Source organism: Protopterus annectens, chromosome 11.part0, assembly GCF_019279795.1.
Source record: "Protopterus annectens isolate FY-2018-M chromosome 11.part0, PAN1.0, whole genome shotgun sequence".
In the NCBI taxonomy this organism is placed as follows: Eukaryota; Metazoa; Chordata; order Ceratodontiformes; family Protopteridae; genus Protopterus; species Protopterus annectens.
The window spans coordinates 197,381,956-197,526,134 of record NC_056745.1 but is presented as its reverse complement, the minus strand read 5'-3'; positions in this window follow the sequence as shown (position 1 = coordinate 197,526,134).

The window sequence follows — 144,179 nt, the reverse complement described above, 5'->3', positions numbered from 1 at the left end:
GCCTTTTTAGACAGAGTTTGTCTAGTGAGCATCCCTACTTAACAAGCAAATCAAATCATAAACCTGAAAACAACAAGGCAGCCCTTCTCACTGTCAAGAGTCCAAACAATAAACTACCTGATCTGGAGGCACTTTAGCACTTTGAAAGCGTCCATGTTTGTTTAGTCACAGAGACGTGGTTCAAGTGTTACAAAAGCACTGCCTCTGTGCCAGGGTTCTGTGTCTATCATGCCTTTAAGCCTGCCAGTAACAGTGAAGGAGTCTCAGTGTTCATCAGAGATATACTAGCCCTTCCAAATGATACCCAGAGACTCCATAGTTAGAAAACCCTTTTACATCTCACAACTAATCACCAGGGACTTGTCTTCTAAGCTTATAGAACTCCAGTTCTCACTAGGTAAGACAGACTTTCAGCTTATAGCTTATCTATCCCTTTCTATTGCACCACTGGATCATGAAAGTTTCTTGAAATTCCTTTATGGAGCTTTAATCTTCTGTGACTTCAACTACCCTTCCATAGATTGGAGTACTTTCACTTCAAATGTTGGATCTACACAAGCATTCTTAGACTGGATAAATGAAAATTGCATCGATTTGTCCATAATCTACCCAAGGTGGTAATACTTTAGACCTAATTCTCAGTCTCAGCTATGGCATATTCTCTACCCCCAGTCTGTCCTTCTTTAGTCAAGCCAGACCACAAATTAGTCATCTTTACCCTCAGAAGATTTGCTCCCCTGTATGCCAAAATCTCAAACTTCACGCATTTACATGTAAACCCCACAGTGGACCTGGAAAATACAGTCATCTATGTCAAGGATCTATATATTCATTTATACATATGCATTAACAGAACAGCTCCTACCAGCTCCAAATACAGAGGTAAATTAAATAAGAAACCACCTTGGTGGTGAGTAGATAAAATAAACTTTATAACAAAAGTAAGAAAATGCTTAGATTATCTTGTAAAGCCAGAATCCCTCAACATAAAGAGATTATAAAAAAACCTCAGCAAGAATCTGAAGACAACTATTAAAACCAATAAAGCTTCCCATGAACTTAGACAAAGTTCTGAGGTGAAAAATAATTATAAGTCCTTCCTTAGCTGTTTTTTAAAATTAAAGAATAATTCATATCACTGCTCAGAACTTATCTAATAATGATGCTCCTACTCAAATCCAAACGACATTGCTAATATACTAACAAACACGTTTGCTGGAAATTTCTCACCTAAAACTATCAACCCCACTCCAAACATTTTTGAGTCAATTTCCCCTTAAAACTCTCTCCTCATTTAGGGAAAAGATGGCTGTTGGTATTGCCAGGGTTCTGTGTTGGGCCTCCTTCTTTTTGGCATTTATTTCAATTGCCTTAATACTCACAACAAAGATCTCTGGTTGACTAAGTTCAGCAATGATTGCAAGCTGGGTATAGTTGTTAAGGCTGGGTACAGTTGTTAAGGCTGGGCATAGTTGTTAGGTTTGTTTGGCCGTAGAAATTTACATAGTTGTTAGGTCAACCAATGATACTTACACATCATTAAAAATGAATTAACAAGAGTCAACTCTTGGTGTACCAGAAAAAAAGTCTCAGTTTAAATGCTAAGAAATGCATTATTGTCTCCTTCAGAAAACAACAAGTTGATGCAACCTACTGTCTCAATAACACCCCAATATATAGTGAGTCTGTAACCAGGATCTTGGATGCATGGGTTGATGGCTCCCTTTCCTTTGACTACCATGTAGTAACCATAGTTAGAAAACCCTTTTATATCTCACAACTAATCACCAGGGACTTGTCTTCTAAAAACCATGGAAGGTATTGTTCTCCTGTACTCTGCCCTGGTCTGACCTATTATAGAATATAAGACACTCTTGGTATCTATCCCACTAGACATATCAAAAAGCTCAGAAGAACACAGAGGCTCATATCTTAGTCATCAAAAGAGGCTAGAATCACTGTCCCTGCACCCTGTCTCTAATAGAACACTAATGGGATACCTGTGCCTTGCTTGCTGTGACCTCAGGGATCCTATTATCCATGACCCTCATTTACTTAACAAGTCAAATAGTGCAGCCAACACTAAAACAAGAGATATCAATCTTCACCAGGTAATAAATTAAATGGGGGGTGAGGTTCTTTACCCACTACCTTCCCTTGCTCTGCAACAGTCTCCCCTTGCTTATCAAGCAGAATGATTCTTTGTCGGCCTTCAGAATGAGCCTAAAATACTTCAGGGCTTAATGGCCTTGGTCTCCTTGAATAGGTTGATGAAGCCTGAGGGTGGATTTTGGCAGGGCAGGCATGGCCTCTAGTCAAACAGCCTGTATTCCTTGGATTCTTACTTTCCTAATAGGATTGTTTGTAAGCTTGACTATATTTGCTCATAGTGCAATTTTTCAGTATTGCCCAACAATCTTAAATTGATAGATGCAAAAAACGAATAAAAACAAATGAACTAAGAAATGAGAAACCACGGAGGTCACAAATAACGCCAGTCAGAGTAATATAAATGATCTTTTTACTTGTTTGTTAGTGTTTTCATGCACTAAAAATATGTGCACTTCTTCAGACAAGTTACTGTGTCAAACAAACACTTTTATATAAACCTGTAGGAACAGCTTATCATTAACCACTCCCATCATTGCTAAATTAGGCTAAATTAAACAATTACTCTGAATAGAAAATTAAATTTACTATAACGTTTAAAATACTAGTAATCCATACATTTATGCAACCCTAACCAAACAGCCTACTAAATAATGTAAAATGCTAATGTTGAGACATGAAAAAACGTATATAACCAGTTCATATTGCAAGAGCCACTTATAACGTTGCATGCAAAATACATTTTAAAAATCTAAAAATCCATTAATATTATCAAATATTTATTAGCAAATAAATCTTATTTGTAATTAAAAAATCATAAATAGTCACAAATTGAGACGAAAACGCGAATATAACCACATTATTTACAAAAAACATTGTTCATCTATCTAAAGCTTTCATGTTAAGTAAACATTTTATAGAACACATGTCATTGATCCCTGGAAATGTATAAGCATTTGTTTTTAATTGCCAGAGAAGTTCGTGTTCCTGTAATTTTAAGTACCATGCACCCCCTCTAGGATTTTTGCGAACTTTTTCAACAACATTAAACAAGAAACTATGTGAGTTATTGCCAATTATGTGCTTAGCCAAGGCATTTGATACATTTTGTTTTGAAATAGCATATACATGTTCATAAATACGCATCTTTAATTGACGTTCTGTTTTCCCAAAATAATATGCAGCACACACTTTGCACTTAGCAAGGTAAACTTCGCCTTGGCTCTCGCAATTATATTTATAATTAATGTAATACTTAATTCCTCTAACAACAAATGTGGAACCTGTTTGAATAAATTTGCAATAATTGCAATGCCCACATTTAAACATTCCTCTGTTAGTCTTAAAGGTTTTTAAAGGAAACTCTAATAAATTTTTAAGGGAAAATGCTTTCTTATACACAATAAGTGGTTTAGGACCCAATATAGAATGGAATTGTTTATCTTGTGAAATGAATTCCCAATTATTCTGCAAGACACCACGAATTTGTTTTGCGTAAGGATTAAATTGAGTAAGGAAACTGATGTTATAATTAGTCGTATCACGACCATTAATCTCAACAGCTTCCTCAACAATAGTTGTATTTTGTCTTGTTTGATCAACATTGCTATATCTTCCCTTAAAAATCGGACCTAATAGTCCATGTTTCCTTTTGTTTTTAACTTCCCAAAAAACTGCACTGACTAATCGATTAGGATACCCTCTATTAAAAAACATTGCACATAGGTGCCAACATTCTTCCTCGAATGCTTCATCTGTTGAGCACATTCGGGACGCTCGAAGAAATTTTCCTTTGACTACCCCTTTCTTTTGGAAATAGGGGTGGCAACTATGTAAAAAGGAATTACTATATGAGGGTTTTCTGTAAATTTTTGTATTAAATGTTTTATTTCGTAAATCCTTTTCAATAGTAATATCCAAAAAATTAATGGAAATTGAGCTTAGCTCGTGGGTAAACTCCAAAAAAGAAGAAAAGGTGTTCATCTCATTGATTAGTTGTATAGCTTCTTCCTGTGTACCATTTATAATCATAAGGATATCATCTTGGTAACGTGTATACCATACTATGATTTTGCGAAATAAATCGTGTGAGAAAAGCCAAGTGCGCTCCCAAAAAGCCATCACTGAGTTGGCAAAGCTCCCCCCACATGGGGAGCCCATAGCCACTCCGGATTGCTGCAAAAAAAATCCCTTTTTGAAACATAAAGAAATTATTGTCCAACACTATTTCCAAAAGATTGATTATCAGATCAACTTCATTACCTGGACAATTTTTAATTAATAAAAAATCTCGAACTCAATTCAAACCTATATTTTGGGGAATAACAGTATATAAATCCCTAATATCAGCTGTTAAAAATATATAGTTAGCATCAAAAGGGATATCGTTTAAACTGTTCAAAACATGCCAAGAATCCTTGCATATCTGACTTTCAGATTTAAGAAATATTTTCAGTTTGTCATCTACCCACTTAGCGCTAGGATAGGTTATTGAATTACATCCATATATGACAGGTCTTAACGGGGGAGCATGGACGTTCTTGTGTAACTTCAGAACACTGAACAAGACTGGAGTAAGGGGTGCTGGCATTGTCAAATAAATGATATAGATCAACTGAAATGCTTCCTTCTATAAATAAATCACTTAAATGATTTCTAATTTTTTGATAAGCCTGATTAAGCTCATTAAGAGACACTTTTTTGTAGTCCTTAGAAGATAACAAAGCATGCATCTTGTCTACATAATCTTTCTCATACATCATAACAGCTCCACCTCCTTTATCAGGCTTCATGACTCGTATTTCATGTACTTTCACAGAAGTTATTAAGTCAACTTCACTTAAAGACATTAGTTTATTCGCTTAACATTCCTTGTATAAACCACGTAAATGAATTTCCATTATTTTTTCAAAAATCATTAAACTGTTATCCAAAGGAGGGTTAAAAACGCTAGCTACACGTTCTTTTGTAGATAAACTAGCCTCCTGCCCTCCAAAAAGCATTTTCAGATTTAATTTACGTATAAACAGTTTTAAGTCACATAAAACACGGGCAATATTGAATTTAGGAGGTAAAACAAATGTGAAACCTTTTGCCAATAGCTCAACAAAGTCATGACATATTTCAAAAGATGTAAAATTATATACTTTAAAGTCGTTGCTCTTACTAAGAAGAACTTTGGGAAATTCCACATTTTGTGGTTGTGTTACCTCTTGCGTTTGTTGAATGTGGGCCTATTGTGGCCCTTCCTGTTCCAATTCGTTTTCCTCTGATAATTGGATTGGCCATGCTGAAAACTCTGTTGGTTGTTTTGTTTGTTGTTTTCTTGGTTTCCTTGCTGATTCTGCTTCATTTTGTTATTGTTGTTATTAATACGTTCACTGCGCCTGGGTTCTTGAAAGATTTGTTCATTAGGAGACATCGGGCTACTGTCCATTGTTAAAAATGTATCTAGTTCATCTTCCACTACCCGATGTGTGTCCCTTTCAGAGACTATGTTGGTTTGGTGAGGCAAAGAATCACTAACATGCACGTTTTTATTTGTGGGCAGATCTGGATAAGCGGTGACTTTTTCATAGGCCATTCTATCCCTATGGATCTTCCTTTTCTTTGTTTCACTAATCTTATTGACCAATGCGCTTATGCTAGAAAAAATTCTAGTGTAATCATACTCGTATCTAGGAAACTCAGGATCAGCTTTAATATCTTTATCGATCATTGATAGTTTCTCTTTCAGTATTGCCATATGCTGAGTATACTCTTCTATTAACAGTTCTAGAAATTTGAAACCTTGTTGTTTAAAAAATTGTAATAAACGGGTATGAAATTCTGATTGCTTTATTGTGCCTGATGGGTACTTCCACTGGCGGAGACCCTTTGGCACAATATTTAAAGTCAGACATTCGCGAAAATAAAGAATCTCAATTTGTAGCTTTTTATATTTTAACAAGTAAGTGTCAAATTGTTTTAAATTAGTGACTATGTCACAAGGAATGTTATTACCTTATGGGTCCAATTGACTCATTAAACCAGTATTGCTTGAAGCATGAAAGTTGACATTTGGTGTGTTAAAAAAATCTTCAAGCACAGGCAAATCTTTAACAAGTACTGTATTAGTCACTGTGTTACCGGATTCAGTCACACGTTTATCGTTCTGAACACTTTGTTTCCCACCTTGCCCAGGTGGTACGCCACTAGGCGAGGTATTGTTTGAATTCACTGCGCCTGTGGAGCTGGTTAATGGATTGTTCTTCGGTTGAAATACAGAACCTGGTAAACTTTGGAAAATTGTCCCAGCCTTTGGACGAACAGCGGGAGTATTGTTAAATCCTTGGGTATTAACTTTACTTGCCAAGTCTTCCACATGCTGCGTAAGCTGCTGGATAAGGGCTGTTAAATAACCAATAGCATCACCATTCTCGTTGGACCTGCTGGAAGCAGGACTAGGATCAAATAGTAACTGCGACTGCGATTGTGAACCACCACTACCTTCAGCCATAGATGCAAAAAACGAATAAAAACAAACGAACTAAGAAATGAGAAACCACAGAGGTCACAAATAACGCCAGTCAGAGTAATATAAATGATCGTTTTACTTGTTTGTTAGCACTTTCATGCACTAAAAATATGTGCACTTCTTCAGACAAGTTACTGTGTCAAACAAACACTTTTATATAAACCTGTAGGAACAGCTTATCATTAATATTAATGGATTTTTAGATTTTTAAAATGTATTTTGTATGCAACGTTATAAGTGGCTCTTGCAATATGAACTGGTTATATACGTTTTTTCATGTCTCAACATTAGCATTTTACATTATTTAGTAGACTGTTTGGTTAGGGTTGCATAAATGTATGGATTATTAGTATTTTAAACGTTATAGTAAATTTAATTTTCTATTTAGAGTAATTGTTTAATTTAGCCTAATTTAGCAATGATGGGAGTGGTTAATGATAAGCTGTTCCTACAGGTTTATATAAAAGTGTTTGTTTGACACAGTAACTTGTCTGAAGAAGTGCACATATTTTTAGTGCATGAAAGCGCTAACAAACAAGTAAAAAGATCATTTATATTACTCTGACTGGCGTTATTTGTAATCTTAAATTGATGTCAACTACTTGCTGTGTTACTGCCATTACTGCTTATTGCCACATCTCCCATAAATCTAGTAAAAGGTACAATGGTACATATTTCAGGGTATAAAAATATATTTGCTGATAAATTTTCTGCTTGAGATCAACCTTCTTCCTGTTTCCTGAAAGCTCAAGTACGTGCAGGAGTCACAGCAACGGATGAAGTCTGTAACTATATTCAGATGAATACTTTAGCTGGTTAATGCCCAAGCAAGAACCAATTGGAATTTTGCATGACACTCTCTGAGATGTCACTGATTAAGAATGTCACCTGATGATGACACTGTGTGGAGTGCCAAGTACAATATCCTTAGCTGCTGCCTTCAGCATCACTGCTGGGAGCTACCTTCCCCTGGTTTAGATGATAAATGCTGGTGTCCCTCTCTTGCACTCTAATTTTCCCATGTTACCCTGATTTCGATGAAAAATTCTGGTGTCCCTCACTTGCTGTATAATTTTTCCATGCCACTGGGATCAATGCAGTAATATCTATCTACTGAAGAAAGACCACCAAAGCTCCCTTTCTCTCCTCTCATCAAGGGTATTCCTTTACCATTTGCTAAGAAGGTTTATTTTTTTCGTGCGTATGAAGGACTTTTATTTGCTCTGCTCCAGAGGGTCATTTTAAACTCCCTGAAGCTTCACACTTTCTGCATGATTCACCTTTAGCAACAGCCCTCTTAGGTGCTCTCAGTCAAGAATCAATCTGTTCTCTCATAGGTTAACAAATCAGATTGCCAACAGGCTTATATAACACATATTTCCCTCTATTCCGTACTACCAAAATAAGGGCATTGAATTAACCATATCTGCTGAATCTAGTCCTATTGTTTAATACAGAGATACCAAATGAGAGAAGTGCAATTAATTAGGCTGTTCTTTTCCTTGGTGTTTAATTCTCATATGAAACATGAAGCATTGTGCTCAGAAGATGGGAAATGCTATCTTCTGTATGTACTGTTCTTGAAAGGTCTTTTAGACCCACAGTTATACTTAGTACAGCACTTGGCTCTTCCCTTGAAAAATTTTTGAATCCTCAATCAAAGCAATACTCTTAAAGGAATTTCACCTTAAAGAACTCCTATGCATGGCAGATCTGGAGCCCATGGTGTATTCCCTCATTTTATTAAAGCATGTAAAACTTTTAACTTGACCCCTCTTTCATATGTTTCTAAATTTTCCTTTAATATTGGTATATTACACTGAAAGGTGCCAATGTTATCCCTCTCCCAAACTAAGGCCCTCCTGTCTCTCTAAAAAGTACATACCCAGCTCACTTTTTACCCCTTTCACAACTGCTGGTACTTGCCCTGGCAAACAAACTCAGAACCATTTGACTAGTTTTTTTTCTGTTTTGGGATAAGCAACATGATTTCTATCCTGGAGAAAATACCCTAAATGTCACATTACGTTTCACAAATGCCATGCACAGAAACATTGACTAAGGCAACCTCACTGGTAAGGCTTATTCTGTGCCCCAGGAACTCTTCACACAAGATCTTCCAAATTCAGTCTCTACAACACCTTAGTAAACTCCATTAACAATATTCAGAAAAGAACTTTCAGAGTCTTTCTTACCTTTATTGTTTCCACAAACTGCTTTCTAAATATACAAGTTCTAAAAAGTTACAATTTAGGTTCCTTTCTGTTTCTTTTCTTTATTACTTCACTTACACTTGATAATCTTCAGCTATAGGGTTGTGGGATATACTGTACAGCTCTATACCTCTTAACAGGGTTGTACAATATACTGTATAGCTCCATACCTCTCAACAGGGTAGTAGGATATACTGTATAGCTCCATACCTCTCAACAGGGTTGTAGGACATACTGTACAGCTCTATACCTATCAACAGAGTTGTACAATATACTGTACAGCTCCATACCTCTTAACAAGGTTATACAATATATGTCTAGCTCCACGCCTTTCAACAGGGTTGTATGATATACTGTACAGCTCCATACCTCAAACAGAGTTGGAGGATATACTGTACAGCTCCATACCTCTCAACAGGGTTGTACAATATACTGTACAGCTCCGTACCTCTCAACAGATTTGTAGGATATACTGCACAGCTCTGTACCTCTCAACAGGGTTGTAGGATATTCTGTACAGCTCTGTACCTCTCAACAGGGTTGTATGATATACTGTACAGCTCTGTACCTCTCAACAGGGTTGTAAGATATTCTGTACAGCTTCGTACCTCTCAACAGGGTTGTACAATATACTGTACAGCTCCATACCTCTCAACAGGGTTGTACGGTATACTATACAGTTCTGTACCTCTCACCAGGGTTGTAGGATATACTGTACAGCTCCATTCCTCTCAACAGAGTTGTACAATATACTGTACAGTTCCATACCTCTCAACAGGGTTGTACGATATACTGTACAGCTCCATTCCTCTCAACAGGGTTGCAGGATATACTGTACAGCTCCATACCTCTCAACAGGGTTGTATGATATACTGTACAGCTCCGTACCTCTCAACAGGGTTGTACGATATACTGTACAGCTCTGTACCTCTCAAAAGGGTTGTACAATATACAATACAGCTTCGTACCTCTCAACAGGGTTGTATGATATACTGTAGAGCTCTGTACCTCTCAACAGGGTTGTTGGATATACTGTACAGCTCAGTACCTCTCAACAGGGTTGTACGATATACAGTACAGCTCTGTACCTCTCAACAGGGTTGTATGATATACTGTACAGCTCCACATCTCTCAACAGGGTTGTATGATATACTGTACAGTTCTTTGCCTCTCAAGAGGGTTGCACGATATACTGTACAGCTCCGTACCTCTCAACATGGTTGTATGATATACTGTACAGCTCTATACCTCTCAACAGGGTTGTATGATATACTGTATAGCTCCGTACCTCTCAGCAGGGTTATAGGATATACTGTACAGCTCTGTACCGCTGAACAGGATTGTACAATATACTGTACAACTCCGTACCTCTCACCAGGGTTGTATGACATACTGTACAGCTCTATACCTCTCAACAGGGTTGTACGATATACTGTACAGCTCCATGTCCTCTCAACAGGGTTGTACGATATACTGTACAGTTCCATACCTCTCAGCAGGGTTGTACAATATACTGTACAGCTCCATACCTCTCAACGGGTTTGTACGATATACTGTACAGCTCTGTACCTCTCAACAGGGCTGTACGATATACTATACATCTCCATACCTCTCAACAGAGTTGTACGATATACTGTACAGCTCCATACCTCTCAACAGGGTTGTACGATATACTGTACAGCTCTGTACCTCTCATCATGGTTGTACAATATACTGCACAGCTCTGTAGCTCTCAGCAGGGTTGTACAATATACTGTACAGCTCCATACCTCTCAACAGGGTTGTACAATATACTGTACAGCTCTGTAACTCTCAACCCCCAAACTTTAAAAATCATAGCACTGGCAGACAGTCAGAAATAGGAGCATTTTGCCATTTTCACACCAGATCTTTTATATACTAGACCATATATAGTTAGTGGTAGAAAATCTCTGGACAATCTCAGTTTATGCATTTAATATAGCATGTACCTGTAAACAGCTCTGAAATTGTGAAGAACATCATAATTCTTGGAAGAGCAATGCTAAATCTGATGGCCAAAATCATAGAGCCTAAATTATAGCATTTGAGAGGTATGTATGCAGGTGATACCTTGCTTTTCTTTCCAGGAGTAACCACTCAGCTTCAACATTTGACTCTACCCTTATTAAAGATGTGGTTACTGCCTTCAGTGGTTCCAGGATAAGTACATGTTTTTCAACTACAAACTGAGGCTTTTCCCTAAGTCATGGAGTGCACCCTTCTTATCTGTCTCTAACCGCAATGAAAAGTCTCTTTTACTCTGTTTACAGCTAGCACTCTAATTTGGAGAACAAGTTAACAACAGCAAACTAAAACTAATTCAACTATACGCTAAGCCTAGGTAGCATGTCTACAACTACTGTGCATGAGAGGCTAAGCTAGAAATTGATAATATGATACTAATGTCATTTCTAAGCCTACCCACTTCCAAATTTAACTAGAGCCTCTATCACCAGCACCTATTATCTCCATCACCAGCACCTACTGTCTGTATCACCAGTATCTACTGTCTCTATCAACAGAACCAACTGTCTCCATCACCAGCACCAACTGTCTCCATCACCAGCACCTACTGTCTTAATTACCTACACCTACTGTCTCCATCACCAGCACCAACTGTCTCCATCACCAGCACCTACTGTCTTAATTACCTACACCTACTGTCTCCATCACCAGCACCAACTGTCTCCATCACCAGCACCTACTGTCTTAATTACCTACACCTACTGTCTCCATCACCAGCACCAACTGTCTCCATCACCAGCACCTACTGTCTTAATTACCTACACCTACTGTCCTCATCACCAGTACCGACTGCCTTAATTACCAGTACCTACTGCTTCCAGTCAGTTATGAGAGCAATGACCAGTTTGACAAAAAGCTTATACATTAGTTTATAAATTTCCTTCAAGCTTGTGTCATCCTAGAGGTAAAAAAGTTTTTGTATGGGGATTATGTGGGTCTTGCTTTCATTCTACTCAGATCTGTAAGAATTGTTTTCTAATCCAGGGTTGGGTGTATGTAGGCTAAATGTCTACTTAGCTGTATTATATTTAGCTATATTATATTTATAGTGCCTCTGTAGGAATATTATGATGTCAGACAGGTACTGTCACATTATTGTGACATACGAATATAGCAAAAACACAAGTTCTAATAAGTAGTAATAAAACGACACTCAATCTTAACTTATCTACAACCTACATATAAGTTGTATCTCAGCATACCTCTCAGCAGTTTAAATTTGTGCCTCATATTTTTGGTATGTTCGTCATAAAATTTGACTTTTTCCTGGCAGATCATTGAAGACTGATGTCACTAAATAATTACAGACATTTGATTTCTGACTTTATATCCTTCAGAAAATGTATATTAATACATAACCTGTTACTCTATCAGCTTTCTAAGATTATAAGAGCAGAACTTGAAAACTTTCCCTGATTTTGGGCCTTTGTCCCCCCCACCCATTATTTTTGACTTCATCCAGAACTGTTGTGTTTCGAAAGGTGTGCATCTTATGTGAGCTTTCATTTTCCATCTGAGTCTATTGGGTGTAGCAGATGAATTAAAGAAATAAAATAAGCATTATCCTTGATTAGTTAAATGGGCTCCAATCATCCAGAGCAGTTTGTTATCATTCATGCTTTTTAAGAAGCAGTACTGCTTTGCCCAGTCAGTAACAGCACACTCTTCTAGTAGCTACAATTTATAGCTGTACAGACAGTGCAGCATTGTTTCCCCATGCTGGCATGCCACCAGTTAAACATGTCCTTGGCACTTCAGATGTCCTGTTTCTCTCCAGTCTCATGTAACAAATGTTTATGCAAATTCAAAATGTAATAAATCGCTTTGGTAGTCCAGTAGTACCTAGACGCTAACATTTACTTTCTCATCGCCCTCAGACAGTCCATTCCCCATTTCTTCTAGACACAACATTATCTTTTGTTGATCTTTTCTATCAAGTGTCACAGAACAGCTATATAATCTATATCACAGATAATATCTTCAGTGATGTTGAAAAAAAAAAACACATACACTCAACTAAGCACCCGAAAAAGCTACAATAAACAAAAAATGTGTACTTTCGCCCTTTACTTTGAAGAAGTTTGTTAAAATAATGTATGCTTAGTTGTGCATTTTTTCACTGTTATGCGGCCATTGGTGTGACCAGCTCTTGTAAAGAAAAAAAAAAAAAAATTGATGCTGACTCACACAAACAGATTTTACTAATTTAGCTTTTGTCCTTCCATCACAGAGAATCAAAAAGTAAGGATAATTACACAATTAGCAATTAATGATGAAAGGAACTGGCAATACCACTAGTATTAAGGTATTCTAAACTAAGACAAGAATGACAGTCTTGATTCTGTTCATCAGAGAATCTCTGATGTTCTCCTGTTTCGCTCTCCCAAAATGTGAATGATATTATAATCCATATATAATTATAACTAAGTAAACATGTATATAATTAGATGCAAATCTTTCTAGACATTTGCTCCTCAGAGACATTTATACTCATGAATTAAATATGACTTTTCGATATTTTCCATGTACTTATTCAAGAAATAAAAACAAAGTTGAAGACTTTTTAAAGTTAAACTAATATTTGAGATCATAATCATTCTGACACTGACAGAAAGATGCAAAATAAATAAAAATATATAAAAAAAAACATAATGTTCTTAGCAAACCACATTATTATTTTAGGTTTTGTAGCTTGCTTGTTCATGGCTATATTGCTTTTCAAAATTTATACTCTATTACTGGTTTATATTTGCTTTTATTTCTCAGGTGTCCTATACTGTAGCTTGTGTTCCATTAACAGTTTGCATGAACACTGCTGTACTATTTTATTAGTATCAGTGAGAATAAATGCACTTAATCAACTAATACAAATCCATGGTTGAAAAAAAATTAAAATGAACTGGAGAATGCAAAGTCTATATTACCAGATTCAGTTTATTATATCTTAGAAAGCCTTGGCAATGTAGTTCATCATAATATGCTGCACATTTTTATTCAGTTAGTTTTATTACTTTCATGAATAAATTTTATGCAGTTGCAATGAATACTTAATTTTGTTACCTGAACTATGATAGACTTTGGAATTATTCTGTACAGTAAGTTCTTTTTTATTGTACTCTTTGCTGTCTTTGTCTGAAAATTGTCAGTTCCCTTCCAGCCAATCAGCCCAACCATTACCTATCAGTCTGGCAGTTGGCACAGAAGATTGTCTATCAGCTGTTAAAAAGCCATATCCTGTGGTCCAGTGGTTCGATTCCCTCAGCCTATATTTGCCTACCATGTGAGTGACCTTGAGCAAGTCACTTAACCCAAACAGTGCTTTGGGGCAATTGGGAAAATGGGCTAAGCTCTTAATGGTTTCTAAGACTGGATGTGTAGGATGACCACGAGTCATACAACAAGGATGAGGGCTGACCAGGAGGGGCCATCATTCAGAGAGCTGTGCATTGAGCTGGCCATCCCAGTAAACTCTCACTTCTCCAAGGGACAATGTCAGCAAATAACTCTGTCTCTATCCCTGAAGTGATAAGTGATTTCCCATCTCCACCAAGGAACATGGCATAAGTAATCATGGTCCATCTTGCCAGTCAAAGTCACATAATGGTCACTAATGTTGCTAATATTGTAGTGTGGTGCAGTGCTAGTCTGTAGCAAGGGATCCATGCGATATTACTCAGCATCTGCTCTAGTTATACCCAAGGTGTCGAACCACAGTCATGCAATAGTGTGCCCAGCAATTGTAATTCTTTAAAAGTAGTAGACCACCACACAGGCTGAACAACAAAGGAAACAACCAGGAATTAGCGAAAACCACAGTTTAATATCGCTTTCGTCTTCAAGAGACTTCATCAGAATAAAATAAAACACACATCAGCAGCTACTTATATATCAGTCATCAATTAAATCTAATTAAAACACGCATTGTTTAACGGTACATACACCAAAGCATATTATAAGCAAACAAAACAAAAACAAATCATTTTAAAACCTTCAGTCTCCTATTTTTTAAAAAAAACATTTAATATTAACTGAATCATTTATACCTGGCTGTTTGTCAGCACCTTGTCTTAACTGCCATATTCTCTTTGTTCAAGAAAATCCTTGAAACACCCATCCCTAATGTTCATAACTACATGTTCCAAAACAGTGAACAAAATTTTTTTTATACCCCCTATATTTTAGGGAATGCCTAAATAGGGCATTATTAATATTCTTGGTCCTAATACAATAATAATGTTCTTTACTTCTTTTACTTAAGGACCTAGTGGTCATTCCTACATAAAATTCACTACAAGAGGAGCAAATAACAAGATAAACTATAACACAGGTATTACAATTACATATTTCATCAGTAGGAATAGTCTAATTTAAATGGGGTAGTTCCACATATGGCCCTTCCAAAATAAATTGACAGGAGGTACAGAAACCACATTTATACATTCCCTTACATCTCCCTGTGTCAGAAACAATACTAGCAAGAGAATCACATTGTAAGTTTTCTTGTATGTAAAACTAGGCTTATCACCAACAACCTGTACTAAATCAAAATTTCCTTGTAAAATATTCAAATTTCTGCTTATAATAGACCTTATACTGACTCCATCAACAGACATGTCCAAAACACACCAAGTACCAAAATTCCTTTTATTGTTTAGGTTACTACTTGTGCCACCTGAAACTACTTGTTTTTTACTAATACTAAACCCATAGGTGGAAAATCATTACCCCTTCTTTCCATAATCTCACTGGCTAGTTTATCTAAAAAGTTAGAAAGATACCCCCTATGTAAAAACATGTGATGTATAAATCTAATCTCATTTTCAAAAACAAAATCATCAGAAATAATCTGTGATGCACGTATAAACTGACCTTTTGGTATATTATTTTTCATAAAGACTGGATGGTTACTCAAATGATGCAAATAACTATTAACAAAACTATCTTTCCTATGTATACTACTGCTAAATTATTATAGGTGTCTCAAGTTAAAATGATATCCAAAAAGTGAAAAGTTAAACCAACACACCCCACCACAAATTTCAAAAAATCATAAGACCTGTTTATACCGTCACAAAAAGAAACTACTTGATCTGTGTCACCTTTTAAAATAAAAAACAAATCGCCCGCATATCTACCATAAAAAAAGACTTTGTAATGATTCATTATAGATCTCAAAACACTTTGTTCCCACCATCCGAGAACAAGATTGGCATATGCTGGGGCCACAGCGGACCCCGTAGCTACATACAGCTACCTGTATATTTAAGACAAATCTATTCTGCTATACTTCAGATACCTTCCTCTTCTGCAGCAATTCTGGGATTGTAAAGTCACTGCACAATAACTGTGCATTGTTTGTTATGCTATCTAAGCTGTAGCTGCCAATATTATGTTGTTTCTTGAGGGGAAATATACACAGAAGCGCAGAGCTGTCTTGTAGTTAAGGTGATTTATGCAGCCAATCAAGTTTTTCAGTTAGATGTCTTTAGTCTGGGACGCATCATCTCTTACCGATATCAGTAGTTTTAATCATCTCTTACTGATATCAGTAGTTTTAATCATCTCTTACTGATATCAGTAGTTTTAATCATCTCTTACCGATATCAGTAGTTTTAATCATCTCTTACCGATATCAGTAGTTTTAATCATCTCTTACTGATATCAGTAGCTTTAATCATCGCTTACTGATATCAGTAGTTTTAATCATCTCTTACTGATATCAGTAGTTTTAATCATCTCTTACCGATATCAGTAGTTTTAATACCAATTAACACGACATTTCCACCCGTTTATTTTGTTCCCTTTTTAATTTAGCCAGACTAGACAAGTGAACATTTTTCAGCTACAACCTTGTAGCATAATGAGAAAAAGGAAATAACTGCAACAATATTTTTATTTATTTATTTATTCGTTTATTTCTATTTGTTAACCAAGGTACTGCACTGAATCCCATGGATAATTTAAAGGCTCATTCCAGGCACAAATACATATAAGAGGCGTAAAATGCCACGAGACATTTGAATATCAATATGAGAAAACAAAAAATTTTTTTATATATATATATATATATATATATATATATATATATATATATACACATACATCCAATAATTCCAAAAAAGTGCCAAAAACGAAGTGTGGAGAACACCTCAGTTTGTAAATTTATTAAATCCACAATAAAATGGATACGCTCCAAGTTAAAAGCACACACAAAACACCATGAACGCCTTAAACATCCAACATTGCGTTTTCGTCTTTTTTACATAGACTTCATCAGTTATACACATACATACAAGCAGCAGATAAAAAAGCTATTATAGATAAACAGAAAAAAATAATAAAGATAAAGCACGTTTTAAAATAATAATAATTTACACATGAACATAGGAGCTGGGGGGTGGATTAGGTGATGTATCTTGATGGTAAGTGCTTATAACTGCCTTGCTTGAGAAAATGTGTTTTCAGTTGGGTCCAGAAATTGCTATAAGATGTTAGGCCTTTTAGATGTGCTGAAAGAACCAGGTCCCAAAGTTTAGGTTCCATTACTGAGAAGCTGTGATTAGTATATTTATGTTTTGCTTTGGGGGTGTAGAATTGAACCTCTGAGAGCATGGCCTTTGAGTTTATTGGGTGATTTCTGTGGTAAATTTACCAGATGGGGAAGAATGTAACTAAATGCAAAAGTTAAAATAATTGAACCCCTAGTGAAAAGTCATCTGTTTATTGAATGGGGAGCCATTTTGCTTTGCCGATTGCTTGGAAGTAGTGCTGTAGTCCAGAAGATTGGATGATTACATCTCAAATTTTATTTTAAATGCTTTGCAGAACTTTATCGTTTTATTAGAAATAACTGAAATTAACGGAATGTCATGTTCAAGTTGGGCAAAAAAATAACTTCTATTCCTATGATGTGTCTTCTAGACCAGGAAGAAAATAGGGCTCTTTTGTGCCTAAAAGGGGAGAGAGTTAATTTTATTTCAGTGCTTTTCTCTGTGGAGATGAAAAGTAATTATTTGGTCAAATCAGATAGCTCTGTACTTGAATGTGGCAATTCCTTTAATAAGTACTTTATTCAGATCTTAGATTTCTAGGATATTAGGGATCTTACAATCCAACAGAAAGCACATGGAGCTGGAAATCAAGAATACTGTCAAACTGATTAATTTAAATACAGGTTAGCACTTTCGTCTGGTGAGCATCACCAGACTTCTTCAGACAAATTTAAGCATTACAATGGACCCCTTTTATGCATACTTAAACAAGATAATCAACTAGCAGCCAATTAAAACTAATTAATTTATTAATTAAATTGTTGAAATTAATAAAAGCAGCCCAGAAAAAAGTCTAAAAACAGCAGATAAAAAAAAAGAGAAAAAAATATCCAAGTTTATATTAATATTGCGTAAAAGCATATAAGAATGTAATATATATATATATATATATATATATATATATATATATATATATATATATATATATATGTATAAAAACTTTGCATATTTATCATATAATTTTTTGCTCATCTGTTGAATACTTTCAATTTAAGTTTGCTAGAGATGGATATTACATCATTGAGTCCTGGTGGAAGGTGTGCATTTAAAAAGACTTGCCACCAGGTTTCCTTCTCTTCAAGGTATAATTTCCAAGGCCCCCCCCCAGCCTTACACTTGACTTGTTGAATTACCAACAATTTAAATGTGTGATTGGGAAATGCTTTTAAATGTCTATATAAAGCATTTTTTTTGTCCTGTTGATGGATCTCATAAAAATGTTCATAAATATGCTGGGCTAGTTTATGCTGCTTTTTCCAGATATAAAAAGCTTGACATTGGGAACAAATAGCAGAGTAAACCACTGAGTGAGTGTGACAATTAAATCTCCCCTTAATCACAATTTTTTTATCACGAATATTGATGACTAATGTTCTCAATATGTGCCTACATTGGTGGCACATCCCACAAGATGCCATGTTACCCTGATGGCCACCAGACGAAAGTGCTAACCTGTATTTATATAAATCAGTTTGACAGTATTCTTGGTTTCCAGCTTCGTGTGCTTTCTATTGGATTGTTTGGTTTATTTCTTATATTAGTGATCTTGATGAGTTTCTGGGATGTTATAAATGCTATGAGTGTGGATATGGGAGCGAAATCCAAAAATATGGCTCCGCTTAATTTACATAATTTTTTACCTTTACCCACAAGAACTCGGGTAAGGTCACCGACAAGAAGACCCAGCTGGGGATGACAGAAGAGAAAGTTCTCTGGAGACGACAACAGTGTGGATCAATGGACCAGAAAGTAAATGGACTTGTTTTTAACTTGTCTAACTATACACTTACTACAGCAGAATGTACCCTGCTGAACAAGAGTCTCTCTTATATTCCCTCAGCAGGTACGAACCTAACAGATCTACTTTTAGATCTTAGACTTTTTGGTAGGAATATAGCTCTAAAATTAATGCATTCGAATGAAGGTTTTCTCAATACTGAGAATGGTTCTAGGTTAAAAAGGAAGAGTGTTTTTTGTCCTATTATTCCAACACATGTTGACTGTTTTCTTAGATTATGTGAATATGATTTTTATGAATTGTTTTCCAGTGGGAATTGTCATAAAAATACTTATTTTAATATGTCCAATGATGAACATAGAGCGCTTCTTTCCTTGCGAGATAATGGTGCTCTAACCATTAGACCCACTTCCCACTAGAATCTGCCACATAACACAAGCACTCAGGTCACTCCAAAGCAAGTACAAATATGAATCAGTCATTGTCCATGCCGGCGTGAATGACCTGAGACGTACCTCCCTGGACTACATGAAATGAGACATAGAGGAGCTCTCTGATTATGTAGCCCAGGCCGGTATGACCCTGACCCTGAGCAGCATCTTACCCTCACCAAGAATGATGCCACAGTACAAAGACAAAATGATCAGCTTAAATAATTGGCTCAATTACTGGTGTCATTCTAGGGGGATCCAATGTCTGTCTGCTTGGGATGACATGCTTGACAAGCCACGCTGCTTCGCAAGGGACAGCTAGCACCTGTCACCCCTAGGCTTCCAGATATTGGCAAATGCTCTTGCCACCCCCATAGTGCCTTTTTTAGGCAAGGCTCAAAAGACAAACCCACCTCCCTAGAAAACACAAGTGAAAAAAAACTAAGGGTAATGCTGCTCAATGCCAGAAGTCTAAACCTCAAGATGCAGGCTCTCGTAGCCCTCCTCAGTATGCAGAGCATCGATGTCTGTGCAGTGACTGAAACCTGGTTCAAGGCTCCTGAAAGCACCCCAGCACTACCAGGTTATACCTCATATCATGCTTTTCGGCCCCATAACTTGGACTGAACCACAAAGGGAGGGGGAGTGTCCATATTCATCAAAGACACCCACACCTCCAGGTTAGTGGCAATGCACGACACATCGGAGACCATCCATGTGCAACTAACCATAGGCAAAACTGCCCTACAGTTTGTAGCATGCTACAGTCCACCCTCTCAAACTCAGGAACCCCACTCAGCCTTCCTGAAGACACTGGAGAGTATGAATGTCTCTCCAAATACCATCATATTTGGAGACTTCAACTACCCAAACATAGACTGGGAGCATTACTCAAGCCCCAACACCCTAGCCCAAAGGTTCCTAGAATTCATAAACTCAAATGCAATGGAACAACTAGTCATCACTCATCACAAACATGGGGACACAATGCTCCACACCGGAAGTATACCCCTCAGTGGTGAGATCAGACCATAAACTAATCTCACTGGAAATCCACATCCCGCCCCCACCCCCAGCACAAAAGACCACAGTGAGGAACTTCTCAAAAGCTGACTTCACACTTCTTAAGACCAAAGTGGTATCATTCAAGGCCCCTGGGCCAGTGGAAACTACAGCCCACACCGCTGAATCCTTTATAAATGCTTTCTATGGACATCTTCAAGAATACATGGATCATGCAATCCCAAATAAAACCAAGACCCTTTCCCCCAAAGGCAAGCGTCCTGTCTGGTGGACCCCAGCCATAAACAAACTTTACAACAGGAGGAGGAAGCTACTACAGGACAGAGCAAAATCCCAAAAAGGGAAGGCATCTCTGATCAGTACTAGCAAAAAACTACGATCACTCATAAAATCATCCAAGGCCAACTTTGAGAGAAAAATCGCAAAAGACACTAAAGATAATCACAAGGCCTTCTTTAGTTATGTTAGAAACCTGGGTGGAAACTCCCAGATATGCTCAGAGTTAGTTCAAAATGACAAAAAATACACTGAACCCACAGATATTGCCAACATACTGGCAGACAGGTTCAGTGCAAATCCCCCCCCCCCAAAGGGAGAAATATCTATCCCAGCTGAATGTAGCCTCCCTGACATCACAGATGTCCAGGTGAGAGCCGCCCTCTTCAAAGCTAAAAACACAGCATCAATGGGACCAGACAGTGTTCTGGGTTGCGTGCTACATAAACTCCAAGAGGAACTAAACCCGCACATAAGGCTGCTGTTTAATCTTAGCCTTACTACAGGATACGTACCCAAAGAATGGCATACAGCAACAGTGGTTCCACTCCACAAAGGAGGTGCTTCTACGGACCCTGGAAATTACCACCCCATAAGCTTGACGAGCCTGGTCTGCAAAGCTATGGAGAGGATCATTATGGAACTCATAAACAAAGACATTGGGGACCTACAGACACTTGATCCTACCCAATTCTGCTTTGTTAAGGGCAGATCCTGCCTTTTGAACCTGGTCGACTTTTTTGAAACAGTCACTAAGGCCATTGATGAGGGTAAGGCAGTTCACACAGCCTACCTTGACCTTGCAAAAGCCTTCGACACAATACCCCACTCGGGCATCATAGACAAGCTCACCAGCTTAAATGTAAACTCATATGTCATAAGATGGGTTGCAAACTGGCTAAAGGACAGAACCCTCAAGGTCAGAATTGCTGGAGCCATGTCAGACTCTAAGCCAGTCACACGTGGTGTCCCATAGGGCTCGGTCCTGGGACCCCTCTTGTTCGGCATTTATTTTTCAGAAGTACAAGCAAACATAGGAGGATTGTGGCTGACAAAGTTCGCAGATGACTGCAAGCTGGGTGCCATAATTGATACTCCAGTGGACACTAGCATCCTTCAGAAAGGCCTCACAGAAATGGATAACTGGTGCCAGGAGCCATGGCCTTAAACTGAATGCCAAAAAATGTGTAGTCATACCCTTTGGGAAAAACAAAGTACCCACAAATTACCACATAGGTGGTAATCCATTAATTATGGAAGAGGTAATCAGGGACCTAGGGACCCAAGTTGACAGTGACCTCTCATTTGACACCCACATTGCCAAGGTGGTTAGGAAGACCTTCTAAATTGCCTACCTTATCATGAAAGGATTCACATCTAGATCAAGAGAGGTCATTGTGCCCCTATACTCTTCCCTTATCAGGCCCATGATTGAGTACAATGCCCCATTTGGTATGTACCTTACCCGGCACCTGCAGCAGTTAGAAAGACCCCAGAAGTACCTCACCAAGAGGATCAATTGTCTCAAACATATGTCATATGCTGCCAGACTGAAGAAACTCCAGCTCTGTTCAGTCGCATACTGCCTACTCAGAGGAGATCTATGCCTGACGTACAAGGCCATGTCCAATCCAGAATTAAATGACATGCTCCACCTGAAAAAATCCAAATCCACCAGAGCCACGAGAGCGAGAGACTTGAACCTCAACACAGAAATAAATAGGACATGCTGGAGAGACAGATTCATAATCCAGAGGCTCCCTACACTCTGGAACAGAATCCCAGTCCATGTTAGGCAGAGCCCCTCTCTGACTCTCTTCAAGAGAAATCTTGACGAATGGATGGGAGATCGTAGGTTTACCCCGGGGATCATCTCTGTGTCACTACTAGACAGAGGCACAGTAAACTAAACCCTAAATGGGCACAGTATTATCATTCCAAGGGGTGGCGGAAGCCACACACACTCTGGCTAGGCTTATAAATGCCCTAGGGCAGATAGCCTAGTATGAACCTATGAACCTATGATAAGGGCAGGGGTATTGTCCTTTTAGACTCTTCTAGTTATATAAAGGCTATGTTAACTATGTTACAAGACTCTCATACCTACCGAATGATTGATACCTCGTTTTTGGATAAGATCATTAGAGGAATTTGGGATAATCTATATGATCTTTTGATGTGTAGGCAGATTGATTTTGAACTCTACACCTATTTATGTGTTGAACATCCACTAGTTCCCTTAATTAAAGGCCTGCCTAAGATACATAAGTCTTTGATACCCCCCCCCCCAATGAGACCTATTGCATCCGGCGGTGGTTGGGTGACAGAGACCATGTCGGTCTATGTTGAACACAAGTTGGGTCCACTAGTTAAAATGATTCTTACTATATTGAAAGATACCCTTCAACTTGTGGATGATATTGAGACCTATAACTGTGATCCTATATGTTCGAAATGCATTTTGGTTACATTAGATGTTAAGAACTTATTTACCTCTATCCCTAATGATTTTGGTCTTGAAGCCGTTAGAGAGGTTCTTACTGGCTGTAACAGTATGTCTAATGAGGAGACCATGCTTATCACTGCAATTCTTGACATGGTGTTGACTAATAACATCTTTATTTTTAATGAGAAACTATATTTACAGAGTTGGAGTATTGCAATGGGCACCCCCTGTGCGAACCCTTACGCTAACCTTGCTATGTACCATTGGGAGAAGGCTTTTTTGTTCGACCATTTGGGGATTTTGAAAATTTCCTTTATCGTAGTTTTGTCGATGATATTTTATTTTTATGGAAAGGTGATGAAGTAGGCTTGAATGATTTTGTTGCATATTTAAACTCTACAACTTATTTTCTAGAGTTTAGTATGACCTCTTTGCGTGCTTCTGTAGATTTTCTTGACATTACCTTCATCAAGATTCCGCTGGACTATTGAGTACCAGATTATATCGGAAACCCTGCTGGACAAATGCTTTATTGCACTTTAATAGCATGCATCCTAGGATGACTTTTTCCAACATAGTCAAGAGCCAATACCATAGACTGAAGAGAATCTGTAGGGATCCAGATGATCTGATACTACAGTTGAATGAGCTATTCTTGGAGAGGGGCTATAGGAAGTCTATTTTGGTAAATGTAAGAGAGGAGGTGGTGGGCATGAGTGTCTCCTCAACAAGAAACATGACTGGTTATGGTAGTAGCAATAGGCTTCACTTTGTTACCACCTATATAGGGGATATTGGTCGTGTAGTAGAAGTGGTGAAGCGTAACTGGCATGCTCTTTTGTTGGATCCTGTCACTATCAGGATGGTAGGGAGGTCTCCATGTTTCATTTATAGAAACAGCAACAATTTGAAATGCATTTTATGCAAAGATGTCGTGGGGTGTCTAATAGTAATTTGAATCTAAACAGGAGTTTGAGCTTTGGGACCTTTCCATGTAAGCATTGCAGGATGTGTAGTGTTATAACTATCAAACAGAATTTTGACCATCCTGTTTTAAATTATAGGTTTGTTCCCAGATTTACTGCTACCTGTAACAGTGTCAGTTTAGTATATCTTGCATCCTGTAATTGTTGCACTTGTTTTTATGTGGGCAAGACTACACGAAGGCTGAGAGACAGGATCTATAATCATTTGTATGACATCAGAAATCTAAATCAACAAAATGCATTAGCTAAACATGTAGCTAATTTTAGCACCCATGCATTTAGCTTTAGAGTTCTACAAATAGTGCCGGTTAATATGAGAGGGGGCAATTTGAATACTCAATTAGAGTTGGTAGAAGTTAAGTGGATTTGTAGATTGCGTGTCCATATTTTTCCAGGGCTTAATAATCATGTTAGCCAGTCCTGGAAGCACGCCCATTAAAATGAAACAAAATAAAATAAAATAGAGTAGAATAGGATGGAATGAGCTGAAGTAAGGTAGAATTAAAGTAAAATAATACTATTGTTTAGATTATGACTAGATCATAATATATAGTATATATTATAATTGGTATAACATTTTTTTTTTGCAACTTCTTGCAGGTTGCTCTAATTTTATTTTATCCTTCTTTACTTATATATGTTTATTTATTTAATGCATATTTGTTATGTTTCGCCTTTATATGAATTTACAGATATATATATATATATATATATATATATATATATATATATATATATATATATATATATATATATAAAGGGTTTATGTGTGTCTGAATGTGTTTTTATATACATAGCTCTTTTACTGTCCATTTAACATGGAATGCATCTTGTTTTTAGTCAGCATTTGCTCTATTGCTGAATGGGTTAATTAACTAATTAATTGATTCTTCTGCTGAAACTGGATTGGCTAATACTATTTTAAATTTATTTAAATTAAGCTGATTGACTGTTTTTTGAGATCTGATGAAGCATGTTTTTACACGTGAAAGTGCTTATCCACTGAATATACAATAAATTTAACTGAAATTTTTTAGAGCCTGGTGGTCCTGCCTTGTGATTTTATTTTGGATTCTTTACAATTTCTTGGCTTGGACCTTTGGGTAGCAGGATACTTTTTTGATTTTTTGTTGTTATAAAAAGCATAGATTTTGTTTTGGCTGAATTCAATACTAGATTATTGTCGATAATCCAATTGATAAGTGTGTGAAAGTTACAATTAATAAAAGGTCATATTCAAGTTGGGAAGAATAATTCCTTTTCCTATGGTAGATCTAGCAGAAAGGGAAAGAAAATGTGAGATGTTTTATGTTTATGTCTAAAAGAGAAGATAGTTAATTTTATGTCAGTGCTTCTCTTTGTGGAGATTAACGTTAAGTATTTGGTAAAGCCAGATACCTTTCTATTTCAATGTGGTAGTTTCTTCAGTTGGAACTTTAGTCAGGTCATGGATTTCTAGGATATTTGGGATCTTGGAGAGTTTCTCGGTTGTTTCAAAAGGCATATAGTTTGTTTTGGCTGAGTTCAGCAGTATGTTTTGTCATTAATCCAACTGGTACATTTTAACAGGTCATTGTGAAGTTTACTTTGTAGTGCAGAGTGTGATGGGTGTGACCAGAATATTACCATGTCGTCAGCATATAGAAGAAGTGGAAGATGAAGCAGCTCATTAAATTGAAAACAATAAAGGGGCAAATACAGCCCTGCGGGGTACTTTTGAGTTGAGGGGCATCAGAGGAAATGGAGACATCATTTTTTAACTTTGAAATGGCGGTTAAAGAAGCAGTCTTGGAGGCATTCGGGCTGATATGTATTTCTTTCATATGATTTCTAAGAATGGTAAAGTCTACAAGATCAAGCACTCTTCTTATATCTATAAACAGAGCTCATGTTATGTTCCCTTTGTTCATATTAAATAGTATCTTATCAGTTAGGGTCCAAAGAGTAGTTATTGTACTACAACCTGAACACATGATAAGTATCTTTCAAGTATATCACCCAAAGATGATAAGATTGAAATAAGGTTGAAATGAGATGCATTGGTCAGAGTTAGGTTGTTTAGGCTGGAGTTTAATGAAAGCTGCTTTTCAGATGTTAGACAAAATATTTTGGGTAACATAAAGGTTGTAGACATGTAGAGGCAAGACAATAATGAATTATATGCAGTGTTAAACAAACCATGGCACGTGGTTATCAGAACCTGGGGAGTCTAAAGACATTTGTCCAAAGAGCATTCTACTATCTTTATATTTCATTTGCCTGAGGTAGCAAAGTGGAGTGTAAGGGGAAAGGAAGAGGAGAGGATGGAGGATGTGAAGGGTCATTTGTGGGTTGTGGAAAATTACTGAATTACTGCAGGAAGTTGGAGGATGAATGTTGGTCTTGGGAGCATGGGAGGGTCATAAGATCAGTGTTGGCAATATTTTTACAGCCCATTAAAATAGTAACTTTTTACAAAATTGTTTTAGTTTGCCTGAAAAGGAATGCTCTATGGATTTGAGAAAACTAGCTTTATGTCTTAATATTAATTGTATGGGAAAGTTGCAGAATTGAATGTAACGATTCTGTGTATCTGCGGATAGGATTTATTTTTTAAATTAGCCAGGGTCCATCTTTGACAGAAAAATGACCTTTAACTCTCTTTGGAGAGTTTGTCTTGAAGATAAATGCGGTACTGGTTAGGCACTCATCAACCAGTGAGGTTTTGTGAAGTAAGAATGGATGACCAATCAAGAATGGAGAAGTAGAAATTAAAGTTGTTAATGTTCTTTATGGATTTGAGTCTAAATGATATTATCTGAATTTGGAGATTTTAGTGAGATGCCATTTAAATTGGAAATAATGCATCATTTTTTACTAAGAAGAGAGGGTGAACTGTTATATTGGAGATGTTAGAGGGGTTATTGGTAATTAATAGCTCTGGGAGAGGGTGGCATCTAAATTTCAGGTTGGGATGTATGAGCCTCATGAATAAACAAAACAAGATCAAGATTGGCAAATCATTCAGGCATGATCAGAAAGGGGAGTGCAATAGGCTTAGATTGAAGTTACCTAGCTGTTGACATAATTTTATAGATTACTGCTTATTTTTTTTCTGAGAAGTTGGTGGGGGTAAGTAAGCAACTACAATATGACTTAGGATGTTAGTTGTTGGGATTGTAATAATTATCCACTTTTGATGTTCATTAGAGGTTGAGTTAGCTTAGAAGACCGTTGTATAATTAGGTGTGATTTATGTACGATTTGGATTCTTCCACCTGTTTTGCTCCCATGAGTAGCCCCAAAGGTGCAGTTATAGTCTTGGAAGATGTGCTGTACATTGCAATTGTCGTTTTCATCTAGAATTCTGTGATAGCAATTAGTTGTGATGAAGATGATGGATGAAGAGTTCATGCAGGAGATGAGCAATGTATTCAAGAAATTGCAAAATTCAGTGATACATGTCATCAGATTAATATAATCTCAGATAAAATGACAATGGCTGGTATGCATTTTGATCAAGAAACTGAGAACAAATGATTCTCTGCTATAAACAGCTACATACAGTGTTTGTCTAGTGATGTGCAATGAGATTGTATTTAAAGTTAGAAAAGTTGAATAAGCTCTGAATAGGGCAGACAATTCCATAGTATGGGGCATCAGTTTGGTAAAGGCTTTTTAGTGCTGATATTCATGTGACTCTTTCTGATGTAGATAACTATCAAAAGACTTGCTGTAAACTAGCAGCAGGCTATGCTGTTGTATATCCCCACAATTAATTCTTCAGGGATGGATACATTCTTTATTCCTTATACCTTTGTGAGATCTTCAGAAAAGGAAAGCTCCTACCTTATCATATTCCTTGATAGTGAAAGCAGGTTCCCCAAGCTTTACTGGTCAAGTTGCCATGCTGTTGAGTCAGACAGTTAATTGTATTGTGTTTTTGACAGGATGGATTTACGTGTTTTGTGCTAATTGTGGAATGAATTATTTTCTTCAGTTTACTGTTGCATGTTTCTGAGGACATGTAACTATGGAAAATAAGGAGCATTTTTTCATAAAGTACCATTTTGTCCCCTATGGCCTGCAGTATCATCTAGGCACTACAGTTTAAGTTGTGGGGGAGAGGCATAATACTCCACAAGGAGATACAGGGGGACTTTGCTACTTTTTACATGTTTTGATCCATTAGCAACTCACTATCGTTGCCTTTGTGATGTATTGAGCTTTTGGTCAGTTTTGTGAAGTACCTGGTCTTTGGTCAGTTAGGTTTGATAGTCTGGGTTGAGAGTGATGTAAATTTTGTTTAGGTAGGGTAGATTATTCAGAACAGAAGAGCAGTTGCTTCTGTGGCCCAAGTTATTCTAAAGGTAGTATCGGGGCAAGTGAAGTGAAGACTTATGGGAACATGCTGATTAAGGAGGCTGAGGTTTGAAGTCACTCACAAGAAACAGCATTCAGTTTAATATTTGATCTTGCAGCCTCATACAGAGCAACTGCTACCATTTTGTATTATGTGCAGATATAACCACATGCACAAAAGTGGTGCTTGTCATCACTATAATCTGTTGAGCTGAGGTAACTTGTGTCATTTTACCTGCACAAATTCCACTCACTACAAAGAAATACCCTTCTAGTATCAGTAAAACACATAAATGAAGCATCTTAACCACAGTTAATGTATACATATTTCTTGAAATGCATTACTTGATAAGTGTAGAAATGCATCAATGGCTAGCAGCAGGTATAAAACAGAAACTGGCAATAATGGGTTACCTCTGTCTAGATTTAAAGCTATTCACTGAAGAGCAGGTCTTCAACATCTTCACACAGTTGTTTATCCTTGTCCAGTTAATCAAATTCAACATCAGAAATCAAATAACATCTGTTAGGATTTGTTTTCCAAAACAGAGCTTAGCATCACTTTTTGGGAACATAACAGAATCTTGTGTTGCAGTTGCAACCTTCAGTGATCACTTGCAGATCAGGATCTAAAAGCATTAAGATACTATTGTTTCTAGAAATACAAAAGATTTGACCTATTTTCTTTCTGTTTAGTTCTGTAAAAACTCATCATTACATTACTGTGTCATTTGGCTCTTGGCATCATAGAATACTTAAGCAATTCTTTCCGTAACTTAGTAAATAATATATCTCCACTGAATCACTCAGACAAGCAACTGAAAACTGTCCTGGATTACATCTGAAATTAAGAATGGTATGATGCAAATACATTCCTTCTGGAAACAGTACAATATTATAAGATACCTAGAATCTTTTGCCACAGTTAAGCCTTGACAACAACCCAGAAACCAATATATGATTAAGAGTTTGGGTGCTGAAGGAGTGAGACAGAGGGGATGGAAGGAATGGATTTTTTGCCAGCTCACCCAGCAGTTAATTTCAACACAGACCCTATGGATGGAGATGATTGATACTGTGTATGGTCAAGCATGAGATATCAGTAGCCTCTCCAAGTTAAGACATTAAAAAGCTCCTTGACATGCAGAACAGTATATGTGACACTGCTAGTTTCTCTGCTTTGAGCCATTTCCCATTCCCTTCCTGTCAGTGGAGCAGTCTCAGATCTCCCCTTCCCTACCTGTCAGTGGAACAGTCTCATCTCTCCCCTTCTCTACCTGTCATTGGAGCAGTCTCAACTCTCCCCTTCACTACCTGTCAGTGGAATAGTCTCAGCTCTGAGAGTTAGTACTGGGGCACTATTGAACAAATGGAGCTATAGCAGTAGCTCTTAAGGGTAACTTATGGTAAGAAGGAGAGCACTCAAAATGGACCAAAAATACTTTCCCTTTAACTTACTAGGTAATAAGATCTTATTACATTACTGAAATGCATTGGCAAAAAAATCTAATTTGGATTATATCTGAACCTGTAATATACCAACAAACGACAAACTGTAAAATAAAGATAAAAAGAAACCAAATGCTTCTCCCGCTCCCAAAAACAACAAACACTTTAATATAAGATAAGTGCTTTAATTCTACAGCTGTGAAACTTCATCAGATAATGAACATGAAGCTATCATAATTTAAAAAGGAGAAAATATCTCATCACGTGTTTCAAATAATTAAGACAAGCATCTGAATCTTAAAGAAATAATGCCCCTAACAAGTATACATACACTACATACTAAAACCAGTTGTAAAACCTCACAATAATAAACATATTTATTAATACCTGTTATAATAAACAATAAAAATAATTAAAAATAAAAATAAGTAAAAGGCAATTGTACCCTACCAAATTGTTTTCATCTCTGCCCATTTTAAAAGTAAAAGCCCTACAGAGATGAACAAAATATATACTGCGTGTACACAGTTTAAACACTAATTGTTTAAGTTAAATAATATATTTTTCCAGTGGTTTTTAATTGTTGTTCAGTTTGGGTACAATTGCCTTTTACTTATTTTTATTTTTAATTATTATTTTTTATTGTTGGTTTGGACATGTGCTGAGGAGGGATGCTGAGTATATTGGGAAAAAGATGCTAAGGATGAAGCTACCAGGTAACAGGAAAAGAGGAAGGCCTAAGATAAAGTTTATGGATGTGGTGAGAGAGGACATGCAGGTGGTTGGTATGACAGAGCAAGATGTAGAGGACAGGAAGAAATGGAAACAGATGATCCGGTGTGGTGACCCCTAACGGGAACAGCCGAAAGAAGATGATGATGATGATGATTTTTTATTGTTTATTATAGCAGGCCAGCACTTTTTGTGGTTTTTGTGGTGCATAATCTGCTTGTTGTGATACTAATTAATTTTATCTAGTTTGATTTGTCTTTTTTGCCTTGTTTATAAGCTCCTGGTAAGTATGTTTGGAAGCTTTATTCATTTTATTTTGGTATTGTGCCCAGGATTTGTCTCTTGCAATTAGTAGTACCCTGGTTTCTTTAGTAGCCATGGAGCATGGTTGGATTTAATTCTTGTAGTTCTGGATGGTACATAGATGTTCACGATATTAATGAAGGTAGAGTTAAAATATTTCATTGCTCCATCTAAGGGTAGGTATTTGAGTGGAGACCACTTGTAAAGTTTAAGGGAGGAGGTAAAGTTCTGGGGGTTGAAGTTTTTCCTGTTCCTTATTTGTTTATAGGTAGGGAGTTGTGTTGGGTTGATACACTCTCTGAGTAGAAAGGTTGTAAGATGGTCACTGAGGCTGTCTTGAGGCAGCCTAAGTGAAAGGAGAATGATGACCTATTAGTAAGTATTCAGTCAAGGATGGAATGTTTGTTAGATGACTTGTCAATTCTGGCTTGGTGTTTGAATAGTTTTGGAAAAAACATGCGGGTTAATATGATTAATTGGATTTTGAGAGTCACAACTTGCCCAGTCTATGTTAAAATCTCCATTGACAGGTGTTTCCTGGGGCAGTTTTTTTTTGAGGCCCAATGTAGTATATTTTCCATAGTGGGAAGGTTGTTTCCATGTGGAATCCAATTGTGTTTATATACTTATTAGAGCATTTCTGCATTGTCAAAGTTAAGGGGTTAAGATAGATGGGTTATACAGTAAGGTTGCTTCTAAATAGTATGGCTGTGCCACCTCTTTATTTATTTATTTCCAGTTTGATTACCGGGGAAGTCCACTGGACCAGAACGTGCCCATTTTCAGTAGAGGCCCGGGAAGAAAAGCTCCAAAAGCAATGCGAATACAATCTAAGTTCCATAGTGTTGAAGATAAAAAAAAATACATGCGTAATTACATTCATACAGTTAGTAAAAAAGCAAATGCACACAGTATACCTCAAAAACATCATTAAGAAAGGTAGATAAAATAGATTTTCAGTAGTTTCCCTTCAGAACAGCAAGTTTCAACTGTCTGTAATGAGGAGATCTGAGGTTACTTGATATTTACAATATTTACATACAAGGAGTAGAGAGAGAGAATTACTTAAACTGAGAAGTAGCTTAAGTTTGATTTAGTAGCAATGGAAAAATAATAGTTTTAGGGTAGTGTGAAGTGAAAGGATATAGAGGGTTCATAAGGGTAGTTATTTAAATTTAAGTGGGATGAAAGTAGGAACACTTATGTTTAGAGGACAGGTAAGAGAAAAGTTGGGTTTTGAAGGATTCAGAGTTAGATGTTGTTCTAAGCCCTTTCTATCTGCTCTCAGAATATTATATCCTGGTGCAAGAATTTCATAGTCCCTAGTTTCTGTTTTAAGCTAGGTCTCATTTATTACAACTATGTGTGATGTGCAGAGAGAAAGTGTGGTGTGGAGGTCTTGGATTTTATTTGCGTTGCTTCTGATGTTTATGTTTAACAGGAGCAGGTCACTTGTGTTTTGGAATGGTTTATTACATTAAATGAGTGTTTGGTTATTATTTGGTGGGGTATATTGGTAAGTGAATTTGCTGGTCCAGGGTTTGGGTGAATATCACCACTTAGAGTTATTTTCACTGCATTGTTGGTTATGTATTTTAATAGTTTAGTTAAGTTCTTATGATAGTTCATGGATAGTTTAGGAGTATGATGTTGAGGGAGCAGTGTGTAGGAGGTTTGATGTATGGAGGTTGTGATGAAGACAGAATGGAGAAACGCTGATGTTGTTCAGATTGACTTTTTGTGAGTGGGGGGTTGGTGCAGGTTGAGTGTGATTTTTGTCAGTTCAGTTAGTGTTATGTGGTAGGAGGTTAAATGAGCTAGAATAGATAGGCAAAGCAGAAGTACAGTTTTTAATGGTAGCATATTGTAGTTTTAAAGGACCAGAATTTAATGTAATGGCTAAGAAGTTTATTGGTTAGAAACTTTGTAAAGAACCTGTATAAGGAATTATTAGCATATCCCAGCAATGACCTTACATCATATTCAATTAGTAGGAGAATACCTATTTGTGAATAACTATGCTTGATTAGTTATTGTGCTAAAGTGGGTGTGACCATTGAAGTATAAGTCTAGCAGTCTGGAGAGTGGGTGGAAATGGAGGTAGGGTAGGGGAGTGGAGTGAGCTGGAGCACAGCAATGTGAAATGGAGCAGGTTGGACTGAGTAGATAGCTAAGGAAAATAAAGAAAACAATCAGGCAAGTTGCAGAGAAGGTTATAAGGGAGGAAAAAGGAAAGCAGGGAGTTACTTAATTTAAATTAGAAGCAACAGTAGTCTGTTCCAGTCTGGGGTAAATATAGTGACAGAGGAAGATAATATGGACGACTAGATAGAAAAAAGGGAAGGAAGGAGTTTATTTATTTGACTACTAGGAAGTAGGTAAAGGGGTGTAGAGTGTAGGGAGGGTGCTCAAGATTACAGACGATTTGATAGTAAAGCATTAAACCTGCTACCTAGGCAGTATAAGCCAGAGGCTGGAAAAGTCAGTAACAGAAAGGGTAAGTAGAGAAGGGGTTGAGCATGGAGTGGTGATTTACAAGCCACTGGTACAGTATACAGAGGGTGGGACCACTCAAGAAAAAAATGCAGGATGTACATACAATAATATGAAGGTGATTTCTTGATCTTTTTTGTGACTATTCAGGACTCCAGAGAGTGTGGTATTTCCTTGTTATGCAAAACAGGTTTTCCCTCACAGTTCAGTCAGTTCTGCAGGTAGAGATTGGGCTAGTGGTGAGTATGTAGCACCTAATAAAAAATGGTGGGAGAAAAGGCAATGTTATCCAACGGCAGGCTTAAATATGATAAAGGAGTTAAAAAAGAGGTGAGCAAGAGAGTTTAAGCATAGCAGATGGAGACTGGAGAGGATGTACAGGAGGTTAAAGAAGGTACATTAAAGGATAAAAATTGTAGGAAGGCAGGAAGTTATATGGAAGAATGCAATGTTTTTCTGTCTCTCTCTCTCTCCTCACTCTCTCTCTCTGCATAAAGTTCAGTCATCATATTCAAACAATAATAACTACCACTCAATTGCATGTCTCCTACTGCTATATAGTTTATAGAGAAATGTATCCGTAAGCCACACTTTCAGTGGCTGGATGACACTTGATGTGTACAAGCCTGTATTGCAATGATACAATTCCTTGGGGTATTGACAAATCAGCAATATTTTGGTATATTTGGGGTAAGTTTGGCTAAGCTTAAATGGCTCCTGGACCGATAACCTAGTAACCACCTAGGAACAACAAGCTTATTTTTGACTGTTGGCATAGCTTTCAACCTGGACATGGGTTGAGAGTGTTGCAGTGGATGTCTCTGAATATCTGTGTGGACATCTAAATCTAGGACATGCTGTTGGCTCATTAATGTTTGATTTTCTAAAGGCATTTTATATTATCAGCCACCATTCACTTCCACAAATGCTAACAACCTGTTATCTGTTTTGCAGTGTCATCTAATGATTCCCCAGCTATGTGAATGGAGGACTTAAACTGTTACGTAAGGAAAGGCATTCTTCCTTCCACTCCTCTTGAGCAGCATGCATAGGTATGTAAACAGGGCTTACCTTGGTGTTTAGCCTATTCTGCGATGATGCTAGAGTTAGCACAGTGTAGAGGTGATTCAACAATCCTATAATCTATACCACCACCATATGATTTTACCTAGATGACTCAACAAAACTTCATCTTTGTCCAATTACAGCTAAAGTCCTGTTGGTTATCTCTCATTACTGAAAACACTATGTCCATGTTTTTTTAACCAAAGAACCAATACAAACATGACAATTACAGCCTGTGTACCACTGCTTCACACAATTTTCACACCAAGGTTATTGTCTCCACAAATCTACTTGGCTTTGCCAACAGCTGTATCACTTACTGATAAAAAAATGTATATGTTATTCAGTGTCAAAATGTTTATTTTAAACTACTTACCTTTTGGTGGCCAGAATGTTTCTTCTTTGTTTCTTTATGTATTAAGTATCCTCATAAGGGTGTCAGTCATTTGTTTAAATGACAATTTTCTTGACTGGGAACTCGTGCTGAAATTATTGAAAGTCTATTCAGTTGAATGACCATTAGTTTTAATATCCAATGAATGTGGAATAAGATCTTGTTCTCTAAAACAGAAGTAAAATATGTAGAAATACATGAATAAGCTTTATCTGTTGACTGGGGTTACCTGTACATAACTGCTGCTGGTGTCATTTCTATTTATGCATTGGCAGTGATTTGCTGTATAAGGTATTTTTAATTTTCTGCACAGCTATGTGACCTTGGAGTTAATGTATTTAAGTAGGGGAGTGCTGGGGTTAAACCTTATTTAAGTATAACCTTGACCAATGGATAGAAAATTAGAAATTCACCTAGGTTTGTCCTCCGGCAGTAACTATGCCCAAAGTAACATATCTCCCCATATAACATTTAGAAACTTCATAACTAACATATCCCCTACTAATAATTTATTTATTTTACATTTGTTACTGGGTAGTTGTCCAAATGGGCTGAAAGCCCATTTTCAGCGCAGACTCGGGGAGAAAAACTCCATACATATTCAATAATAAATGTTTTACAAAGTAATAAAAATAAACAAATAAAAGTGTTACAAAGTAATAAAAAGAAACAAATATTTACAAAAAGTAATTCAAGAACAAAAGTATAAAAAATAAGACAGAGAAAACAAATGGCAGGTCATAACAGTACAACAAAATGCATCCGCAAGGCAATGGCTACAGAATCAATACAGATTGCTGTGAGCAACATTGGGGTATGAAACACTATACCTGGAGTGTGATATAAGATCAATAGACTGTAAAAAGTTGGAAAGCATGTAATATTATTATCAAACGTCAAAAGCAGGAACAAAGTAGGATTCCTAGTCAGGGATAGAGCAGGGACAGAGCCAATGGTTGGTAAGGTATTCTCTTAGGCTTTGCTTGAATTTGGTGGTGTCATTAAGTTTAAGGATGCACTGGGGTAATAGGTTCCAAGACCTGGAAACTTTGTTAGAGAGATTGGTTACTTTTAGCAAGAGTTTATCAGAGGATCAAAAGTCTCTGAGGTTAGTATTAGTTTGAACTAATGCCCTTGATAAATAGGGATTCAATTGGGTTGGGTTCTACATCTAGGTTTTTAAAGGACCTAACAGTCATTAGCTGTGAACCTGTGAACCTATGAACCTGTGGATTGAGCAGTGGGGGTTGGCCCCTAGCCTTCCCAAAACATTTTTGAAACATTGCTAGTTGGGCGATTTTCGCTGAATGATGTTTCCAACATCTGAATTCAGTCATTTGGGTTTCAAGAAACTGTTATTCAGCCAAATGTCATATAATCCCTCATAGATATGCTTTCCTCCCAGAGTCTCAATATGGGATAGTAGGATAGCCAGTTTTGACCTTCAGTCATTTCTCCCAACTCATCAGTGTGTCCTCCTCAAAGACCTTACTTGGTAAGAATACAACTAAAATGGCCAAAATTAATTTCACTTATAAACTGATCTGCTCCTCTGAATGCCCTGCTTTCTCTACTGTCCTTGTGTAGTGTCACATCATATGCAGGTTAGGTATTTGCTTAACAAAACAAACATTTTAGCAATGAAAACAGATTTAGCATGGTAAAACAATTCCATTTAAATCTATATTTATTGAAGTACATCTGGCATGCCATTAAAGTGCTAGAGGCGTACTGGAATACATAGTCAAATAGCATATACTGAAGCACTAATTGGTAGCTCTCTGAAGGGTGCAGGAGTTAGAATATAATATGAAACACATTTGCTCACAACCTGGAACTGTCCACTAGACACAAGTGTCCCTTTTCAGGGAAGACCAGGAGCACCGTCTGGTGAAGTGACTTGGTTGGAGTCATACAGCAGACAAATCAAGGCTAAGGGAATCAAGTCCTGCACTACTGGAGGCAGCTCATTAACAGCTCATAGCCTTACTTATCTGTACTAACTGGCAGATAAACACTGTTGTAGCCCAGCACAGTGCATTTCACACCTATGTGCCTACACAAAACAAGATAAATTAAAAATGTAACTGGAGTTAACATATTAAAATAAACCCATAGACTTCACATTGTTTAGTTTATTTACATCCAAATAATGAACACACTGTCAGCAGTAAATAAAACATGGAAATAAAGAATCATACCCAAAGAACATGGCTCATATGATTTGCTCTTGTTTACAGCCATTGATTCCTTCCTTCCTTTACACCATAGCTACTCTGGGATGCTGGAACCAATTACTTGTACACAGAAACATACATGAAAACACACACGCACACACACACACACACACACACACACACACACACACACACACACACACACACACACACACACACACACACACACGCGTGTGCACATATGCAGCTATAAGCATTTGCAGCCACTTGTATGACTGTATACCATAGATGAAATCAAGAGAATGAATGAATGAATGAATGAATGAATGAATGAATGAATGAATAAAATAATGGTCCAGAAATGTGTCTCAGCTAGCTGCTGTCAGAGGCATACAGTGCAACCCACTGCTAATTCTCTCTCCTCTCTCAACTCATTAGCTCAAGCATCACAAATAAAGACCCAAAATTAGGAACAACATTTAGTTATTTGTCACATTTACTTAGAATGTTGCTAGAATAACAAGCTTTGCATTAGGAAGCATTTTCTGAAAGACATGAAGTCTAAAACTGACATGTCTATCATTTAATGATTGCAATCCACAACAATTTATCAGTAAGCAACAGATTTTACAAGAGCAGGGTAAAACATCTCACAACATTTTTGCTCAAGAAAATACTACGGGGACAAAGGCCTACAAAAGGGACAACATTTAAATATTATTTTATCTGTTTATTAACCAGGTAAACCCACTAGAAAATGTGTCCCTTTTCAGAAGTGAATTAGGTTCCTAGGTAAGTTTTAAGTCTCGCAGATTTGCCTTTTGAAGGTGATAATTAAGCTCTGTACCTTGTGCCTGTGATATAAACACCTTAACCATTATGATAACCCCCGAGGAGTTCTGACTGGATAAGCAACTTGTTCAATGGCACACAATAGGTAAATGGAGGTGGAAGAAACCAAACCCCATCCTTCTGACTACATGAAGCAGTTGTTAACAGCTCAGTGCTTTAATCCTTTATGTTATGTAGCAGACACCTGTAATTAACTTAAAAGTTAAAGAACAGGTATTATATTGAAATGCATTTTATGAGAAAAATGAACTATGAAACCTTAATTATTGTCATTATTGGTTAACTGTAATCCTCATTAATTTACCAGAAAATCAAACATTTTATGAAGGATGACAAAAATATGAAACAGTCTGAAACATGCTATGAAATTGTGAAACGATGAAAGGCAGAAAATCAAATTTACTTGAAAAGTAAGCATAACAACAAGTATTGCTTCAGAAATCATTTTCTAAATTATAAAAAGCATGAACTTGTAATGATTAACATTAATAGCTGAGTGTAATTCTCACTAATTTACCAGAAATCAAATGTTTTCGGAAGGACAGCAAAAATATGTTTACTGTCTGTTTAACCAACTGTATGATGCCATACCACTGCAAAACAGCCATTGTCAAGTCCATTCTAAAATCATCCAGACCATCTCAGTCAAATCATTTCCTCATAATCTCTTTTTTCCACATCCTTCTTTAGATATAAGAATAGTCGCTCTATATCCAGTTCAGAGAGTACCTAGCAAACAGAAGCATTTCCCCCTCTACAATATGGATTCTAGTCTGGTGGAATACTATACAGCTCTGTATACTTTTACAGATGACATACTTACTAATATGAGCAAAGGTAAACTAAATGCAGGCCCCCTTTGTAGCCCTAACTAAAGTATTTGACACAGTGGACCACTAGCTACAAATAAAATCACTAGTCTCTGTTGAAATTAGCCCTGCAGCAGTGAAATTGTTTGAATAATTCTTTTCCAACATACTATTTAAAGTGTAGCTCAAGGCCTACTCCTCCCCCCTACCACCACTTCTTATAGGACTACCACTTTTCACTCTTTATCAATAAACTTCCCAGAGGAATTCCACGTATATCAAGGTTACTCTCTGTAGGTGATATAGCTATGTATAAATTCAACCATGTCACTTGATCAAAAAACTGAAAACAGACCTACAAAACCTATCTGACTGGCTACTTAACCATGGAGTAATTCTAAAAAAAAAAAAAAAAACAAGTTATGCTCCTTGGAACCAAACAAAGGCTGCCAAGGTACCCAGCAACTAGGTAATTTCCCACTGCAATGAAGAGGCAATAGAAACTGTTCAGCATAATATATACTTTGGTGTCTGGCTAGACCCAAATCTCACCTGCAAAAACATCTACAAAACACTAAGTTCAAAGCTCACATCTTCTCCCCTGAATAAAGAGCTGTAATTTGTAAAGGGGCCCCAGTCTTCCATCTGGGATATGGTCTTCCCATCATGGCTTCTGCATCAACAAATAATCTCAAAGCTCTACAAACCACCTGCAATAACATCTGCAGATTTATCACCTTAGCCTCCAGAAGAGAACATTGCTACATCATCCTTGATAAAGCCAAACAGTAAGCCATGCGTACTCAGAACCACCTACCTGCAGCAGGCCTAGTCAGTGTTCGGACAGTAATCTGCATTAAGTCCCTTTCTCGGAGAGCAGATTACAGGACAAGACCAACCTTACAACCTAAACCATCCCAGTTAGTACAAGCCTCCACTCTTCTGACCCTTTTTCAAAACTACACTCAACCAAGAACATGCCATTTCCATTCTTGTCCCTAAAATCCCTCCACATATAAAATCTATTACACTGTATCCAATATTGTACACAGAAAAAAGTCCTAAAATCCCTCCACATATAAAATCTATTACACTGTATCCAATATTGTACACAGAAAAAAGTCCTAAAATCCCTCCACATATAAAATCTATTACACTGTATCCAATATTGTGCACAGAAAAAAGTCCTTACTTAAACAAGAAAAACGCAGGTGCTTCCTCAACTGCAAAACTTCTATATGTATTATACTGTAGTCGTTATTGCTTAAACTTTGTATATACTGTTTGACAATGTCAGATAAACTCTGATTACTTTGTGTGCAACTGTAATTGTTTAACATGTATGTTGTGTCAAACAATTATGGTATTACTTTATCAGTTATTTTTCCAATTCTCTCACTCCCCTGCCTCTACTGGACCTGCTCAATGGCTGCCCTAACTTCACCCAGTCACCCCATTTGTTCCATTGGGAGTGATGGATAAGCATATCTAGGCTAGCTGAGACCATTTGTTCCAATGTGGTGGGGGACAGGCATCCCCAGGCAAGGTGGAGAGACTAATGTCTCATTTGTTCCTGTTCACGGGATCTAATCAGCCCATTCATTACCCTTATGGCAATAGCTGGATGGTAGGGGTTAGACCAGCTTCAGGTCCCACAGAATGGACTAACCTCTCTTACCTGATGGAGGTGTAGCCCCTGTAGTAGCCTTCAGAGCCTTATTACCACTGTAGAGTCTGCAGCAGCACTTGTGCCCCCCACACCTAATTTCCCAGCATGCAGCTATGCTGCTACAGTGTGCACTAACCAGACTCGTACTCTGTGTGTGTAACAACAAGTTATCCCTCAAGGTGCTACCCAAGCGATGAGATGGAACTGCCTTCCTCCATCCAGGATGGGTCAACCAACAATTGCCATTCACTTCCATCCTCCCAACCTGACCCCTCCAGTGCCCATTCCTTTGATTGAGCATGGGTCATCTGGGTCACAATCATCTCTGTGCATCATGGCACTGGGTCATCATGACAATAATTCTGTACAACAGTTAGAACTGTAACTTCACAATCAGCTTTCCTTATTTACTATTTTATTTTTATTTCATATGTACCTTTACTATGCTAGTTATTACAATAAAGATTAGTTTTCATGTTGTGCCTTTAATGCAGTGAGCAAGCCTAGATGATTAAATGCCTCAGAACATTTAGCTAATCCACTGTATAGTGTAGGTCTCATACTGAAATAGTTCATTAATTTAATGCTTGGAATATGTGTCTTTGCATTTACAATATTTTGCTGTTTTCTTTTGGATATGCAATGTTTTGTATCTTTCCTTATATTATGCATTTGTCATTTATGTAAACAAAATAGTTGTTTGTAGCAGAGCTCATCTCCCAGGATTCCTCTGTAAATAGGACTTTCAAGGTAGATGTTTCTGGTTAACAAATGCAGCAATGAAACAAACAAATAAATAATGGCTTTTCTATAGTCAGCGAGGCACTATAACTCAAGATGTATTTCTTGCTGTATTGTATATAACTTCACTGGTACATTTCTCCTCAGGGCTCCACAAAAGATTAACTCTGCCCAACTGGACTTTCCAGGTCACCAAATGTGAATGAATAAATAAATTAATTAATTGGTAGCATTCTGAAAGACTAGTGCAGAGCTGAGACTGGTGCCTTTATTCCTTGAAGGTAACATCCCTTTCAAAACTGGATGGCATCTATTATATGGTTTTATTGTAAACTGGGTCAGCTTACCTTAAATTTACTCTAGTTAGTACGTTTATCTCTTTATATGTGCATACTTCGCCACTGTAAACTCACTAAGTTCTATGCATGCCACTAGGTATACAAATATAGTTCCCAAGCCAAAAGTCTCTGTTTTATATGCTAAAAATATTATTTATTTTGTATTTTGAGTAACTGTAAGTGTGTTTTGTTAGGGAAAAGCATAAATCTTTTCTGCGAAAACCATGTGCAGATTTACTACAATAAACAAATGTAAATAATGTTAAAGAAGAAGGGTATAATTATATATTCAATCATTTACAAATAGAAGGAAACAATTTTAGCATTTGCAATGTAGACATGAATCTTTATGATCAGTTTTCATGAATTTACTTAGCAAAATGCATAGCTATTATTTGCTCAAACAGATTGCTGCAGCAGATTGTGGTCTGTGAGGTCAAGCTTTAGAAAAGACACTGGAGAAACATTAGGATTCTGTGTGTTAAATTTTATGTGCCAAGCATGGGAAATTACAGTAACTGCAGTCAAGCTGTGAAGTCTAGTTGATAAATAATAATTGCTCATATATGGCTAAAGACATTTTGAATGAGATGAGCAACATATTTTAAGTGCTACCATCCTGCAACTAAAACGTGAATGTGTATTTTCCAAAAAATAGAGTTGTGTAAAATCTTACGATAACGGTAGATGTCCTTACCTTCACTGCTGCAGTATTCTTAACATACGGGATTCCCTGCTATGGAAGCCTGATGTCCAGCCAGTCTACTAAAGACTCCTGTTGCTTTAAAGGTATGCTGAAAATCACCCAAATGCTCCTTGCATAGTGTAGGGCATAAAGGTGATTGATGTTCAGGCCTACCATAGTCCGAACTGATTGTCCCAGTAGGAACATCAGTCTAAGGAACCTAAGAGGTAAGCTATACATCCAGGAAGGAAAAGGACGAGGGGAAAGGAGGAACGGAGCAAATACTGCAGCGTTGAAGGGAAAATTCATCTACAGTTATGATAAGATTTTACATAGCTGTACTATGTCCTTACATTCACTGCTGTAGTATTCTGAATATATGGGAGAGTGCCAAAGCTCAAGAGAAAACTAGGGAGGAGACGGAGCAGAAGATTCCTTTAAAAAGCCATGAAAAATGGCACTAGCAAACCAGGCCTAGCTCTAGAGATACCGTCCAACTTGTAGTGCTTGCTAAAGGTAGGCACAGAAGGGCTTTGTTTTACTCAACTGGCCCCCTGGCCTTTTTGCCTAGAAATGGGCATGGCCAGACTGATTGACATGCCCAATGGCTGTGATGTAGAATGTAAATGTGGCATGACTGACATGCCATGCAGATTTCCCTGTGACAGCATGCATACATTGCTTTCCATTATTCATAAATATTCAGTACAGTGTGGGATTTGTGCCCCCATAGTACCCAAAGTAAAACTTTGCAGTCTCTAACAGAACAATAAAAATGTTAATGTGAACCCTTGGAGGAGGCTCCACAAGTGGTGTGCTTTAATGGTGTTGGGCCTAGCCACGTCTTACCAGTGATATCGTACAGTATGCTTGGGCCTAGCCACGTCTTACCATTGATATCGTACAGTATGCTTGGGCCTAGCCACGTCTTACCATTGATATCGTACAGTATGCTTGGGCCTAGCCACGTCTTACCATTGATATTGTACAGTATGCTTGGGCCTAGCCACATCTTACCATTGATATCGTACAGCATTCTTGGGCCTAGCCATGTCTTACCATTGATATCGTACAGTATGCTTGGGCCTAGCCATGTCTTACCATTGATATTGTACAGTATACTTGGGCCTAGCCACGTCTTACCATTGATATTGTACAGTATGCTTGGGCCTAGCCATGTCTTACCATTGATATCGTACAGTATGCTACGCTGCCAGAATCCACATTAAGGAAGTGAGCATAGTATCCAGAACTTCCATTTGCTTAACCTAACTGAAAACCACTTACAGTTATCATGTAGTTGTAGTTATTACGAAATTCAACAGTTTTAAGCAAGTTACTCAAAACCTATAGTGCGGTAGGAGATGCAGATAATTACTTTTGTATTTCATTGGGGGGATTGGGTTGGTATGTGGGACTAGGGATAGGGCCATGGGGCACAAAATATACAAGCCAACTTGGCCCCAATACTTCCTTGCTACAGCTCCAACCCAAACAAGTACCTAATTCAAATCCACTGTAAATTATTTCCCATATTTTGGAATCTACCAGTACTGACAGGCCACAGTAGGCATATTTACTGTTGTACCAACCAGAAGGATCAATTTACAAATATTTATTAGTTAATTGTAGACTAAGATACTGTCTTTAAACCAGGCTGTTTAAATAACTGCTTAGCAAAGATTATTTCTTGTCATTATTTTTTTCATGTAGATCAACTTTCTTGGTGAATCCATCCAGTGGGTTAACATAGTAAAACAAAACCTATATGAGGCTATTTCTATTGATGTTTCTCATGTCTGACCAGAATGTGGTAGCATTTAAGTTACTGAGTCAAGAAGTGGGGACCAGAGCTAAAAATAATAAGGGATAAAGTCATAACATCATGAACATATCCGATTGGAATTGCTGACTTGTAAATTGTTAATAGAATAAGGATATCTATGTTGAGGTGCTTTATGAAAAGAAGAATAAATCTATAAAGGCTGGTTTTATCTGATGACTAATTCTCACTGTTGCACCAAGCACACACACACAAAAATCACACATTTTATGAGGATTAGAGCACATATTTTGAGACGGAATCATGGATATTCTTGTAAAGCATGTGCATTTCAAAGGTATGCCTGAAGTTTCTGCACTGCACTGCGTATACTGAATGGTAACATACCATGAAATCAAATCAAAGGATTTTGCTTGCTTCTGAGTTCAAGTCAGTTGTTCATTGTGCAGTTTTTCTTTTCTGGCATTGCATTTCTATGTGTCAACCTGTCAAACACATTTAAGAAGCTTTGCACTTCACAGGGTGAAGGCAGATTTGTACCCTGACTTGTACTTGTGCGAGGTGCAAGCCCATAATGACCTAGACTGCTGTGCATATATTGCACTCAGTTTTTTTTGCATTTTCAGTTTTAAGTATGAGATTTTGTTTGTGTTATACATTTTGGTCCAGAAGGGTTGAGACCAAGGTGTGAGACAACTGGTAAATTAATAAGTGCTAATAAAGAACTTTTTTTCAGGCATATCTTAAATATTTTGTAACATTGTGCAATATTTCCAGTAGAATGATTCAGTATGTAGCACGTAATACAGCTTATACAATTTTTGTAGTTAAGTTGTAAAGTAATATTGATTTGATGGAACAAAGTATGTTGCACCAAAGTAGTGCAACATAATTCAGCTAAGTGTATGAAATCATACTAGCAACACAACATAAAATTTTCCAGGATTCATGTCAAGAAAAATTGCCACCTCACATGAAAATAAACCCAAAGCCAATGAAACCAGCAATTTCATGGATTGAACACCACACACAATTAAACCTGAAAGAAAGGAAGACCATGGATGCGACAAAACATGCACAGATGATTCAATATTATCGTTTGGACACCCCTTGTTACGTAGATCCACAGCTGCATGAGCTTCCCCTTTGAGTTTATTTTCACATTACTACTATATATAATTTATTTGTCCTGTCTCTGTTTAGTGAATTAGTGAATTAACAAGTCTGCAGTATCTGTTTACTTATCCAGCTGAATATTCATATCACCGAGAAACACATGAAAATGTTTATTCATGACCAAGTGTGATGTCAACCTGCTGCTGGGTGTTGGGTGGGGTTTGGCGGCACTTGCTACTGCACATCCGGGGGGTGAGTAGAGTAAAACAAAGCCCACAGAGGTCCAGGTAGCTGTTTCAAGATTAGAATTAGTATCTAAGCCCTTAAAAAAAGCACCAAAAGAAGCCACAGTTCTAGTAGAATCAGCCTTGACTGAAGAGGGAAGGCTCTTGCCATGAAAAGTGTAACACAGTGAAATAGCCTTAGAAATCCAAGAAGAAATAGTTTGCTTGGATACAGCAAGTCCCAAAGATCTAGGATGAAAATAAACAAATAACTGATTAGATTTTCTAATAGCATAAGTCTTATCCAAATAAACCCTCAGTTGCCTACGCACATCCAAAGTATGCAGTGCCCTCTCACTGTTAGTTTGTGGAAAGGGGAAAAATGTAGGTAGATTAACAGACTGATTAAGTGATAGCTCATTAACCGCCTTAGGCATTAAAAAAGTGTTAGTGCGCAAGGACCCTCTATCCTCATGAAAGATCAAAAAAGGAGGACAAGCCATAAGGGCCTGTAACTCAGACACCAATCTGGCAGAAGTAAGAGCTAACAAAAGAACAGTCTTCCAGGAAAAATGTTCGAAGGAAGCTGAAGCAGCAGGCTCAAAAGGAGCCTAAGTCAATTTCTCCAAAACAAAATTAAGATCCCAGGAAGGAGGAACAGGCTTCCTGGGAGGTCTAATATTAAGGACGCCTTTAAGAAATTGTTTCACCTCAAATCTAGAAGCTAAAGGAGGAGAAAAAGTCAGACAAGCAGAGATAGCTGATAAGTGGGCCTTAATAGAAGAATAGGCCAAACCAGCATTGAGCAACTCACACAAATAAGAGAGAACCAAAGGAACATCCCACAGTAAATGAGTCCAGGTTACGAGACAGACACAAAATAGAAAAACTCTTCCATTTGGATAAGTTGGATTTCCTAGTAGTAGGGTTTCTGCCCTCCTGCAGGACTTTAAGCATGCCCTCAGAAAAAAAAGGTGTCTATGAGGGGGTCTATATTGGATAATCGAACTTTCAAAAGTTTGACTATCATATGGTTGACACCATATGATCAAATTTTTGAAAGTTTGAATATTTTAATGGAGATCTCCATACAGCACAGAGTGGGAAGATTTCCCTTTTCTGCACTGTAGTGCATTTTTGGAGTTGGTATAGTTAAAGAGTGGGTGGTGTGGGGGTGCAGGGGGGATTGTCCCCCTGCTTAAAATGTTCAGGTAGGTTATTTGTGTAGTTTATTTTTTTTATTAGATTTTCAAACTTTTGTAAGTTCGATCATATGGTGTCGACCATATGACAGTTTAACTTTTGAAAGTTCGATTATCTAATATAGACCCATCTATGAGGAATCAAAATCCTATCACCCACAGTTGAAGCATGGACAGGTGGGGATAGATGCAAGATCCCTTGATTTGTGAGAGTAGATCCACCCTGTGAGGTAATTTGTGATGATTGCCCCTGACTAAATGCAGAGGAAGAGGGAACCAGTGCTGTCTCACCCAAAAGGGAGTCACCAACAAGACTTTGGGAACATCCTGTTGAATTTTGAACAGGACTTTGCGGTGGTGCTGCGGTACCATTGCCGCCTCATAGTAAGACGTTGTCCTGTTCGATTCTGAGCTAAAGCGTCTTCTGTGTGGAGACATGCGTGAATGGCCGTACCTTCGTTGAAGGTTGTGCGTCAGGGCTGGCAACTCGGCATGTAAAAATATACTGCCAATCATTAGCGGACCGGAGTTCCGCTGTGGCGACCCCTAACCGGGAAAAGCCGAAAGACACAACAACTTTCGGAATAAGAGGAAGGGGAGGGAATGCATAAAGAAACCTCTCCTTCCAAGAAAATGAGAGGACGCCCACCTTCCACACCAGAGAACCTGGGACTCTGGCACAAAACAGAGAAAGTTCTCTGTTCAGAGGTGAGACACTTGAGGAGTACCGTACTGGTGGATAATGTCCATAAACATATCCCTGTGAAGCATCTATTCATGGGACTGAGTTAAGGACCTGCTCAGAGTGTTTGCCACAGTGTTCTGACTGGAAGGAATATAAACTGCTTGAAGAGTTATTTGACAGCAAGATCCCATACCAGAAGTGCCAACCGGCAAAGAAGATAAGATTGTGTTTCTACCCATTTGTGTATTTACCACATCACTGTGGTATTGTCTGTGGGCGGCCACGGTGGTGCAGTGGTTAGCATTGCCGCCTCACAGCAAGAGGTTCTCCGGTTCGATCCTTGGCTGGGGTGCCTTCTGTGCGAAGTATGCATGTCCTCCCTGTGGTCGCGTGGGTTTCCTCCGGGTGCTCCGATTTCCTCCCAAATCCCAAAGACATGCTGTAGGTGGATTGGACACTCTAAATTGGCCCTAGGTGTGAGTGTGTGCATGTGTGTGCCTTCTGTGGAAGGTTGGGTGCCGGGCTGGCAACTCGACACCGTAAAACTCCACTGCCAATCATGAGCGGACAAGGTGGTCCACTGTGGCGACCCCTAACCGGGAAAAGCCGAAAGAAGAAGAAGACGACTGTGGTATTGTCTGTGAACACCTTGAGAGGCCCTGGAGAGAAAAGAGGATGAAAGGCCTGTAGAGCCAGCAGAAGAGCTCTCATCTCTTTGACATTTATGTGCTCCTTCTGCTGACAAGGTGACCACACCTCCTGAACTTTTAGGGAGCCAAATGTCATCCTCCTGTCTCATGCTGAAGTGTCTGAGAGGGAAGAGGGGGATGAAAAGGGATCCCTGGATTCAGAGACAACTGCTGAATCCACCAGTGAAGTTCCTGTCTGAGACAAGGAAGATGAGGAACTGCAAAGTCTAGAGGATGTGCATGTTGAAGCCACACTGACTTCAGAAACCAAAGAAACTTTCTAATGTGAAGTTTGGCCAGATGGAGCATCGGAATAGTGGATGCCATGAAACCCAGAGCTCTCAGAAACTCCTTGGTGGTAATGGGAGCCAGAGAAAGAAGAGTGTGAAAGAAAGAAATGAGAGTTAAGGTCTTTGGACAGGGCAGGGAACCAGCATTGGTACTGTCAGAATCCTGCAAACCAGCAAAACATGATCCTGAGAAGGAGTCAGAGAAGACTTTTTGAAATTTATAGTGAACCCCAGACTCTGAAAAGAGAAATGGCAAAATGAAGGATTGCAAAAGGGTCTCTGGAGAGGATGCCTGAATCAACAGGTCATTCAAGTAAGGAAATATTTGGATCCCTTGAAGCCTGCAAAAAGCAATCACAGGAGCAAGACATTTGGTGAACATCCTTGGGCAGTAGAAAGGCCAAAGGGCAAGCAGAGAACTGAATATGCCAGGAAACAACAGAGAAACACAAAAACTTCCTGAAAAGAAGATGGATCAGAATATGGAGATAAGCATCCTTGAGATTAAGAGACACCATATAGGCTTGAGGGAACAATAAGGGAAACAGAATCTGAAGGGACAGCCTCTAAATGGAAGGCCCTTTTAGAAAAGTGTTTAGATGAGAGAAGTCTAGAACAGGTCTCCAAGTGCCCTCTTTCCTGGGCACTAGAAACAGTCTGGAGTAAAACCCTTTCTCCCTTTGGGACATAGACACTTCTTGAATAGTACCCTGAGTCAAGAGATTTTGAAGAACCTCTGAGGAAAAGGGAAGTTGTTCCCAAGGAGGCTGAGGAATGCCCATAAAAGGAGAACAGGATTTCCACACCATGAAGTACCCCTGATGAATGATTGACAGAACCCAAGAATCCCGAGTGATCTGAAGGAAAACAGAAACAGAAAGAGGAATGTGACTGGGAAGGGACAGATAGTCAAACAGTACCTGGTTTGTCTGAAAAGGAAGGCTTTGGAGACCCTGAAACCTGAGGAGGCTTAGCAGGAGGAGCCTGGTTCCCACTCTTCTTACGTGTAGTAGAAGGGCATGATTGCCTATGAAGAAATCAGGCTTAGCAGGGCAGTTTCTCTGAAATTTAGACAGAGGGGAAACAAACACATGTTTAAGCTCCTGTAAGGCCTTACCCTTATCCTGAAGGGACTTAAAAAACTAGCATCAGCTTCCCCAAACAAAGCTTAGAATCCAGAGCAGCATCCATCAAGTTAGCCTTAATATTATCAGGTAGAGGTTGAAACCTAAGCCAAGAATATCTCCTCATCACTGAACCAAAATCAGCAGGCCTAGAGAAGGCATCTGCTGCAACATAACTGCATTTAATAGAATGACAAATGACTTGCGAGGAAGTCTCTAGCAAAAAAGAACAGAAGTTTTACCCTCAGAGTCTCGAAAATCCGAAATACGTTGACAGGCCTAAGAAAGAAGAGCCAACACATACAAAGGCATATAAGTCTGATAATTACCCAACCTTTTCATAGCTCTGCTGTCCTAGTCAGAAGGCAATAACTTGGGCGAAGGAAGCAACTGAGATGGCTTATCAGAGGCTACAGACACTACAGAGAGGTCAGCAGCAGGACATTTATATAAAAATAACAATCCTCAGGCACCCTATAAAACCTGTCAGGTTTCTTGGGAGCAGGGGGCAGAGAATCAGGCGCATGACGGACATTGGAAAAAGCATCCAGCAAAGCAGCCAAAACAGGAGGAACAGCCGCAGGCGTAGGAGATTCCAACTGCAACAACTCATAGTACCTCTTATGGAAATCAGAGGACCTGAGCACAAACCCACTTAAAAAAATCCAGCAACCTGGAGAGTGTGCCCCCAAAGGAAAATTCCTCAAAAGGAACATCAGGAATAATAGATTTCCCCTCCTCTGACCCATAGTGTAAAGGAGAAGGAATTTAAGTAGAATAAGTCAGGGATTCATCATCAGAATCTGACTCATCATCAGAAGAATCCTGTTCTTTAGTCCATTTAAGGGGAATAGAGGACCAAGGAGGAGCAGGAACTGAAACCCCTTGAGGAGGCTTTAAGGACATTAAAGCAGTAAATAGCCCCTAAGTAAAGGCCTGCCAGTCATTTTGTGGATCTCTAAGAGCAGAAGAAATATGTTTAAGTTTAGTTTCTTTTTTTAAGGGAATGTCCCCTCCAAAAAACTGAGAAGGCTCAGACCTAGCACGACAGTTGAGAACCACAGTAGGAACTTCTTCCTCAAATAAAAACAAAGGAACTCCCCTTGGCCCCTCAGTAAAAAATCTGCTGTGGTTCCCCCTGAACATCTGAGATGGATGCCTGGAAAGCCTCTTCGGATGTGCTGCCAGCTGGATCTTCACCGACTTCCAACACGGTCATGGCAGAGAAATCCGACAACACCGCCAGGTGAGCCTCAGGGTTTGTAATGACCTCAGGAGAAACACCTGGCAGAGGCTAGACAGTGGAATATTCCAGTTGTACCTTTTCCATCTTCTTCTTTCCTAAAGGCTTACCCTTGGGTTGGAGATTCTTTCCACTGTATCTTTAGCGAGAAGCTTAAGACACTGTTTCTCAAGATACAAGGAAATGAAAGTAAGTCTTCTGCAAAGGGTTTTTGGGACAAATGCCTGACAAATTGAACAAGATGTATGGTCATGAGAAGGTGAGAAGGTTGTAGACAAAAAAGACACTTATCATGGTGGTCTTTATGGGGAATCTGTCTCCCACACTGGCATTTATCCTTCCTTGATGACATTAATCTAAAGGAGCACAAAACAAGACAGAAAAAAAACAAAAAAAACAATGGGGCACTTATCTGCAACTGCAAAGAAGTCAGGAAACAGACGTATGTAGTCACTGGAGAATGAAAATGTGTTCAAATGTTACAAAATGGATGCAGGTAAAAAGACTGATGGTGAAAAGATATGTTCAGACAGGAGGCAAAGAAGTTCAGACTATGGTAGGCCTGAACGTCACCTTTATGCCCTATGCTACACAAGGAGCATTTGGGTGACATTCGGCATACCTTTAAAGCAACAAGAGTCTTTGGTAGACTGGCTGGATGTTGGGCTTCCATGGCAGGGAATCCCATATGTTAAGAATACTGCAGCAGTGAATGTATGACATCAAAAGAGCCACTGTCTCTTTGTCTAAATGCTCTAAATAATTTATTTATCTATTAATATGAATTCATTGTCTCATATCATGGAATGCCCCTACACTGGCAGGGGTGAGTGGTTAAGTGATTCTGTTTACAGTCATGAAGGATATAAATGGAAATTATAAATCAAAGCAGATCTGTAAGATATATCTTATTTATATCTCTATATTTTTAATCTTTAATTAGACTCCAGTATGTAAGATGTATGTTTGTACTTCAGAGCTTTCATCAGTGGAGTATAATTTTCACCCATGTGCAATGTGAATATTGCACTTAATTCATTTTTTTTCTTTTATGATATATTACAGAGCAAACATATTGAAAAAATCATCCTTGTGACAACTTCAGTATACTAAACTTGATAACAGCAAAAAATTTCTTATTGTTAACAACTTTGTTTATATTTACTGAAATATTATTCGACACAGCAAAGGTTTTCATGAGTTTATAGGTAAGGACTAAGCAGGCAGGCTGCAGATCATTACAAGCCTGGACAAAAAAATCATATCCAGAAGTTTTTTTCATCCTCAGGAAGAGGTTGAACTGCCCATCCAGCTATTTAGGTGTATATTGAAGGTGGCAAGGCTGCTACTCTGATTGACATGCAGTGGGAGTTTGTTCTCAGGTGAGGAATACATAGGGATATTAATCTATAACACCATTATACCTGTTTGTTCCACAGGTGAGAAATACATAGGAATATTAATCAATAACACCATTGTACATGTTTGTTCCATAGGTAAGGAATACATAGGGATATTAATCTATAGCACCATTGTACATGTTTGTTCCACAGGTGAGGAATACATAGGAATATTAATCTATAACACCATTGTACATGTTTGCTCCACAGGTTAGGAATATATAGGGATATTAATCTATAACACCACTGTACTTGTTTGTTCCACATGTTAAGAATACATAGGAATATTAATCTATAACACCATTGTACCAGTTTGTTCCACATGTTAGGAATACATAGGAATATTAATCTATAACACCATTGTACCTGTTTGTTCCACATGTTAGGAATACGTAGGGATATTAATCTATAACACCACTGTACCTGTTTGTTCCACATGTTAGGAATACATAGGGATATTAATCTATAACACCATTGTACCTGTTTGTTCTATGGGTGTGGAATACGTAGGGATATTAATCTATAACACCACTGTACCTGTTTGCTCCACAGGTGAGGAATACATAGAGATATTAATCTATAACACCACTGTACCTGTTTGTTCCACAGGTGAGAAATACATAGAGATATTAATCTGTAGCACCATTGTACCTGTTTGTTCCACATGTTAGGAATACATAGGGATATTAATCTATAACACCATTGTACCTGTTTGTTCAACAGGTGAGGAATACATAGGAATATTAATCTATAACACCACTGTACCTGTTTGTTCCAGAGGTTAGGAATACATAAGGATATTAATCTATAACACCATTGTACCTGTTTGTTCCACAGGTGAGGAATACATAAGAATATTAATCTATAACACCATTGTACCTGTTTGTTCTATGGGTGTGGAATACGTAGGGATATTAATCTATAGCACCATTGTACCTGTTTGTTCCACAGGTGAGGAATACATAGGAATATTAATCTATAACACCATTGTACCTGTTTGTTCCACAGGTGAGGAATACATAGGGATATTAATCTATAGCACCATTGTACCTGTTTGTTCCACAGGTGAGGAATACATAGGGATATTGATCTATAGCACCATTGTACATGTTTGCTCCACAGGTTAGGAATATATAGGGATATTAATCTATAACACCATTGTACCTGTTTGTTCCACAGGTGAGGAATACATAGGGATATTAATCTATAACACCACTGTACCTGTTTGTTCCACATGTGAGGAATACATAGGAATATCAATCTATAACACCGTTGTACCTGTTTGTTCCAGAGCTTTGGAATACATAAGGATATTAATCTATAGCACCATTGTACATGTTTGTTCCACAGGTGAGGAATACATAGGAATAATAATCTATAACACCATTGTACCTGTTTGTTCCAGAGCTTAGAAATAAATAAGGATATTAATCTATAGCACCATTGTACCTGTTTGTTCTATGGGTGTGGAATACGTAGGGATATTAATTTATAACACCATTGTACATGTTTGTTTCACAGGTGAGGAATACATAGGAATATTAATCTATAACACCATTGTACCTGTTTGTTCCAGAGCTTAGGAATACATAAGGATATTAATCTATAGCACCATTGTACATGTTTGTTCCACAGGTGAGGAATACATAGGAATATTAATCTATAACACCATTGTACCTGTTTGTTCCAGAGCTTAGAAATACATAAGGATATTAAGCTATAGCAATATTGTACCTGTTTGTTCCAGAGCTTAGGAATACATAAGGATATTAATCTATAACACCATTGTACCTGTTTGTTCCACAGGTGAGGAATACATAGGGATATTAATCTATAACACCATTGTAACTGTTTGTTCCAGAGCTTAGGAATACATAAGGATATTAATCTATAACACCATTGTACCTGTTTGTTCCACAGGTGAGGAATACACAGGGATATTAATCTATATCACCATTATACCTGTTTGTTCTATGGGTAAGGAATACATAGGGATATTAATCTATAGCACCATTGTACCTGTTTGTTCCACAGGTGAGGAATACATAAGAATATTAATCTGTAACACCATTGTACATGTTTGCTCCACAGGTTAGGAATATATAGGGATATTAATCTATAACACCATTATACCTGTTTGTTCTATGGGTGAGGAATACATAGGGATATTAATCTATAGCACCATTGTACCTGTTTGTTCCACAGGTGAGGAATACATAGGAATATTAATCTATAACACCATTGTACCTTTTTGTTCCACAGGTGAGGAATACATAGGAATATTAATCTATAGCACCACTGTACCTGTTTGTTCCACAGGTGAAAAATACATAGAGATATTAATCTATAACACCATTGTACCTGTTTGTTCCAGAGGTTAGGAATACATAAGGATATTAATCTATAACACCATTGTACCTGTTTGTTCCAAAGGTTAGGAATACATAAGGATATTAATCTATAACACCATTGTACCTGTTTGTTCTATGGGTGTGGAATATGTAGGGATATTAATCTATAACACCATTGTACCTGTTTGTTCCACAGTTGAGGAATACATAGGAATATTAATCTATAACACCATTGTACCTGTTTGTTCCAGAGGTTAGGAATACATAAGGATATTAATCTATAACACCATTGTACCTGTTTGTTCCAGAGGTTAGGAATACATAAGGATATTAATCTATAACACCATTGTACCTGTTTGTTCTATGGGTGTGGAATACGTAGGGATATTAATCTATAACACCATTGTACCTGTTTGTTCCACAGGTGAGGAATACATAGGAATATTAATCTATAACACCATTGTACCTGTTTGTTCCAGAGGTTAGGAATACATAAGGATATTAATCTATAACACCATTGTACCTGTTTGTTCCACAGGTAAGGAATACATAGGAATATTAATCTATAACACCATTGTACCTGTTTGTTCCACATGTTAGGAATACATAGGGATATTAATCTATAGCACCATTGTACCTGTTTTTTTCCACAGGTGAGCAATACATAGGAATATTAATCTATAACACCATTGTACCTATTTGTTCCACATGTTAGGAATACATAGGGATATTAATCTATAACACCATTGTACCTGTTTGTTCCACAGGTTAGGAATATATAGGGATATTAATCTATAACACCACTGTACCTGTTTGTTCCACATGTTAGGAATACATAGGGATATTAATCTATAACACCATTGTACCTGTTTGTTCCACAGGTGAGGAATGCATAGGAATATTAATCTATAACACCATTGTACCTGTTTGTTCCAGAGGTTAGGAATACATAAGGATATTAATCTATAACACCATTGTACCTGTTTGTTCCACAGGTGAGGAATACATAGGAATATTAATCTATAACACCATTGTACCTGCTTGTTCCAGAGGTTAGGAATACATAAGGATATTAATCTATAACACCGTTGTACTGGTTTGTTCCACAGGTGAGGAATACATAGGGATATTAATCTATAGCGCCATTGTACCTGTTTGTTCCACAGGTGAGGAATACATAGGAATATTAATCTATAACACCATTGTACCTGTTTGTTCCAGAGGTTAGGAATACATAAGGATATTAATCTATAACACCATTGTCCCTGTTTGTTCCACAGGTGAGGAATACATAGGGATATTAATCTATAACACCATTATACCTGTTTGTTCTATGGGTGAGGAATACATAGGGATATTAATCTATAGCACCATTGTACCTGTTTGCTCCACAGGTTAGGAATATATAGGGATATTAATCTATAGCACCATTGTACCTGTTTGTTCCACAGGTGAGGAATACATAGGGATATTAATCTATAGCACCATTGTACCTGTTTGTTCCACAGGTGAGGAATAAATAGGAATATTAATCTATAACACCATTGTACCTGTTTGTTCCACATGTTAGGAATACATAGGGATATTAATCTATAGCACCATTGTACCTGTTTGTTCCACAGGTGAGGAATACGTAGGGATATTAATCTATAACACCACTGTACCTGTTTGTTCTATGGGTGTGGAATACGTAGGGATATTAATATATAACACCATTGTACCTGTTTGTTGCATACATAGGGATATTAATCTATAACACCACTGTACCTGTTTGTTCCACATGTTAGGAATACATAGGGATATTAATCTATAACACCATTGTACCTGTTTGTTCCACAGGTGAGGAATACATAGGGATATTAATCTATAGCACCATTGTACCTGTTTGTTCCACAGGTGAGAAATACATAGGAATATTAATCTATAACACCATTGTACATGTTTGCTCCACAGGTTAGGAATATATAGGGATATTAATCTATAACACCACTGTACATGTTTGCTCCACAGGTTAGGAATATATAGGGATATTAATCTATAACACCACTGTACCTGTTTGTTCCACATGTTAGGAATACATAGGAATATTAATCTATAACACCATTGTACCTGTTTGTTGCACATGTTATAGGTTCATAGGTTCATAGGTAGATACTAGGCTATCTGCCCTAGGGCATTTATAAGCCTAGCCAGAGTGTATTTGGCTTCCGCCTCCCTATTAGATTAGCCTACTGTGCCTCTGTAAAGTAGGTCACAGAAGGTACCCTTTTAAGATTAGTTTACTGTGCCTCTGTCTAGCAGGGACACAGGAGAGATCCCAGGGATGAATTTGTGATTTCTCATCCACGTGTCCAAATTTCGCTTGAAGAGGGTCAGCGAGGGGCTATGTCTAACATGAATTGGGATTCTATTCCAGAGTGAGGGGAGCCTCTGGGAAATGAATCTGTCCCTCCAGCACGTCCTATTTATTTTTGTGCTGAGATTTAGGTCCTTGGAGCGTGTAGCTCTAAGGGACTTGGATTTTGTGAGGTGGAGCATGTCCATTAATTCTGGGTTTGACATGGCTTTGTACGTCAGGCATAGATCGCCTCTGAGTAGGCAGTAAGCAGCTGAGTAGAGCTGGAGTTTCTTTAGTTGAGCTGCATAGGACATCTGCTTGTAGCCCATGATCCTCTTGGTGAGGTACTTTTGGCGTCTCTCCAGTTGCTGCAGGTGTCGGGTAAGGTACATCCCAAAAGGGGCATTGTATTCAATTATGGGCCTGATAAGTGACGAGGAGAGGGGCACAATGACCTCTCTTGATCTATATGCGAACCCTTTCGTGATAAGGTGGGCTATATAGAAGGTCTTTCTAACCACTTTGGCAACGTGATTATCAAAGGAGAGATTACTATCTACGTTGGTCCCCAAATCTCTAATTACTTCTTCCGTACTTAATGGATTACCACCTATGTGGTAATTTGTGGGCACCTTGTTTTTCCCAAAGGGGATGACTATGCACTTTTTAGCATTTAGCTTGAGGCCGTGGCTCTGGCACCAAGCATCCATCTCTGTGAGACCCTTTTGGAGGATGCTTGTGTCAGCTGGAGATTTGATTATGGCCCCCAGTTGCAGTCATCTGCGAACTTTGTCAGCTATAATCCCCCCGTGTTAGCCTGAACCTCAGAGAAGTATATACCGAACAAGAGAGGTCCCAGAACTGAGCCCTGTGGGATGCCACTTGTAACTGGTTTGGATTCGGACACGGCACCTGTGATTCTGACCATGTGGGTTCTATCCCTGAGCCAGTTTGCAACCCATCTTGTGATATAGGGGTTGATATTTAAGCTGGTAAGCTTATTTATGATGCCAGAGTGGGGTATTGTGTCGAAGGCTTTTGCGAGGTCCAGGTAGGCTGTGTGGACTACCTTGCCCTCATCTATGGCTTTGGTAACTCTTTCAAAGAAATCAACTATATAACTCCGAACCAAACAAAACCAAAGACAGTCCCAGTCACAGAGATATGCACTGAACACGAAGATGTAACCACTTTCCTTTTATTTAAATGTTAAAATAACAGCAAAAACTGGTTGAGCGCTTTCATCTACTGTAGTAGATTTCATCAGAACCATTATCAACAGCCATAAACCTCTTTATATATGGTCCTAAACCTTTCAAAAAGTGGAATGCATGTGTATTTTACAGATTAATTAATTGAATAATTTACTTAAATTGATTAAGATTTAAAGTGCTCAGTGCATGATTCCACAATGTCTACCTATCACTTGTTTCTTTCCTTTTTTGCCTTAATTAAAACTTATATTTAACTTATTCATCAAATATAGTTGATATATGATATCCCAATCAACATATTTACTACTAATACATATGCAATTATACATACAAATTATTAAAAATGTTAAAAGTCTAAAATGTCCAATAATTATGATACTGTGATTGTGCAGTCCCCTATACTGAACTAACCTGTCTTTACTTCTGACTTGACTTCTCTAAATGTTCTTCATATTTACCCTCACCTGTACTTCTCTAGTACTGACCTAATAGATATAGTATCATTGAGCCCCGGAAATTCAGAAGCATTAAGCTTAATTTGCCATCTTGTTTCCTTCTCTCTCAATGATAATTTTATATTCCCACCCCTAGGATTGGATTTGATATATTCTAATATACCAAATTCAAAGGAGTTACAGCTACTGTTACCATTAAGATGTCTCCATAATGCATTATTTGTATCCTGTCTTTTTATCCTATAATAATGCTCATATATTCTATTCCTCAGACATCTAACGGTCATACCTACGTAATAACAGGGACATTTTGTGCACTTGGCCAAGTACACCACATGTGTTGTCCTACAATTACCTTTTCAAAACCTTATAGTTGTACATTGGGGATCTTCCAGGGTCATACTCATAACTGGTAGGATGTGTTTACACTGATTACACCTCCCACACCTAGTTGTTCCCCTGTCCAGTTGGTTATAACCCATACTCTTTTTCATCCCAAATCTTGTCTTGAGATTATTACCATTTCTAAATACAAATTTTGGTCCATCTCCCACTATCTTATAAACACCATCATCTGTTTTTAAAATGTTCCATTTGTTCCGAATTATATTTTTGATACCATTCACCTCTGGTGCATATTGAATAATACATGCTCTAGTGAAGATATTCGTGTCCAAGGATCTATTTTGCCCTAATATACCACTATTCGCTCCGCCTAATATTGGCTTATATTTTTTACCCCATTCTTTCTTAATGTATTCTGTGGTGTCCATAATAATGCCCTTCGGGTATCCTCTTGCCTCAAACATTTTTCCTATATTATCCATTTCTAACATCATATCTGAGTACTGGGAAGTCATTCTGGCAGCTCAGATACATTGCCCTTTTATTATGCTTCTCTTTTGGTGTGGGGGATGACAGCTTGTAAACTCTAAATAATCATTACTGAAAGTTTCTTTCCTATATAAATTGGACTTAAATCCATAGTCACCTATTGTGATTCTAGTATCCAAAAATGCTATACTCTTTTTGTCCATATTAAATGTAAACCATAAGTAATTACTTCTGGTATTAAGATAGGTTATAAATTCATTAATAGTACTTTCATTTCCCCTCCACACTACAAAGACGTCATCCAAAAATCTTAAATAACATGCTATGTGAGATTTCCATTTACTAGATAGAATGAATTCTTCCTCCCAATTAAAGAGGAATAGATTGGCATACATGGGGGCGCAAGCAGCCCCCATTGCTACTCCTTTACTTTGCCTAAAGTATTCCCCTTGAAACATAATATAATTATGAGTCAAAACTACCTCCATAAAAGTCCATTATTAAACTTATTTTGTCCCATTCCATGTCACTATATTTCTGTATACTATTTTGGAATCTGGTTAGTCCTTCCTCTAAGGGGATGCTAGAAAAAAGATCAACTACATCAATGGTAATTAATATGCAGTCATCAGTAATATATTGATTATCCAATCTCCCTAGGAAATCCCACGAGTCCTTCACAATATGACCAATCTTTGTGTATAAGGTTTTTAACCAACCATCCACTACTTTACCAAAAGGGAAAGTTTTAGATTTGCTCCCCGATATGATCGGTCAAAAAGGGGGTTCTACTATATTTTTGTGGACTTTCGGAATTCCCACTATAGTACTGATGATGGGTGAATCTTCCTTTAAAAATTCATATAAACTAATGTTAATTCTGTTGTCTAGTAACATTTCTTCTAAAATTAAATCTATTTTGTGGTATCCTATGTTAACTTCATTAATAGATGTAACTTCATAATTGCCTGAATTAAATAATATACTATTAATTTTATTACTATATTCATCGACATCGTATATTACTACCCCCCCTCCCTTGTCAGGCTTCATTATTCTAATATTGTTACTGGCCTGAATTTGTTTCATTATTTCATATTCTTTATAACATAAGTTGTATTGATATTTTAAACCTTTGTTCATATATTTATATAGCTCTTTAAAAACAACTTTTTCATATGTAGCCAAGGTATTATTTAGGGGGGGGGGGGAGTAAAAATACTTTTTTTCTTAAATTCATCCTTTTCTATTGTATTTTTCCCTTTAAAATATACCGCTAAATTTAACTTCCTTAAAAATTTTTAAAAATCTATAACATAATCCACTATATTACCACTATTATTAGGGATATATTTAATTCCTTTAGATAACAGTTTAAAAAATTCCTTAGTTAATTTGGTCTGTGTATAGTTATATATGCTAAAGTCACCCATACTATAGTGTACATCACTATGTTGTATAATTTCATTATTTGTGATAATCTTTTTATTCACATGTGATTCCTTGTTCTTCCCCAACTGTTTCCTTGCCAGCTGTCTCTCTCCTGTTCCACTAGTTGTTTTGATCTTTCCATTTGCTTCCACCTAAAAAACCTTTTGTGTTATAAAATCCACCTTTTCTCCCAGTATTGTATGTGTAGTGTTCCCCTTCATTCCATTAGTTTGTCAATTCATTTCTATCAGCATTATTCGTGTTTCTAGCATTAATATTAAACTTATACGCTTCACCTTTTTCATACTGTTGCAAATCTCTCCTCAATTTTCTACATTTTCTATCATACTGTTTATTAATTAGATTTTCTACCCAAGTAAACTGTGCATTGAAACACATTTCAAATTCATCAAATAGTAAGTCATTTGTAATAATTTGGTCTAAACGTTCAATTTCAGACAGGAGACTACAAATTTTTCTATCATTACATGATATTATGAATTTCATAACCGTAAAACCAATCTCTTCATCCATCTCTATACCCATAGGCCATTTGTAAAATCTCAGGCCAATGGGAACAACATTAGTATCCAGACATTTCTTTAAATATGTATTGTCTAACTGGACACTTTTTAATATCTTAAGTTTCTTGCCAAAATCATAAATAATGTCTTTAAGCGTTTTGTTGTCCACATTCTCAATATCAGTCTCAGCATCCTCAGTTACTTTCTTTTTGTTGTTACCATTAAAATCATAGTCAATTGCTAAAAAATGAGCAGTGTTATATCTTTTTTGCCTTTCATTACGTGAATGCTTGTTGGTTTGAACAGTACCTTTAGCCATTGTTTGTCCCGCCATTGCATAGGTCCTCTTCGGTACCGTCCGTTTTGGTCTCACTCCAGAGATGTTATAATCGTCCTCCGACCCTTCTCCAAATGTAAAATTGCTATTTCCTTCACCTATAATCCATTTAGATCCATTAGATGCCTGTACAGCTTCTGGCGTTCCTTCACCCTGACCGTTAGGCACTGAGCGTGTCGACTCACTGACTTCCTGCTTACGTGGTGACGCCCTCCTTGAATCTTCCCTTCCTTTCGTACCTCGACTTCCTGTCTGGCTGACTAGCTCTATCAACTGGGTTAACTCTCCTTTCATTATTGCCATCTCGGATTGCATCCGATGGATGTCATCTCTCCTCGGTGAAAAAATTGATGGTAGTTCGTCAAGGGAATTCATCTCCTCACACGACACAGAAAAAATCACTCGACTGGTCAGCCCAACTGTATAACTCCGAACCAAACAAAACCAAAGACAGTCCCAGTCACAGAGATATGCACTGAACACGAAGATGTAACCACTTTCCTTTTATTTAAATGTTAAAATAACAGCAAAAACTGGTTGAGCGCTTTCATCTACTGTAGTAGATTTCATCAGAACCATTATCAACAGCCATAAACCTCTTTATATATGGTCCTAAACCTTTCAAAAAATTGAATGCATGTGTATTTTACAGATTAATTAATTGAATAATTTACTTAAATTGATTAAGATTTAAAGTGCTCAGTGCATGATTCCACAATGTCTACCTATCACTTGTTTCTTTCCTTTTTTGCCTTAATTAAAACTTATATTTAACTTATTCATCAAATATAGTTGATATATGATATCCCAATCAACATATTTACTACTAATACATATACAATTATACATACAAATTATTAAAAATGTTAAAAGTCTAAAATGTCCAATAATTATGATACTGTGATTGTGCAGTCCCCTATACTGAACTAACCTGTCTTTACTTCTAACTTGACTTCTCTAAATGTTCTTCATATTTACCCTCACCTGTACTTCTCTAATACTGACCTAATAGATATAGTATCATTGAGCCCCGGAAATCAGAAGCATTAAGCTTAATTTGCCATCTTGTTTCCTTCTCTCTCAATGATAATTTTATATTCCCACCCCTAGGATTGGATTTGATATATTCTAATATACCAAATTCAAAGGAGTTACAGCTACTGTTACCATTAAGATGTCTCCATAATGCATTATTTGTATCCTGTCTTTTTATCCTATAATAATGCTCATATATTCTATTCCTCAGACATCTAACGGTCATGCCTATGTAATAACAGGGACATTTTGTGCACTTGGCCAAGTACACCACATGTGTTGTCCTACAATTACCTTTTCAAAACCTTATGGTTGTTTCTTATGGTAATTGTAGGACAACACATGTGGTGTATTAGAATATGTCTGAGGAATAGAATATATGAGCATTATTAGGATAAAAGACAGGATACAAATAATGCATTATAGACATCTTAATGGTAACAGTAACTGTGAATTTGGTATATTAGAATATATCAAATCCTAGGGGTGAAATTATCATTGAGAGAGAAAAAGATGGCAAATTAAGCTTAATGCTTCTGAATTTCCGGGGCTCAATGATACTATATCTATTAGGACAGTATTAGAGAAGCACAGGTGAGGGTAAATATGAAGAACATTTAGAGAAGTCAAGTTAGAAGTAAAGACAGGTTAGTTCAGTATAGGGGACTGCACAATCACAGTATCATAATTATTGGACATTTTAGACTTTTAACATTTTTAATAATTTGTATGTATAATTGTATATGTATTAGTAGTATATATGTTGATTGGGATATCATATATCAACTATATTTGATGAATAAGTTAAATATAAGTTTTAATTAAGGCAAAAAAGGAAAGAAACAAGTGATAGGTAGACATTGTGGAATCATGCACTGAGCACTTTAAATCTTATTCAATTTAAGTAAATTATTCAATTAATTAATCTGTAAAATACACATGCATTCAATTTTTTGAAAGGTTTAGGACCATATATAAAGAGATTTATGGCTGTTGATAATGGTTCTGATGAAATCTACTACAGTAGATGAAAGCGCTCAACCAGTTTTTGCTGTTATTTTAACATTTAAATAAAAGGAAAGTGGTTACATCTTCGTGTTCAGTGCATATCTCTGTGACTGGGACTGTCTTTGGTTTTGTTTGGTTCGGAGTTATATAGTTGGGCTGACCAGTCGAAAGAAATCAACTAGGTTTAAGAGGCAAGATCTGCCCTTAACAAAGCCGAATTGGGTAGGGTCCAGTGTCTGGAGGCTCCCAATGTCTTTGTTTATGAGTTCCATGATAATACGCTCCATAGCTTTACAGACCAGACTAGTCAGGCTTATGGGGCGATAGTTTCCGGGGTCCGTTGTGGCACCACCTTTGTGGAGCGGGACCACTGTAGCTGTGCACCATTCTTTGGGTACATATCCTGTAGTAAGGCTAAGTTTGAACAGTGACTTAATGTGAGGGTTCAGTTCTTCTTTGAGCTCGTGTAAGACACAGCCTGGGACACTGTCCGGTCTCATAGATGCTGTATTTTTTGCTTTGGAGAGGACAGCTTTCACCTGTGCATCTGTCATGTCAGGCAGGTTACATTCAGTTGGGATAGGCGTTTGCTCCTTTGGGGGGGAAGGGGGGGAGAAGTTTGCGCTGAATCTGTCTGCCAGGATGTTGGCTATGTCTGTAGGTTCGGTATATTTTGTACCGTTTTGCAACAATTCAGAGCATATCTGGGAGTTTCTGCCCATGTTTCTGACATAACTAAAGAAGGCCTTGTGATTATCTTTAGTGTCTAGGGTAATTTTTCTTTCGAAACTGGCCTTTGATGATTTTATGAGGGATCGAAGTTTCTTGCTAATACTGATCAGAGATGCCTTCCCTTTTTGGGATTTTGCTCTGTCATGTAGTAGCTTCCTCCTTCTGTTGTATAGCTTATTTATGGCCGGGGTCCACCAGACCGGTCTCCTGTTTTTGGAGGAGTGAGTCTTGGTTTTATTTGGGATAGCACGATCCATGCATTCCTGCAGGTGCTCATAGAATGCATTTGTAAAGGATTCTGCAGATTGGGCTGTATTATCCTCTGGCCCAGGGGCTTTGAAAGATTCCACCTCAGTCTTGAGAAGTGCAAAGTTGGCTTTGGAGAAATTATTTACAGTGATTTCCTTGGCTGGAGGTGGGGACAGGATATGGATGTCCAGGGAATTTTGTTTATGGTCTGATCTTACTAATGAGGGGTTTACCTCTGGTGTGGAACATAGAGTCTCCAGGTTGGTGATGACCAGGTCCAATATGTTGTTCCCTCTTGTGGGAGTGGTGACCAGTTGTTCCATTGCGTTAGAGTTTATAAATTCAAGGAACCGTTGGGCGAGGGTGTTTGGGCTTGAGTAGTTTTCCCAGTCAATGTTTGGGTAGTTGAAGTCACCCAATAAAATAGTGTTTGGAGAGACCTTCATATTCTCCAGTGTTCTCAGGAATGCCAAGTGGGTTTCCTGTAATAGGGAGGGTGTTCTGTAGCAGGCTACAAACTCAAAGGCAGTTTTGCCTGCTGTTAGTTGCACATGGATGGTTTCTGATGCTTCGTGCAGTGCCACTAACCTGGAGGTGTAGGTATCTTTGATGAATATAGATACTCCCCCTCCTTTTGTGCTTTGGTCCAAGTTTTGGGGCCGAAATGCATGGTATGAGTTATAACCTGGTAGTGCTGGGGTGCTCTCAGGAGCCTTGAACCAGGTTTCTGTTACTACACAGACATCGATTTTCTCCATACTGAGGAGAGTCTTGAGTGCGTGTATCTTGAGGTTTAGACTTCTGGCATTAAGTAGCATTACCTTTAGTTTTTTTATCTTTGGGTTGTCTATGGAGGTGGGTTTGTCCTTTGAGCCTTGCCTAAAAAAGGCACTATGGGGGTGGCAAGAGCCTTGGCCAGTACACGAAAGCCTAAGGGTGACAGGTGCAAGCCATCCCTAGCGAAGCAATGTGAATTGTCGAGCATGTCATCCCAGACTGACAGTCACTGGATCCCCTTTGAATGACACCAATACTTTAGCCAATTGTTGAAACTGATCATTTTGTCTTTATACTGTGGCATCATTCTTGGTGAGGGCAAGATGCTACTCAAGGTCAGGGACATACCAGCCTGGGCTACATGGTCAGAGAGCTCCTCTATGTCTCTTTTCATGTAGTCCAGGGAGGTACGTCTCAAGTCATTCACACCAGCATGGACAATGACGAAGTCATACTTGTACTTGCTTTGGAGTGACCTGAGTGCTCGCATTATGTGGCGGATCCTGGCACCCGACAGGCAGCTTACAGTGATCTTCTCCTTGTTCAGTCTGGTGAGTGGGACATCAGTGTGCTGGACAATAGAGTCCCCTATAACAAGTGTATTTGGTGTGTTGTTTGGCCTTATGGGCTGTGACTGTGAGGCACACTGATTTTGTGAGATATGTGATTTGTGGGTATTGTTGAGGGGTGGCTGTTGCTTGGATATCTGCTTAGGAGGCCTTTGCTGTTTAGGCATATTTTTATTTAGAGCCTCTGAGTATGTTTTTGTGTGTTTATGTGTTGGGTATGCAGATGCAATAGGTCTGTGTGAGACAGGATTTGTGGTGTGGGTGGTTACCTTTTCCTCCTGACTGACTGTGCCAGTCTTGGGTTGAGAGAGCTCTGCCTCCAGTATGGCTGTGTAACTGCATCTCTCACATGTATTAGAGTTTGTTTAAAGGAGGAGAGGGTTGTCTGTGTACGTAAGGCAATTGTAACATTGCCTCAAAATTCCCAGATTCACCAGATGGACTGGAGAGTAACCTTGAAACTGACCCTTGGACATGCCAGATTAGTATAGGGAACTGTTTTTTTTACTGCTCAGATTAGGGAAGGGAACTGATTTTTCACTTGATCAGGAAGGACCAATCGGGAGTCTAATACTTATGAGAAGTCAAGGAGGGTGTAGTGCTTTAGTTAGTTAGTGTTTCCTTATAAGAGCTGAGCAAGTGCAGGGCTTCAGAAAGAGAATAGAGTGATTACTTTGACAGTTTGAACAGTTCTAAGGGAAAAAGTGAAGAGCAGACTTTGTGGAGCCTGGAATAGTTTAAACCTGTTTAGGCGGTGCTGCCCGATGCTGCTCAGTGCACAAAACCATGCAAAAAGAGAGTTGTAGGGTTTTAAGAGAGAGATCAAGGAGTTTAGAATTGAGACAAAATGGCTAATAAAACTACAGCTTCTAGGTAGTAACCACTCCTCCAGGGACAGGCAGGCTGTTCAGTGTTAACCACTCCCATTGGTGAACACAGAGACTTCCCTTTAGCCCAATCAAGCACTGGCCTTCTAGAAACTTCCAAACAGTTCAGAACAGCAAATCTGTAACTGAACTTTCTTAACTTTCAGAAAGTAGGAAAAAAGCAAGAATTTTTTTTTCTTATTGTTGTAGTTTAAAGGTAGCAGATATACACAAGCAGCAAAATAATCACAACAGTGCAATAAATGACCCCACACTTGAGTGCTAGGCCAAAATCAGGTAAAATGCAGTTTTTAGAGAAAAAAACGATTTTAAATTAAGTGCAACACAGGAAATGCAGTAAACAGGCTCTAGATGTGTTCCAAGTACTGTTACTGTTATAGGTATAAACTTTAGCAAGCCGGAAAATGCCAAAAAGTAGGCAGCAAAGAAGTAAAACGTAACAAAAAATCAGAAGAAAATACTTAAAATCACAAAAGTGGCTCCTTTTCTTCTCTCAGCGTTTTCTCCTCTTGTAGGTGCTTCAGCAACAACTAGCAAGCCTGAAAAGATGCCAAAACCACGAGGCAGCTTGGTTTTAAGAGAGAGAGAGATCAAGGAGTTTAGAACTGACCCAAAATGGCCAATAAAACTACAGTTTCTAGGTAGTAACCACTCCTCCAGGGACAGGCAGGCTGTTCAGTGTTAACCACTCCCACTGGTGAACACAGAGACTTCCCTTTAGCCCAAGCAAGCACTGGCCTTCTAGAAACTTCCAAACAGTTCAGAACAGCAAATCTGTAACTGAACTTTCTTAACTTTCAGAAAGTGGGAAAAAAGCAAGATTTTTTTTCTTTTTGTTGTAGTTTAAAGGTAGCAGAGATACACAAGCAGCAAAGTAATCACAACAGTGCAATAAATGACCCCACACTTGAGTGCTAGGCCAAAATCAGGTAAAATGCAGTTTTTAGAGAAAAAAACAATTTTAAATTAAGTGCAACACAGGAAATGCAGTAAACAGTCTCTAGATGTGTTCCAAGTACTGTTACTGTTACAGATATAAACTTTAGCAAGCCGGAAAATGCCAAAAAGTAGGCGGCAAAGCAGTAAAACTTAACAAAAAATCAGAAGAAAATACAAAAGTGGCTCCTTTTCTACTCTCAGCATTTTCTCCTCTTGTAGGTGCTTCAGCAACAACTAGCAAGCCTGAAAAGACACCAAAACCACGAGGCAGCCTGGTTTTAAGAGAGAGAGATCAAGGAGTTTAGAATTGACCCAAAATGGCCAATAAAACTACAGCTTCTAGGTAGTAACCACTCCTCCAGGGACAGGCAGGCTGTTCAGTGTTAACCACTCCCACTGGTGAACACAGAGACTTCCCTTTTGCCCAAGCAAGCACTGGCCTTCTAGAAACTTCCAAACAGTTCAGAACAGCAAATATGTAACTGAACTTTCTTAACTTTCAGAAAGTGGGAAAAAAGCAAGATTTTTTTTGTTTTTTTTCTTTTTGTTGTAGTTTAAAGGTAGCAGAGATATACAAGCAGCAAAATAATCACAACAGTGCAATAAATGACCCCACACTTGAGTGCTAGGCCAAAATCAGGTAAAATGCAGTTTTTAGAGAAAAAAACGATTTTAAATTAAATGCAACACAGGAAATGCAGTAAACAGGCTCTAGATGTGTTCCAAGTACTGTTACTGTTACAGATATAAACTTTAGCAAGCCGGAAAATGCCAAAAAGTAGGCAGCAAAGCAGTAAAACGTAACAAAAAATCAGAAGAAAATACTTAAAATCACAAAAGTGGCTCCTTTTCTTCTCTCAGCGTTTTCTCCTCTTGTAGGTGCTTCAGCAACAACTAGCAAGCCTGAAAAGATGCCAAAACTACGAGGCAGTCTGGTTTTAAGAGAGAGAGAGATCAAGGAGTTTAGAACTGACCCAAAATGGCCAATAAAACTACAGCTTCTAGGTAGTAACCACTCCTCCAGGGACAGGCAGGCTGTTCAGTGTTAACCACTCCCACTGGTGAACACAGAGACTTCCCTTTAGCCCAAGCAAGCACTGGCCTTCTAGAAACTTCCAAACAGTTCAGAACAGCAAATCTGTAAATAAACTTTCTTAACTTTCAGAAAGTGGGAAAAAAAGCAAGATTTTTTTTTTCTTTTTGTTGTAGTTTAAAGGTAGCAGAGATACACAAGCAGCAAAGTAATCACAACAGTGCAATAAATGACCCCACACTTGAGTGCTAGGCCAAAATCAGGTAAAATGCAGTTTTTAGAGAAAAAAAACAATTTTAAATTAAGTGCAACACAGGAAATGCAGTAAACAGTCTCTAGATGTGTTCCAAGTACTGTTAGTGTTACAGATATAAACTTTAGCAAGCTGGAAAATGCCAAAAAGTAGGCGGCAAAGCAGTAAAACTTAACAAAAAATCAGAAGAAAATACAAAAGTGGCTCCTTTTCTACTCTCAGCATTTTCTCCTCTTGTAGGTGCTTCAGCAACAACTAGCAAGCCTGAAAAGACACCAAAACCACGAGGCAGCCTGGTTTTAAGAGAGAGAGATCAAGGAGTTTAGAATTGACCCAAAATGGCCAATAAAACTACAGCTTCTAGGTAGTAACCACTCCTCCAGGGGCAGGCAGGCTGTTCAGTGTTAACCACTCCCACTGGTGAACACAGAGACTTCCCTTTAGCCCAAGCAAGCACTGGCCTTCTAGAAACTTCCAAACAGTTCAGAACAGCAAATCTGTAACTGAACTTTCTTAACTTTCAGAAAGTGGGAAAAAAGCAAGATTTTTTTTTTTTTTTTGTAGTTTAAAGGTAGCAGAGATACACAAGCAGCAAAATAATCACAACAGTGCAATAAATGACCCCACACTTGAGTGCTAGGCCAAAATCAGGTAAAATGCAGTTTTTAGAGAAAAAAACGATTTTAAATTAAGTGCAACACAGGAAATGCAGTAAACAGGCTCTAGATGTGTTCCAAGTACTGTTACTGTTACAGATATAAACTTTAGCAAGCCGGAAAATGCCAAAAAGTAGGCAGCAAAGCAGTAAAACGTAACAAAAAATCAGAAGAAAATACTTAAAATCACAAAAGTGGCTCCTTTTCTTCTCTCAACGTTTTCTCCTCTTGTAGGTGCTTCAGCAACAACTAGCAAGCCTGAAAAGATGCCAAAACTACGAGGCAGCCTGGTTTTAAGAGAGAGAGAGATCAAGGAGTTTAGAACTGACCCAAAATGGCCAATAAAACTACAGCTTCTAGGTAGTAACCACTCCTCCAGGGACAGGCAGGCTGTTCAGTGTTAACCACTCCCACTGGTGAACACAGAGACTTCCCTTTAGCCCAAGCAAGCACTGGCCTTCTAGAAACTTCCAAACAGTTCAGAACAGCAAATCTGTAACTGAACTTTCTTAATATCTTTCGATAACCACATCGCCACAACAGTCAGGAAATCCTTCTATGTAGCACACCTCATCACGAAGGGCTTTTCATCCAGAAAAAAGGAGGTCATTGTCCCACTGTACTCATCCCTCATTAGACCCATTATAGAATACAACGCCCCATTTGGTATGTACCTCTCAAGACATCTGCAACAACTGGAAAGGCCTCAGAAATACCTCACTAAAAGAATCACAGGCCTAAAGCAGATGCCCTACGCTGACCGCCTTAAAAAACTCCAGCTATACTCTGTCGCATATCGTCTACTCAGAGGCGATCTCTGCTTAACATACAAGGCCATGTCAAACCCAGAGCTGTTGGACATGCTACACTTAAAGAAATCCCAATCCCTCAGAGCTACACGCTCCAGGGATCTAAACCTTGTCATCACAATAAACAAAACATGTTTGAGGGATAGGTTCCTGACCCAGAGACTCCCCAGACTCTGGAATAGATTGCCCATACATGTCAAGCAGAGTGCCTCTTTGGACCTCTTCAAGAGGAACCTTGACGATTGGATGGGAGAAAGGAAATTCACCCCAGGGATCACGTCAGTCGCCCTGCTAGACAGGGGTCCAGGAAAGTAAATAATGTGGGAAGAAATAGCCAGGGAATTGTTATGGCTAGGCTTGTATAGGCCCTAGGGCCTAGTACCAATCTATGAACCTATGAACTTTCAGAAAGTGGGAAAAAAAGCAAGATTTTTTTCTTTTTTTTTCTTTTTGTTGTAGTTTGAAGGTAACAGAGATACACAAGCAGCAAAATAATCACAACAGTGCAATAAATGACCCCACACTTGAGTGCTAGGTCAAAATCAGGTAAAATGCAGTTTTTAGAGAAAAAAACGATTTTAAATTAAGTGCAACACAGGAGATGCAGTAAACAGGCTCTAGTTGTGTTCCAAGTACTGTTACTGTTACAGATATAAACTTTAGCAAGCCGGAAAATGCCAAAAAAGTAGGTGGCAAAGCAGTAAAACTTAACAAAAAATCAGAAGAAAATACTTAAAATCACAAAAGTGGCTCCTTTTCTTCTCTCAGCGTTTTCTTCTCTTGGTAGATGCTTCAGCAACAATTAGCAAGCCTGAAATACATAGGAATACATAGGAATATTAATCTATAACACCATTGTACCTGTTTGTTCCAGAGGTTAGGAATACATAAGGATATTAATCTATAACACCATTGTACCTGTTTGTTCCACAGGTGAGAAATACATAGGGATATTAATCTATAACACCATTGTACCTGTTTGTTCCACAGGTGAGGAATACGTAGGGATATTAATCTATAACACCATTGTACCTGTTTGTTCCAGGGCTTAGGAATACATAAGGATATTAATCTATAACACCATTGTACATGTTTGTTCCACAGGTGAGGAATACATAGGGATATTAATCTATAACACCATTGTACCTGTTTGCTCCACAGGTGAGGAATACATAGGGATATTAATCTATAACACCATTATACCTGTTTGTTCCAGATCTTAGGAATACATAAGGATATTAATCTATAACACCATTGTACCTGTTTGTTCTATGGGTGTGGAATACGTAGGGATATTAATCTATAACACCAGTGTACCTGTTTGCTCCACAGGTTAGGAATTTATAGGGATATTAATCTATAACACCATTGTACCTGTTTGTTCCACAGGTGAGGAATACATAGGGATATTAATCTATAGCACCATTGTACCTGTTTGTTCCACAGGTGAGGAATACATAGGAATATTAATCTATAACACCATTGTACCTGTTTGTTCCACAGGTGAGGAATACATAGGAATATTAATCTAAAACACCATTGTACCTGTTTGTTCCACAGGTGAAGAATACATAGGGATATTAGTCTATAGCACCATTGTACCTGTTTGTTCCACAGGTGAGGAATACATAGGAATATTAATTTATAACACCATTGTACCTGTTTGCTCCACATGTTAGGAATACATAGGAATATTAATCTATAACACCATTGTACCTGTTTGTTCCAGAGGTTAGGAATACATAAGGATATTAATCTATAGCACCATTGTACCTGTTTGTTCCACAGGTGAGGAATACATAGGAATATTAATCTATAACACCACTGTACATGTTTGCTCCACAGGTTAGGAATATATAAGGATATTAATCTATAACACCATTGTACCTGTTTGTTCCACAGGTGAGGAATACATAGGTTCATAGGTTCTTAGATTAGTACTAAGCTAACTGCTCTTGCAAGCCATTTTAAGCCTAGCCAATTATCCCTTGTGAGAATCAAACCCTGCACCCTGTGTTGGTAAGGCAAAAACCTTAACCATTAGGCCACCCTATTAATCTATAACATCATTGTACCTGTTTGTTCCAGAGCTTAGGAATACATAAGGATATTAATCTATAGCACGATTGTACCTGTTTGTTCCACAGGTGAGGAATACATCGGAATATTAATCTGTAACACTATTGTACCTGTTTGCTCCACAGGTGAGGAATACATAGGGATATTAATCTATAACACCATTATACCTGTTTGTTCCAGAGCTTAGGAATACATAAGGATATTAATCTATAACACCGTTGTACCTGTTTGTTCTATGGGTGTGGAATACGTAGGGATATTAATCTATAACACCACTGTACCTGTTTGCTCCACAGGTTAGGAATATATAGGGATATTAATCTATAACACCATTGTACATGTTTGCTCCACAGGTTAGGAATATATAGGGATATTAATCTATAACACCACTGTACCTGTTTGTTCCACAGGTGAGGAATACATAGGGATATTAATCTATAACACTATTGTACCTGTTTGCTAGACAGGTGAGGAATACATAGGGATATTAATCTATAACACCATTATACATGTTTGTTCTATGGGTGTGGAATACGTAGGGATATTAATCTATAGCACCATTGTACCTGTTTTTTGCACAGGTGAGGAATACATAGGAATATTAATCTATAACACCATTGTACCTGTTTGCTCCACAGGTGAGGAATACATAGGGATATTAATCTATAGCACCATTGTACCTGTTTGTTGCACAGGTGAGGAATACATAGGGATATTAATATATAACACTGTTGTGCCTGTTTGTTCCACAGGTGAGGAATACATAGGGATGTTAATCTATAACATCATGGTACCTGTTTGTTCCACAGGTGAGGAATATGTAGGGATATTAATCTATAACACCATTGTACCTGTTTGTTCCACAGGTGAGAAATACATAGGGATATTAATCTATAACACCATTGTACCTGTTTGTTCCAGAGCTTAGGAATACATAAGGATATTAATCTATAACACCATTGTACCTGTTTGTTCCACAGGTGAGGAATACATAGGTTCATAGGTTCTTAGATTAGTACTAAGCTAACTGCTCTTGCAAGCCATTTTAAGCCTAGCCAATTATCCCTTGTGAGAATCAAACCCTGCACCCTGTGTTGGTAAGGCAAACACCTTAACCATTAGGCCACCCTATTAATCTATAACATCATTGTACCTGTTTGTTCCAGAGCTTAGGAATACATAAGGATATTAATCTATAGCACGATTGTACCTGTTTGTTCCACAGGTGAGGAATACATCGGAATATTAATCTGTAACACTATTGTACCTGTTTGCTCCACAGGTGAGGAATACATAGGGATATTAATCTATAACACCATTATACCTGTTTGTTCCAGAGCTTAGGAATACATAAGGATATTAATCTATAACACCGTTGTACCTGTTTGTTCTATGGGTGTGGAATACGTAGGGATATTAATCTATAACACCACTGTACCTGTTTGCTCCACAGGTTAGGAATATATAGGGATATTAATCTATAACACCATTGTACATGTTTGCTCCACAGGTTAGGAATATATAGGGATATTAATCTATAACACCACTGTACCTGTTTGTTCCACAGGTGAGGAATACATAGGGATATTAATCTATAACACTATTGTACCTGTTTGCTGGACAGGTGAGGAATACATAGGGATATTAATCTATAACACCATTATACATGTTTGTTCTATGGGTGTGGAATACGTAGGGATATTAATCTATAGCACCATTGTACCTGTTTTTTGCACAGGTGAGGAATACATAGGAATATTAATCTATAACACCATTGTACCTGTTTGCTCCACAGGTGAGGAATACATAGGGATATTAATCTATAGCACCATTGTACCTGTTTGTTGCACAGGTGAGGAATACATAGGGATATTAATATATAACACTGTTGTGCCTGTTTGTTCCACAGGTGAGGAATACATAGGGATGTTAATCTATAACATCATGGTACCTGTTTGTTCCACAGGTGAGGAATATGTAGGGATATTAATCTATAACACCATTGTTCCTGTTTTTTCCACAGGTGAGGAATACGTAGGTATATTAATTTATAACACCATTGCACCTTATTTATTTGTTCATGAAGACTTAGTTCCTTCAACCAGGTATTTGAGGTACCATTTGCTCTGTGAAGGAAAAGGAAGTCAAAGATGGTTGGATCTTTCATGACTCAAAAGGCTAGCCACAGATCTCCGTTGAGGAGTCTATAAGGGACTGAGTATAAGGAGAGGGCTGCCAGTATGTCTTGTTAACTAAGATTTTTGAAGCCTCTGATCTTTTTAGTTATGAATGAAGAAGATTTACTTTTGAGAGGTCCCTAAACACAAAGGTACTCACTGATGAAGTGTCACGACTTTTAAAACAAAAGGCCATTATTTTATTGCTGGATTTAATGAGGCAGTATGGTACATGTGGAGGTGTGCAACAAGTGGTGACATTTATGAGAAACAGATTAAGGATACTGGGGTTCCTAGCAGAATAGTTAACTATTTGTAAAAGTGAGTTAGCATTTATAATGTCAAGGAAGCACTGGGCATGCTGATAACTGGCAGTGTAGGTCATCTGGTTTATTAATGGAGAGTTGAAATCTCCTCATAGGGCGGTATTAGGTTAAATAGGGATTTCAGCTAAGGTGTTAAGATAGCTATCATGACTGGAGGGAGGTATAGAGGATACTCTGTAGCTAGTTATGAAGTGGTAATATGTGTTGTTTATGGTAATCTGGACATCCAGGAGTTCAAATGTGGTGTTCAAAGGAATTTGTCGTGAGGTGATGACATTCTTAGCAAACACTGATGCTCCACTACAAAAGTGCCAGTCGGTCTGAAGATGTGATAGGCAATGTACATAGGAAGAGCTGGAGTGCTTTCATTGGTTTGAAACCACATCTCTGTAACTATACACATGTGAATGTGTTAAAGTTTCTGGACAGAGTCAGTGCAGGGGTATTTTTGTTAAGATTCATTCATGTTTTCCAAATTAAAATTTACTATGTTGGAATGTCCAGCAGATGGACTCTGCCTAACAAGGCACTATGGGAGCAGCAATGGCTTTAGGTCAGAATATGAAAACATTGGTAGGAGAGGAGCAGACCATCCTAGCAAAGCAGGAAGGCTGGTCAGCCATCTCATCCCAAAATGACATGTACTGGGCTCCCTGAGAATGATACTAACTACATAGCCAATTATTAAGGCAAATTGTCTTGCCTTTGACTCTTAGCATCATTCTGAGTGATGGTGAAACACCAGTCAAGACCAGCATTTTTCCTGCCTCAGACAGTTGCATAGCAAGCTCAATCATATTCTTCTGCATGCTTCTCCGGTCAGAGTGCCTACAGTCATTTATCCATAAGTGGACCACTATTAGGTTATAATCATATTTATCAAGATGGAGAAATCTAAGACCCCTTGTTACATCGCAGATCCTAGCTCCAGAAAGACAGCTGTCACTGTGTTGTTATCCAGCTTGGTATGGGTGGTGCCTGTATGCCTGACAGTAGAGTCACCTATTTGTAAGACAGTAATGTTGTTAGATGCAATCTTAGTGGGTGGTAAGTGCTTGAAATATGCACCCTTGTAACTCTTAGGGGTGTTTGGACTGCCTGTGGGTGGGAAGGGTGAAGGTGGATGTGTTAAGCAGTAAAATTGTTCCCATTTCTTGTTGTCAGATTATTTAGTTACATCATGAATTAGAGGTACATTGCCTTAGTATGGACAAATACAAACACTAATATCACTGCTGCATGCTGGGGGCTCCTTTGTTGTCCTTAGTAACTTCAAATCACTGTACATCACATCCACTTTGGTTAAACTATTTAAAAAGGCAGCAAACTAACAGATTACTTCCGACTTTATTATAAAAAGGCAGCAAACTAACAGATTACTTCCGATTTTACTGCAGACTGACTTCCCTGCCCCTTCCTAGCCTAGATTTTATCCCAAGCAGGGAATAAACATTACTTTATTGTCATCAACACCATTCTTAAAAGTCTCAGTAATAATAGACCTATACATGCTCTCTTACTTGATGGCACGCAAAAGCTTTCCATTACATTAGTCACACCAGCCCTGCCAAATCTTCTGCTAGAACTAGGCATTGACTGACAGCACACTGACTGCTTTCACAGCTGCCTTGCAAACTGCCTGTCATCTTCCCAACCAGTTCTACTAGCCATCCTACAAGTATCAGTTCTATTTCATTATTATTTTCCATTTTTGTGAAAAATATGTACAGATTTTGTCCCCTTCCCCAGTTTTCTTATCCAATAAACTGATGACTCATAATATTCATCTCTTGACATGCTCATCCAAAGTATTTTTGATAGCCTTCATTTCCTATGAAATATATTCAGGTCCATGGGTGCCGAACCCATAGAACCAGGGGGAGGGGAAACCTCCCCCACTTTTACAGCTGCAAGACCTGTCGGGGAAAAAATAATGAAGTGTAGTTTTCACGTTAACGTGGATTCACGCAGGAAGTTAAACTAACTAAAACTAGCTGTTCTTGTTTTCTAATTGCTCTGTGTTACAGGAGTTATGCAGCCACTGCTCCACTGGTGCTGCCAGAGTAAGGCCGGTAAGGAGAGTTTTGTTTTTATTTGCAGGATTTATGCTGCTCCCATGTGTGTGTGTGTGTGTGTGTGTGTGTGTGTGTGTGTGTGTGTGTGTGTGTGTGTGTGTAAAATGCCCCAATTATATATAGGTATACCTGGTGGTTAGTGTTACTCAGGCTCAAACAAAAGCCTGAATTCTCCACCCATACTACCACTTGTGATTCAGGGAGTTGAGCCCATAGCTCTCAACTGTCCAGATTTTCACAGAATATTTGGCTCATACGTTTGGTTTGTTCCTCTTAAAATTTGTGGTTTTCTGGCAAATCAATGAGAACTGAATTCACTAAATAATGATAGCCCTTTAAGTTTCAGTCTTCCGATCTTTCAGGAAACACATGGTAACACAAAACACTTTATTTTAGCAACTTTCTAAGATTATACAAGCAATATTTAAAATGTGCCCTTGGTTTTGGGCCTCTCCCCAATAAATTTTAGCTTTTTCCAGATTTCTTGTGCTGCAAAGTTGAGAGATTTAGTTGTGTCAAGTGGATTTTACAAGGAGGTGAGAGCTTCAGGGGAAGACAAGTTTAGTGCTACTTATGCAAACCCATTTGCATTGTTAGTAGTATAACAGGTAGTATAGTTACTTTTGATGCAGAAGGCTGTGGGTTCTAATCTCACAGTATGTAAATGGATCGCTGATACTGTACTGTGTTATACTTTAAAGGGAATGGATGCTGCAGTCCTATGAATGTCCTCCTTTGGAGGAGTTACCTAGTAACTATGTTTCTGTTATCAGTTTGCCATCCATTCCCCATTGCAAAATTACTAGCTTATTTTTTTAATGTGGCATAAGCAATTTATTCTTTAATGGCAACAGGCACTTTATTTGTAGATGAAACAATGAAATATAACGTTGTTTGCTAGCAGCAACTCTTCTAGTAACTATGTTTCTGTTATCAGTTTGCCATCCATTCCCCATTGCAAAATTACTAGCTTATTTTTTTTTATGTTGCATAGGCAATTTATTCTTCAAGGGCAACAGGCACTTTATTTCTAGATGAAACAATGAAATATAAAGTTGTTTGCTAGCATCAACCTCTTCATTAGTTACAGATCCCTTTAATGTGGAATTATTTAGATGACTTACTTCTGTAGAGATTTTGGATATTTACTGATATTTGTGGATTGTAATGACAGAAGCCTGAGTGGCCTTTTATGGTTGAAATGTTCTGCAATGGGTAGTTTTGACATGATTGGTTCATACATTTTGTTTCATTGCTTATTAGAAGACTGTTCCAAACTACAAATTTAAAACACATTCTAACAAGTGGTGCTGTATTATACAAGGAATATAATTTAATACAATCAGGTTAATACAATCAGGAAGGTGAATCAAAGAATGCATACATGTATGCTTGTTCACAGGATGCAGGAGATCAAAATAGGTGAAGAGACCAGTCACCAATGGAGTCCCCCCCCCAGGATTCAGTGCTGAGACTTTTGGTGTTTGGCATATACATCTTAAAAGTAAAAGGAAATACCAAAGGGCTTTGGCTGACTAAGTCTGAGATGACTGCAAGCTAGGAGCAGTTATTGAATCCCCAAATTACTTAACTATCATACAGGAAGGTTTGCCCCAAACAATAACTGGTGGCAGAATCATGAATTGAAACTAAACTCCAAGAAATACATTATCATATCCTTTGGGAAGTCATCTACTCCAGGGAACTGCCAAATTGACAATGCCTCCTGAGAACTGACCCAGTTGTTTGGCATTTTGGAACTTGCGTGTACAGTGACCTAACTTTTGACCAACATGTGCCCAGAGTCATAAGAAAATCTTTCTATATTGCACAGCTTATAAACAAATTGATTGTGACTATATCTAGAGATGTTATTGTCCCCCATTACAAAGCCCTCATTGGGCCAATCATTTTGTATAAATCCCACTTTGGCATGCACCAGTCTAGACCCATGCAACAATTGGAATACCCACAGAGATACCTTACTAAAAGGATACAAGTCCTAAACAATAGGTCTTGCATGGACCACCTCAAAGATTTATCACTATACTCAGTATCCTACAGAGTGCTTAGAGGTAACATGTCTGGCTGACAAGACATCCTCCGACCTAATACAGATGGACATACTGAACATCAGCAAGTCAAATGGCATCAGAAATACTCAGTCCAGGTATCTAAACTGAATGTTGTGGAGAGATGGATATATATCACCGAGCCTACCACTGTTCCAGAACAGACTATCCATTCAAGTAAAACAGACCTCATCCCTGTCCATATTCAAATGCAACTTGGATCTAAGGATGGGTAATAGAAAATGTACTACCAGGATTGCCCCTCATGCCAAATGATAGAGGGAATTTCTAAATGCTGCATCCCTTACATGCGCCCCTTCAAATTATCTATAGTATGATCACATTTATTCTCACTAGGGCTAATATACAATTATCAGCCATGGGATAGGTAAGACCAATCAGGAAATGCTAATTCAAGCACCAAAAGGGAAATTGGCTAAGCTTAAAATGCCCTCCAAGTGAACCTATGTTGTGGTAGTAAATAGTTATAAAAGATTGCCCTTTTTAGATCACTAAGTGCCCCATCACCCCCCACCCCCCGTCTTCAACAGCTTCCGGCACATCTGTTCAGGTCTGATTCTTAGCTGATGTATATCAAAAAGTATAGTCTTTATCCATAGCCCAGAAACAACTGATTGATCTGATATTCTAACAATAAATGCCTGAAATGGAGTTAGAACTTATACTGACCTACAGATGCTCTTTCTAAATATAATAATACACATACACAGAATAAAACCTGATGCTCACTGTCAAAACTCTTTGGCAAAAACTAATAGACAGCTTGGCTCCATTTATAACACTAAAAACTAACTCCTACCCCATGATACATAAATCTTAGCTTCCGACCTTCCCTTACCATAACTGTTCTATGTTTAGTTACTATTTATTAACCCTTCTTTGTCTTACACACATTTGCCAGAAATTCGCCATTCAGTACTGACCACTGCATTGCTCCCAATCACCTGAATTGCACAGCCTCTATAATAAAGTTTCATGCAGCCTAACTGATTTGGTGGATAAAATTTTCTACACCAAGTTCTGCCTGACAATGCATACTGTTCTTACTTCTCAGCAAACTTATTCTTAGCCTAAGATCTTCTTTATCAGTTCAAGTACTTGAAAATGTTACAGATGCTATGCACTTTTTTGGTATTAGCCACTTATGAAATAAATTGCCACCTGATCTATGTAATTACAATTTAGCTCCTACCTTCAGAATGTTCCTGTACAAACATTAACCACACATGACTGCAGTTCTCCAAAATTCCTACTCCAAGCTTCACCTGTTCAAGTCTGAAGACCTCTGATTCCTTCTATCCTGCTGCCACTTCACCCTTTCCTCCAAACTTTTTCTTAAATTCTTTCCCAGATCACTCCTTTGCCTTTCTTTTTTCCCTCCCTCAGTATTCCTCTTTTCAGCTTCACCAATTCCGTAATCCTCATTTCTGTTGCAACTTGAATCTACCTCCCCAGTCTAACTCATTTCCTGTCCATCTTTTTCCACCTGCCCACATCCCACTTCCTTCCTCTCCAGTCAATTACCCCTCCACACCTCCCTTTGCCTTTCTCTTCCACAATTCCCATCTCATCAGTTCTATACCATGTTTTACAGATGGCTACTTTTTGTGACTAACATACTATCTCTGTATTATTTTACAACAAACGTTTACCGTCACCACAAGTTGTATGCATTATTCATTTCAGAGCCCTACACCATCTTCCTTGACTACGATTTCTATAGTGTTTTTAATTTGACTTCTGAGCAATGCCCAGTATGAAGCAGACTCACATTTAGCATACAGCCCAGTAATACTGTATTGTATTTGTAATATCTTAACTCATTGTTTCATGTCTACCTGCTCAGATTCAATTGTAATATCCAAATTTACTATTTTACACATTTTTTATTACATTTCAACCTTTGTATTTTATATTATGTTGGCATGATTGTTGATTGAGGTCACATAACGAAGAGGCAAGGGTATACACCCTTTCGTAGTATTACTCTGATTTTGGAAGTGTTTTTCAGTTTAGATCTTTTTACTTTTAGTTATTAATAATGTTGTTTAGATAATTTCAGGTACACCAATATATATCTCTCTCTGTCTATATAAATACACACATACACACACACACACACACACACACACATATATATATATATATATATATATATATATATATATATATATATATATATATATCATCATCTTATTTCGGCTGTTCCCTTTAGGGGTTGCCACAGTGGACCATCTGTTTCCACTTTTTCCTGTCCTCTGCATCTTGCTCTGTCACACCAACCACCTGCATGCCCTCTCTCACCACATCCATAAACCTTATCTTAGGCCTTCCTCTTTTCCAGTTACCTGGTAGCTTCATCCTTAGCATCTTTTTCCCAATATACTCAGCATCCCTCCTCAGCACATGTCCAAACCAACATAATCTTGCCTCTCTGGCTTTGTCTCCAAACCTTCCAACCTGGTTTGAACCTCTAATATACTTATTCCTAATCCTGTCCACCCTCGTCACACCCAGTGCAAATCTTAACATCTTTAACTCTGCCACATCCAGCTCTAACTCCTGCCTTTTTGTCAATGCTACTGTCTCCAACCCATATAACATAGCTGGTCTCACTACCCTCTTGTAGACCTTCCCTTTCACTCTTACTGGTACTCGTCTGTCACAAATCACTCCTGACATTCTTCTCCACCCACTTCATCCTATCTGTACTCTCTTCTTCACCTCTCTTCCACACTCACCATTACTTCGATAGAGGTCTGCGCCCCACCACCCCTACACTCCCCACAATATCAACAGGGGAGGAGGAACCACAACTGGCAAGGCAAGAGGGACTTGAAATTTCTTGGGCAACCACCTACCCTGAAAGAAAAGAGAAGACACAGAGGCCAGGTCTCAAAACCTCCACGGTATGGAACCACTCCAGAACACTGCTCACCCAATTAGAGCTACAGGTTCTGCAAAAAGGCCTCATGTTCATTTCTCAGGGCCGATCCAGTCTCCCAAAAATGATAATAGACCTACGACTCTTCACGAGGAAACTTCAGCTAAAGCTATATTTCTACCAACATGGTAAAAAAGACCAGCCTCAGGACCACCAGACTGTTCCGACTATTAAATTAAAAAAAACAAGCAACTTCTGCCCCCCTCCCAACCTGGTCATACAAGCTTTTCAGGACAAGTGTGAACTTGAGATCAGGTCTCTCTTATGCAAACGGAGGAAGAAAAGGATTTTTAACACCAACAAGGAAGAATTTGCAGTCCTCAGACAACTCAGCTCAGACCCTTCGAGAAGGGTCATGAAGGCTGACAAGGGTGGGGGGATACTAGTGACAGACACCACCTCCTACAATGACAAGCTCCACAGTATGCTCAATGACCACTGGTATTATGACAGTGTAGATCACAACCAAGTGCTGACAGCCTATGAGGACGTCAGAACAGAAATCTCGAGGCTAGAGGATATGGACCTAATTGAAGAAGGGCTCATACAATTCTTCTCCATCCACCACCCGAGGATTCCCCAGTTCTTTGGGATACCAAAGCCACACAAAAACCTGGCAGACCCTCCATATAGACCTGTAGTAGCCAGCGGAGGTTCCGTCATGGAAACCATAGCTCTCTACCTGGACTTCCACCTAAAACCTCTTGCAGAAAACAACAGGTCCTTTATTTTAGACTCTATGGACTTCCTCAACAAGATCAAGGACATAGCCATAGACAGAGACTGGATCCTGGTCACCATCGATGTGGAGTCCCTTTACATGGTACTCCCACATGACTTCTGCATTGCAGCCATGGCTGAAGCCTACATGAAGGACCACACGGCCATACCAGGGGACGTGGACCACCTGGGTAGGCTCCTCTCCCTGCTCCTCAAGAACAATTTTTTCCACTTCAATGGGCACTACTATCGCCAGAGCACTGGGATCGCTATGGGAGCGGCTATGGCCCCAAGTTTGGCAAACATGGCACTAAGGGAGTGGGAGCAGGACCACATATACGGTTCCACCTTTTTTAACAACATAGCATGCTACTACACGTTTATCGACAACATTTTCCTGGTTTGGAAGGGTAACCAGGTTGAACTGGAGGAATTCCTCATTTATATCAACAACACCACCACATTCCTGTGTTTTACCAGCAAACAAAGTACAGAGGAGATCAAATTTCTGGATCTTTACCTGAGGAAGAAACAAGGCTCCACCACATTGACACACAACTTCTATCAAAAACCCACTAGGGTAAACTTTTTTCTGCATGCCACCGGTATGCACCCCTTCAAACAGAAGATGAGCGTGCTTAAATCGCAAGGGATCCGTATAGCACGAGTCTCCCAGGACCTGACGGATTTCTTGACCAACAATCGAAAGCTACAAATGGACTTTTTAGCCCGAGGCTACTCAGAAGGTTAATCAACAGGATCCTCGACCCCATCATCAGCCAGCACCAACTTGGTGCCCCTAGGGCTCTAACTGACACCAGGATCCAGACCACCCCAAAAACTAGATTCCAGTTCAACTGCATCCTGGACTTCTCTATGGACTACAAAGACATCATCCAGATTGTAATGGACGATTGGCCCATCATCACAAATAACAGGTCTTTTGGACACATTTTTCTAGAGAAACCCTCCTTCACAGCTAGAAAAGGGAGAAGCATTAGAGACTTTCTGGAACACCCCTGCCAAGTTAAACTTTTACAACCCTGGTACTTTTGCCTGCAGTGAGCCTCCCTGCCACTACTGTAGACACATGAGCGGTGCCGCAGGCTTTTACTGCCCCAATGGCAGGAGACACTACACACCTAATTTCAGAGGTGACTGCAATGTCACAGGAGTGGTTTACAGGGCAGCATGCACCAAATGCAACACTTTCTATGTGGGCAAGATGGTCAACTCCCTTAAAATGAGGATAGCAAAACACCTGCATGACTTAAAATACTTGAAAGTGACAAACCAGCTGGCAGTGCATGCTCTCAGGAATCTAGGACACAATACGTTCAAATTTCATGTTCTTGAACACATCCCTAAATCCCCACTAGGCGGGGACCACAACGCGCTGCTTGAGAAGAGGGAACTCGAGTGGCAAATACGTTTCCAGGCAAGGAAAAGACCAGGCCTTAACTATGCAGAACCTTTGACCCCAGTCTTGTATCTCAGAAAGATACAACATCATATACCACAACCTCTGCGCCTGGACCTCTAACAGATTTACCGATGAAATGTTACCTTTCGTGCGACAGCCAGTTTTGATCTCACCAGTCTTCCTCCAGCCCATGGTTTGATACTTCCCCTGGCAAATTCGGACTAATTTGTTTTTGGTCAATGGTTCATCTATATATATGTTTTTGTCTTTCATGTTTTCTACAGTGGTTCAGTATTACTTTTTTTCATGTCTTTCTAGCTTTTCAGGTTACATATCAGTGCCTTTTTAAGATTTTTTTTTTAATTAACAGCCCTCATTCAGTTCCATATCTTAATACATTAGTTTCTATTGATATTCATTATTTAAGAATGTTTCACTATTTTGTTTCTCTTTTTAGTTTCTGTATCTTATTTTTTGGATATCTAGCCTGGTTCTTATTTTTTGGTTTTCTAGCCTGTTTATTATTTTACATACATGTTGTTGCTATTTCTCTAGTATGCTCGGCTTTGCTTATTATGCTCTTTTAGGTCGTCCACCACCCTGACGAAGATTTCGAAAAGTGTAGCCTAACAATGTATTTTACCAGCAAGGGTTGATTTTTTTCCAGCAAGACTATGTTTAGTTAACTATATTTTTTTAGCTAATTTTAGCTACTCTCCGAACTTCACTATTGTAGGTTTAGAGTGATTCTACTAACCACGTATGAGCTGGCTCAGGGTATCTAACCTATCAGATTGTAAGGTGTGATGTCAAGTTGTCGTGCCCAATCACAATAAAGGTTTTCTCACCTACACTTGATTGGCTCCTACTGACACCCCCCCAGGTACTCTTATAAAAGGAAATCCTCAGGATCACTCTTTCCATTAAGGAACTACGCTTTGATGGTGATTGTACTTCTGGTACTTTTTACTTCAATAAAGTACGACCTTCTAGAATCTGAACTTCGACTACATTGATTTTTTGCCACCACGGCGAGCAGAGCTCCTTAGCTGAGCCACATTTACATTGTTTTGCCTGTTTTTTCTGTGTGTTTCATCTTTGATTTATAGCTGCCACACTAGTGGTTCCTCTCACAAGGCGACCTGACCAGCCGGAACTACGACCTGTATACGAAGCCTTTCTAAAGGCTTTACTCAGCCTTCAACCACAAGTGGTCGAGTACGCACAGCCTTTCTCAAGGCTTTACCGGTAGCCCAGCTTCTTCACCGACATCCCACCGTACCTTTATTAAGGCAGCCTACCTGGTCATCCATTTATTCTTGGCTTCCCTAGGGTATTTTATTCGTGGATATTTTTCCTTCTCTGCATAGGAGCTTGAATACCCAGGTCCCACAGACAATCATTTTCCTGCTGGACACTCACCATTACTCTGAACTATTGATCCCAAGTATTTAAACTCATCCACCTTCACCACCTCTACTCCCTGCATCCTCACCATTCCTCTATCCTCCCTCTCATTCACACACATATATTCTGTCTTAGTCCTGCTGACCTTCATTCCTCTTCTCTCTAGAGCATATCTCCATCTCTCCAGGGTCTCCTCCACCTGTTCCCTACTCTTACTACAGATCACAATATCATCTGCAAACATCATAGTCCACTGGGACTCCTGTCTGATCTCGTCTGTCAACCTGTCCATCACCATTGCAAATAAAAAAGGGCTCAGAGCTGATCCTTGATGTAATCCCACCTACACCTTAAACGCATCTGTCACTCCCACCGCAGACATCACCGCTGTCGCACTACCCTCATACATATCCTGTACCACTCTTACATACTTCTCGGACACTCCCGACTTCCTCATGCAATACCACAACTCCTCTCTAGGCACCCTGTCATATGCTTTCTCGAAGTCTACAAAAACACAATGCAACTTCTTCTGACCTTCTCTGTACTTCTCCATCAACACTCTCAGAGCAAACATCGCATCTGTAGTGCTCTTTCCCAGCATGAAACCATACTGCTGATCACTAATCATCACGTCCCTTCTTAATCTAGCTTCCACTACTCTTTTCCATAACTTCATGCTGTGACTGATCAATTTAATCCCTCTGTAGTTACTACAGCTCTGCACATCACCCTTATTCTTAAAAATCGGTACCAAAACACTTTTTCTCCATTCTTTAGGCATCCTCTCACTTTCCAAGATTTCATTAAACAATCTGGTTAGAAACTCCATTGCCATTTCACCTAAACACCTCCATGCTTCCACAGGTATGTCGGAGAGAGAGAGAGAGAGGTAGATAGATGCAGTTGGGGTAAAGTGGTGTGAAGCTCCCCCATACAAAAATGCCTTATAGGTGTAACAGTGAATTTCAGAATTTTTTGCTTGTTTACTGTAATTTCATTTGAATTTTTAGGAGGGGATGGCATGATGGTTAAGCTCTTTACCTCACAAGTGCAAAGTATAAGGTTTGATTCTGACCCCTGGTTATTAGCTAGAGTTGAAATAGTCTGCAGACTAGTAGTCTAAGATTAAACCTTGAAGTATTAGATCTCACATTAAAGGGTCTCTCACTTTCGATAGGGAACCAGTGCAACTGATGCCATCTTGTTTAGGCAAACATCTGAGCCTGCATCTCTAGCCACAGCATCTGCACAGTCAAAGTTACAGAAGGATATGTGTAAGCACATAAACAGAGTCTCAGCTGGGGTCTCCTTGAGCCCAGGCCCTAAGATATCCTCATTTTTTCCAGAACCTTCATTTGCTTATTGGGACTGAAACCGGCACAGGTGGGAACTGAGGGGCCCTAAACCTCCATATGCAGAGGAATAAGTTCTCTGGTGCCATGTTTCCAAACCTTGGACTATTGGTGAGATAAAAAGAAAGATAAGTGCTTTGATCTGTGGTTCTTTCTTTGGACTTCAGAGATCAAACAGGGGTCATTGATTAACATGGATAATTGCTGCACACATTTATGTGGATGCTTGTACATGACCTTTGCCTTCTAGGGGTTAAAAGACAAAGTCACTGTGTCTCTATGTTTCTTGGATAGCATTCTTAATTAATGGCTCCAATGGGGGATAAACAAGGTATTTGTTGGTGGTAGGAATAGGGACTTTAATTCTTGTGAGTCTGGGAGCTTACCCAAGGGATAAGTCATCCAGGAAAGTAAAAATGAGTAGGCCCAATATCATTGTCCATTTCAAGGTCCTCTGAATCCCCATGGGAGCTGAAAAATGAGGGAATTGCATACGATAGCTAATAAAGGTAAGTATATAACTGATGCACTGATGGTGTCAGGGAAGTTAGGGAATATAAAAATTTATGACAGCATGTCAGCTGAAGGAAGCATGTGCTGGAAAGAAGCCTGCACCTAGACTAGAAATGGCTTCAGAACATAGACTGAGGGTATGATTCAATATGATATCTGGATTCTACCTTCCACTAGCAATCAAACCTTATTTGAAGACTAGCACCTAAGATGTGAACCCTGACATGAGATACCTCAGTAGACCTTCCTCATCTGGGATCTGTTGGTCTGACTGCACTTCAGGTATCCATTCATAGAGGGGAGTCCTTGGTCCTGAGTACTTCCAATTCATGGTGGAGTGATTCAAGGCAATGGTGCCTGAATAGCTTGGTTGACCTCATGGTACCTGGGATCAGCTTGGTTGACATCAGGCTCCATCAATCAAACAGAGATGGGAAGTACAAGATACACCTGATAGGGTGGAAGCTGGAGACATGCCTCCTTTGGTACTTTCATCCTCTTTAAAAAAAGGATAATGGGCAAACCTCTTTATTAGCTAAGGATGAACTCATCACCTGCAGGATTTGTGTGTGTGTGTGTGTGTGTGTGGGGGGGGGTAGTTAAATATTGAAAGGTCTAGACATTGATCTGGTCTCTGGGTGCTTGTTCTTGTGGTGATGCTGGACTTTAGTGTTTGAAAAATGATATTCATTGCTAGATATTAATTAAAATCTGAGCTGATGACAGTGTTAAGGGCTCATCTCAGTGAACTTACATTTAAGTTCCCTTAACTTCATAATACACAACTTAAGATTCTTATGAATATCAGGTACATTTTAGCCTCACTTTCCCCAATACTGAAATTAATATTGGGTGTCCCGATCATGCAGAAGTCTGCTAGTACACTAATGCATTGTTAATCTGCATGGATTTCCATTTCTTGAACTCACTTATAATTTTGACCACATACCAAAATGATTCAGGAGGTTGGAACTATCTTCAACTAGCATTGTACACTTTCTGTTTGCTGTGGTAACCACTTTTATGACTTTTTCTCCTCACATTTATAGATTTCATTGTAGGATAACTTTTGGCTTGCTGCTAAAAGTCTCATACAGCAGTGCTTTCTCAGCCTTCACTCTGGTAAACACTCAAATACTACATTCTAAACTTTTGAAGGATATAACTTCAAACATTGTATTCTAAACATTTGTAGGATATAACTTCAAACATTGCATTCTAAACTTTTGTAGGATATAACTTTTTCTCTCTGGTCTATGAACTTACTGCAATTGCTTGGTTCCTTCACAGCGTGGGAACCAGTATTGATATAACAAAGCCTGTTGTAGTTTCCATAGTACTGCAGGAGCTCTGGTTAGATTAATTGCAACTGAATTTTTTTCCTATTGTTTGTTATTTGATTCAGATATGAATTATTTGTGTAACTTCACTGCCTCCTCTCTGCTGCTTTCTTTATGCCTTAACTAGTGGAATTGTCCTGCTCATTACAATGGTAACACACAACTATAGAAAGTGGATTTTTTCACTGCATTATTGCCAATATTTTAAGTTTGCACTTAAAACTGGGTGGTTAATACTTCACTGTCTTCACACTGCCCTCTGCTGAGTGGTTAGTCATCTGAAAGTTGTGAAATCAGTTTGTTATCAGTAAATGGACATTAATGACTACACAATCTATCGTTGTTGGCTTTAAACTTGTCTTTATTCATACCTGCAGTTTTTGAGTACCCTTAGTTAACATGTGCTGCATTACAATACTGTGCAGGGAAATCCTCCCTCTGCTACTGTCTTAAAATACTCCAGGTCTCTCCTCTCCATTTGAAGGACTTATTCTTCTCAGTAATTAATGAACACAGGATTTAGGTGACCAACTCTTTTTGATGTGACTTCCCTCTCAATTACTGTTTACTATTTTATTATCCATTAAGTGGCATTCTATTTTCTTGCAGTACTTGTCCATGTTGGTACTACACTCATTCCATTTATATACTGACTGGAAACATTTCTCAGTTAAAAGACAGCAGTTTTCCTCTTCCTGGCACGAATACTAGTTTTAATCATCTAAATAGTTCTAATGGGTTCATGATCTGCAGAAATAATTTTATAAGTACTCATTGTATGCATTTATTTTATCACCATGCAAATGTGTTGCAATAATATATACAGGTCTGTTCATTTAATGACATACCTCTCAACTGTCAAATTTTTGCAGAATGTCCATATTTCTGCCTCATATTTTTGGTCTATTCCTCATAAAATTTGAGGTTTTCTGGCAAGACTTCCTATCCTTCAGAAAAATGCATGCAAACATAAATTGTGTTATTCTAGCAGCATTCTAAGTTTATAAGAGCAATAATTGAAATCTGTCCCTGTTTTGGGGTCTTTGTCCTCCCATTATTTTTGGCTTTGCCCAGATTTTCTGCATTAAGTGGTTGAGAGGTATGGTGTGCATTGTTCCTTATTATTATACCTATTTTATGCCTTATTTCTCGTAGGAAGAATTTCTAGGCAGATATCTATTGCCCTACAAAATATAGTAAATATGTCAAATTTCCTGTTATCTCTGGTACTGCTTCAGTGGGGCTACAAACAGCAATGCCAAGGGAGTCTTAACCTCAAGTGCCTATGTTTTTTAGTGGAATCAGTATAAGGCTATATATTGTGTAACTATTTCATTAACTTAAATCTTATCACAAAACACAGGTATCTCTTCATCTGAGCCTCTGATATGCATGGAGTATCCAGTAATCTAATTAAGCTCTTTACAGCAGTCTATTGGACTTTAAGCTCTTTATGGATCCAGATTGCCATTAGGAAAGAGTTGCTGTTCACTAGTCCCACTCAGAAGTTGTACCTGTACCTAACACAGAGAACAATTACCCTGTTGGCCCACCCACTGGCACAGAGGCAGGACACCTGTCTGTGCCACTGGTCATCTGAGTTTAGGAACTGAGTCAAGTTGCTGGTAGGGATAGGATAAAGTGGCCAATGACCAGTTCTCTTATCCTAGGGGAGGGTTTGAATAAGCCAGATGCCTGGGAAACATCTAGTAGAGACTAGCAGATTCACTGAACATTTCAGGTTATCCCATGGGGGGGTGACATTGACAGACTAATGTCATTACAGTAGCTATCTCCCATTTAGAGAACATGATTAGCATTAGGACAATGATGGCTCCTGGCTATACACTCACAACTCCGCTTGGGATTCCTCACATCCCAGGCCTAACCATGAGTCATTAAGCAGTTGTCCTCCCAAGGAGTTCAGGGCTCTCCCATTGAAGGGTCATGTCTGGGATACCTAGCAAGGAGTAATTCATAGGTTCATAGGTAGGTACTAGGCTATCGGCCCAAGGGTCTACGTAAGCCTAGACAACAAGGTTCCCTTGCTTATGCCACCCAAGAAAGTTATTTTCCTGTGCCACTGTCGAGCCGAGACACAGAAGTGATCCCTGGGGTATATTTCCTATTTCCCATCCACTCATCAAGATTTTTCTTGAAGAGTGCTAATGAAGAACTTTGCTTGACATAGATGGGTAGCCTGTTCCAGAGTATGGGAAGTCTCTGGGACAGGAATCTATCCCTCCATCATGTCCTGTTTATTGTGGTGACAAGTTTTAGGTCCCTAGAGTGAGTAGCTCGGAGGGATTGGGATTTCTTTAGGTGTAGCATGTCCAACAGCTCAGGGTTTGAAATAGCTTTATATGTTAGGCAGAGATCACCTCAGAGTAGGCGATATGCTACGGAGTAAAGCTGGAGTTTTTGAGGCGGTCAGTGAGGTCATTTGTTTGAGGCCAGTAATCCTCTTTGTGAAGTACTTCTGTGGCCTTTCCAGCTGCTGCAGATGTCTTGTGAGGTACATTCCAAAAGGGGCATTGTACTCTATAATGGGTCTAATGAGTGTCGAGTAGAGGGGAACAATGACCTTTTTTCCTGGATGAGAACCCTTTTATGATGAGGCGTGCCATGTAGAAGGACTTCCTGACTACTGTGGCAATGTGACTATCAAAGGAGAGACTACTGTCTACCTGGGTCCCAAGGTCTCTTATCACATATCCATATATACACACGTGTGTGTGTGTGTGTGTGTGTGTGTGTGTGTGTGTATATATGTATATATATAGATAGATATATATGGTTTGTAAAACTACCATTGCTTTACATAAATAAGTCAGTCCTTAATGCCTTCTCAAACAGTATCATGTTAAGATGTGGTGACATTCAATGAAATTCTGGTCCATCTATTAGCAATGTAGTTTTATCTGATTACTTGGCTGCTACCTGGAGCACTTACTAAGGCCTAAAATGGTCATGTAAGTATTAAGAGGCTAATTAGTAGGGACCAGTGATGGGAGTAATATATTACAATATTTATTTTATTTATTTTATTTTACATTTGTTGACCGGGATAGTCCGTCTATGTGTGAGCCCATTGTCAGTGGAGGCCCTGGGAGAAAAGCTCCAATAAAACAAGAACAACATTGACAGGTACAGTGTTAGTTTTACATAGAATTTAACAGAAATAAACAGAGACAATACAGAAAGTACAATATACAATAGGCACTTTAATGAAAAGGAGAAAGTTATTAGAATATAGTAACAACAAGAGGTTCTCCTGTTCGATTCTTGGCTTGGCTTGGGAGTGCCTTCTGTGTGGAGTCTGCATGTCCTCCCCGTGGTTGGGTAGCGTTCAAAAGACATGCGTGCATAAATGGGTGTGCCTTCGTTGAAGGTTGGGCGTTGAGCTGGCACCTCGGTGTTTCGTAAAAATCTACTGCCAATCATTAGCGGACCGGAGTTCCGCTGTGGCGACTCCTTACCGGGAAAAAGCCGAAAGACAAACAACAGCATATATATATATATATATATATATATATATATATATATATATATATTTTGTTTTGTTTTTTTTTGAGGGCAGGGGTCCATCTTTAGTTGATCATTTGAGTATACTTTAATATGTGTACATATGTATACCCTTACAAAAAAAAAAAAGAAAGAAATTATCAAATTATACTCGTAGTTAGCTGATAATTCGTGTTAACAAGTGGGAGTGGGGTATACATCGAGACTATAAAATTTAGGGGATGAAATTTGATGTGGGCTTATGTGGTATTATTACTGTAATATATTACAATTTATAGTAACTAGTAACAGTAATATATTACTTTTTTTAGTAACTAGTAACTTAAATGTGCATTACTTTTTGAGTTACTTTTGCTTAAACCAGTGGATGTCCTTCTGTTCAGTGTTGCAGTTTTCTTTACATATGGGTTGCCTTTTGTTCTACGACCCAGTGTCCGACCAGTATATAAAAGCTTCTAGCCACTGCCAGTACATGGGACACTGCATGTATAGTATGGCCATAAAAGGGACGTCCACATGTACCATCCTCAGAACTTTTCTGCTGCCATTTGGAAGGTTGACGCCTATGTATGGTCTGCAGTCAGATTGTGTGTGTTGCTGCTAGCTTCAGCTTCAGATAAATGCCCCATTCAGGATTTGCTTTTTTGCTACTGCCATTTGTTATTGTTCATGTCATCCAGAAAGGGCAAACTTGGCTCATCTGAAGGACCCCAGAACCCTTCATAATGTCTTTAGCCAGATGTTTTAACCGCTGATTTTCTAAGTAAAGATTTAGAGCCAAAAGTTAGCTACACAATGTCTTAGGCACAAAAGCTTGACAAATAGAACAGGAGCAGTAGTCATGACTAGGCCCTAAACAGAAAAGGCAAAGGTCATGGCTATTTTTATGTGGAATTTGCCTTCCACACCTTCACTGGCCCCTTTTGAGCTTGCAGATTCTGCTTCTCTAAAGTTTTGCAATTAGTAGCTTTGACCTTGGCTAGGAGAGTTTCTGAGATTCAGGCTTTGATGGCATCTCCACTGTCCTGACTTTTCACAAGGACAGAGTCTGTTTGCACACCAACCCTTCCTTTATGTCTAAAGTGGTAAATGAGAGGTCTCTTAGCCAATCTATCCAATTGCCAACCTTTTTTCCTTCTCCTCAGTGAAAGGATTCTATTTTTATTTATTTTTTATTTAACATTTGTTAACCGGGAAAGTCTGACTTGGAACAAAGCCCATTTTCAGCGGAGGCCCAAGGGAGAAAGGCTCCACATGCATGCCTTTGTAACGTGGGAGGAAACTGGAGCACCCGGAGGAAACCCACACGAATGCAGGGAGGACATGTAGACTCCACACAGAAAGCACCCCAGCCGAGAATTGAACCGGAGAACCTCTTGCTGTGAGGTGACAATGCTGCAGCTGCACCACTGCGCCGTCCTACATTTTTTGTATGTTCATAGGCAACTTAGATTTTATGTAGACAAGGCTAAAGCTATCAGGAAATCTGATCAGTGTTTTTGTCTTTTTATACCAGTGCTCTGGGTTTACCTGTTTCTAAACAAACAATTTCCTCTTGGATTTCTAAGACTATTGAGCTTTGTTATTTATTTTATGTTAAGTCCCTGGCTGCTCCTGTTAGAGCCAACTCCACTAGATCTGTTGCTTCTTCAGGTGATTTCTTTAAAGGCCTGGATACTAACTCTATTTTGGAGGCTGCTACTTGGTCTTCTGTGCATACTTTTACCAAGCACTACAAATTGGAGACTATTTCTAGGTCTAGGGCAGGATTTGCTCAAGCCATTCTCCATGGATTTTGGAAAATTCTTCAAAGCATTTTTCCTCTGCTCCTTCCTCCTCCCAAGGTTCCTACTAAGCTTTGGTACTCTCCCATATGTAAAGAATACTGTAACATTGAATAGAAGGACATAGAATAGTTGTGTTATGTCTTACCATAAACATAGATGTCCTTATTTTCTGTGTTGCAGTATTCTGTCCCTCCCTCTGTCCTTATTTGTGATTCTCTGGCTATAAGGACTAGCCTTCTTCTTCTCCTTTTGGCTGTGTCTGTCAGGGGTCAATGTGGTGGATTATCAGTCTGCAGAACAAGTGGCAGTAGAGTTTTAATGTGTCAAGTTGCACCCAACCTTTCTCAGGAGGCACATGCATGCACACACTTACACTTAGGGCCAATTTAGAATGTCCAGTCCACCTGCAGCATGTCTTTGGAATATGGGAGGAAACCAGAGCACATGGAAGAAATCCGCACGACCACAGGGAGGACATGCAGACTCTGCACAGAAGGCACCCCAAAAGAGAGTCAAACCAAAGAACCTCTTGCTGTGAGGCGGCAATGCTAACCACTGCACCAGCACAGCCGCCCTTTAGGTAGTAACTAGTAATAGTAATATATTACTTTTTTTAGTAACTAGTAATAATAATATATTACTTTTTTTATAAAATTAATAAGTAATAGTAATATATTACTTTCACTGAAAAGTAAGTAGTAATAGTAACTTATTACTTTTGTAAGCAACTAGCACAACACTGGTAGGGACACACTCTTTCAGACTCAGTTACAGCTTTACAGACCAGGCATTTTTTTTTACAGTTAATGAAACTTGACTTCACTGAAATCAATGCCTGTGAAATGTTGTGTTATCATTGATAAGGAAAAGTAACAAGTAATAGATATTTGTACACAGACTGACACTGATAATGAATTTAATTCTCTGTCATAGTAGTACTGGCCAGAAAAACTGGAGAATCAATGAGAAGTGCAAACCATTATTTCTATGAGAAATACAAAAATAACTTAGGGGAGCCAGTATGTTGATACTGTGGAAGAACACACCACTTCAGTAACATCAGGTAGGGCAACATATCTTTTGATTCAACTAGGTTAAACAGTGGGAATTAAATATTTCAAGAAGCCTGCTTCATTCAGAACCATATTTCACACCAGTAGTACAGGGTTGTTTAAAAGTTAATAAAAAATAGTGAGCTAAAAAGGACATTGATACAGAGAAAAGGAAGAATAGATTTACAGTGGAATGGCACTGACTGAAATGAAAGCATTTGAATTAGAAGTTAATGCTAATGGACACCACTTTACAGTTCTAAATACATATATTCTCTTTTAATGAGATGAAATCCTGGACTTCTATCTGTGATCAGAACTATAGCTCACCCATCTGGCATCTTGTGTAGATCTCCAAACTGACTCCTCTCTCTTGTCAAGGTTGAAGATCAAAAAAAAAAGCTCTTCCCCAGTCCTGTAACTATCGCAACCTGCTTGCTAAAAGTCTAAGACTGCTTCTGCAATTGCTATACATTGACTATACACAGACACACATGCACACATAACATTAAGTGCTTCAGTGCTTCAGTCATCAATGCAAAATGCAGCATTGGCATTCATTTATGAAGCCACGCTATCCTTGCAGCCCCACTAACCAGTGATGGTACTTCCCTCTCACACCATCACCACCTGCCAGTCTTGCCTCTGACAGCCTATGTCTGGGACAGCTACTCCCTTCATTCTGCCATAGCTATGGCTGTACCTGTGATTTTCAAGTGTAATTTGTGCTCATTACCATGATTTCATTATAATCACCTCATCTCTCTCTCTCTCTTTCTGTCTCTCATTGTGTAGCCATTGCCTCAATATGTGACCATGAATCCTTAAATGTCTGGTCCTTCCCATGATTTTTATATTCTCTTTTTAAACCTCCAGTCACAGCAGGCAGCATAGTGCCATGCTAGTATCATGAGATCCCAGTTACACATACAATGTCACATCTGACTCACTGTCTGATGTCATGGGATCTCAGTTACATATACACTATGACATCTGACTCAGTCTGTGACATCCATCACAGGGTTTATTATTGTTGCTGAGGTACTTCACAAGACAGGACTCTTCATCTACAGAGGCTTTATGATTGCAAGCATTGCTCACAAAATGGCACCACTGTTTTATATTATGTTAGCAAGAGCCAGTTTGTGTGGTACTTATGCTAATAAAGCCAGTTAACATCACTGTCTGTGAATCTCTATTGGTGAGAAACATGCTGTTTGCACATGCCAGTGCTATCTGTGCACATCACATTAAACAAAAAGCCTATGACTTCTATGCTCCTTCATATGATATGTGTATACCTATAGCACCTTGATGCAGCACCAGTCATGTAGTACCACCATAGTGCAGTGTTACCACATTGTCCTATCTGTGTGATACAGCACTACAATCATGCAGTATCACCACATTGCAGTGCTACTACATTGTCCTAGCACTATGATCCAAGTCTACAGACATGTAGTACCAACACTGAGCAGTAATTCTACATTGTCCCAACACTGAAATATACCACTACATTCATGTAGTACCACCATGGTACAGTGCAACCACATTGCCCTATCACTGCGATGCAGCACTACAGTCATGCAGTACCACCATGGTACAGTGCAACCACATTGCCCTATCACTGTGATACAGCACTAGAGGCATGTAGTACCACCATGGTACAGTGCAACCACATTGCCCTATCACTGTGATGCAACACTAGAGGCATGTAGTACCACCATGGTCCAGTGCAACCACATTGTCCTATCACTGTGATGCAGCACTACAGTCATGTAGTACCACCATGGTATAGTGCAACCATGTTGCCCTATCACTGAGATGCAGCACTACAATCATGTAGTACCACCATGGTACAGTGCAACCATGTTACCCTATCACTGTGATGCAGCACTACAATCATGTAGTACCACCATGGTACAGTGCAACCACATTGCCCTATCACTGTGATACAGCACTAGAGGCATGTAGTACCACCATGATACAGTGCAACCACATTATCAGCACTGTGATGCAGCACTGCAGTCATGTAGTACCACCATGGTGCAGTATTACCACATTGTCCTAGCACCATAATGCAACACTACCATGTGTGTACATGATTCACAAACACGTGTCCATGCAAACAGATGATACTACTTTGCTCCTAATGTGGGCTTAATTGAGTGGTCATGACTACTTCTGGCTGTGAGAAAGCAGAATTCCAGCTTGTTGTGCCAGGAAGAGCAAGATTTTCCTTTTCAACCTGCAAAGGAAGATCAGGCTCACCATCATAATGGCTGTATAAAGTATGTATTCCTATCAGTGTCTTTTACACAGGCTTTTTTGTTTGTCAGACTACCTCTAACAAAGGTAAGCTGTATGTTTTGCTAAACAAAATTAAAATGCAGTTATGATGGTAAGTCTCAAAACCATTAATCTATGACCTAACATAAATCTAAAAAATAAAAACTGTAAGAAAAATAATAAATTTGTGGGAGCATTGTGTATATTATGAAAAATATAACACTTCAAATTAGGAGGTTATATACTTCTGAAGGAATAAGGAAATATTGGTTTGGGACCCAGCTTAAAATGTTAGGATATAGAATGACTTTCTGACTTACCCAACCATTCACAATCACAGCAATTCTGTACCTGCCTTGCCCCTTCCTCTCTTATTTATGGCTTCAGTAAGATAGACAAATTATTAATAACATAATAACAGTCTAACAATGTTATAAACCTAAACCAGCAAGTAAATGTTTGTATGCTAATGGTTCTCATTAATTACAAATAATATTATTATTACATGACCCCAAACGAGTCTGCCTTAAAAGGGTTCCAGTGCTTCAGACTGATACCCATATGAAACTGAGGCTTAACTGCTCACAAAATGACAGTTCTACACAGTTGTTCTGAACTCCTGAAGTAATTTTATCTGTAGTTTGATCTCTATGCTGTCTATACAGATACTATAGTATAATATTCCACCCTCTAAGTGATGTTTGCTAATTTCTTTTTTTCTTTTTTGCTATGTGATAGAGAACTAATTAAATTAAAGGACTTGGTTATAAATCTTCATATTTTTGTTGTTAATGCCAATTTATCATGCAGTCAAAGTATCCTATAAATATAAACGTTAAAAGAAAATATGAGTGACCCCATAACAAAAAAGAAAAAAAAAAAACAGCATTAGCTGCAAACTCAAAAGGATAATAGTATTTTTTCAGCACATTTCAGGAGTTGGTGGAGCTGACACAGCTGTCAATCTTCAGCCTGAGGCTATAAAAAGAAGATTAAAACTTCCCCTAAAACAAAACCTTCATTGCCTGCTAACAACAGTCTTGTGCAGTTTGGTGTATCAAGTCAATGTAGTTCATTCTTTTTTTCTGCCTTTCAGGAGAGGCGTGCAGCAACTAACCAGCATGTCTTCAGTTTTCAGGGGAGGTATCAATACATCCTCTGATCACTAGGTAGAGCTTCAGGAAAGAACTAACCAATGCCTGGTCAGTATTCAAAAGAGAAAAGATCAACACCTGCTACAACAACAGCTGATTCTGCTTTGTTAACAAACTATTCATCTCCTGCCGAGTTCTGAGTTCCAGTGTGATGCTGAAGAAACAGGAATGCAGCTAGAAAACCTGTCCTTGACCAGAATGCTTTCATCTCACCTGAATAGAGACCCTGACAACCTATATGGATTTGGAAGACTCTGATGTGTGCATGATTACCTGAAATTCAAATAAGATTTCAGCAAGGGCTGGAGGTCCACCTAATGTACAGTCCTGTAAATTTCATAAGTGGGCATTTCGTAAGTATAAACTAATGAAAGATCAAATAGCAGATTTGTTACATACTTTGAAAGTAACCATTTGAAATGTTGGGACCTAGTAGGGAGAGCCTCAAAATATAGACTAAATGGGCGAAAGAACAGACTTACATATACTAACTCCAAGATGCCGTTTCTCAGAATATTCCCTGTTCTCCAAGGTATGATAATCTCAGAATTGGTATGTATAAGTTCAAGGGAAGGCTTGCCCTCTACATGGGGGGGTGCAGAGAGGGGGCTTGCCCCCCCCCCCCACAAAATAAGTTTAAAGGAGAAGAGCAATTTTTGAAATTCTCTGTTCTGTGTTTTCAGTCTTTTTTTTTTTTAGCTTGTCAGCACTCAGCATTTCAAGTGCTGATATTTCAGTAGGGGCCATTTTCAAACTCTGGCTAGATAACACAAGTAAAAGCTTGAAAATTTTAGTTGCACATAAATCTGAGAGGCTATTATATAGTAGCTTAAGAAAGGGGGTAGACCCAAGGAATTCCCAGTCTTTTGAGCAACAAGTTGTTACGAAGTGAAGTTATAGGCTCTAAGTTAGACTTGAATGCACAAAGGGTTAGCAATAAGCCGTCACCTAAGTATGCTTTTGTATGTGTAACTAAGAAAAAAAGTGTTATCATCTGAACCAATTTGTATTAAATGCTCTATTCAAGGATGTTTCGCTATGCATTGTACAGTTTATGACAATAATACTATACCTGTAAACCTGTCAATGCTAGTTAGCAGTCTGTCAAACAATATATGTCTGAGATTATACCAATGGAGTGTGACAGCGTTGAGTGGTTAACTGTTAGAGGTGTAGAATCTGCTTTCTTCCATTGTGATAGCACAAAACTTCCCAAATACACTTTGTAGGAGAAGGGAAAGAATTTCTAGGATTACTGGACTTGGGAAACTACACTGGTGAAAGATAACATATTTGACAATATAAAGCAACCAGTCAGCAGAAAACTGAAGTGATATGTTTTCACAGAAACAAGAAGGAATGCCATGTAATAAAAGTTCAAACAAATGTAAAATAAATAAATAAATCAATAAATAAATGTACACTGAATATTATTTCATCCTATAGCACTCATACCCACACTCTAATAAGGTAATCATTGGCCAAGATTTTCCACACTTGGAGCTAACCTGGTTAACAAAGTGTAAAATAAAAGTAAATAAATAAAGTAAAAGTCATAGTTAAAGTAATCTTTATTGTCATTCAAATCTACACCACTGTGTAGCTGAATGAAATTGCACATTGCTTCATTTCCAGTGCAAAGACATACATACAGAAAAATATTTTATTAACAAAGTAATTTTATGTCACAAAAAAGCAAGACATAAAAATATAAATATATAGAACAACATATAGATATTTCACAGTGTATATTGCACTCTCTTGGATTTCTTTTATCAGGGTACAGGTAAGAACAGTCAGAATTACACATTCAATATGGACACTGACTAACTATATTGCACTCGTATGAACTGTGTAAAATTAGTGAAATTAGTGTTCCTCATCAGGCAGATCTATACATTCCTAGGTGATTGGGGGGGGGGGGTGAAGCAGTTGTCTTTCTTCTAATTTGCCTGTCAGCAGATCTTAACAGTCTAATGGATAAGGGAAAAACTGTTGTTCAGCCTGGAAGTCTTGCAGTGCATGCTTCTATATCTTCCACCTGAGGATAGGTAAGAGAACATGCCATTTGCATGATGGGTAAGGTCATTTGTTATCTTTCAGGCTCTTCCTATGCAGTGAGTCTCATGCAAGTCTTCGAAGGGTGTAAGTGAAGAACCAATGATTTTCTCTGCTGCCCTTACAACTTGCCTGAGAGCTCTATGGTCGGAGGTATTACAGTTCCCATACTAGACTATGATGTTGTTGGTTAGGATGCCCCTATAGATTGCTTGGAGGATGGACTGCGATAAGTTTGCTTTTCTCAGTTTCCTAAGAAGTGCAGCCTTTGTTGTGCTTTTTTGACAGTGTAATTAGTATGCTCTGACCAGGACAAGTCTTCTGAGATGTATATTCCCAGAAATTTCATGCTCTTGACCCCCTCCACTGACACCTTTTTTATCTGTAGAGTTTTATGTTCTTTCTGACACCTTCTGAAATCCCCAATCAGTTCTTTGGTTTTGCTGACATTCAATGCTAAGTTGTTGCTGTCACACCAGCCTATCAGATGGTCCACCTCACTTCTGTAGGCTGTTTCCTCTCTGTTTCTGATTAAACCTATGGTTGTGGTATCATGTGTGAATTTGATGATTTTATTGAACTCCTGTCTGACCATGCAGTCATGTGTCAGCAAGGTGAATAATAAAGGACTCAAGACATATCCCTTCTGTACCCCTGTGTTTGGAATTATGCTTCCGGAACTGTTGTTGCACACACAAACCTTTTGAGGCCTGTCCATGAGGAAACTTTGGATCCAATTGCATAGTGGGGTGTTGATGCCCAGCTGTACTAGTTTCTTTACTAGATTCTGAGAGATGACAGTGTTTAAGGCAAAACTGAAGTCAACGAATAGCATTCTGCCATAGCAGTTCTTGCCTTCCAAGTGGGTCAGGGTTTCATGGTGTGCTAGAGATATGGCATCTGCTGTGTGGCCTATATGCAAACTGCAGTGTATCCACAGTTACTGGTATGCTTGAGGTTATGTGGTTTTTAATCAGCCTTTTCAAAACACTTCATCACTGTCAAAGTCAGAGCAACTGGTCTGTAGTTGTTTAGACTTGTTGGCTGTGATTTCTTGGGTAGCGGGAAGATAGTCATCTTCTTAAAGCACCTTGATACACTGGCTAGTTGCAGTGAAGTTTTGAAAATGTCTATGAGCACCGATGCCAGTTCTGATGCACAGTCCTTCAGTACCCTGCCCATGATTTTCTCAGGACCAGCAGCTTTTCTTGGGTTTACACTTCTCAAGGTTCTTATGACATCTATTGTGTTTAGGTGCAATGCTGCTTCATCCTTACTGACAGGGAGTTTGTTTGCCACTGTTCTGTTATCCACATCAAACCTGCTGAAGACGTTATTCAGCACATTCAGGAATTCAGTGCTGTCATCACCAGAGGCTGATGCAGGTTTGTAGTCAGTTATGATATGTATGCGTCTCTATAGACATCTGGTATCATTTGATCATTGAAGTGACCCTGGATGTTTCTGCCTCAGGCTCTCTTTACTTTACATCTTTACTCAGTTGGCCTCTGGCTACTTTTAGCACTTCCATCCTTGGAGCTGGATGCTGCATTTCATGCTTTTAAGACCTCATACACCTCACTGGTTAACCATGGCTGACACACCTCACCGGTTAACCATGGCTGACACACCTCACCGGTTAACCATGGCTGACACACCTCACCGGTTAACCATGGCTGATACACCTCACCGGTTAACCATGGCTGATACACCTCACCGGTTAACCATGGCTGACACACCTCACCGGTTAACCATGGCTGACACACCTCACTGGTTAACCATGGCTGACACACCTCACCGGTTAACCATGGCTGACACACCTCACCGGTTAACCATGGCTGATACACCTCACCGGTTAACCATGGCTGGCACACCTCACCGGTTAACCATGGCTGACACACCTCACCGGTTAACCATGGCTGACACACCTCACCGGTTAACCATGGCTGATACACCTCACCGGTTAACCATGGCTGACACACCTCACCGGTTAACCATGGCTGACATAGCTCACCGGTTAACCATGGCTGATACACCTCACTGGTTAACAATGGCTGACACACCTCACTGGTTAACCATGGCTGATACACCTCACTGGTTAACCATGGCTGATACACCTCACTGGTTAACCATGGCTGACACACCTCACTGGTTAACCATGGCTGATACACCTTACTGGTTAACCATGGCTGACATGCCTCACTGGTTAACCATGGCTGACATGCCTCACTGGTTAACCATGGCTGACACGCCTCACTGGTTAACCATGGCAGCTGTTAGTTTGCCTGTATGGTGATGCACTTGGTGGTAGTTACATCAGCTACACATTCAGAGTTGTAAGCTATAACTGACTCTGTCTATGCTTCCAGATCAATTTGCTTGTTTGACAGGGCTACATCCTTAAACACTGACCAATCTGTACATTTGGCAGCAGTCCTGCAGGGCTGAGACAGCTCCCTGAGGCCAGAGCCTTATTTGTTTCCTTGTTGGTTTGCCACATTTTAGCAGTGGCTTATATGCAGGAACCACCATGATTATAAGATGATCAGAGTTTCCATGATGTGGATAAGATGCCGCCTTATATGCCTACTTTACATTGGTGTATACCTTATCCAGTGTATTTACACCTCTCATGGCAAAATTCACATGTTGATGGTAGTGGGGTAGTTCCATCTTTAGGTTGGTTTGGTTAAGATCACCTGAAATTACCTGTGCAAACTCTGGGTTCCTGATTTGGAGATCACTTATAGATTGATACAGAGTAGACAATGCTTCACTGGTGTTCGCACTGGGTGTGATGTAGACTGCCATAATGCATACTCCATTAAATTCTCTAGGCAGGTAGTATGGTCTGCATTTTGCAGACAGGAATTCAATATTCTCTGAGCAGAAAGAGGTAATCACTTCACAGTTACTACACCAACTGTTGTTTACATGTGTGCATACTTCCCCTCCTCAAGATTTGCCACATAGTGATTGAATTCTGTCCGCTCTGGATAAAATCATTCCCCTCTACATTTATGGTGCTGTCATTAATATTGGGACTTAGCCATGTTTTGGTAAATGTGGCTAAGTCAGATGTGAGCCAAGTTCAGTAAACGGTAAATAGCAGAAATGACACATGTCACTTGAGAGAAACTATGGTGTGTAAATGCAGCCCTCAGAAAATGCAGTGCATTAACTTTGAAGGCAGAGAGCAGTAAAGTCCTGACTACAACCCAGGTGACTTGTGTTCATTTAGTGTTTTGAATGTCTGTGGAGCTGGCATGGGCAGAATGTACATCAGTATCAAAGAAGAGCAGGGCCACACTTGGTTCCCTTGTAGGACTGGATAACTGTATCTGCATTACTAGCGGTAGTTCCACCTACTGGTAGTGGCATGGGAGGTAGTATCCATAACTCCTTTCAACAGGTAATCACAGAAGTGACAACTGGGGGGGGGAGTTAGGTTTTCTGGGCCTCATGACCACTGACATGTCTGCTCTCTTACCTCCAAATCTCCTCTTGAGGATCTGAGCTGCAGTGCACAGTGAATAACCATGGTCACATACTAGTGAATACTAGTACAGTGCCATGAGTATGTATACCTTTTACAAAATCATTCACTGGAAGCATACAAGCAGCATTTAACTAAAAGTTGATAGGTGTTAGTAATGTTGCACACATCCACGATGCATACTTATTGTGGTCTGCTTGAAAATCTGTGGCAGCCAGACACATCGTCCATATATAAAAAGAAAATGCCACATCTGCCTAAGAACCCTACATATCCATGTGGCTCCAATGACTTGCCCTTGCTGAATACATCATTTATTTATGAGGGCTCACCACTTTTTTACATCTAAGAAGTTCAACTTAGGCATCAGAGTAAGTAATGTTGGGCAGCATCTGGGAAATGACTAGAGGGTTGTGACAAATTCATTGGATTGTTTTTTCTCTGTAGCAATGCAATACTCCTTTGTGACCCCGGATACCTTTATTTTTAGTATTTCTGAGGGCTTAGCAACAGACCTGGGGAATTATAGACCCATAAGTCTGCCCAGCTTCATCTGTAAGGCCATGGAAGTATGGAACATATCATAACGGACCTCATAAATAAAGACGCAAGTGACCTCAAAGCCCTGGACCCAACCCAATTTGGCTTTGTCAAGGGCAAATCCTGCTTGTTAAACCTGGTGTATTTCTTTGAAAATATGATCAGGGCCATTGATGAGGGCTAGTCTGTGCTCACAGCATACCTCAAATGGCCAAAGCCTTCAACACAATCCCATACTTGGGTATTATTGAAACCTTAGCAAACCGAATATAAACCTCTTTGTTGTAAGACAGGTTGCCCACTGGCTCATAAAACAGTCACACATTATCAAAGTGGGTGACTCCACATCAACCAGCAGAACTTTCACTAGCGGGGTACCACAAGGGACATTACTGGGCCCCCTACTGTTTGTTATATACTTCCTAGAAGTTTAGGCCAAAACTAAGGGGCTGTGGCTGACCAAGTCTGTGGATGACTGCAAACTGGGTGCAATTATCGAATCCCCAAATTATGTCACTATACTTCAGGAGGGTCTTACACAGACCAATGACTGGTGTCTTAGTCATGGTCTCAAACTAAATGTAACGGAAATGTATCATAATTCCCTACGGTAAAAACAATGCCCCTTCACACTATCAAATTAACAACAATACACTACACACCTATGAAGTGGTAAGGGATCTGAGTTCCAAGTTAACTGCGACCTTAACCTTTACCACCATGTGTCTACTGTAGTAAGGAAGGCTTTCTATGTAGCACAGTTGATTAGCAAAGGCATAGCCTCTAGCACAAATGAGGTTATAACTCCACTATACTTGTCGCTAATCAGGCCCATATTTTATTATAATGCTCCTTTTGGCATGTACTGTACAAAGCACCTGCAGCAATTTGAGAGACCTCAAAGGTTTCTAGCAAAAAAAATTAAGGGACTCCACACAGACCGACTAATGTCCCTGCTACTTTTGACTTCTTAGGGGAGACTTATGCCTGGCTTACAGAGCAATCTCTGACCCAAACCTAATGAATTTGCTGCACATCCATAAATCAAAAGGGACTAGAGCAACCCATTCCAGGGACCTAAATATGACCTGCCATTTGAATAGGATGCACTGGAGGGACAGATTTGTCTTCCAGTGACTGCTGCATCTTTGGAATAGGTTGGCAATTCATGTGAAGCAGGGCACCTCTATTACACTGTTTAAAAGGAACCTGGATGAGTGGATGGGGCACTGTAAATTCATACTGGGGAAAGGGGATAGCGCCCACAACCCTCCTGGACATGGGCAGTCTTTACAAAGTACAGTCCTGGGTATTGACTAGAGTATCTATGGTATTACATTGGGATAAAACAGCTAGGGTTGAAATGACCTCTGGGTCAATAGCCTAGTAACCTCCCATGATCCTATGTGCCTTTCTGTTTTTGCTCCTTGATTGCTTCTTAAACAGTCAGAGCTCCCCATTTAGGTTGTGCAGTCTCCGGTAGCTTACTTATTTATTTCCCACCCATATTTCTGAAAGATGCTGATTTCTGGTATTCTTCATGGAACTGTCCCAGTATCACTGCAAGGCTAGATACCCTGGGATTTTTTTACATATTGTATAACATACACACTTAAGGAAATAAATCACTCAATTACCAGGAAAAAGTTTTAGGGCTTTAGTGGACACATTTCTTTAGGCTTACAGCTTTTTAAAAGATTTATGCACCTTCTTCACATAACCTGCTATCATTTTTAAGGCATTCTCTACAAAAGACCACCCATGCCTTCTGTACTTGAAACATTATTAACAAGGCACCATTTAGGTTCATCATTTTACACTTTTAATTGGCGAGTTATTTAATGTTCCTTTAAATGTGCACTGACTGATTCCTTTAAGGATTAAGAAATCATGATGACACTGATATGCTCAAGCTTTTCTTGTTAAAAAGCTAATAGCTTTCTTGGCTTTCTTGTCAAGCTGCTCAGACTTATTGTAACACAAAGCACACTGCTTAGCAACTAAATTGTAACCAGAGTTTAACAGTGATAGGAAGGATCAGGGAACACACAAGTTCTTTTGTGTAGCATGTCTCTAAGCAAATAAGCCATCTCCTCTGCAGAATTCTTTTTTTAGAAATATGCAGATTTAAGGAGGGTGGACTAGAATATGAAAAGGGGTCTTTTTCCCTTCCAGGCAAAATATATCAGAAATATTTCTAATTATAGGGCAGTAGCCTTATTTATGTTAAAGGTACATGTATTTTACTAATGAACCAATGTTTCATGCATCCAAATTGTCCTCCTTAAAGAAGTCTTTGAAAATGGCACTTTATTTACCATCATCATCCCTAAAAATTCAGGTCCCCGTAATTAGTTATTTGGTGGTGCAAGCTTTTTCTGCTTAAATTAAATATTGTTTCAAAATCCTCTACCCTAACAAAATGTGACAGCATAGCCCCTGAACTTTGAAGAGTGAGAAATTACGGATGTGTGATATTTGAGTTGAATTTACTCTGCAGGCTTTCATACTCGAAATAAGTAAAAGTGATAGCTGTTTTTTCGCATCACAGCAGCTTTAGCTACATTGTAGATTATGGTCTAGAACTGAGAAATAAAAATGGTGTAACTGTAAATACTTTTAGGAAAAAAAAGGAGGTATAAAAAGTTAAATACCCCAGTATTATGAAACTAACTACACAGAAGTCAGGAGAAGGATATCTCTACTACAAGCATTTCTTCATGTGGGTGGCATTTGTTTTGAAGTGCAATTCTCTGAACAATAACTTAGTAAATTAATTAGGACAAACATTGCTGAAAGTGTTGATTTGATGAAAACTTTGTTTTTGAATGCTCAAGACTTTTAAAAACAGGTCTTTAATCCAGCTTAGTTTAGTTAGTTATCTTTTGTTCACTGGGTTACTCCCACTAATCTAGTAGCATCTTTTCACAGGAGGTGAGAGATTTTATTTATACCACTACAGGAAATCTGGCCAGGGTATCAGTGGGATCTTTAACATCCATCTGAGTTAACACTAACTCAGGCAGGTGAGGCCTAAATTTAACATCTTATCCTAAGACAGTGACAGATTTCACTTTCATGGGTTCATAGGATCAGAGGTAAGTACTAGGCTAGCTGCCCTTGTGAGCCATTTTAAGCTTAGCCAGTTTCCCCTTTTCTGCTCAAATTAACCTTTCTCAATTGGTTAGAGACTGGCCTTACCCAAGTCATGGTCTATAATTATATACCACCCCTACTGAGAAAAATTGTGATCATGCCATTCATAATTTGAGGGGACCTATGCATGGAATAAAGTGTTTAGGAGCTATCTCAGTGCACTAGTAGTACAGGGGGCAATCCTGGGGTAAATGTTCTGCTTTCCTTACATAGATTCAAGTTTTCACTTGAAATGGACAGGAATGAACTTTGTTTTATGTCAATAGGGAGTCTGTTCCAGAGCAGGACTATCCTCTGCAAGATATACCTGTCCCTCCCAACTGTTCTGTTGATGTAGCAGAAGACGTTTAGATCCCTAGATTGAGTATTTCTGATGCTACTTGACTTGCTGATGTGCAGTAAATCTACCAGTAATGGATCGGAGGATGCCTTGTATGCCAGACACAGGTCACCTCTTAGCAGAGTGTAGGATACCAAGTATAGTGACAGGGATTTGACTCCATTGGTTTCTATTTACTCTATTTCAAAGAATTTGTGTTGCATTTTCTATAGTAAATAGTTTTTTATCAATGAGTTTAAATAGTTGCTCTGTCCTTTGCCATAATGCAGTATAAAAAAAACATCAAAAGAAGTATGATTTGCAAATCTTATAGTGCAGCACATGCATATAACCATATTGCATTTCTCTATGTGGGGCATCTAAACTTGATAACTTTCAACATTTTACTGCAGCAAATCTGAGATCATTGGGCCTGGACACTGTTCATTTATTATGAAACAGAATCAGATAAAGGAAGGTACTATTCTAAGGGTGTTTTGGTTATCCTTTGGCTAGTCATCTATTACTTCCACATAATCACTAGGAAAGTAATGTCTCTCACATATATAAAGGAGCTGAATTAATCAGTATAACCTACGTGTTCTTACAGTGCTATGCATACCCAGTTTGTCAGTATCCAGGCATATGCAGCAGCTGTATTTTGATTTTTCATAGCATTGGCATATATGCAGAATGTCACACCATCTACATTAGATGTAGCAGTCATTTTTTTCATGCTTTTGCATGAAAAAATGTTTGCTGGTGATAAAACTGAACAGTCTGTGCCTCACTGTCATTTTTAATTAGATATATGTGTTATGGTGACAAAAAAGCTCATACAGCAACTACACAAACCAGGGGAAATGCTGTATAAGGACTGAATTTCAAAGGCAAAAAAAAGAAGACCAAAGTTGCATTTTGTTGATATTCCTTTTAACAAAACATATAACTACCAAAAGCTGGAGTGACATTATAGTTGCTATATTGATGTAACAGGGTGAGTACAAAGTCCTGCACAAGAAGGGGATATTTTTTAGTGTTCCATCAATTTTTCTGGATGCAAAAACAAGAAAAATTATAAATGACTGCTGTATCTGATGTAAACAATGCAGCATTCTGCTTATGTGTCATCTAGTTTTCTGATTTAACTGCTCTGTCTTTGGTCACTAAATGTTTTGCAGTGGATCCTAAAATGAAGAATGGGTTCATACCATAAACAGAATGTATATCCTCCCTTTGGAGTTTCACACCTGGATACACCATTTAGGGTATACTCTCCATGTTAAAGGTCATGTGACACCTTAGGTTATATAAAAAATGCCATACATCACACATAGGTCCAAAACAGAATGGAAGTAATATGGATGTCTAAATAGGGAGGACAAGGAACTGCTGGGCTGTCATTTATGAATGTGTCTTATCCAAGCATGGGGAAAGACCAATTTTTGGTAAGCCAATTAACTGAGCAATGACTCAGTTCACATAGCTGTAGAAATTATTTGAAACAAAGGTGTTACAGGAATGGTGGTGCTGCTTCTAAGCTAGCCTATAAAGGGTTATTTTAAGAAAGACATCTGTAGGCAAGGAACCAAAAGCTGAACAAACAATTGAGATGTGTTTGGTCTTGTCACAAAATACTGCACATTTTCCTGAAATCTGTGGAGCAATATTTATTTTGCTAGATGTAAAAGGACTCAAAATAGAAAGTTAATTATATACTAGAACCGTTTATGTTGACATACCCTATTTACAGAAAACTGTTAAATCATACAGTTCAGAAGAACTGTAGAATCATCAGCGTCCTCTTGTTTTTGTTCCTTGATAACTGATTGTTTCCAAGACTAGAATAAAATTATATGTGCTGCATAGAAACATCTGTTTGCCTGATTAGAGCCTGGTCTTGTCCTTCTGTTACAGAGGATCTGTTTGGTGATTAGAGCCTGGTCTTGTCCTTCTGTTACAGAGGATCTGTTTGGTGATTAGAGCCTGGTCTTGTCCTTCTGTTACAGAGGATCTGTTTGCCTGATTAGAGCCTGGTCTTGTCCTTCTGTTACAGAGGATCTGTTTGGTGATTAGAGCCTGGTCTTGTCCTTCTGTTACAGAGGATCTGTTTGGTGATTAGAGCCTGGTCTTGTCCTTCTGTTACAGAGGATCTGTTTGGTGATTAGAGCCTGGTCTTGTCCTTCTGTTACAGAGGATCTGTTTGGTGATTAGAGCCTGGTCTTGTCCTTCTGTTACAGAGGATCTGTTTGGTGATTAGAGCCTGGTCTGTTACAGAGGATCTGTTTGCCTGATTAGAGCCTGGTCTTGTCCTTCTGTTACAGAGGATCTGTTTGCCTGATTAGAGCCTGGTCTTGTCCTTATGTTACAGAGGATCTGTTTGGTGATTAGAGCCTGGTCTTGTCCTTCTGTTACAGAGGATCTGTTTGGTGATTAGAGCCTGGTCTTGTCCTTCTGTTACAGAGGATCTGTTTGGTGATTAGAGCCTGGTCTTGTCCTTCTGTTACAGAGGATTTGTTTGGTGATTAGAGCCTGGTCTTGTCCTTCTGTTACAGAGGATCTGTTTGGTGATTAGAGCCTGGTCTTGTCCTTCTGTTACAGAGGATCTGTTTGGTGATTAGAGCCTGGTCTTGTCCTTCTGTTACAGAGGATCTGTTTGGTGATTAGAGCCTGGTCTTGTCCTTCTGTTACAGAGGATCTGTTTGGTGATTAGAGCCTGGTGTTGTCCTTCTGTTACAGAGGATCTGTTTGGTGATTAGAGCCTGGTCTTGTCCTTCTGTTACAGAGGATCTGTTTGCCTGATTAGAGCCTGGTCTTGTCCTTCTGTTATAGAGGATCTGTTTGCCTGATTAGAGCCTGGTCTTGTCCTTCTGTTACAGAGGATCTGTTTGGTGATTAGAGCCTGGTCTTGTCCTTCTGTTACAGAGGATCTATTTGGTGATTACAGCCTGGTCTTGTCCTTCTGTTACAGAGGATCTGTTTGGTGATTAGAGCCTGGTCTTTTCCTTCTGTTACAGAGGATCTGTTTGGTGATTAGAGCCTGGTCTTGTCCTTCTGTTACAGAGGATCTGTTTGGTGATTAGAGCCTGGTCTTGTCCTTCTGTTACAGAGGATCTGTTTGGTGATTAGAGCCTGGTCTTGTCCTTCTGTTACAGAGTATCTGTTTGCCTGATTAGAGCCTGGTCTTGTCCTTCTGTTACAGAGGATCTGTTTGCCTGATTAGAGCCTGGTCTTGTCCTTCTGTTACAGAGGATCTGTTTGCCTGATTAGAGCCTGGTCTTGTCCTTCTGTTACAGAGGATCTGTTTGGTGATTAGAGCCTGGTCTTGTCCTTCTGTTACAGAGGATCTGTTTGGTGATTAGAGCCTGGTCTTGTCCTTCTGTTACAGAGGATCTGTTTGCCTGATTAGAGCCTGGTCTTGTCCTTCACTCACACAGAACCTGTTTACTGATTAGAGCCCAGTCTTGTCTTTCTCTCACAGAGGATATATTTGTTGATAAGAGCCTAGTCTTATCCTTCTCTCACGGAGGATATGTTTACCTAATTGCAGCCTGGTCTTGTGCTTCTCTCATAGAGGATTTGTTTGCCTGATTAGAGCCTGGTCTTGTCCTTCTTTCATAAAGGTGCTCTTTACGTTTCTTGTTTGTACTTCTTCCCCTTACACATCACTGTTAGCCCAGCTGATGGAACAAGGCCCTACAGTCTTTATTTACTGTACTATGCCATGGTCCCCTACAGTAGTTTGTATGGGTCAGAGTCATCAAGGGGGAGGGTGGGATGTGAAATTATGCTTTGTTAAAAAGTAGAATTCATTGATGGTAGAGTGGATCTGGAACCTTCAGTAATATTCAGTTGCTTTTTGTGCTGCAGTTAAGGTTATTTCCAATTTCCTCTCATTCACTATAGAGACAGGCACCTCTTCCTTATTGCAAGCACATGCACATAGCTGGTGCCTCTGACGCCACACATAAACATTTTGTCATCCTGCAGCCAAATGCCCTGCCTGCACTTCTATCTTTGGCCATTGTAGTGAAGCTCTGAAGCCAATGATGGTCCCTTTTCAACTTTTTGAGGCAACAATTTATTTGTGCACAAAGATAGTCAGCTTTAGAGGTCCAGAGAATATTTGTAAATATGACTTCACAGATTCATATGTGTCTTGATGTTACTGAGTCCTATGACAAATTCACACCTTGCAGTGCCCTCCTTTCTTCAGGAGGGCATACTAGTCAATCTCAAAGCAAATTTGCCAATAATCTTCCTGTCATTAAAATAATCTTTTGTCAGTAAAATTTAATGTAGCTTCATGTTTAAATTGCTGATTGTGTTAAAGTGGCAATATGTCCAGTCAGAGAACATGTTCATATGTATAAATATCAACATTTGAAAGGTGGAACCATGATGACATTTGCATGACAGCTGAGACAAACATGTCTTTGTTTTAGCACAATGAATGTAGGCTTCTATTTTTAGATGAACCACAGTATTTGTGGGCTGCCAACACTTTTATTCTTTCTTTTGTGATGAAAAGAAAAAAAACAGCTGCATATAGCTTGTAATTGTTTGATTTAGATTTCTTTTAAATGTGGTATTCCTTAATATGCATAGTTGGATACCCTACTTTACTCCATTCAGGAACTAGACTTTTATCATAAACAAGAATAATTTTATTCTTTGCTTTTTAAAATCGGGAGTGTTATCCATTAAAAATATGTAAGACTTAAAAACTTAAAATCCTTGAAAAATCAGTTTATTAAAATAATACAACTACAAACTGCTCACATAGGTAATGTAAGTCCTCATGTCAGTTCATTGTTCTTGTTTACAGCCATGGATAAAAGCAAGTTTTAAACTTATTTGTGAAGCTAGTAATAAAACTTTTCATACTTGGGGTACCAATCTATTACAAAAACAATGATAAGAAAACAATGTGCTCAGTCCATCAGAAATGCTGAAATTGCTGGTCAAGATAGCTAACTGAGAGCAGCAACCGGTGAAAGCTCTGTGACTGAAAACTTTTCTCTGACAGACAATATAATCAAAAAATTAAAATTTGGAGACACATGTTAGCTAATTCTATTCACCAACAGTTAGAGAAAATGTTTATAGCTTTAAGATCTTCAAAAACTGTAATTTTCTTGTCAGAATTTCTACTTATTGGTTAAAAGAGAAGAGACTTCAATATGAAGCACTCAAGAAATGGTACTCTGGATTCTTCTATTAAAAAAAGATATACAGTCACTAATATCTAGCATGCAAAATGTATTACTTAAAATGAAGAAACTAGATACCAAAATAGACAGTTTCAAAGAAGAGACCAGAAAGAATATGGATTCCTATGAAACAACAATGTGCACAAATCAACAGTCTGGAAGAAGCTTTATGTGACCATGAAAGGAGAATAACTGAAGGTGAGTCTCAGACTGAATTTGTTTTAAAACAAAATAACTGGCTCACAGATAAAGTTGATGATTTAGAAAATGGATTGAGATGAAATAACATTAGAATTTATGGTATACCTGAAAAGTATGAAGCAGATAATATAACAAACTTCTTAACAACCTGGCTACATAAACATTAAATCTACCTGAAACTTTATCTTTTGGAATTGAAAGGGCACATATATCACTGAGAGCACTTTCAAAGAAAGAAAACTTACCACCACATTCAATTAGAGGTAAGTTTATGTCTAGCTTAGAAAAAAATATCAAATATTAAAAACAGCATGGTCTAGCCCACCTATTAAAATATGTGAACATGTAGTCAGATTTGACAATAATTATTCCAGTAAAGTAATGAGTAAAAGAAAATCTCGCTTACCACTGATCAAGGAACTTAAAAAACAATATTAAAGACACTGTGGTGTTTCCTGCAAAGATAAAATTATTTCTTCCTGAAAGAACTAAAATATTTGACACACTGGAGGAGGCATCTATTTTTGTCAACAATAGTAAAATCCTTAATATTACTGAAGAAATGGATTGGAACAGTATATCTTTCAAGAGACAGAGTGAGCTGATTCCTGGAACTTGCTTATAAAATTAAAAAGCTTAAAAATGGTTACAAGACTTTTATTTTCTGAAACAATACATTTACCCTTTAAGTAAAAAGTTTGTATTGGACTTTAAACTTCAGAAGATATGTAAGTACATATCTGTATTTTAAACTAAAACGTTTTTCATGATAAGGAGTATACATGGTTAGTTTTACTGTTTTCCTACATTTACAGTGAAATATTTAACATATTTCATTTAACTAAACTTATAAATGCATTTATAAATATTAAACAAATAATTCCTGCAAGAGAATGTCATTAAATTATAAGCAATAGAACTGGTAACTTTAAGACCATACGAGGTAAGAATTTCATTTGTTTAACTTTGCTTAGTATGTGCATTACATGTTAACTGAATGTCAGATCTAAGTAATATGTTAATTAGAGGTTTTAAAATGCTGGTGATTTTGTTTCCTTTGTTCCTGTGTAACCCATTCTTTCCTAAGGGCATTTATGAAACAATTAATACTTAAAAAAAGCTTGAGAACAAAATAATGTTCCAGTTGTATTAGATTGCTCGATTCTTGCTTGTCTTGCTTCCCACCTTGAGCTGTTCTGAAGAAAATCTAGGTCAAAGTTCATCACTGATGTCTGTGGAAACAGAAGGGAACTTTCTTTTTCTTTCTTTTTTTCAAATATATATGTGAGAAATCTACCCAAAATAACATTTTTTTTCCTTTTCTTAGAAGTGAAGAATTTGTAAAACAAAAGCTATACTAATGTTTTATATTGAGTTGTTGCTATCATACTTTACTTACATTTTGCTGAATGTTAATAGCTTATGCTGTAGTGTTATTAACTCTAGCTGTACATATTAATGGAAAGAAGTAAAGCTAAATGTTTGTTACTGATTAGAACAGTTTAAAATATTTATGAAGTATGAGAAACTTAGAGAGGAAATTGGCAGCTACTATGTCCTGTGAGCTGTCATTATCACATGCAGTAATTAACTTCTAATATCAGGACGTGAAGCTTAGATTAGGACAGCATTTCACAATGACTAAAAACATGCATTCAAATTAACAAGCAGGAATCTTTTTACATATAGTCAAGATTGCTTACAGTACTAGAATTAATAAGAAGAGTAAACATCTTATGAATAACATGCATATGTACAAGGAATCTACTACGTAAGGTTAATAAAAGAGGAGTATCAGTAAGTTAAGAAATATATACACATACTGTAATCTCTAATAGGGATCTGATCATTAAACAGCTTTTTGATGGCAGATTTTAGAAAAGCAAATTATATAGAATAAGGTAGAATATTAGTAGTCAATAAGACAGAAGAAAATATATTTAATTAACAAATTGCTTATAAGAAAGATATGTATTACATGTATCTGCATATGGCAGAAATGTGAATATATAAGATCTCATATAATTTACATAGAAAATCATATGAAATATCTGAAAATATCCTGAAAGCTGAAATTTAAAGCTTGATCATGTAAACCTTTAAGCTTCCTGCATAGTGTATATTATTAGACTCACTAATACTACCTGAAATAACTTATTTCTTAAGTCAGAGCTGAAATTTGAGTATTACATTTCTGAATCAGTACATCGATTTTGATATAAAGTTGTTGTTGTTGTCTTTCGGCTTTTCCCGGTTAGGGGTCGCCACAGTGGAACTCCGGTCTGCTAATGATTGGCAGTAGATTTTCACGAACGCCGAGGTGCCAGCTTGATGTTCAACCTTCAATGAAGGCATACCCATTTACGCATGTCTTTCGAACGCCCACCCAACCGCGGGGAGGACACGCAGACTCCACACAGAAGGCACTCCCCACACTCCAGCCGAGAATTGAATGGGAGAACCTTTTGCTGTGAGGCAACAATGCTACCACCGCATCACTGTGGATGTTCATCAATTTTGATAGAAAGTAAAGTAGATTATTCAATATGTTTGAACCCAGGAAGGGAGACTACGATTTGAATTAAGCCAATTATAACTTTTGAATACAGTACAGACTACAAAACTTTTTAACTCCATAGAAATAGCAAGTCATTCTCTATGACCTCAGTAATGTACATGATTTTATGAATTAGTTTGATAAGCAAAATGATTTTTTAAATATTTTTATATTTATCATATTAACAGTGTTAAGCAATTTTAAGACATACATTTGTACTTTTAAAATTAATTCAGAGCATTTGTTAAATCTATAAAACATGTGCATATCTTTTAGCATGATGAATATATATGTACATTGATTTTCCTTTTGTATACTAAGTATGGTAGGATTACTTGTCACCTGTAAGTTTACAGATATCTTTATTGCTCCAGGTCCCACTTTGTTCTACTTATTTATTTAGAGATTTAGTTATAATAATGTTGAATGAGTGAATAATTTATGAATATTTAATGGACAGGTTATACTGCTATTATATAACTAGGTATATAAGTGTCTACTTTAGAACAGCGAATGATCAGATGATCAAATGCTCTTAGAATGAACACTATATATTGAACCAGCAAAATAGTGAACGGCCAGAACAGCAAATTTTTTCCCAGGAAAAGAAATTGCTGGGCCGGCCATCCGGGTTGTGCCATTTCCTCCACTGTAGTGTGATCTCAGAGTTGGTAAATTTAAGTAGGGAGTGTGGGGGGGGGCAAAGCCCGCCACTTTATTTAGTGTTTTTTTGTGGGGGGGGGCAGCAATTTTTTCCCCTGGGAAAAAAAATCGCTGTTCTGGTGGTTCACTGTTTTGAATTTTTGACATTTAGGGGTCAATTTAACAACGTTCGATCATTTGATCGTTCATTGTTATAATATAGACCCGTATATAATACACTATTTGTTGGATTATTTAATATTGTGATTAATAGAACAGAATTATTAAACTTTTATGTAGTAATGGACAAATATTTTAAACGGCAAAATATATAACTAAATTAATAATCTCTTGTTATTTTTAACCTGTATAATATTATATTAATTATTTGTAAGTCACAATAGCTTTTGACTTTTTTTGATGAATTTTTAGGTATTGGTAGTTAGAGAGATAGTATAGTAGTTTGTCTATTCAATAGACAAACTAGGAACTTTGATATCAATGATAGGTTGTGTTTTAATAGGAATATATACAGTTACAGTTGTAGACTTGTTTTTGTATTTCACATGTTTTAATGGTTTCATTTGTAGAAATGAAGAATTCAAAAATGTGGAATGTTAAGATAGTGTTGGAGGAATGTGTTAGAGTCCTATATACAATTAAATTAATATGGTGGATAAATTGTCATATTATCATTTAAAAGAAATCTTTTTAAATATACAGTATGTATAGTTTTAATCAATTATCTATTAATGTAGATGGATTAAATAATGGCAACAAAAATAAATCATTAATGAGATATCTAAAATTAATTAGAGGAAACATTATATTCTTGCATGACTCGATAGAGATATACAATATTTAAATATCTTAGGTTATGAAATGTTTTCATCTGCTTCTTTTAACAAAAAGAGGAGAAGAACACTTTGGAGAAAATCTACTGTAATGCCTAAGGTCATGGAATCCATTAATGATTAATGACCCCAAAGGAATGAATACATTTCTAATAATTAAATATAATGGCAAACTCTATACACTAGCTATTTTGCTGGATCCCTAGAATCGGTGCAAGAGTGGATAAAGATCATTTGATCTTACTACAAAGTCATTGGAGGAGTAGTTTAATTCTAGCAGGGGATTTTAACTGCATATCTAGTACAGAAGATACAAATGAAAAAAGAAAGCTAAAATTTTGACATTAGTTAAATCACTAAACAGATGGATTAACAATAATAATTTAGTTGATTTAGTAGTAAAATCAGAAAATAAGTCATTGTTCTTCATTCGTTATTCTTATATGCATGGGCACAAACTAGAATTGATAGGATTTATGCCTCTACAGATTTACTTAGTAAAGTGCAGTATTTTAAAACTATTCCCTGTCCTTTATCTGATCATAACTCACTAAGTATTAATATATTAATGGATATAGGACAATTTCTGATTATTTATAGAATCCCAGTATATATGATGAAATTAAAATAATTTATGAGTTAGCTTAAGGAACAATGAGATTTTTTTTTTATTCTCGAATCATAATTATCAGGTTAGTAAAGTCATATTATGGGACTCCTTAAAATGCATATTAAAGAAAGAATGGCAAGATGGGCTAGTAAGAAATGAAAGAGTGGGATAAAGAGTTGTCAGAAATATAAGAAGAAATACACAAAGAGAGGTATGAACAACAAATAAAGAAATTAGATAATACTGAAGTAATTAAAAATGATGACAAAAATCTTGAACAGTTTTAAAACATAAAATGGAGATAGCTTTAGAAAAAATAAAATATTGATGACTTCAAAAAAACTGCATTGATTAGCTAATAGAAGTAAGATGTTAAGTAAAAAGGCACAAATCAACAATATCCAAAATCCTCACACTAATAGGCTTACTTCAGACATAGAGGAAATGCTTAATATTTTTTAAAAATTCCATGAGCATCTTAATAACGCTAAAATAATAATCCTGATGATTACAATTTTAACAAGTATTTAAAGAAATATGTTACTAATAAACTTAATGACCAACACATATCTCTGCTGAATAAGCATATTACCCCAAATGAAGTTAAAAGAAGCTTTAAAAAAGGGAAAATGTTAAAGCTCCAGGGTTAGATATTTTAGAATTACTGAGTAACATTTTCAGGATAATTCAGAGTGACAAAGTAATTCCATCCTAATGAAAATTTTCTGCAATCTTACCTATACTTACTTAAATAAGGAAAGGATAATAAATTAGTTTCCTCATATACACTTATTTTATTATTAAATGTAGACTACTAAATACTTACTTGTATCTTTGCTACAAGATTTAGCGATATAGTAGATAAATGAATTAAAAATGATCAAACAGGATTAACAGTTAATAGATTAATGTATGATAATATAAAAAGGATAGTAACTATCTTAGATTTCACAAAAAGAATGATCAAGAAATTGGCCCTGATTAGCTTAGATATTGACAAAGCTTTTGATTCTGTAGAATGGAACTGCACATTTAAAACTTTGGAAGCATTTGTATTTCCAGTACAATTTATTGGAATATTAAAACACCTGAATACAGACTCCAAAGCATATGTCAAAATTAGATGTTACATTTCTCAAGGATTCACTTTAAACAAAGGCACAAAGCAAGGGTGCTTCTTGTTTCCTCTACTATTTGCATTAGTTATCAAACCCTTAGCAAACAGTATAAGAAGAAATGAAAACATTAATGAATTTTCAATTAACAAGGATTGTCAATCTAAAATACAGCTTTGTTTCAGATGATATTTTATTAACTATATGAGATTTGAATTATTCAGTTGAAGAAATAGATGATGAAATTGAAAAGTTTCAGAAATTATTGCTGTTGAAATTTAATAATAAAACTGAAAATTTAGTGTTAAATCAATTACTAGATAGTAAGTTTAAGGATAAATATAATCAGGAAGGAAAAGAAATAAAATATTTATGGATACAAATCTATCAAGATGTGAGCAAGATTATTAATAGTAATTAAAAAAATTGAAAAGTGTTACTTATTAAAAATGGAATGATTTTTATTACTTTTGAAGATAGGTTAGTACTTATTAAAATGATTATATTACCCAGTATTATATACATATTGCATTCAATAAATTTAATACCTGAGGAAAAAAACATTTAAAGAAAATAGAAAAATATTAACTTAATTCTTATGGTATCATAAAAAGCTGAGAATTGCTTAGCTTCCCAGATCTAGTATCTTATTCTATTGCTGAAATTTTAACTTTATTATACTCTGGATAGACTCAACTTATACTACTCATTAAACCCATCCAGGAGCAGATTTTACTAAATTCTTATAAGTTTATCAAATATGGTAAATTAGAAATATATAACAATCCTTTCATCTGATTAATAAGATTTACCTTAGAAGGAAATTAATTTCAGTCTTTAGACTCTGCATATGTGAAACTAATTCTTAAAACAGTAAAGAAATATGTTTTTAAAACTCCACTAATATCAAAATGGTAATTTTGAGCTTTCCCATTGCACACACCCCTAGGTTTAAGAAAACTCAGAACAATATTAAAACAAATTTACAAAAAAGGAATGGATTAGTATGATGGTCTGGTTGCTTTGAAAAAGGAAAAACTAAGTTGCAAGAATATTTAATGAAAGATTATAAGTTGGATGAATCTGTTAACCAGTTAATATTATCCATTACTAAGAAATTAAATTAATTTGTAGATAACATGAGTGAAGAGGAACAGAACATTATTCCCCCATTATATGAATATATGAATGCTATTATTGAGGGCAAACTGACCTACAAAGGAAACTTGTCCATTTTATATAAATTAATTATAAATAATAATAATTTTGATGCAAAATTCTGAAACATTATGGATAGAAGTGGATTGAGTGACTCAGTAGATGGTAAGAATAAAACTTTGTTACTTAAATCAGTTAGTCAAACTTCTTCAGGTTTATACTGGAAAGTTTTTATGTGGAAATATATACATATAATGTTTGTTACTCCCTATAAAATGTCTAAGTTTAGACTTCTTCAGTTTGTTGGAGATATAGTAAAGATGTAAAAGCTAATTGGACACACATGTTTATGGATTGTGAAAAATTAGGTGTATATATGGGAAGAGAGAAGTATGTTTTTTAAAGGAGTTATGGTCTGATAATTGTTCTTTAACCAGATAAATAATACTAATGAATATTCCACTACCTTTATCTGTAAAGGTCAAAGAACAAAATGCTGTTCTGGAGTCTCCATGCAGTAGCTAAAAAGTTACTACAAAAAATGGAAATTGAATTCAGTTCCTACAGTCAAATAATTTTTAAATACTAAGGAAAACTGAAAAAGAAGTTATCAGAGCAAGATATATAAACCATACTAAGTCTTTTTAGCAATTGGGATAGCCTTGAAATATTGCTGTTGACATAACCACGATTCTTTATTTGTTAAATATATAAGATTACCTTGATGATTCAATGTATTCCTAACATTATATAACAGTATGTGATGGTGAACTTATTTTCTGTGTGTATATATTGCACATATGTTAAATTAATAAAATGTTCTTAAAAAAAAAAGCAATGCTGTTTATATCTCAATAGAATCTGTGCCTTTATTGGATAGATACCTATCCTGGGCAGTTAGCACACAGGACTAAAGCTTTGATTAGTTAGAGAGCTGCTTCCTGTTTCAAGGGAACAGGTTTGAATTTTTCTACCTTAATTTGCCTGCTGTGTGATCTTGAACAAGTCATTTGATCAGACAGTACTTTGGGGCAATTGGGAATTTAGGCTAGGTTACTTCATGGTCCCTTGGAATGCATGCCTGGTAACTACCTATGAATAATACATACTCTGTCATGTTATTTGTTATAGATAATTGGTAATCATCCTAACTTAAGTATAAACTGGTTTAGTATCAAAATGTCGATCGTCTATGGGTGAATGTGCTTTACATCAACTCCTTTACATGAAATCCATAATGGCAATTTCTTAGAATGTTGCAAAAACACTGAAAGTCAACATTTCTGACTGCTCCACACCTGCAAACAAATGCTAACATGGGTCAAAAAGGGGGTGAGATTTTGCGGCTTGGAACATTTTCAACCATCGCTGTTTGGAGTTTGCGTTAGTGGTGTCACCAATGTGCGATCAACATTTTGATTGTAAACCATATAAACTACTCACAAGATACATTTCAACAGAAATAGTACAATTCATGCAGTGAACACTCTAAAACATGCTATAAAAAGAAGCCTTAATGTTGCTTTTTCAACTCTGCTTTGACTTTCCTAAGATAAGGGAAGCTAAATAACTGCAACATTAATGGTATTCAGACATCATCACACTACTCTTATTGTGAGAATTAGAAAGGGGTCTGAATGGAGAGATGAAAAGTCAGCAAGCAAAAGAGAGTAGTAGTGCTGAAATTAAATTCATCCTCAAGTCTTGGTGAGTACCTTCACGAGGTGGACTCTGCTTTCACAAAATCTCACCAAGGCGGCACTGATATATAGACAGTATTTATATAGCACATATCATGGACAGAAGTAGGTCAAAAACTAAAAAAGATAGCTGGGTGCACAAGCTCCAGGATAAAAAAGTGCCCAATCCTGGTAGGCACACTGGTGCCAGGACTGGAACAGATGACAATGTACAATCCTCAAAACATGGAAACATTCCTACAATGGGGCCATGCCAGGCCCAGGGGGAGGATGGCCTCCCTGTTGTAGAAAGAAGTAGAAGTCCACAAAATTCACAAAAACTGACAGGCCAAAGAAGAGCCATGAAGACGATAAAGTGGACTATTGAGGATAAGAAAGAAATTATGTATTGTTACTATTATGCAAAAAGCCCAGAATTCCCAGGCACACGATATACAAAATGATTAAGAGGGAAATTAGAGGAAAGAAAAATACTTCTGCAAGGAAAAACTGTCAGAAGCTTCAAATGAAAATTTGTGTTCATTAATACAACAGATTTGTGAGAAACAGTATATAGATCAAGAAATCTTGATCTCCTTGGAAAAAGAAGCATCTGAGGCAGTGCGGAACTATAAACAACAAAACCAAGAGATATTTGAAAAGTATAAAAAAGAAATATGGACATGGGAGAGAAAGATTTGATATGGTGCAATATTTATGCAAATGAGAAAGCCAAATTAATCATTGTAAAGAAGGCAGCCCCAAAGATATTTGAAGAGAAATACAGGCAAAGGCATCCTATGGACAATTTCACAATAAAAAAATTCCAAAAAACACTTTAGTTGCTAATTCCATGGCCAGTAAAAGATTCCCAGTTAATAATTAATAACTCTTTTAATAAATCAATAGAACAAAATGAAAAACTGGTGCAGCACACGTAAACGCCTAGCTGTAACAGTAGGAAGAGCCACTCCAACAGTTAAATAATGCACCAAAGTGAGCCAATTCAATAAAACCAATACTGGAGTTTATTGAGACATATTTCAAACCAATAGATAAGCGCTTTCATCCTGAGTACTTCAGAACTTCATCAGTTAAGAAGTTCAACATCCTAATACATTTTATAGACAAAATTTAATTAATTAAAAATGTCATAATCAGTTAATAAATTGTTTAAAATGACACACCCCTTTAAAGAAAAAAAAAACACTTATAAAATCCTGTATTTGTATATATAAAACATATGAATTCAATGTGTTCTAAAATAAATACAAAAAAATATTCATGGTATGATAGATAATCATAAATATATAAATAATTTAAAAATGTATTTATAATCTGTGTGGATAGTGAATAAATAACTAAAACAAATTATCTTTCCATGGCTTTCAGTTTTAAAATGGAACTAACAGAAATGTGTTCATTTAAACCTGGCCAGTTGGATGCATTAAGTTGCAACTGCCAATATATTTCCTTCTTTCTAATAAAAGTGACCAAGCGCCACCACAGAGTTCTGTTTTTATGTTGTCAATGATGGTGAAATGAAAGGAATGTCCAGTGTTTTCCATTACGTGCTTACTAAGTGCATTGGTTTCTTTTTTTGATTTTATGTCATATAGATGGTCATAGATCCTGTTTTTTAACTTTCAATCTGTTTTACCTATATAAAAACAGCTGCAGTGATTATACAAAGCACAACAGATAATCCTTTCAGAGGCACAATTGAATTTTTGGTGGAGTTTTACTTCCACATTATTAATCTGTAAGGTGTTTCCTTCCTTAATGTATTTACAATAATTGCATAATAAACATTTTTTCATGTAGCCATCATTACTTTTTCCCCTAGGTTTCATTTCAAAAATGTTCTTTAAGTTTCTTCCCTTCTTGAACACCATGGTTGGTTGGTTACCTATAAATGGTCTAATGGCCTTTTCATGGTTTAGTATGGACCAATTCTTGTCTAGAATTCTTCCTAAGGTATAACTGTCGTTGGTGTAGATAGTAATGAATGAGGTCTTGTAGTCTCTTTTTTCTATTGGATTGTCCATATTCACTGCCTGGGTGGTATTACTGGGTCTAGCTATATTGGAGTCAGAATTGGATAGCAAAGGACAAAACATATCAGATGATATAAGAATGTAATTTGGTCTTGATAAATGTGCAAAAGCTACCTTTAAAGCAGGAAAACTGCAATGCCAGAAAAACATCAGTTTGGGACAAGAATGCAATATAAAAGAACTTGAGCAGGAAGTAGTGTATAAATATTTGGGAATTGATGAGGGCTCAACAATAAAACATGAACAAATGTGAATAAAAACTTAGTAAGGAATACTTCAGAAGATTTAAATTAATCCTGAAAACAGCACTGACATCTAGGAACAAAATCCAAGCTATAAACCAATTTGCTCTTCCTGTCCTAACTTACAGTTTTGGAGTGATTGACTGGCTCCAAAACATGTTGAATAGATTAGATAGGAAAACAAGAAGGATGTTTCATGCTCACCAAATGATTTAATGCATACCATTCAATGTTCTGAAGGAGGGATGGGCCTCCTTGAAATTGATTATATGTATAGATCTGCAATTGTGGGACTCCACACATATCTGTTGACCTCACAAGACCTAAACGTAGTGAAAGTTTTGAAACATGAGGAGAATAAATCTAAGATGACTTCTCTGCTTAATCTAGCAGAAGCATATTGGTGTCAAGCAGGAATGGAAATCAAATCAGAAGTAGATAAAAATCAGGCAACAACTGAAAGTGCCAAAAAACAAAAGAAAGAATATAAGATGAAGGATCAGATGAGAAGGCAAGAAATCTGGAAAAGCATAAATATAGTTGCAAGTATAGAAACTTCTGGAAGAACCTCATGTTGATCAGGAATGAACACAGGAATGGTTAGGGAGAGACAAATTCAAACTAAGACATGAAAGGTTAGTATTAGTGGCCCAAGAGAGTGGGCTGTGTACATGTTGGTTTATAAAGTCCATTGAACATGTGGGAGAAACAGACAAATATAGGTTTTGTAAAACTGAATTGAAAACAGTTGCACACCTTGTTGCTGGTTGTGACATACTAATGGCAGAAGGAGTGTATACTGAAAGGCATAATAATGTAGTGAGTCTGGGGATTGTGTAAACATTATGATATTGAAGTGACTGAAAAACACTGGAAATATGAGCCACAAAGCATCATAGAAAACTAAGAAGTCTACATCACATAGGATCATCCATTGCCAACAGTTCAAAAGATAGATGCTAGAAAACTGGATATAGTGGTCCAGGAAAAGAAGACAAGAGTAGCATTGATCACTGAAATTGCCATGCCCAGTGACTACAGTGTCTTGCGTACAGAGAGACACAAAGTCATAAAATATCAGGATCTGCAGGCAGAAACAAGAGCAATGTGGACAAAAGATACCCAGACAGTTCCAATAGTAGTAGGAACAATGGGTCTTATAAAAAAGAATTTACAATCATATTTAGATATGTTACCAATACATGTAACTCCATATGAACTGCAGAAGGAGTCATTACTGGGCACATTGCGGGTGCTGCAAAGAGTACTACTGGCTGACATCAAAGATTGAAACAATACTAATTTTATGAGCTTTAGTCATTCTTTGACTTAGGAATGGGGTCCATTCCCGTCATGGTGTTAGAAACCCAAAAGACTTGGAGAAATTAAAAATGGGAATTAGAAAATACATCTGAACATTGCTGCTGCATTTATATAAATGCACGATTTTCTTTCTTCACAGAAGGCCATGGACTTGTGATAAACTCATAAGTCAGATGCACAGGTAATTCTTAAATTTGTTTATTTACTTATTCATTTATTTATGTATTTTAGTAACTGGGTAAGTGAACACAAAAGAAAATAATGACATGGTACTTGTTCATGCCTACTGAGGTATTCAGTGAAGACCTCAAGGGTTTGTCTTGGGATCATTCCTCTCTAGGCTCCCTCTCTCTTTTTTTGTATGTAACTTTTTGGTACAGAGCTACTGTTAGCAAAATAAGCTGATAAGTGCAAACCAGAGAATACTAATTACTTGAACTATGCATGCAAATCAAGATATTCTACATGAAATCAATGTTTAGTACAGTGCAACAATCTTACCCTTGACATCAAATCTGGGGAGAAATATAATATATTTTGATTACAGAGTCAGAGGACAGATAACCAACAATAAAATAAAAGATCTGGGAATCATTATAAGCAATAAAAAGACTTAATCAGAGTGGTGCAAAGCTAGAAAGATTTACTGTTCAGTGTTGTATACTAGTAATAGTGGTATCATCTTGTGATCTGTGATCATTATTATTGTGTACCTCAGACTGATATGCAGTGATAATGCCTTGCACTTTGTTGTGTGAATGAAAGTGAAGGTATGTCAGTAAAAGAACTGAGAAGTAGCACAAAGTCTCTTGCCTGTGGTCCTTCCATGCCTATTCTTTTTGTTAGTGTCTCTGACTTGATAATGCACTACAGTGGTGATGTGTGAGGATAACGCACTAGAGTGGTGATGTATAGTATGATGGTGAGATATAAAGGAGAGCCACTTAGTGGTTACAGAAGAAAGAAAACTTGAGGTGGTGGTGTAACATGAGTTAACAGCAACTGCAAACCTGATGGTTGAAGTGAAATGTGAAAATCAGAAGCCATGCTAATGTTGTAAAGTGCATATCTCATCTTCCTTCTCAATGTGAATTTAGAAGTGAAAAGTGCAGGCAGTGCCACAAGACAGGCCATAATCAGAGTTTGTTTTAACGGTAAACCAAAAGATAAAATATGCCACTGTTGAAAAGACAGGCATAATGCTGAAGAAGTCCCTGGCAATGACAGTGAAGATGTATTTGCCAGTCTAGAGTTATTTAACATAAATGTGGTAGACATGCAGGTGATTGGCTCATAATAAAGATAAATAGGCAGGCAGTGAAAATGGAGCTGGGCACAGGGTCATCTATTTTAGCAATGTCTCCAAATGATTATAATGCATTTTTAAGCAATGAAAAGCCAGACCCCTTTTTCCTCTTTTTCAAAACATGCACTGGTGAAAAAGTTATGCATCTTGGAGTGTTGCCTGTGACAGTGGGGTATAATGGTCAAAGAAAAGTGTTAGAGTTGTGCACCTTTATTGTGCTATGAGTGGTTAAGAAAGCTGAACATTGATTGGAAAGAGATACAGCCACTGGGCATGGCCTGCTATGGTAAAATTGGAACAGATAATGACAAAGTATGCTCTGAGTATTTAAAAGTAACACTGATACCCATCAGCACATTAAAGTTATAGTTATACTTAAGGAAATGTGTCCAGTGTATTTCAAGGGACCTCCATTACCTTATAATAGTCGTCTTCTGGTTCCAAAGGAGTTTGATTAGTTGGAAGCAGATGGTATAGTTTCAAGAGTAGACAGGAGTCAATGTGAGACTCCCCAGTTATTTCTTTATTAAAGAGGAATGGCAAGGTCAAATTTTGTGGGGACTTTAAAGTCCCAAATAACTTGGAACCCCATTTTTCCCAGTCTGTCAGTTGTGCAATGTTTTTCAAATGTAGTCTTAGTTGATACTTACCTGAAGATGATGATGGAAGAAGATTCAAAGAATTTCCTAACAAGTAATACAACAAAGGGCTGCTATCATTACAGCAGATTGGTGTTTGGGGTAGATTCTGACATATCTATTTAGCAATGGGCAACTGACTAGGGCCACCAAGAAGAGCCCAGTGTTTTGTGTTATCTTGATATCAACATGATTGGAAAATAAGTCCTAAAAAGATTAGAAGAGCAGTGGTCAAGAAGTAGGTAAGACAATAGGAGTTCCTAAATTCCAGTATCACGGATTATGGGCACATTATAGATGCTGAAGGACTGCATAAGTGCCGAGACAAAATTCAGGCTGCATTAAAGGTTCCATCCATCCAACCATCCATCCATTCACATGGTGTTGAGGCATTACTTCATCTGTGACAATCATCTATAGCAATTGTTTGCACCACTGGATGGTAGCCCTGTCATGGGTATTAAAGGCTACACAACCACATGATACTTCACAACTAAGATCTTTCTTAGTGAGTGGGGGGGGGGGCGGGGAACCATTACAGCACATTTCTACTAAATCTGGCATCTATACTGCATTCTATCAATGACCTTTTACAAGCTGGTAGACCGTGGAAGTGGACCAAAGAATGTAAACATCTGGTCATCTCAGTCCTGATACACTATAGCCCATCCTTTCTAGTGAAGGTAATTAGTGGTGCATCTCAGTTTTTAATCGGTGATATCATATTATTTTAGATGGAAGTGAGAGGCCTGTTGTGTTTGTTTCATGCTGTTTGACTGCAAAAGAAAAAAATATGCTCAAACTGATAGAGAGACAGTCCTTATCCAGCATTATCTGAGAGATTGTAAATGGGTTCTTACAAAAACTGAGGAGCAGCTGAAATTGTGCCATATAAGAGCAAGGTGAACCCTGGCATCATTTGATGGCAACATGGTTATGAAAATCCAGACTGAGCAGAGCTTAGGAGCAACCCAATGTACCTTTTGTTACTGTGTTTGCTCCTGACCCTGTATCTTTATTGTTAATGAGAAAAACTGATGTGTAGAGTTTGTGTATATCCCCCCATGCCTTTCACTGACTTCAACACAATGGCTGTAAACATAGAAAAGGTACTTATTGGGGAGATGCATTACTCAACATGCACTTGGAAGCCTCCACAGAGACTAATAGAGACAGCTTAGTTAGCATTCCTCTCAACCTGCAGACACTGGAAATAGGAACAAAACCCCTTGAAAAATGTCAGTGTCCAGTGTTCAGAAGCCTTGATAGGCCTTCAAAAAACTCGACACCAGATTATTCTGGATCAAAAACCCTAATACCAACCCAGTTATCCAGTCTATTCCTAAAAGAAATAACTGACCCTGACTTCCTAATTTTTGGTGGAATATTACTCCACCAACCAGGAACCATTCTAAAAAAGGATGTAGACCACCCAGCGGTCTTATCCAATTAAGGAACATCTAATTAGCATGACATTGAAAACCAAATAACCCATAACTCTTTCCTTGTCCAACAGGAATGAGGGAAACTACTCAAAAATATATTTTAAAAAAACAGTGACAAAATGAAGAAAAAATGTAAGTATATTATTAAAGAAAGTGTTAAGATCTGTAGACTTAAATGAACTTTATCGTAATATTCTACCACAAGGTAATTTATTTTTGCTTCAGAAAAGGGAACTATAAGACATGTGTCCTCTTCCTTTTAATTACTGTTGCCACTAATATGTTGTTCATGTAGTATGGCTTTTTGTATACTAGGCAACTTCAAAAATCAGATGTGATGGGGAAGATTCAGAAAATTGCATGAAGGGATAATTCAAGTCTAAAAATAGGGACATACCTCTACAAACAGGGGCATCCTGAATCAGGCCTGAAAAGGGATTCAGTTCTCGACAAATGAAGCATTAAAAAAACTTGCACCTAGAATATTCAAAAATGGGAGTAATACAAGCTGTAGTAACATCTTGATTAAAATTAATATAAATATAATGATAAGAGAGTTTCATTACCTAAAGACTAATAAAATATAGAATAAATTACCAATGTCAATAAGGTTAAATACCTCACTAACACTATTCAAAAATAACATTGTCAAGTACATGGACAGTGTGAAATTCTACCACAGGATGTTGCCAATGTGCCATCTCAAAGGCTGTAAGCTTAGCACCACATCCAGTTAACCTGGATGAATTCTTAACACAGGTAAAAAAAGCACACTTCCATTAGCACCACTACAAGGTGGCAGGATTCAGTGCTGTAATAGCCATTTATACGTAAAAGTCTCTTTTAGTGAAACTCAGTGAAACAGAGGACTCCACATAATATAAATGTGTTACATAGTTTACAAGAAAAAGTAAATTAAAAACTACAAATATCAAGTGGCCAGCCAAGTGGTGCAGGGAAAATGTGTCCATTTAGGGTAGGATACTGGTGGTTTGGGTATCAGAGGGCCAGATGGGAGAGAGGAACTCAATCTTAATGACTATATCATCTACCTTATTGGGAAAAAATGCTACAGTCTGAGATGAGCAGAATGTCTGGCAGTAATCAAGGGAACTGAAAAGGGCTGTTAATGAAGTAGGAGAGCAGACTTCCACAGGTAAAAAGATACGGTTGTGGAAGGGGTAGACTTTCACAGGTAAAAGGATACCATTGTGGAAGGGGCAGGCTTCCATGGGTAAAAAGATACCATTGTGGAACGGGCAGGCTTCCATGGGTAAAAAGATACCGTTGTGGAAGGGGCAGGCTTCCACAGGTAAAAATATACCATTGTGGAAGGGGCAGGCTTCCACAGGTAAAAAGATACCATTGTGGAAGTGGCAGGCTTCCACAGGTAAAAATATACCATTGTGGAAGGGGCAGGCTTCCACAGGTAAAAAGATACTGTTGTGGAAGGGGCAGGCTTCCACAGGTAAAAGGATACTGTTGTGGAAGGGGCAGGCTTCCACAGGTAAAAAGATACCGTTGTGGAAGGGGCAGGCTTCCACAGGTAAAAAGATACCGTTGTGGAAGGGGCAGGCTTCCACAGGTAAAGATACCATTGTGGAAGGGGCAGGCTTCCACAGGTAAAAAGATACCGTTGTGGAAGGGGCAGGCTTCCACAGGTAAAAAGATACCATTGTGGAAGGGGCAGGCTGCCACAGGTAAAAAGATACCGTTGTGGAAGGGGCAGGCTTCCACAGGTAAAAAGATACCATTGTGGAAGGGGCAGGCTTCCACGGGTAAAAAGATACCATTGTGGAAGGGGCAGGCTTTCATGGGTAAAAAGATACCATTGTGGAAGGGGCAGGCTTCCACAGGTAAAAAGATACCATTGTGGAAGGGGCAGGCTTCCACAGGTAAAAAGATACCATTGTAGAAGGGGCAGGCTTCCACAGGTAAAAAGATACCATTGTGGAAGGGGCAGGCTTCCACGGGTAAAAAGATACCATTGTGGAAGGGGCAGGCTTCCACGGGTAAAAAGATACCATTGTGGAAGGGGCAGGCTTCCACAGGTAAAAGGATACTGTTGTGGAAGGGGCAGGCTTCCACAGGTAAAAAGATACCGTTGTGGAAGGGGCAGGCTTCCACAGGTAAAAAGATACCGTTGTGGAAGGAGCAGGCTTCCACAGGTAAAAAGATACCGTTGTGGAAGGGGCAGGCTTCCACAGGTAAAAAGATACCGTTGTGGAAGGGCCAGGCTTCCACAGGTAAAAAGATACCATTGTGGAAGGGGCAGGCTTCCACAGGTAAAAAGATACCGTTGTGGAAGGGGCAGGCTTCCACAGGTAAAAAGATACCATTGTGGAAGGGGCAGGCTTCCACGGGTAAAAAGATACCATTGTGGAAGGGGCAGGCTTTCACGGGTAAAAAGATACCATTGTGGAAGGGGCAGGCTTCCACAGGTAAAAAGATACCATTGTGGAAGGGGCAGGCTTCCACAGGTAAAAAGATACCATTGTAGAAGGGGCAGGCTTCCACAGGTAAAAAGATACCATTGTGGAAGGGGCAGGCTTCCACGGGTAAAAAGATACCATTGTGGAAGGGGCAGGCTTCCACGGGTAAAAAGATACCATTGTGGAAGGGGCAGGCTTCCACGGGTAAAAAGATACCGTTGTGGAAGGGGCAGGCTTCCACAGGTAAAAAGATACCATTGTGGAAGGGGCAGGCTTCCACAGGTAAAAAGATACCGTTGTGGAAGGGGCAGGCTTCCACAGGTAAAAGGATACCGTTGTGGAAGGGGCAGGCTTCCACAGGTAAAAAGATACCATTGTGGAAGGGGCAGGCTTCCACGGGTAAAAAGATACCATTGTGGAAGGAGCAGGCTTCCACGGTTAAAAAGATACCATTGTGGAAGGGGCAGGCTTCTGATATTGGAAGCGGCAGGCTTCCACAGGTAAAAGGATACTGTTGTGGAAGGGCTGGTTAACCTATAACTGAAGCCACTGTATGCTTGTCTAATGGGATTTTGGGAAGTGGGTAGGGTATAATGTAAGGGATTCTCTGCCAGGGGTGTAGCAAGGAATGCACCGTGCCCTCCATCATGCTCTTCTTCTTTTTTTTGAATAATTTATTTATTTTGTTGAATGAGATGTTCTAGAATTTAAATTTAATAAAAATTTGGCATATTTAATATGTTTTTATTTTATTAAGTTATAGATCGTTTCAGAAGTTTATTTGTAGTAACAAAATGAATGCTACTAAGAAACACACACTATTTGGGATGGGGGTTATATTTTGTGGGGTTCTGGAACTTGACATTTCAAACAGCCTGGCTATGCTCCTTGCTGCTTTTGCCTCAAAAGTAAATAAATAGTGTTAAAATGGACAAGTGGGGAAATCCGCTTTCTTGCTCATCTGGGCTTAGCAATGATAAGGCAACCCAAAACACAAATCCATATGAAATAAAAGCTGCAATAATACCAAAATGCAAGACATCAGAGTGCAAGCCAATGTGCCATGTAATAATATCATTAGAGTTAAAATATTGCAAGGATTTACAGCTAACTGATGTGATTCTGAATGAAAATGGACTAGTCATTACACAGTATAATTTCTGTTATGCATAATATGGAAACAGACATATACTCTAATATTATGACAATTGAGATATGCTATCATATATTCAGTTAAAAACTACAAGTAAAATAGAGCATTTATATAGAAATGTTGCCTTGGTATAGAGGAAGCATGGTTAATTAATGCTTAGAACTGACTTATCACAAGGAGTTTAATGTGTAATTACATCAGAAAGTAGAAAAAGGCCTCTGCAAGACAAGTCACATGCTCAAAGAGTTAGATTTATAGGCTTTTTTGCAATGGAGATAGGAATTAGGGGTCAGGTGGAGGAAGGTGTGTTAGAGGTAGACAAGTAAAACAGACAGTTATAAAGAAAGTAGAAAAGGACAAACAGAACAGATAGATAAAGTTAATTTGCATTTTTTATTTTAAGTATGTTTTGGAGCCCCATCTCCTTACTGTATACATCCATCTGTCCCATTTACTATTTTTGGAGGAAATGCAACCATTATTCTCTGTGAAGAGCCGCGATTCACTTGATATGCTTGATCTTCCACCATTAACACAAATCAGGCATACAAAGTATAATAGATGCTACTCAGATCTTTATGTGTGTCACTCACATACTTCCACATGTTTCCACTTGGACTCATGCACCTCTCCCATCCCCTAAACTCTTGTTGAACTGACTGCTTCCTTGTACCCACTGTGAGATGTTACCTTAGTTGATTCAACTCACTTCTTTCCACTAAGATGGGAGAGATGGTACCAGATCACTCTAATCTGCCTGACAGGTGTGCCTCTGGAACCTGAACTCACCATTGATAATTACGATTGTTACGCCACCTATAATGTCAGGATAGATAATAAATAAAAGCAGATACTGAAGCTGTAGTGGAGTCTCATTGAGGTTTGTATTCAAACTGACATTTCCCTAGAAGACCTGTGCACCGCATGATATTCAAATCATTATAGCTAGCTCATTAACATTAATATACAAAATATATCAGAAGGTGATACGAAGGTGAATTTTATCATATGTGGGGGTATGCTAAATGGGTCATGTAAGGTTAAGAGTAAGAAAGGGTTTCACAGGCATAACAAAATGAAAGAAGAGATTGTTAGTAGCAAAATGTAAGAGAGAGAGAGAGAGAGAGAGCAGTCAGTTGAAGACATGGATGGAATTGAGATTACTAGGGCATGATTTAAGGTTATGGATGAGAGTAGTTTTATATATATATATATATATATATATATATATATATATATATATATATATATGTGTGTGTGTGTGTGTGTGTGTGTGTGTGTATGTATGTATGTGTATCAAATCACTAATACTTGAACGCCTCTTCGACAAACACCTATTGAGGGAACAAACTAATCATCAAACAAATTTTCAGTGAAAACTTTCCTAGGGCAAACTGACAGTAGTCCACTCTAGCGATCATAAAATAAATAAATAAATAAAGAAAGAAAGAAAGAAAGAAAGAAAACTTAATATCTAACACCTAACTAAATATAGCAACTCCGAGATTGCACTACAGTGGGTAATAGGGCAAATCCCACATGGTGGTCAACCATCATTTTGCCCTAGGAAAGTTTTCGCTGAAAACTTAATTCGATAATTAGTATATTCACTAAATAGGTGTTTGATGAAGAGGCGTTTGCGTGTTACTGATTTGACAATCTGATATAGACCCTAGCAGCATATTACTAAATAGAGATGCATGACGACATTAGAAGACGTAAGTAAGAATAATTGGAAGAAAGGATGCCATGAAGAGAAGACACAGAAAAGATGAGAGAGGCATACAGAGGGAAGAGAAGTAGAAAGGAGAGTGTGAGAGAGAGACACGTAGTTAGGAGGGAAGCAGGATGAATGAAAGGCAGTAAATAGGGGGATGAGATAAGGAAGAATTAAATAGGGATAAAGAAGCATATGAGAGAGCTGCAGGGTTCATGTAACGTGAACGTATATGGATTTTTTATTTATTTTATTTATTTATTGACATTTGATAACTGAGAAAATCAAACTGGGTAGAATCCCATTTTCAGCAGAGGCCTGGGGAGAAAAGCTCCAAATTATTGCAAAACATTTTAAGAACAATCATTTTACAATCTTCAAAAAATAAAACAAAACCATCTGCAGTTTAAATAATTATAACAAATTAGATATAATATAAAAAACATTGTTTAAGAATCAGTTCATGTTATATGGCAATCATTTAATATTTAGAGAAATTTTAGAAAGATTGTAGAGAAATCAAAGGTAAATTGGTCTAATACAAACAGGAATTGCAGTATGAAGTGAAGGAAAAACAAACCTATGGTATATTTAGAGTGAAAGTCAGGGAAGAGAATTTGAAAGAAGTGAGTGAAGAAGGGAGAATAAGGAGGCGTAGGAATGAAAAGGTACTTGTTCACATTTAGGAATATAGTTTATTCTGGTTCTGAGCTAGAACCGACCCAGATTTTAGCTAGGAAGTCTTTCAGAGTGGTTTTGAAAGATGGGAGGGAGAGTATTGACCTGATGGATACAGATAAGGAATTCCAGGCCTTAGCAACCTTGTACCAGTACAGGCAATGCCCAGCTGATTTAATAGGTTTGTAGACAGACAGGAGTTTTTCGTCCCTGCATCGCAGTGACCGACTGGGAACATAGTTGTATTGAAATGATCTTAGTGCTAGACAGGCAGATGGATGCTGGATAATTTTATAGGTGGTACGAAGTTGTGTATATGTTAGTTGATAAGGCAGTTCTTGCCTATTTAGGCTTTTCAGTGCTATACAGTGGTGGGGTGTTGAAAGGAGTATGTGCTGCAAATTTAGCAACTTTGTTATAGCATTGTTCAAGTTTTAATTTTTGTGAAGCCTGGAGGTTAGTAAATGAAGAAGTGTAGTGAAGAGGTAAGTAGTGGCAAGTGTAGTTTTAGTTACATCATTGAGAAAGCTTTTGGCTCTGTAAAGCATCCCTAGTTTTCAATGATTTTCTGTTATGCAATTTTGTATATGCAGGTCGAATGTAATATAATGTCATCCACTAATAATTTGCTATGAGAAGTGACCTCAGTGGTTGTATTATCAAGAGACAGGACTTTAAATTTTGTTTCTTTCATGAGATTTGGGGAAAAAAGTAGTAGTTTGGTCTTTTTTTGGGTTGAGCATGAGTTGTGAGTTAGGAAGCCATGTTTTAGAGGCTGTTAAAAGCTTCCTGAGCAATTTTTTTTGAGGTGCACTATGTTGTCAGATGTGCAAATGAGAGTGGAATCATCTGCATATTGTGTTAGGGTGGCCTGTTGTGTGGATGTATAGAGGGTGTTAGTGAAAATGTTAAAGGGAAGGGGACCAAGGATAGAGCCTTCTGGTACACTGGTGGTGATTGGGAAGTAAGGAGAGAGCATGGAGTACCATTTTACTCATTGAAAGTTACTGGACAGGTAGCTTTTGAGCCACAGAAGGGTGGGTGGAGAGATCTAGTGAGGACATTTAGAGTAGAAATTTGCTGCGACAAACTGTGTTGAAGACTTTAGACAGTCTAGATATAAGAAAGAGACTAGTTTGCCGTTATCTCTAGCTTTATTAACAGTATCTATATAGGTTAGTAGGGAAGTGTTAGTACTATGGAAAGGATGGAAGCCATGTTGTGTAGGGGATATAAGTTCTTCCTGCTGGAGATAGTTTAGCAATTGTGTTTGAATACATTTTCAAGTATTTTGGTGAGGGGAGATTGCAATATCTGTTGAATTTCCTCCTTTGTGCAGAGGGATAATGTGTGACTTTTTCCAGAGAAACAGAAAGAACTTGGGATCGTGGATTGACTTATTTAAAAGGACTGAGACAGGACAGGCAATGTTACTGACTGCTATTTTTAAGTACTCACATGGAAGGTCATCAGCTGAAGAAGATCATGGTTTAAGTTTGTTTAAGAGTATTTTTATATAAGATGTAGGTATGGGTTTGAAGGTGAAAGTGGATATGGTGATAAGTGTCTGTTGGGCAGGGTTGGGATTAAATTTTAAGGAATTCTTGGGTAGAGATGCTATACTACCTATAAATAAGAGTTGAACTGTATTGCAGTTTCAAATGGTGAGTTATTGGGAGAGGGGGTTTGGGTTGAATTTTTGGCCAGGATGTAAAACTTCTTTAATGGATGTCCACAATTTTTTAGGGTTGTGTTTGCTATTATTCTGAAAGTTATTATAGTATACTTTTTTGCCTTCAGTTATTTGCTTTTTAGTATGATTGCAAAGTATTCTGACGTTTTCAAGATATTAAGGCGTTTTATGTTTTTTCCGTTCTTTCCTTGGTTTTTCTCTATCCTGCATTAGCATTCTACTCTTTTTGGATAGTCAAATTGCATTATTTGTTTTTAGTCTCTTCCTTCTATGAGGTGCAAGGCTATTTAAGATATTTATAAAAGTTGCACTGAAGTTCTTTACAGCATCATCTAAGGGGAGGATTTTTAGGAAGTTCCAGTTAATAGATGATAGTGTAGTAATGAACATTTCTGGGCTAACCTTGGAAAGGTTTGTGTTGTTTTATAAATATGCTGTTTAACTGGATATGTGAGATGTCTTGAAATATAGACAGATTTGGAGATGATCACTGAGGTAGTCTAACAATGTACCTATGGTGGTGTATTTGCTATTGTCTGATACTAGGATCTAGTCTAATAGGGAATTTGAAGTCTTGCTATAATGTGTGTGGCTATTAATTAGTTGTGTGAAACCATATAAGTTCATGTGACATGGAGGGGAATTAGATATGTCCAACCAAATGATATTCACATCATCTAGTAGTATTTTTTCTTGTAAAATTGTTATGGATATCCAATGTAGGATATTTTCCAGTATAGCTGTATTGTCACCAGGAGAGATGTAAAGGACAGTATAGCAGGCTTCCCACCCTCAGGTCAAATTAGAACTGAGAGCACTGAGTTTATAGCCCAAATGCATTTTCTTTACTTGAAACAGATTTAGATTTCATAAAAAATCCTTGCACTACTTTTTGACCTTTTGTGTTTGATACTGAAGCCCTGATTTTCATATCACCAACAAATTTGCTTAACCATACATTTGTGGTTGTAGGAACTTCTAGCATGAATATACAAACAGTAAATGATCCAATGTGATTCCTTATGAAACTCCTGCATTAATTGTTTTACTTTTCAAGATGGAATTCTTTATTCTTACTTTATCACTTCTGAATCTACACTGTAACCAATTTGCCATCCATCTTAATAAATACTTATTAACTCTGAATCCTCTCAAAGTTCCTAATAATTTCTTAGAGGAATACGGCTGAAAGCCTTAGCTAGGTCCAGAGGTATCCCTCGAATCAAGGATTCTATTAGATCAGAGTAAAATCAATGTGGGTATAACATCCTGTAATATTTTGCATTAATTTAAATATAACTTCAGCAACAGAGTTGAATCAATAATTGAATAGGCACAATGCCAACCCTTAGAGTTCATTTTTGGATTCAAATATAAAAGCCTTAAGGGGTAAATGCTATAATAATAATAATAATAATAATAATAATAATAATAATAATAATAATAATATATGTACACCATAGATTATTTTGAGAAGCATGCATTTACCTCTTACGGAGTGATGTTGTTAGAGTATGGGTACCCATTTCCACAGTTTGCAGTGATCATGTTTTTTCTTCTGATTGTATACCTCACTCTTCTGATGGTGAAACAAAATGTTTGCTCTTTTAGAAAGAAACATGCTCTCTTGACTATAGTACTGGCAACTATTGAATTAATACATATTTTATATCATACAAGTCTTTCAACTTTGATAAATACTTTTAAGTTCATAAACATCTGGCAACTCCTATTTCTCTGACTAATGAGACATCCAGAACATGAACATACCTGCATCCATTTAAGAAGTCCCATAAGCTTCTTAATGGCTTTTGATCATATTATAAAATATGTTTTCTTCAATATCTATGGGAATCAACTAAATATAGTCTACATATATCAGTATAATAACAGGATATTGTGAATGCATGATTAGTGATTGATGGATACTTAATTTGTGAACATCTGCATTACATGTAATTAGCTAATGAGAAAGACAGAAACCATACGAAAACATTAATATTTTGTGTACAAGGACAACTCCACACACCCACATGAAAGAGCTCTGCCTCTGTCACTCTGAATGCTATTTCTTATAAGTCTAAGTTTACTGCATATTAGGGAAACTGAAATTCCCAACAACTTTGCTGAAAAATATCAAATTTTGGACAGCATCTTTCAGTCATGCAGGTGACATATAAATAGTTAATAAAAGAGGTTATCAATAGTTAGTAGTTATACACCTGTGTAACTAATAGTTATACTGGAAAATGTATTTTTTGTTTATTATCTCTCATTATATACACATAGTTTTAATATATTACGGTAATGTCACAATTAAAACGTCATTCTTTTAGTTTACATATTTTAATTGTACTAAGTTAATGAAAATATAAACATTTATGCATATTTCAGCATCTGTACTGATAAATCACCCTTTTCTTGTGTGATTAACTATTACTTTCCATGAAATTGTGGATGGATTTCTTTTCCCATATATATTGCTTTATTAAATTGATATCACCGTTCAAACATCATGACTTATTTGGAATATATAAAAGATCTGGAATAGAAAACACATCTGATGCAAAAATAACTATTTGGTCATTTAAATGGTATCTAATAGGGACAAGTGCAAATATTTAAGCCCAATTAATATTGTCCTAACCTAGCCACGTGTCTAACATTTGAATTCGAAATTTCACATTTAATAGCAGCTGTGTTAATTCTCAGCTCTCTGATGATTTTAATAGGCTTTCCGCAGAGACATCTTATCTGCTGCATCTTCAGAATCAGTATCTGTAATGTAGTTAAACTGAAGGACAGCTACTCTGTTTCTTTTACTTTCTTAGCAAAGAGGTTATTTCCCATTTATATTTTGAGTCAAAATGTTGCCTCATTGGTCTCCAAAGCTTTTAATTTTCCTTAGACAATTAGCCAAATTTTCTGTGGAAAACATTTATTTCAGAAACAATAAACATTTACTTTAGCTATTTGTTACAGCTGTTTTCATTTTTTCTCTTAACAAGTCTTCATTTTTTATTTCTTGTAATAAGCCTGAATATATTTTGAACAGATTTCTAGCAGAGACTTTATAATCTGTTATTGTTCTTTTTATTATGTTTTATGTTTTATTTTCAGCCTAAAAAATAACGTGGCTCAATTCTAAGCATTCTGTATAGACGGCAGATGATGCCATGCATAAAATATGCACAGGAAATAAATAGAAGACTCTGAATAACTAAGGAAATAAATTGAGTGTGAAACAAAGATGTTCATAAATCATCAAAAGTGAGCAGCTGTAAAACGTAGACCACCTGGCTTCAAATAGTATGTGCACTAAGTGCATCCATAACAAGACTTATACATACATATTATCATAGTAACACTACTAACAAACCAAAGCAACAGAAGAAAAAGGGGGAAAAGTTTTTGTCAGGAGCTAAAGTGATAGGAAAAAAGATGTGGGTATAGGACAACTTATAGATGTACACACAACAAGGAATGGAACAATATGAAGGCAAATGTAAAGGTATGTAAGGGCATTTTTTCACATTTGGGGAATAAATAGAAAGGACATGATAAGTATGTTATGTGGGCCATGAGAAACTTGCAAGTAACTCAGCATGGTGCAGACAGACACAACAAATAAGGATGGCAGTGGCACAAAGGGATGCGTGACTAAGGAAGGCCAGCATACAAACAAAGCAAATGATGCACAAAGATGGGAGAAGAAAGAAAAAACAGAGACAAGAGGGGGCATACTGGGAAGGGATTTTATAATGACCATGCATACAGAATAAACATATTCTAAAGAAGAAGGGAAATGCAATACAAAATGTACATGTGCCTATATAACCACAACAAAAGTTATTCAGACAAGTTCAGAGATGCATAAAAACATTTATGCATATATATATATATATATATATATATATATATATATATATATATATATATATATATGGGACACAAGCAACATTTGACTTCTATAGTAGAACATCAATTCCACAAAACACAGAAATGTGCAACGTAATGTCAGAAATGTGCACAAAGGCCTGAAAATAAGGACACTTTTTAAATATTGCTATTACAAACTTCAAAAGTTGATAGAATAACAGGTTTTACATCAGCATGAATTTTCTGATGGGTATGAAGTCTGAAACCTCAAATATCTGTCATTATTTTCTGACTACAACCCTCAATTACTTGCCAATGATTTGCCAGAAAACTGCAATTTGATGAAAAAAAGAACAAAAATATGAGGCAAAAATCTGGAAATTCTGGGAAAATCTGTACAGTTGAGAGGTATGAGAGATGTCACAATATGCTGTCTCAGTTTCTGTCTCCTCCACTAAATATGCAGACACACACACACACACACACACACACACACACACACACACACACACACACACACACACACACACACACACACACACACACAGACACACATACACAGACACACACACACACACACACACACACACACACACGCACACAGACACACACACAGATAAACACGCACACATGCGCACACACACACACATGCACACACACACACACACACACACACACACACACACACACACACGCACACAGACACACACACACAGACAAACACGCACACACGCGCACACAGACACACACACACACACACACACACACACACACACACACACACACACACACACACACACACACACACACACACACACACACACAGACACACACACACACACACAGACACACACACACACAGACACACACACACACAGACACACACGCACACAGACACACACATGCACACAGACACCCACACACAGACAAACACGCAAATATAAAAAAGGAGTATTTGCTTTTTATCTTTCTGAGCTTCAAGGATGCTTAATATGCAGCCATGAAGCAGTCAACTCGTTTTTGGGTATTAGTTGTACAATTCCTGCTGCTACTATTGATAAAACCCCTGAAGATGTTTCTGATAGTTTTAACCAATTCTTTACTGAGACAATTCAAGCCCTAGCTAGCCAACTACCTCCTAGCTCCCCTGGTCCTGAAAGTAGCACCCCTAGAAACCTACTTGCGTTCAGCTTCCAACCAGTCACCACTTCACTTATTCGTACCTTGATCAAAAAATTAAAACCCACTACACTTTCTGCTGATCAACTCCCTGCCGAGTACCTACAAAAATCAGCTGATGCTATTGCTTACCCCGTCTCAATACTAATCAATCGAACCATAGTAGAAGCTAAAATTCCCACCATCTGGAAAATATCCTATGTAATCCCACTTCACAAAGGAGGCAGCTCTACTGAATTCTCCAATTATAGGCCAATAGCTATACTCTCTCCACTTGCAAAGATTATGGAAAAATGTATTCATAGACAACTCATGCACCACCTAATCCAAAATCGCCTTATGGCAGACACTCAGCATGGCTTCCGTCCTCATCACAGCACTACTTCAGCCCTCCTAGCCTTTACTAACACCATAAACCATAATCGCAACAATAATTATATATCCTCAGCCCTCTTTTGGGATCTTTCCAAGGCATTTGATATGGTTGATCACCAACTTTTAATCCACACCCTGCAAACATTCTGTCTAGATACTGGAGCCCTCCAATGGTTTCAATCCTACCTGAATGGTCGACAGCAGGCTGTCCTCTGGCAGAACAAACTCTCTAACCTTCTACCTAACACCCTCGGAGTACCACAAGGCTCTATACTAGGGCCCTTGCTGTTCTCCATCTTCATTAACGACCTTTATACTGTCATCCCAAAAGTCAGCTGTATCCAATATGCTGATGACTCTACTCTGATTTGCTCAGCCACATCTCCAGTAGAGTTATGGTCAGCTACCCAGACCACCTTTAATACAATAGAAAACTGGCTTTCTGAACATCGTCTGATCCTAAATCCCAAATAAACTAAAATGCTGTTATTTTCACCAACACGTAGGTCTACCGCTTTCACCTTTACCATAAAATCAAATGATGGCACAATAATCTCCCCTGACCCATCTACAAAACTATTAGGTGTCATCATAGACAATAATCTCAAATTTGACCTACATGTTAACCAAACTATCAAAACAATCAATAAAAAACTAGGGTCACTTTACAGAATAAAAGCCTTCCTAACCCCTCCAGCTAAAATTGCCATAGCTCGCTCTCACCTTCTTTCAACCCTTCTGTATGCATCCCCTCTACTCTCGAATTTGAACAAGACTGTCCTTAACAAACTCTCAATTTGCTACAACCACATTGCCAGGTTTGCCACTGGGCTGCCTTTTAGGACACATCATTGCATCAATCTAAATCAGCTTGGGTGGCTTGAACTACCTAGCCTAATCCAGTATAACCGACTGATTATGGCCTATAAAATCCTCTATAATCCGGACAATACTCCTGCACTTAAAAATATTATCACCCCTATAACAATCCTAGACCGCTTCGATCCTCTAACAAACTACTAATTCAGACTAGCAAAATTAATAACACAGCCAGTGATTCTCTCTTTGCAAACTCTGTAAGTAGATCCTGGAACTCTCTTCCAGCTGATATTACCTTACTTTCCACCTTAGGTCAATTTAAAACTAGACTCAAACAACATTTGTCACTTAACTGGCTATGTCAATGTATCAAGCCTGGCTAACTTGAATGTGTAAAAATCTGTTAACCAGTTTACTGTGTAATTTAATTTAATCCTGACTTGTGCTCAGGACTAACTGTAACCTGTGGAACTTGCTTACTTATGTAATCTCTGTAAATAGTCTGTTTGTAATATGTAATGCTGGTATTATGTAATGCTGTATCTGCTTACCCTTGGAGCTTTTCTCCCCGGGCCTCCGCTGAAAATGGACATGCATCCAGTCGGACTATCCCGGTCAACAAATGTAAAATAAAAATAAAATAAAACATTAATACCCTGCTGGAAACATTCATTCTTCAATCAGGTTGAAGATGTACAGGTTGCCCTTCCCTAAATGCATTTAAAAAGCTGGCTAGATAGGCTTTTTGCTCTTGTGTATGCATGTATTTGTGTGTCTGTGTGTTTCCTGTAATGGACTGGTGTCTTATTCAGGACT